The sequence below is a fragment of the Uloborus diversus genome, chromosome 7, assembly GCF_026930045.1.
Source record: "Uloborus diversus isolate 005 chromosome 7, Udiv.v.3.1, whole genome shotgun sequence".
NCBI lineage: Eukaryota > Metazoa > Arthropoda > Arachnida > Araneae > Uloboridae > Uloborus > Uloborus diversus.
The window spans coordinates 95,860,486-96,004,664 of NC_072737.1; the positions used below are offsets into that span (position 1 = coordinate 95,860,486).

At 32.7% G+C, this 144,179-nt stretch overlaps 1 protein-coding gene across 1 annotated transcript; it reads right to left on the minus strand.

The window, feature by feature from the left end:
• Positions 1-45,454: 45,454 nt before the first annotated feature.
• LOC129226805 (glycine receptor subunit alpha-2-like) lies at positions 45,455-108,177 on the minus strand. Its single transcript, XM_054861433.1, has 8 exons — positions 108,124-108,177; positions 99,731-99,810; positions 87,590-87,657; positions 79,301-79,527; positions 69,993-70,075; positions 66,933-67,067; positions 50,920-51,356; positions 45,455-45,637 (listed from the first exon to the last, which is right to left on the minus strand). Exons 1-8 carry the CDS (start codon positions 108,129-108,131, stop codon positions 45,455-45,457), a joined length of 1,221 nt encoding a protein of 406 aa, XP_054717408.1. The 5' UTR covers positions 108,132-108,177.
• Positions 108,178-144,179: the final 36,002 nt, after the last annotated feature.

The window sequence follows — 144,179 nt, forward strand, 5'->3', positions numbered from 1 at the left end:
AAGAGGTCAAGGGTGAGGGTCAGAAAATCGTCCTGCAGGGGACTGTTTTGCTTTACTGGGGCGCGTTCTAAAATGTAAGAAAAGCTCCTCGTAAGGCGCAATTATACAGGTTATTAGGTATTCTGTTAAACGATTACACAGTCGAATATTGTTAAAACGTATTCAAAGGGACATTCAAAGTAAATTTGTCCCAACAATAGCTCGTTTTATCTGAAAAATAATAGTTTGAGTGTGTTAAGTGATTTTCAACAGAAGGACTGTGCCCGCAAATGTAGTTCGCTTTAGCAGTAGTTCATTATAATCGTGTTCGAATTACCGAGGTTCAACTGTACTAATGTTTAGGGATCTTAGCCTGAGAAATGAAAATATTTTTAACTGCGAAAGCTCACCCGAGATACTTTTAAGTTGTTAATTAGAGTGTGCCAAGGTAAAAAAAATAGGATTTATCTGAATTTTCATTAAAAATGAGTCAATAAACAAATCAATCAAATATTTTGTTTTTAATCAATAATAAGAAGATGAATAGAATATTAATCAAGTAAATTCACCAGAAAATTATCACAAAATACCCAAAAATAAGCTCATAATTTCAAAAACTCAGCAAAGCCGCCATCTTGGATTGATGACGTCATACAAGCCGTCTGACAAGAATTCAAGCAAAACACCCGGTGAGGCATAGTTATATAGACCATAAGGAATATATTAAAATTGGTCTCACAATTTCCTCACGAAATTTCCCACGGAATGTAATATACTACTAACACTCAAAAAACCGCTTTTTTTCATTTAAGTAGAGCAAAAAAAAAAGCTCAAATTCCCCGTAGTGTGCAAAAAGTAGCGTTTGACAAAGATAAAAAAAATCTCGCTGTTTTTATTGAATTAATGCGCACAACTATGAAATGTAACGTAATATAGATACAGCGAAAGGTCCAGCTTGGGGGGGGGATGGAAAAAGAAATAAATGCAATCCCTAAATAAAACAAAAAAAAAAGGAAAGAAAAAAAGCAAGCGCTGCCGAAAAAACACGTGGTTATCACGTCAGAAAATGAAGTAAGCTATATAGTAAAAAAAAAAAAGATTAACATTGCTTGCGATTAAGATTCCATCGTAAATATCGAATCGAAACCCAAGTAGTGACGTCACAGACATAAAAGATTGAAGAACGCTTTTTTCGACTGATGCGTGAAAGGACATGATGTGTTCAGCATTAAAAATATTGTTAAAAAAAACTATTGCGTATTTTTAAGAACTTTTTTCTTTTGAAGAGGACGAAATGGTTTTACTATTACCAACTTAAATTTCAGAAAAGAGGCTTTGATACTTCTCGCAGGATGATATTAGAAAAAAAATAAAACCCAAGAAAACATGCAAATTCAAGGTTTTTTCAAAAATTCATAAAAAATACAAAAATTGCTCTATCTTCAAAATTTTTTGTTCATCATAGTTAAAATTAAATTTTCGACACTATAGTAGCAAAAATATTTGTCTGGCGCGATTGGTTCAGGGTCTGTGAGGTCAAAAGTACTAAAAAGTGCTAAAAATCACATAAAACATTAAATAACTTTTTTTCTAATTAAAATATCAAAAATCGGAGCCCGAGGTGCACAACTTTCAGCAAAAACTACACCTGTATACCAAATTTTATCTTTCTAGGCCTTACCGTTTTCCCGGGATGCGCGCCACACACACACAAACATCTTATTTTATTATATGTATAGATTTGTTATTCCATTGACAATCTGTTTCAGCAAAAGGATGTTAATTTCATTACTGCCTGAATTAGTAACACAAATTAGCGATTACTAGACAAAATATTCCCACGCTCTTGATGGCTAGAATTTCTTCACTAACTTAAGGATAGGTTATGAACTTGGCGTTAGGTTTCAGGCAAAAATGAAATGACGAATCCTGTGTCAGTTTGGCGATATAGGAGAGATTTTGCGAGATTGCCATAGAAAAAAGTTTTATTATTGGCATTTGTATGATAAATATCTGTTACGTATGTTTCTGCATTGGGTGGTAACAAACGAGAGTTGTAACTAGTTAAATGATGTTTCTTACTCTCAGCTTTAAGGTGTTATTAGACTGTGCTTTGTTCTTTTCACAGCCGTTCCGTATATTTTTAGTACCATTTTAACTCTCAGACGCCGACAAAATAATCACCTTTCTTTACATTTGAAGGGCTACGGGGAAGAACGATCAAAGTTCATTTTTCTAAAAAACTCTGGTTAACCTATGGGAATACGTAGATTATTACAGACAGTATTTAAGAGAAATATTATTCAGGCAAGAATCATCTTAGTGAGTGAGTTTTAACAGGGAAGAATGAGGCTAACTTGGAAATGATTCGAGATTTCAAGCTCACAAACGTAATGAGGAAAATTTGAGCATGGTGTACTATGATCATTCTTCCCCGTGGCCCTTCATTTGAAAGTTCCATAATCCATGTTTACCGTAGTTTTATAAGTTTTAGGAAAGTTAGGAAAGTATCAAAAGTTGTGCAATTAAAAAGAAGGATCTGGTGAATGAAGTAGGGCTTGGGTCTTGGTGAACCAACTTTTGACCATAGTTGACCATGGTAAATTTGTATTTTCTTTAAATAAAGTCAGTTTCTGTAAACGAACTAAGTGTGTTGAGGGTTAAAAAACTTTAACCACTTTACCTCATATCTGTTAATAAGCTTATGTAAAAAAGAAAATGTCATAATACTATTTAAATTATGTTTTTCTTTCTAAACTTCAATATAGTGTGTTCATTATTAATGTAATGTATAATAACAACAAACATATGCATTTTTAAAAAAAATCTTTTATTTATTATCCATCTAAGTAAAAAACCCTGGATTTTTTGAATTTTATAGTTTTTCCCCACCAGCCCCAGTTGCAAGTTCTTTTTCTTTACTGTTTTTAACTTTCTAGCGAGCGCGGCTTCTTTATCAACAAGAAAGATCTTATGTATTTCCTAAGAGCTCTTGGATTATGATATGAGGCATTTGTTTTAATGTTTAGTTAAGTACTAGAAAAAAGCAGTGTTTCCGAGAAATAGTAACGGCAGTCCAGGTACGTTCTTGTTACATTCGATTTCTATGTTGTTAAATCAAGTTTTTACTACAGTTCGTTTTAACATATTTCTAGGGGCTGTTCCTAAAACAAAATTTAACCCTGAAAACATAAAATAAATAGAAAATATGATCCAAAAAATAAATAAATATATATATAAACTTCTGTTCGTATCCCTCAGATACAAACAGCAGACGTACAGACTGCTACTGACACTAAAAGAAATCCAATAATGACTAAAAGCACGTAGAGAAAAGAGGGAAGAATAGTTCAATTGAGATGTGCGTCATGCTATCTGGCATAAATCTATAAAACGAAATAACCTATTAGTGAATATTTCAAATGCTTATGCCCGTTGGAGTTTTATTACTATTAAGAAGGTCCCAATTATTCTTTGTGGCAATACTTGTGTAAATATCATTTACACAACTGCTCAATAATAAAGAAAAGTATTTACAAAAGCACTTAATAAGAAGTAACTAGTTTAATTAATGCTTTGAAATCATTTGTGGTAACAAAATGGTTTTTAAAACATAAAACAAATTAAAAATAAGTTACATTTATGAAAGGTTTCAGTTTATGATTTTCAAAAATGTATTAATTTCCGCAATACTCTTTTTTTTTTTTTGAAGTGAAGTTGTAATAAGTAATGACAAATGTTGTTTATGTGCGATAAAAAAATAAATTAAAAAAAAATGAAATTAATCTGAAATTCCGGGTTAATATGGAACCTTTGATCGTTAAGCAGTGTAATACAATACATACTTAACATGTTAAACACCGCGCCTAATTTATAATTCCTAGTCAGGTCACGATCGCAGTGTGAAGGTGTTAAAGGACAACCTATTTTCTAATTTAAACAAAAATCTGTATAATCTATTTAGGTTTTTGGCAAGTATTATTTAAGTCCATTAATAGTTAGATTATAAACCACTACCAATTTAGTTTTTTTATTTGATGCGGAATTTTATGCATCTCTGTCACCAATGAAACCCGAGCTTTGAACGAGGAGTTCATTGTCAGTTAGCGATGAACTGATACGACCTTAACGCAGCGACATAATAGTGGGACCTTTACGTGGTGCGGCCTGGGTAATGCTAAATCTCAAAAGGAAGAGGGGGGTATCGGACTAGATCTTATATCTAAATCCACGGCGTTTAGAGTCGTTACTGGTCATCAACTGTTCCTACAATGATCGTAGGGCTAGGGGCACAACGCATCACCCGTTATTATAGACGGAGTTAGATGGAACTCAAGTCGTTAGTAGCCGCGATTGACGCATTGTAAACAACCTGAACGGAAAGCTCATTATCAATCAGTGACTGTTATGGTACTTAACGTGTCAATTGTTTTTCTTTTCCTGGGTTATGCATTAAATCCAAACTGTAGTGATTGATTCCTTAGCTGTGTTTAATGAATATGATACTGAACATCAAAATTCTGAAAGACGCGTTAAAAGATTTCATTTATTATTATTATTTTTTAATTAATTCATTAATTGTTTTATGAATGCCCTCTCTCATGCTATTTGTTATAAAACCATTTCGCCTGATTAAGTTATAATCTTATCAATTCGCGACGGTTAAATAACTGTTCATAGAAATTGAATAATAATACAACGTGCAATAGTTTCTTGAATTTCTTTCTTACATATTATGTGTATGAAGAAGAAGAAAGATGAAAGCTTGAACTTTTATTTCCAAGAAATAATGAAAACCAGCATGAATGTGGAACTCCTTTTATGAAACCTCACTCTCCAATTTTAAATAAATGAAACCGACTGCAGAAGTTCAAAAACTAATATTAAAAATTACAAATTAAGCTCGCAGTCAAACATTATAAGCGTCAAAATTAATTAACTCTCGAATGAATTCCATTAAATTTCTAAATAAGAATTCTGAAAGTTTTCCGTCTGCTAGAAAAGGATAATTAAAATTGGTTTTCATTTATTTGAATCGGGATAAGAAAGCGCTTTTTGAATGCATACAAGATGCCAAAGTTCAGCCTCCCGAATAGCTTTGTGTTATTCGATTTCTTTCTGATTTCTGAAAGAATACTTCAAAAGGAAAAACGACTTGTCGAAAAGTTCTTAGCAATTTAAACGGTTTTAATTTGCCATCAGAAATTCAATTAGTTGATTATTTAATCGAAACATGTACTATGATTAGATATAAATAAAATAACTTTGTGCTACAAAGTGATCAGAAGAATAGCTACGTTGAAAGCACACATTTCCAAAAAGTTTATTTACTTGTTTTGAAGTTTCAAGGCATTTAGTGCTGCAATTCGGCGACCGCCATTTTTCCCTAAGTATTTTATTTATTACTAGCCGCCTTCGGCGACCAGCTGGTCTGCCCTTCTACGCCAGGGTGGCCGCCTTCGGCGGCAGCTTAGACAATTTAGCGACGGTATTGAGCGATGTTTTTCTCTATAGAGTGTAACGGATCCGGTGCGACTTCCACTTTCTTAAAATGAAGACACAGTTCTTGATAAAAACACAGGAGCTTTATTTACACTATGTACAGGAGAAATCGTTAACAACTGCTAAATTATTCATCAGCAATTAAGCAATTATCACACAACACCGTAAACTCAACGTTTACACACGTATTTACTTCCAAATACGAAAACAACACAGCGAAATGCCTCGCAATAAACACAGCTAATACACTCTCAGAACAAATTCTCAATCGAAACAGAACTCTTTATCCAGCGTAACGGTTTATATACACACCGAAAGAAATCTCTCAAATATTTTAAACCTTTCTGGAAAATAGTAGACCGTTATCAAATTTTATCAATGAACAAAAAAGAAATAGGGGGGTCGTATACTTTAGCCATATGTTAAGGGGTTGTACATTCATTACGGGAAACTATTTACAGGTTACGTTACTACAATAATTACTATTTACAGGATTTGTAACATTGCCCCCTTCTTAAGGACTGCACGTCCCGGGCAGTACAATCCCCAGAAAGGGTGCCAAACTTCTATCACAAGTTTACAAATATACACATTAATTAATAACTAACAGATACAGAAAACACAATAATAACAAGAAATATTACTAAACATTATAAGCAAAAATTATCTACAACTTTTATGTTATCAACCATGGTCGTTTACGTAATACTCATGAACTATGGCCATAGTATGGGGCTAACCGATCATAATGTACAACCCTAGGTTTTGCATTAGGTGATTTTTGGATCCTCATTACGACGTCATTCAGTCGGTTAAGGACTTTGTAGGGTCCATCCCAATGCGACTGCAATTTGGGTGACAGACCTTTCCGTGGATGGGATTCCATAACCAAACCTTGTCGCCTTCGTTGAATTCATGTCCAGTAGACCTTGTGTCGTATCGGGTCTTCATCTTCTCTGCCGCGATGTTGATTCGCTCTCGTGCGAAGTTATGAACGTCTTCCAACCGGGCCTGGAGATCCTGGATGTACTCCTCAGGCGATGCAGGCGCATCCGGAGGACGACCGAAGACGAGATCATAAGGTAGCCGAAGCTCTTGTCCGAAGAGCATCTGAGATGGGGCATATCCGGTAGTCTCGTGGACGGCATTGCGGTAGGCCAGCAGGAACAAAGGTAGCTTCTTGTCCCAATCCTGTTGATTTCTGGAGACCATAAGTGAGAGATTATTCAGGATTGTGCGGTTAAATCTCTCCACCATGCCGTCCGATTGTGGGTGTAGTGGTGTTGTCCTAGTTTTCTCAATTCCGAGAATTTGACATAGGCCCTTAAACACAGCAGAGATGAAATTCCTCCCTTGATCGGAATGAATCTGCAAAGGTGTTCCGTATCTCGAGATCCAATGTTGGACTAGAGTCTCTGCTACGGTGATAGCCTCTTGATCTGGAATGGGATATGCTTCCGGCCATTTGGTGAAGCAGTCGATGGAAACAAGAATATATTTGTTCCCATCAGCAGTTCTTGGTAGAGGACACAAGATGTCGATCCCAATTCGTTCGAAAGGAGCTCCAACGTTGTACAGATGTAGCTTCCCTCTGCTTCTCTTCTTCGGTCCTTTACGAGCAGCACAGGCGTCACAAGAATGGCACCACTTCTCCACGTCATCCTTCGCCTTGCTCCAGAAGAAGCGCTCCCGAACTTTATTGAGGGTTTTCAAGATACCAAAATGTCCTCCAGTCGCACTACTATGTATTTCTTTCAGAACATCTGAAATCCTTGATCGGGGAAGTAGTAACTGCCACCTAGATGTTTTGCCGTCATCAGATTCCCATTTTCGGTACAGTACGCAGTTCCGTAAATGGAGTGAGTTCCATAAAGCCCAGTATCCTTTTGTTGCAGGACTGAAGATGGAAACGTCCTGCCAGCTAGGGCGTCGACTGTCACATTCCATGAACTCCAAAATTGGTTTTATGTCGGGGTCTTCAAGTTGATCTTTTCGAACTTGGTCATCACTCCATGGATCAGGTTCTGATGATGTTGGAGTCACTGTCACCTGATAGGCGGTAGGGCTAGTCGTTCCATACTGTTTCTCGATTTGGGAACAATAGTGGCAGTTCTCAGGACAGGGTCTCCTTGATAAAGCGTCAGCATTACCGTGAGATAACCCTTTTCGGTGTTTGATCTCCATGTCATATTCCTGGAGTCGCTGTATCCACCTGGCTATCTGGCCTTCCGGATTTTTGAAGTTCAAAAGCCATGTTAACGAGGCATGATCTGTCCGAAGCAGAAACTTTCGGCCGTAGAGGTAATGATGGAAGTGTTCTACAGCTTTCACTATGGCCAGTAACTCCTTTCTGTTGACGCAGTAATTTCGCTCCGACTTTGATAAGCATTTGCTCCAGTAAGCGATGACATGTTTATTGCCGTCAATTTCTTGGGATAAAACAGCTCCAATGCCCTCGTTGCTCGCATCTGTGTCCAGGATGAAGGATTTTTCTGGCTGAGGATAGGCGTTGATGTTAAAGCTTCCTTCAGACGTAGAAATGCATCTTCGCATTCTTTGGACCAATCAAATTTTTGCTTGCTCTCCGTCAGCTTATGCAAAGGTCGTGCAATGTTGGAAAAACCCTTCACAAACTTCCTGTAGTACGTGCAGAGCCCCAGGAAACTTCGCAGCTGATGGATGTTTTCGGGATGACTCCAACTCTTGACCGCAGATACCTTCTCTGGATCGGTTTGTACACCCTCAGAAGAGATGATGTGACCAAGGTAGTTCACTTCCTTGGTCACATGGCGGAGCAAATTACATTTGGACGGGCTTAACTTCAGATTGGCTTCCTTAAGCTTTTGCAGCACCTTCCTAAGATTTGCCAGATGTTCTTCGAAACTGCGTCCCACGATGATGATATCGTCTAAGTAGACCAGACAGGATTCGTAAGAGAGTCCTCTTAACACTGTCTCCATAAGACGCTCGAACGTAGCTGGTGCATTGCAGAGGCCGAAGGGCATCACTTTAAACTGCCATAAGCCTTGTCCAGTTGTAAACGCTGTCTTCTCTCGGTCCTCAGGGTGTATCTCAACCTGCCAGTAGCCGCTTTTCAAGTCCAGTGTCGAAAACCACTTGTGTCTGGAAAGAGTGTCCAAGGTGTCGTCTATCCGTGGAAGAGGGTAACTGTCTTTCTTGGTGATTTCATTCAGCCGTCGGTAATCGACACAAAATCTGGTGGAGCCATCTTTCTTTCGGACTAAGACGATGGGAGAAGCCCAAGGACTCTATAACGGTTTGATTACATCATTCTCCTTCATCTCTTTCAGGAGGGTCTCAACTTCTTCCTTCTTGGCGAATGGTAGTCGTCTTGGATGCTGTTTAATAGGGGGTGTTCTCCAGTGTAAATCCTATGCTGCGTTAAATTCGTACGGCCAACATCCTCCGATGCTGATGAAAACAGATGCTTGAAGTCATCCACCAATTGTTCCGCAGCAGTTCTTTGATCTTTCGATAATGGCGCACTCCCAACTAACTTCGATGTCAAGGACTCAGAAGACACAGTCTCGGCGGAATTAATTCTTCTAATGATGCTGTTTACTGGAATACAGGGTGCTAACACTTCACCTTTCCGGACATTCCTTGGCCTTTCACTCACGTTGGCGATTCTCACAGGGATTACATCCTTAGAAAGGTCCACAAGCGTAGATGCTACCAGCACTCCTTTTAGGTTATTGCTTAGGTTAGGGTATTCAATGAGTCCAAATCGAAAACTATTGCCTTCTTCAATGGAGCCAGGTATTAATGATTCTGACCTTGAGGGAATCGATAAATCTGTTTGGGCTATTATTTGATGAGCGGATTTTACATCATTTTCAGCGTTGAAGATAGCTATGTCTTCTCTCATCGAGTGCAGCTCATTAGTCTTGAAGTCGAGGTTGAAGTCATACTTCTTTAAAAAGTCCAATCCGAGAATGAAGGGGTCTGTGATAGCAGCAACGAATGCCGTATGATGGTAAGTGGCATTTCCAAACACAATTTCTAAGTTCACTTTACCTTCAATCTCGATCTTGTCACCTGTCACAGTTTGGAAGGTAACGCAGGGCGGCGTCCATAGAATGTTGAGTCCAAATTGACGAGCCACATCTGTTCTAATGATTGTAACATTGGCTCCAGTGTCAATAATCAGTTCGCAGGGAAACCCGTTTACATATGCGTAAACAAACAGTCCACTACTGCCGCCACTCGTCGATGAAATATATAAAACTTTAAGATGGGGCTCATTCCAATTTGGCGACCTCCGCCCCGCGAGATTGCCATGGCTTAGTTTTCCTGGACCTGAGAGGGAGAGGCGCTCTTCCCTCCGGTTTCTTGGCGGGCTTCACAGTTTCTTCGCAAGTGACCCTCGCCGCCACATTTCCAGCACTTAAGTGGTTGTCGATTTTGGTCCTTGAGAGCCGAAATCCTTTTGAGGGTTCCTGCAATTTCTTTTATTTGCTTTTCCAGTTCAGCAAAGCTTGACGAGACCGGATCAGGCTCATCAGTTTTCATGCCACGGGTTGAATGGCGATCCTTGCGGGTTGCTTGCTGGGCGGCCTCCAACTTCATCGCATACACAACAGCAGAATTCAGGTCTTTGACATCCGCCATCCGTAGAGCTTTCTGGATTTCCGGATCTCGAACCCCGTCGATGTAATAGTTGAGTGCCAGGTTGTCTCGAACATCCGCAGGACAGTCGCAAAAAGGAAGATGAGACAGTCTCTCGACGTCCGCCGCTAACTCTTGCAGGTTTTCCCCGGTTTTCTGGAAACGGGACTTCAACTGGAGTCGGCTGAAATCTTTCTGGCACTTCTCACCGAAGCGAAGCTCCAACGTAGATGTGAGGGCGGCGAAATCCAGGCGCTGGCTGTCCGGAAGGGTCTGAAGAATGTCCGCTGCGTCACCTCTCAGGGATGCTGCAAGATGGCAGGCCTTGGTAGCAGAGTCCCATCCGTTCGCTTCCGCCACTATCATGAACTGAGTTTTGTAAACCTGCCACGAAGTTTTCCCATCAAATGTGGCAAGTTTAATGGACGGTCGAGCAACCGATGTGGGGGCGCCAAACTGTACAGAGCTGCTTTCCGCGATCGCCAATCTCCTTTCCATGTTTTTAATTTTCTCATCCACATGATTTTCAACTGTTGCGATACGGTTTTCTACTGTTTCAAATTTTTCATCAAAAGCATCAACTCGATGCTCCATCTCATTAAATTTATTTTCCATCACAGTCTTTACCGAAGTAAGGTCGTTTTTAATTTCTTCTTGGTTAGAAGCTAAATCATTTTTCAGTATGATCAGTTGTAAATCACTTTTCAATTGTTCTTGATTAGCAGCAATGTTATTTTTAAATTGCTCTTGATTTGCAGTAAAACTTGCAGTCAAATCACTTTTTAATTCTTCTTGATTAGCTGCCATACTTTCAGCCAAGTCACTTTTCGCAGCATTAATTGCTTCCAGAAGTTGTTTTAATTGGTCATCCATTGCGCGAGTAATCACCATAAAAACAAAGTCTATAAATTCAAACAGTCTTTATGAAAAAATGTCCAAAGTCACACTTACTCCAAGAAAGTCCAGAAGAAGCCCCACGTTGGGCGCCAATTGTAACGGATCCGGCGCGACTTCCACTTTCTTGAAATGAAGACACAGTTCTTGATAAAAACACAGGAGCTTTATTTGCACTATGTACAGGAGAAATCGTTAACAACTGCTAAATTATTCATCCACAATTATCACACAACACCGTAAACTCAACGTTTACACACGTATTTACTTCCAAATACGAAAACAACACAGCGAAATGCCTCGCAATAAACAGAGCTAATGCACTCTCAGAACAAATTCTCAATCGAAACTGAACTCTTTATCCAGCGTAACGGTTTATATACACACCGAAAGAAATCTCTCAAATATTTTAAACGCTTCTGGAAAATAGTAGACCGTTATCAAATTTTATCAATGAACAAAAAAGAAATAGGGGTCGTATACTTTAGCCATATGTTAAGGGGTTGTATATTCATTATGGGAAACTATTTACAGGTTACGTTACTACAATAATTACTATTTACAGGATTTGTAACATTATCAATATTATCATCTGCCTTTTTAGGACAATGTTGCCGCCTTTGGCGGCTGCTTAAATAAGTTTCGTGGCGGTATCAATCAATCTATATCGATATCATTATTAATTTAAATGAAATATTTTCTAGATCTATCTCCAGTTCCGTCGTTTGGAATATTTATAAAGGAGGGGGAGAGGAGACACAAACGGCTTGCTCTTCATGCAAATTTTGTCGAAAAGTAACAAAAAACACTTCTACTTTTACTTGAAAGCATTGTTTTTTCAAAGTCATGGTGTGTGGGGGGGGGGGCACTGACACCCCGTTGAAGTTCCTTAAAAGACGGGCATGTCTCTTTCTTGCTGTTCATCTACTATATCAACCTCTGCATTTGTCTATATATCTATCTATCTATACGATCTATGCGTATCTACCTCTGACAGTAATTAACAATCTTTTTTTATTTATATACAAGCCGCCGCCTACGGCGGCCGTTTTTGGCTTACTTGTCATTCACCATATTACGCCAAGAAGTCGTTAAATAACAAAAATCTCGTCCATTTTTATGTGAAAGCATTATGTTTTCAAATCATTGCGGCACCCCCCCCCCAACCCCCGTTGTTGTTCCTTAAATAACGGGTCTGTCTATCTCTCACTGTACATCGACCTGTAGATTTATCTTTCTCTAGATCCATGTAAATTTACCTCTGATATTAATTAACAATCTTTTTTTCAAAGGAAAAAAATATTAATTCGAAAAAAAAAAACGTTTTTTGTACGCTCAATGTATATCTATCTACCTATTCGACCTATCTCTAAATTTTCTCATCTATCTCTATTTATTTTGATCTAACATCCAATCTTATTACTTTCTTCTATATCTAATATATAGAAGAAAGTATTGGATTCGTGCAAATTTTCGAATTTCGAATTTTGACGGATTCGAACGTTTTGAGGTGTGCTGAGTCCATTTCGACCATTTTTGGAAAATGTCTGTCTGTCTGTGTGTGTGTGTGTGTGTATGTATGTGTGTGTGTGTGTATGTATGTGTGTCACGTCTGTGTGTGACCAGTCTTTTGTGGCCGCTCTACAACAAAAACTACCGCATGAAATCGAACGAAATTTAGTACACATATGTGCCCCTATGTGAACTTGTGCCCATTAGTTTTTGGCGCGAATTCCTCCAAGGGGGTGGAGCAATGGGACGTTTTTCGAGTTACGCGTGCTTGCTATTCCTCAGGAAGTAACTGGCGGAATCAAACAAAATTTGGTCCATATGTTGGTATTAACAGGAACAGGTGCTGATTCAATTTTGGTGTCAATAACTCAAACGGGGGTTGAGCTATAGAACGTTTTTTGTCGTCAATTGTGACTGCTGTATCTCAAGAAATAATGAACGGAATGAAAGAAAAATTTATCGGCAAGTAGCCCTTAGTGGGTATAAGAACTGATTTTATTTTTGTGTCAACAGCTAAAAGGGGGGGTAGCGCAATCACCCGTTCTTTTTTTCCATTTTGAGTGCCCTATCTCAAGAAGTAATGCTACGTTCTGGTTGAAATTTGGAATATATGTGAATCCATATGTAAACAGGCTTTGGTTCTATTTTGACGCCGATCGCTCCAAGAGGTGTTGATTTTTTTTTTTTTTTTTTTTTTTTTTGCGAATAAAAATATTTTTATTAATGAAACAATAAGAAAGATAAATCGTAATAGATTGTCGTCTGCGTATTTCTCGTGAATTTAATTGTATGGAAATGATAGGAAATATTATCTCAATGATTTAAAATTTTTAACTGTTGCCATCTTATGTTTGTTAACAAATAAAATATTTGTAATTCATTCAAGCAAGGTTTTTAAAATAACTTTCAATTTTCGCTCTTTGCTTTGCTTTTGCAATAATTCAGACATTGGGATAGTCGTCAAGTTTTTGCATGTGTCATTTTGTTTTTGCTGGGAATATTGCTTCCTCGTCAAGCATGGGGAGGGATCAGAAAAAAAAAAAAAAAAAAGAAAAATATAGAAGAAAGTTTCGTGATGGCCACAACATACTAGTTCCCTAACAAAAAGAAAATCATGCAAAAAAAGCGTGCTTACTTATTTATTAAAATAGCACAAAAAATTGGTGTCTCTGTGGTACCCGGAGTTTGCCAAAGTATAAAAATCATTGTTTTTATTGAAATTCAAAAAAAAAAAAAAAGTGACTGGGACCAAAACGATCCGATGGTGGTCCGTCTGATTAACCGAAATCGAATGTTTAGCAAAACATCCGGGGGGGGGGGGGGGAAGAAACAAATAAAATACCTGGAAAGAAAAAAAAGAGCGAATGAATCCTTCGAAAGGAAGAAAGAACTAGTATGTTGTGGCCATTACGAAACTTTCTTCTAAATTTTTCTTTTTTTTTTCTGATCCCTCCCCATGCTTGACGAGGAAGCAATATTCCCAACAAAAACGAAATTACACATGCAGAAACTTGACCACCATCCCAATGTCTGAATTATTGCAAAAGCAAAGCAAAGAGCGAAAATTGAAAGTTATTTTAAAAACCTTGCTTTAATTAATTACAAATATTTTATTTGTTAACAAACATAAGATGGCAACAGTTAAAAATTTTAAATCATTGAGATAATATTTCCGATCAGGGGTGCATTGTAGACTTACCTCCACGTGGTGCACCCTGGGCAACGGTTTAACCGGCAGAATGGTCTACAACTTTGGCAGGCACTCTATGCGATATCCATATGGTCGACGAAGACGCGGCGGAGTAAGGCTAAATGTGTTACAGTGGAATGCGGGTGGCATGTCTCAGTCGAAAAGAAGTGAATTATTAACGAATTTGAATACTCATGATATTGATGTCTTTATCATAAATGAAGCAAACCTTACTATGGAGAAATTGAAATACTATGTTTTCCCTGGATACACTATGTATTTATTGCCAAAATTTCGCCAGATTGCTAGTGGAATACTTGTGGGTGTGAAAGGTATTCTAACATCTGAGTTCAAAATAGTAAAAGAAATGGGAACAACTAATGACAAAAGTGAAATAATAGGTCTAGAAGTATGGAAGATGGACTTTCTTTTTAGGATTTTTGGTTGTTACAACCCTCCCAATAATAAACCAGATTTTACAACATTACATATTTCGGAAGGGACTATTTTCCTTGGCGATTTTAATGCACACTCGAGTTTATGGGGATATAAGGATGTAAATACAGCGGGTACAGAAGTTGAAGACCTTTTGAATACAAGCGTATTGGAACTTATTTTTAAAGCTGACGACCCACACACATTTTTGCACTATAACGGCACTGGAACATCACCAGATCTCCTGATGGTCTCTGCAGATCTCGCCCAAGAAACTACAAGAAAAGTCATTGATGACCCTGGTTCAGGACATAGAATGGTTGTGGCAAACATCGATATAGCTAAGTTTAACCAAACACCTCCAAAGGATGTATCCAAGATGTCTTGGAATTTCAAGAAGGCTAAATGGAGGGAATTTAAAGAATCTTTAGAAGAATCGCTGAAGATGGAGAATTTTGACTTTTCAAACAGCATTGACAAAACTTGTCATACAATTAATAAGGTTATTATTGCGTGCGCTAAAGAGTGGATACCAAGAGGTAGAGTTAAATGTTATAGAAGCTTTTGGAATGAAAATCTCGAGCAGGAAAGACAGCTGAGAAACAGCCTTAGAAAAGAAGCTGAGATAACTGGTAGTCCTGTAGCTGTCAGAGCATGGAGGAAACAAGCAGCAATTTTGAAGAGAGCTATTATTAACGCTAAGCGTGAAACCTTCACTAAGTTTATTAGTGAAATTAATTACCAATCGGACAGCCTTAAAACTTATAAATTTCTTGCGAATATACAAGGTAAAAAATCATCTCCACGTAGGACTTTTTTACAGGTCAATAACAGAACTTTGCGTTCTGATAAAGATATAGCAAATGCATTTGTACAGTTTTTGGCACAAAATCAAAAGAAGAGTCCTTTTGCAAGAAGAAATTCGAAGGTCCTGAAGAGAGAAATTAAGGCAAGATCAAAATTTCAACCCCAGTTAGGTTTTTCCACAGATATCTTCGTGAATCCATTCTCCATGTCTGAACTACGTCTTTCGATTGCCTCTTTGAAGGACAAAAAGTCACCTGGTGAAGATGGAATACATCCAGAATTTTTAAGGCACCTTGGCCCTAACGCATTGCAGACAATTTTAAAAATATTTAATGAATCTTGGAGAACAGGTATAGTACCTTCACAATGGAGAAAAGCATTGATTATTCCAATTTTAAAAAAGGACAAGGATCCAAATGATTTGAAAAACTACCGCCCGATTTCCCTCACTAGTGTACTCGGTAAGACGATGGAGAGAATGGTTTTTAATAGACTTAATTGGTACCTTGAAAGTAAGGGATTACTTGCTGATGAACAAGCAGGTTTTAGAGTACATAGATCTACAAACCAGCAGGTGGCTCTATTGAGTCAAGATGTAAAAGATGCTCTAGATCGAAGCAACTATTTAACTGCAGTTTTTGTCGATTTTAGATCTGCATATGATTTGGTTTGGAAGGAAAAACTATTTCTTAAGTTAAAAAATTTGAACGTCCATTCGAATATGTTTAATTGGTTATTCACCTTTATCAACCAACGTTTGTGTAGGGTAAGATGTGGAACTGACTTTTCAAAATACAAATTACTTCATACTGGATTGCCCCAGGGAGCAATTTTGAGTTGTATTTTGTTCAACATCTACATCAATGATTTGATCCAGTCGATTAAATCTATTCCAGGTATTAAATGCCTTCTTTTTGCTGACGATTTGGTCATATGGACTGAAACTAAAAAACGCAATGGAGTCAAGAACATTGAGGAGACACTTAACAGAGCTATGGGGGCATTGTCCAGTTGGTGTGATAATAATAACATGTTTTTAAATGCTTCAAAGTCAGCTGTTCAGACGTTTTCGCTTGCACATAAGAAAATAAAACCTGAAATAAAATTTAAACAGGATATTCTATCCCATACTGATGAATATAATTATTTGGGAGTAACTTTTGACAGCAAGCTTAATTGGAAATCCCACGTTGAGAAGACTGTTGAAAAGGTATGCAGACGTTTAAACGTATTGAAACGCTTAGCGGGCTGCAAATGGGGCTGTAGTCGTAATACGCTTGAAATTACCTATAGGACGTTTGTTCTCCCATTAATGAGCTATTGCTGTGAGGTACTGAGCACTGCATCAAAACATGTCCTGAACAGAGTTGAAACTATACATAACCAAGCACTCCGCCTAATAACAGGAGCCGTGAAATCAACACCACTGGATGCATTGTTTTTATTTACTAATTTCAGATCAATAAAATCATACATAGAGGAGAAAACTCTACTTTTATTTGAAAAAATGCAAAGAATACCATTTAGAAACGAATGGAAACCGGAGTTGCACCCGAGATCTCTCAAAACGCAAAAGGGGTTTGTGCAGTTTGCGCTTGATACAAAACGAACGTATGACATCAATTCTAACCTGCAGTCGCTCCCTTTACCAACAAACCCATGCGAATACGAACCAGTGAATTATGATTTAAATTTGATACAGCCTGTTTTAAAGAGTGAGACTGACCAAGTAGTTCTTAGGGCCATTGCTCTGGAGACGATTTACACTAAATACCCCGAAAGTGAATGGATACATATATATACCGATGGGTCAAGAGTAGCAGACCATATAAATGCAGGTGCAGGCGTCTACAGTGAGCACTTTTCTTTTTCTATTCCTGTTGGTAAATATGCCTCTGCATTCGATGGAGAGGTAAAAGCTATACACCTGGCTCTAGATCAGCTGAAATACCGTGATTTTAAACTTAAGGGATGCGTTGTCCTATCGGATTCTCAAGCGGCTATTGAGGCGATAGCATCGATAAAGAGCAGCAAATCGCAGGAAATTTCTGAATGTCGCAGTTTCATTAACGATCTGGTGCAGCAGAAGATAAAAGTGGTGTTGCAGTGGATCCCTGCACACTGTGGGATTAGAGGAAATGAGCTTGCTGATGCTCTGGCCAAGAGGGGGTCTGCTATTATTCAACTACCAAATGAGCCAGTCTCATTCAATGCAATAAAGTTATATATAAGGAAAAAATCAAGAGTTTTTTTTTGGCAAGACCTAAAAGGTAGAAGCAACCACAAAGTTTGGTTTACAAACCGTGATTTTGTCCCTTCAGCACCAAGAGCAGAGTCAGTGGCTTTGTTTCGACTTTTAACTGGCCATGACTGTTTACCAAAACATCTTTACCGCTTAAGGATTGTGAAGAGTCCCAACTGTCCCCTTTGCAATTCAAACGAAGAAATGGACATTCGTCACCTGCACACTTGCACCCAGCTTTCCAGACGTAGCCTGTGTGACCGTTATTGGGAAGCAAGAGAGCGTATCGGCAGCTAAATATTTCACCCTATTGTTTCTGTATTTTTCTTTGTTCTGTGTATTGTGTTTGTTTCTGCTATTTTGTTCTTTGTAACCTTTTCTTGCTGCCAGCCATTGGAAATAAAAAAAAAAAAAAATATTTCCGATCATTTCCATACAATTAAAATCACGAGAAATACGCAGACGACAATCTATTACGATTTATCTTTCTTATTGTTGCATTAATAAAACTATTTTTATTCGCTAAAAAATAATGACAATAAAAATAAATCAGCACCTCTTGGCGCGATTGGCGCCAAAATATAACCAAAGCCTGTTTACATATGGATTCACATATATTCCAAATTTCAACCAGAACGTAGTATTACTTCTTGAGATAGGGGACTCACAATGGAAAAAAAGAACGGGCGTTCGCGTTACCCCCTTTTTAGCTGTTGACACCAAAACAAAATCAGCTCTTATACCAAGTAAGGGCTACTTGCCGATAAATTTTTCTTTCATTCCGTTCATTATTTTTTGAGATACAGCAGTCACAATTGACGACAAAAAACGTTCTATAGCTCAACCCCCGTTTGAGTTATTGACACCAAAATTGAATCGGCACCTGTTCCTGTTAATGGCAACATATGGACCAAATTTTGTTTGATTCCGCCAGTTACTTCCTGAGGAATAGCAATCACGCGTAACTCAAAAAACGTCCCATTGCTCAACCCCTCTTGGAGGAATTCGCGCCAAAAACCAATGGGCACAAGTTCACATAGGGGCACATATGTGTACCAAGTTTCGTTCGATTTCATGCGGTAGTTTTTGCTGTAGAGCGGCCACAAAAAACTGGTCACACACAGACGTGACACACATACACACACATACACACACACACATACACACAGACAGACATTTTCCAAAAATAGTCGAAATGGACTCAGCACACCTCAAAACGTTCGAATCCGTCAAAATTCGAAATTCGAAAATTTGCACGAATCCAATACTTTCTTCTATACATTGATATAGAAGAAAGTAAAAAAGCAAGGTACGTACTTCAGTTAGATCACGTGGGTGCGTTACGTCATATTCGAAGCGGTCAGCGGATCTTCGGTGAAGCGATAGCTCATATCTTCGTTCTGCCTTTAAAAAATTGTAAAAAAAAACTTTTGAATATTTTTGAAAACTTTTTTTTTCTGTAGAGGACGAAATGTTCTGGCTACTACATAGTAAAATTGTAGAAAAGAGATCATTATATTTTTCACGGGATGCGTTTAGAAAAAAAATTAAACCCAGAAAAAAATGCAAAATAAAGGTTTTTTCAAAAATTTATAAAAAAAATACAAAAATTGCTCTATCTTCAAAATTTTTTTGTTCATCATATTGAAAATTAAATTTCCGACACTATAGTACCAAAAATATTTTTCTGGCGCGATTGGTTCGGGGTCTGTGAGGTTAAAAGTACTAAAAAGTGCTAAAAATCACATAAAACATTAAATAACTTTTTTTCTAATTAAAATATCAAAACTCGAAGCCCGAGGTGCACACCTTCAGCAAAAACTACACCTGTATACCAAATTTCATCTTTCTAGGCCTTACCGTTTTCCCGGGATGCGCGTCACACACACACACACACACAAACATCTTATTTTATTATATGTATAGAAGACAGATTGTAAAAACAAATCAAATTTAATTTCAATTGGGTTTAAAGCACTGTTATTTAAATAAACGTCTTTTTTTACAGTTGGCATATACAATTTACACCAACCTTTTGGACCTAGCAAAAAACCTTCAACTATTATATCTACTATTAATCTAAGATCTCACTAGGCTTGACCTACCCTCAACGAGTTTCCAAAAATTGGTACCATAAATGAAAAATAATATTGTAAATAAAACGAGAAAGTAAAAAATTTTACCTCTTTCACGTGAACTAATCAGGTTTGCCAGGGGTTGAAATGTGCCTAAAAATAAGTAATTTACCCTCATCAAGTTTCCGAAAATCGTTATCATAAATGAAGAGCAACAGATGGAAATAAAACATTTAAGTAAGGCAAAGGTAATGCCTACCTTTTTCGGGTCCCTAATTTGGGTTGTCAGGGTTTAAAAGCTGCCCAAAGCGGACGATAATTTGCCCATAATGGAGTTTCAGGAAATTGAAGAGTAAAAGCTGTAAATAAAACGTTAAAGTAAGGTTGCCTACCATTTTCCCATCCCTAATCAGGGTTGCAAGAGGCTAAAAAAGTCCAAAAATGTGTAACTTATCCTCACTCAGTTTCCAAAAATTGTTATCATAACTAAAGAGTAAAAGAGTTAGAAACGAAACGCTTAAGTAAGGATGCCTACCTATTGCGTTTGAATAATCAGGGTTGCTAGAAGTAAAAAGGTGCCGAAAAATGAGTAATATGACCTCATCGATCTTCCACATAAGTTGTATAAAAAATGTAATTAAAAACCGACGGTATAGCGTAGGCCCAGCAAAAGTGGTCCAATCAAATGGATGTCGTAGTTTAAAAAATTTAAACTTCTGTGAATAATTGAAACAGGGGTAAAGATTCTATATCAAAACTCTCCATAAATAGCTTACACAATCACTTCATTGTACAACAAAGATTTACGGGTAGTAAAATGTTACTCAACATTCAAGAAATATTTTTTTTTTGCTCTGTCCACATCAACAAAAAATTCAAAATGATCCTATTCATTGGTCAATTGACTTCATTATCATTGCTGTTTATGAAACCACAGTTCTTATTGGTTCTGCCATGGGACACATTTATTTTACCTCAACTTCAGTTCGCATTGCTTTAAACGTCTTTTTCTCCTAATAGCACAATTACCTGAGTTATCCAAAAAATAAAGGCTATTTTTTTTCATTTTTCGGCAAAACTTTTCATTTTTTAAACGCTATCTAGCTGCTACTCAATAAAATTTTAGATCTTCAGCCACGAAAAAAAGGTAGCGCAATTGGCTACTTTTCATACAATATTGCGAAGCACTATTGTAAAGAAATGTACCTCTTTATAAAAGCTGTAAAGCAAACCAAGGTGTGATAGGGAAAATATATTTTTTTCTTCCTTTTGGGTAAATTGTTTTTATAAAATGCAAACGAACTTTTCATAGCAACGTTGACCTAATAGAAATACATTCGAGATGTCCAGACAACTTTGTATTGAAAACAGTAAATTATTTCGGGACCGAATAAAACCTTCGAAATAAAGGATAGTTCGAGTTATAAGGCTTCGAGTTATCGAGAGTCAACTGTTTATATAGTCTGTACTGACTTTCCTTTTGCGAGACCAATTTGTTTATATCCTATTTACACCGAAGGCTCCAAAACGCCGACAAAAGGTTTCCCTTAAGAACCGAACCCTTCTGATGGTAAAGGGACGGAATGGTAGAGGTTGCGGAACGATTCTCAACAGAGAGTTACGATACAATGTGCGAACAATTCCGTGAATTTGAATACCTTGTGTGAATATAATTATAGGTTCCGTTTATTACTTACAAAGTATAACAAACACCACTGGAGACACAACGTACTGTTCATATTTAAATGATTCAGTGTGGGAGCAGGTGGCGTTGGTTTGGGCCGAATAAATAAAGACCTAGAACTATTTATTATTGATTAAACAGTAGCAGATAACGTAGCTTGATTTGAAATTCATTGTTTCAAAAAGATTGAAAATTCAACAGCTTGCAATTTAAATTCATATCGCATTTCAATGTCGATATATATTTATGACTGGATATTAATGTGGTTCAAGAACAATGAACAATAAACCTATCCATAAGTTATTATGTGGTGTATTAGGTATTTTACTCTGATAATTAGAGATACTATAACCAATTGATCCCCGATTTGGTTCTAAATACGTACTGATTGCTTTTCTTCTCTTCGTTAAATTAGATATAAGACTAAAAAATATTTGAATGTCAAAACTCGTGATGAAAACTCTCTATTCGTCTGGAAATGAGAAATGAAAAGACGAAAACTGAACAAGACAAAGGAGGAGTTAACTAATCGGTTAAAGATAGAAGTTCAAGAGATTTATGTTCAACAGTTTAGCTCATTTGTAAAACGACCTAATTTCTGAAGATATAATGATCGCTTTTTCATCAACCAGTGACCTAAGAATGTCATGCTTTTGAGCTATTTTGATGTAAAATTAACTGGCCATTGAACTAGTGCTATTGTTGCGATTCAGTGTTTTTAATATTTCACCCACAAACTTTATTTAACTTTTTTTTTTTCATTTTTATTCTTAATATTTAGGTCACAGCTTGCTGTTAACATCTTTTAGTGTCATTAAATGTTGAAAACACTAATATATAATTAGCCATTGGCTAAATTAACTGACGATCAATTTTTAAGTTTGTTTAACATCGAGATCGACTTGAGGGGAGAAGGGGAACAATATCTCTTTGCTCTGCCACTGAAAAATGTCGTTTTAAACATTTTTTCCTACTTCAAAAGTCTGTAAAACCAAGATCTTTCTTAGAAGTCAGTATAACTTTTGTCGGCATTTTTCAAGAACAAAAGGCCTAGAGAATTGTTTTCTTAAATATTAAAACTGGCCCCTCTAGTGTACTGACACTTTGGGCTTTTCCCCTATTTACTGAACAATCGTTCGAATCAGTTCTTCGATTTAAATTAGAACTTTTGTCTGGAAATTATAATACATCGAGTAAGAAAATTCTCGAAGCATTTCCTTTTCCAGTGCCGCAGGGCATCAATTATTCCCTCATATCCCTAAAGATTCATTCAGCGGGGACCGAGAGAAACACCAAACTCATATCTTCCTCACATTTATCTCTCAGATAGATGAAACGCTATTGTCATCGATATGAAACTCTTTCGCTGTCCGAGATATATTAATCGTGGAGACAAAGAATGAAAATGTGCGAGGTACTAAATATGAAGAGGGTATGAATCTCTATGAGTGTTCGCATTGTGTTTCTGTAAAAATCTACTTTTAGATTTTACAACCAGAACGAATGCAAAATTCGTCACTTCCAGAGTCAGAAAGAAATCACTTCCAGTTTCGCACAAGTTGAACTAAAAAAATTTAAAAAAAAGTTCAGAATAATCGCGTTTTTCCGGACTAACTGGGATCAAATGCAATTCGGATAAGCCAAGTAGTACTGGTAATAAGCAATGCAAATCCTTAACCCAAGCGAGATCGTGCCCCTATCAGTGACAAAAGAGATCGTTAGGGGTGACTGAGTTCCCTAATCAGTTTTATCTAAAATTGTCCATAAATCATCATTTCCTATCATTTCATTATATGCAAGTTTACGTTTGCACGCTAGTATTTACAGCGCAAAGCAATATAAATGCAAAAAGAGAGCTAGGGAGTACGCAAAACTACGCTGCTCAGAATGAAATTACGAAGCAGTAACAGTCGCGTGGGGAGAGTAAGTTGCTCCATTAACAAGTGAATTCCAAGAAATGATTGCTTCAAGCGCAGAACGAAAAGAAAAGTAAAAATAACACTTCACCTACCATGGGGACTGTTAGATAGGAGGATACTGAAAGGGTGATTAACAACAGGTAAATATTTACCCTGCAACATGTGTTTGGATAAGAATGGTGTGACTGTGTGCCTCGCGCAATCTCTATCGAGTTAAATAAGATTTATCGATCATTGCGAAAAGAAAAAAAAAAGTTACAAAATTTGGTAGAATTGTTTACAAAACATTGAAAAACATAAAAGTAGAAAAGCAAAGTAGTGGAAGAAAAAACTTAATTTGTATGCTTTCTTTAAAGAGTTATCGTTATATTTAGGGAATTTCCATAGACTGTCATTCTTTTTTTCACCATTTTCGCCCCGTCCTCCTTCCCCGTGTTGTCACGAAGTGTCACACTTCACTTTAGCACCCCTCCCTTATCACATGTCATGCTAGTGTTTCATAAACAAGTCCCTATAAAAAATTTGCTTCGTCACACTTGTTTCCCCCTCCCTTATCCTTGTCAAAAACTGGCACAATTTCACTAACCCCTTCTCCCTTTCAAAGCGTGGCATCATTTATGGACCTTGTTGAGATTTCTTTAAACAACCGAACATGCTCTTCCTATTCGGTTTACTTCCTTTAGTAAAATCTACATAAATAAAACAAAGAATATATATATGTATGTATATGTGTATGTTTCCTATGCAAATCCACAATTTAAGTTGGATCTGAACTAAATTTGGCAGGGAGGCTCTTGGACACATGAGAAGGATCGTAGGTGTGGGAGGGGGAGGGGTTCGAACGCCAAAAAAGAATCAAACCGTTCGAATAATTATTTTAGGGCGGATTTATCTAGGGCGGAAAGATCTATTTAATGCCCGAAAATGGCATTAAATAGATCTTTCTACCCGAAATAGTTATCCGATCTGTTCAAACTTAGCGCCATTCAAAAAACCGCGAAAAATACTCTTGAAATCGATTTACTTCCTTCGAATTAAAAAAAAAAAAAAAACAAGGCTGTAAAATTACCGGGGAAAATTTAAAAGCATTTTTAAGCCTAATGGAACATTATTTCATGTCAGAAAATTATTGTTTGCGCGATCTCATTTTAAATTAGCTTGAAAACAATTCAGAACGTTGCGATTTTTTTCATCGACTGTGACTTAATAAAATTTTGTTTTTGTTTTAAAGTTCAAAATAAAACCCCTTTTGATTATTATTTCGCGATTTATCTTTTTTCTTTTGTACTGCCAGCAGAAGATAATCAGGAAGGTTGCGTTTAATGTATTCGGGAACTTTTGATTTGCCGTTTTCTTTCATTAAGAATGATTACTTTGATGGGAAATAGTACAGTATTTTATTTTCTCTAATTGAAGCCTGATTGTTTAACATGCGTCACCAGACATAACTTTTATTTTTGAGATAGACCGTGCAAAGCCGGACAACGCATATTTGAATGAAAAAGATTTACATTGAAAAAGGAGTTATTTATTCTTTCCAAGCACTTGTTTGCATTTTGTCAAAAAATATTATGAATTCGAATACTTAACCTTTAAAGCTGAGAAATAGCTATTAGTCCTACTGATGTTAAGTGAACAAATCCTATAACTCTAAGCCCAATCACGTTATATATCCCTCTCAAGCATCTGATCGTTTTTAAGAGTAACGCAGATACGGATAATATATTTTTTTAATTGCTTCACCTGCCACATGTGGTAAACAAGATTACTTCTTTTTAAGTTGCGGGCGGGGGATGGGAGCCCCATTTTTTTTTCTCATCATAAATCTTGGAAATATCCCTCACACTTTTTATTTGACTGTATAATAAATATGAACCACCATGAATTGTTTTTTCAAAGTCCGTAGTACATCACACTCAAAATATGCTAAGACTAGAATTTAATGAGAGAAGTTATTCCAAATTTTTCGGTCGTAACTAATTTGTAGGAAAGGAATAAAAAGTAATTGCAAATAACTATGTTTAACTTAACGTGGGTCGAGTACCCAAGTTTGCAGATACTTTATTTAAAATTTAATTCTTGTTTACAGCTTATGTCTTCTGCCCTTTCTACCGTAACTCCAATTTGTTGCAAAAATTAGGAAGCGAAATCCAGAGTTATGTTTTAAATACGAACTTTTTGACGCGTATGAATTTTAATCAGTCTTCTGTAGCAACGGAGGAAATTTTTGAGAGCACTTCTCTCATTTGCACTTCATAAGTAGATTTAAAACTACAATTTTTGTTTATTTTCGTGCGAGCGTGTTTTTACGGTAGTTTTGAGATTATGCATGGTTTATGTACTGATACCTGTTTTTGACATTTATGTTTAACTTTTATGCATCTATTTGAACTATGAATATAACCAAGTTTTATGAGTTTAGATCATTTCTAGATTTTACTTCCCTATGCGTAATTTAAAGAAATATCGCTAATTTTGTAGTTATTTGAATGGAAATTTCTAACACTTTGATGCTCAAAACCGTTATTTGTAAATGGAATAAAACATAATTTTCGATTTATGTAGCACTATATATCTCTAGTAATAGTTATACAAAGTTGATTCAATTTGGAAAATAGTGTAAGCTTGCTACTTTACTAAACAATTCAGACACATTTAACCCATCAAATTAGATAAATCTTCTGAATGAAAATCAGTTTTTACAAAACTTGATATGCATGGTAATAAAGTTATCATTTATTAGACTCACAAAAAAAAAGTCTATACTGTACCGCAATGTTTGTGATCTTTAAAACAGACTAAGGGAATGATTTTCTCATGAATAACTTTTGGGACGTTTGTCCAAAAACAGATAATAACATCTTTGGGAATTTTTTCCCTTACACTGTCAAAAATGGTTGCTCAGGTTCCACAGGACATACTTTTCGTACCCGAAGACACAATATTCGAGATAGCCCGTGCAAACGCTGTGCAAGGTGCTAAGAGGTTTGACCCATAGGGAGACTTTACCCATGGAGATTTTTTCCATGAAAATGTTATATTAGGGAAACTTTTAGTCATATTATTGGTTGACCAGTCATACAACAGTATTTTGTAAGGACAAGCCATTTCAGAATTATCAGTGGTTTTTTTAAAAAGTCGGTGTTAAATGATACTGTACCTTTTATTTTGAGGATTTTCGAGTTTTTTAGATTTTAACCTGCAGTTTTGAGAGAAATGAATTTTAAAAGCATGCATGTTTTACTTTTCTTGATGCATTTTAATATGCAGTAATCTTAATATATAAAAATCAATGTCCTGAGATAACATATATACATATATATATACATATATATATATATCAACGCACAGCCGAAACCGCTGAAGCTTCAGACTTGAAATTTGGCAGACATGTCCGCATGATTACGAAAGTAACCACTAAGAAAGGATTTTTCGAAATCTCAATTAGTTCGGGAGAAATTAATTAAAACCCGTTAATATCTGCGAAATTAAAACCTGTCATTGAAATTCAAATCCCTTATTTTCGAAGGCTTTCCTCCATTCAAATCATTATTCAGTACTTCATCTCAACTTTTGGTCGTAGCGAACTATAAATTTGATATTGTTTTTGTTTCTCCCGTGATTCTTCGAGGCTTTTCTCAAGTCAAGTCATAATGTTTCTGTCTTTTGCTTTCGTTTTTTCAAAACTAGAAACAAAGTTTTTAAGAACATCATCACAGGCGGACTATCCTTTTGAATTTAGAAGAGTGCAGTTTCCTGTTAAAGTTTGCTTTGCAATAACCATTAATAAGTCACAAGGACAGACATTAAAAGTAGCAGGGATCGATTTAAGAGAAGACTTTTTTTCACACGGCCAATGTTATGTAGCTTGCTCCAAAGTCAGTTCATCAAGCAGCTTAATAATTTTAGCACCAGAAAAAAAACTAAAAATGTTGTATACAAAGAAGTTCTTGCTTAAACATAGGTATAACAATAAAATGTGGATGGCCTGTGTTTGCAAAGATAATCAATACTTTAAAAGGATCGTTAGTAACAGTTAAAGATCGGTTAAGGACAAGGGCATATATATAAGGAGTCCAGGGGCCCCGGGATCCTCCCCAAATTAGAAAAAGTTATAGGTAATAAGTAATTATTATAGGGGATTTTCGAAACTAGGTGCACCAAGCACTGTTAACCCCTTCTAATTCCATTACCCGAGCAATGCCGGGTACGGGAATGCTAGTTTTATATAATTTTAATCTAAGTTGTTAAAAATTTAAGGTAAACAAAAGCAAGCTACTAGGTAGCTTTGACTCGAGCTAACTAGGGAGACTTGACCCAAAGACTGATGTTTTTGTTTAGTTTAATGTATTTTCAATTAGTTTTTATTTTTTAATAGATAAAATGCTGTGAATATAAAGGTCTGATTTATTTTATTTATTGAATAACTAAAATATATAATATTTTGGTCTAACAAAGTTGGTTTTATTTGACAAACAACTAAAATATAACAATCTTTGAGCTCAATGATTTATTACTTTATAAAATAACTAAAATATTTTATATAGTTTTGTTCTGATGTAATAAAGTTTTGAATTCGACTTCTGCTTTCCTGCTGATATGGAGTATGATTAATGTATATATATAAATCTTCGGTGCGGACGTTTGTCACCATAAGGCTTTTAAACGGCTGGACCGATTTTGATCAAATTTTGTGTGTATAATTAAGTAGTGGCAAGCATGGTTTCGAAGCGCGATGGATCGAATCGGGAACGTTTCTGTTAAGGAATTAATTAATTTAAACATTGGATGGCGATATCTTCCAAATGATTAATATTTATTTTAATCTATTATTGAGCGAGAACTGAAATAAATATTTAACCCGTTGCTAAAGGACAATGAGAAAGCCAGCTCTGCTTTTTGTAATGAAATTAACTACAGTGATATGTCAATTGAGAATAGACAATACGTAGAGAGAGAGAGAGAGAGAAGCCTTTATTTCTGGAAAGCAACGATTTTACGTCTCGAGATATATTTTAAAGTAAAGTAAAGTACTGGTAAAGTTCACGCAAAACGTGTGTTCTGTCGTCGTAGTTGAACCATGTGACCAGATCGGTGCTTTAGGTTTTCCTAACCAAATGATCAGAAAGTACCGTCCCCATAGCCAAACTGATTAGTTTGATAATCCTTAAAGGAAAAGATGATGGAATTTAAAGATGAAACAAATTTTATTTTCGTCCACATAAATTACAACAGAGTAGTTCGGTACACAAGAGATCAGTGCAGTGGAAGATCTTTATATTTGGTAGAAAGAACAAATTAGGCAATGTTTGAAGATTTAAAAGTTTTCGTTCAAAAGATCGGACCGCTAATCGGTTGGAGTTAGCTGCGCTAACTGATCCGCTGGATTAGAGTAACGTGGTGGCTCGGCGACTTTGGCTTTAAACAATAGTGTAGCGTGATCATTTGTTTACATTTTAAAGCTACTGTTAATGTAATTTATAGTATTTTTTTGTTTTTTTGGCGAAATATTTCGAAATGCAAAGAATTGTTTTTTGTTTTTAAAGAGTGTTTCGTCAGTTTGATTGAAGAATATGTTTATTTTACATCGGGGGAGGGGGTGGCTGATTTTCGCTTATTCAGAGAACTGTTTTTACCTTTATTATTTTTTTTTAACGATATCCTTTCGATTATTTTATTCTTTTCCATATGGGGATGTTGCAGCGAGATTTTGTTTGTTCTAGATGGGTAGTTAGTTTTTTACACTTATCCTTTGAGTATGGCTGAAGGAACAAACCATCAAGTACGGAAGAAAAAATAGTTATAAAAACAACTGCCCAGTGGTCATTACATAAATCAAATTGTAATAAATATACGCTTTCTGACACCAAGCAGCTTAAATATTTTCTTTTTACTTATTTTTTTCAACAAAACGGTTCAAACCCTTGATAGTTTATTGAAGTTTTTTAACTTTTCAATTTACAAAGTTTGAACAGAACAACGTCTGTTGCGCCTTCTAGTATATATATATATATATATATATATATATATATATATATATATATATATATATATATATATATATATATATATATATATATATATATATATATATATATATATATAAACACTTCAAATAAAGAGTGAACACTTTGAACATTCACTTCAATTATGATTAATTTAAACAAAAAACACTATCAAACCTGTGTTTTTGATTTCAATATCTTTCAGTCTTCTTTAATTCATGAGGGAGGTCATGCCTCCCTAAGCGTTATGTCAAGTCTCCCAGGGACACTTGACCTATATGCAGACTTTAGGAATATATTTTTTTGTTCCTTTTCTACTTAGAATAATGCCACTATTTTTAGCCATAGTTATGTGTAAAATAGCAAAGTAAATATATTTATATTTTTTATTTCGTTCTAACTATTCTACAAAAATAAATAAATAAATAAAAGAAAAATAAAACAAAAACAAAAATTGGGTCAAGACTACCTAGTTTCCCCTATTAACTGACCATTCAAAAAATATGGCATTTCCTATGTTCTTACCAAAAGTCCACTATAAAAATTATATCTTTACACATAAATGGCTACTTCTGTATGTAAATATGTCCGGGGTAAGCTTGAACTGGTCCGATTTTAACCATTTTTTTACCATAGATAGCAACATTATCATGAAGCAACATAAGCTATAATTTGTTCTTAAAAAACGTAGTTAAAAATAGTTATGATAGAAAACAGTAAATTTCATTTTTAAAACAAATACATTTCCCCATTAAATAATTAAATATAAAACCCATTGTTACAGAAATTCGTTGCTTTACAACAGCAATATTAATAGTAATCATAATGGAAATTTTGAATGGAGTTTTCTCTGGAGCAAACATGAAACTTATTGCGATCTTAGGAATTGTATCCTTATCTTTATACATAAATATCAACTTCTGTATGTATGTACGTCCAGGGTAATCTTCAAAACTACTGGACCAATTTTAACCATTTTTTCATCATATATAGCTACATTATCAGGGAGCAACATAGGCTATAATTTATTCCTAAAAAACTTAGTTTAAAAATGTCATGATGGAAAACAGTAAATGTCATGTAATTTCCCCTTTAGATGAATAAATATAAAACCCATTGTTACAGAAATTCGTTGCCTTACAACAGCAATATTAATAGTAATCATAATGAAAATTTTGAATCAAGGCATCTCTGGAGCAAACATGAAACTTATTGCTCTGTTAGGTTTTTTATCCTCGTCTATACCAGTAATCGATACCGGATCTAAGTAAAAGTACAATTGATTTTGTCAATAGTTAGAAAATATCAAGTGTTAGCATAATTTTATGGTCAGTAAAAATGACGAAAATTAGTAACAAGGTAGCTTTACAAAGTAGGGAGGGGGAGCATTATCCTAGGTGTCCCAAAACGATGACCACAAATTTGATAGCATTTTAAATAGCAGAAAGAACCCACAATAATTGATATTTCCCGAAATTTCTAAAGCAAGTATAGTGGGATTACGTGCGGTTACATTTTTTTAACCGTTTGTATTTCAAAAGCCGTATAGAAAAAGTTTTAGACTATGTTCAAAAAAAAAAAAAAGAAAGAAAATGGAAAAAAAAAAAAGATATTAACTGATAAATCTTTTTAAACAAGTGAAATTTCATATTTTCGAAATTTTTCAATTTTTTATATGCCTAAATGTCGTGTTTTTGTTTCTAACTGAATGCTGTTTCGTTCCTTATACTTACTGCAATTTTACTTTTATGGGAAAGGAAGAAGTTCGATTTTGAATCACATCAAATGGGGTGTTTTGAGTTCTTTCAGGTAATACAAAAAAAAAAAAAAAAAAAACGAATGAAATTAGCGATCGTTTCTCAGAATCATTACTGACCCAGGCAACGCCGGGTATTTTTGCAAGTTAACATAATTTTCAGAATGCTACGATCTACTTGTTTCAAAAAAATATTCCATGGTGTCATGAACTTTCACCAACCTTTTTTTTTTCCTACTTGAAGTTTTTATAAACCTTTCTCTTTCTTAGTCTACCTTTAATTAGTACAGTGGCCGCCGCGTATATGAATCACGATTGTTCCAAACAATTTTGATTCCCAAAAGCGACTGATTCAATAAAGCGGCTAATTCAACAAAGCTGGTTTTTTTTGACAATTTGATTCATTAAAGTGGTTAATTCAATTAACCACTGATTCAATCAACCGGCGTCCACTGTGCACCCTCAATATATGTTTAAGTAGTTTTCCCAAGCAATCGAAAACATGTGCCAAAACCGTCAATGCATCAATTTTTCTTTCCAAATTATAAAATTTTCAACGAACTAAATGCAAATTTTAGATCTTCCCGATGATGAGGTACATTTAATTTTGACGCGCTTGTCTGTTTTTCACGTCCGATAAAAACACTCACTTAGTATTATGTCAAGACATCACGAAATCTTTCTTTTATATTATGATTACATCATTACCCCCTGAACAAGCAAAATCACCATTACAATGATTAGTATTCAAACACAATTCGTGGTCCTCAATCACGTATCATAGCTGATTATTTTAGCTAATGAGGATTCCTTGTGGAAGTGGATATTCAGAAAGATACGAGTCCACGTAATTAGCTAACTCAAACTTCTCATTGTCCAAATAAATTCTAAGTTGCTGTAGGGGAGACTGTTTACGGCCGCCTACGATTCGCTTAAATTTATTGCAAACTCGATGAGTTGCTTGCGGCTGTTTCAAGTACTGATAGACTGCACTGTTTGAGGAGACTGGGATAAACTTTCTTGATTGTAATTCTGTCAAAAACTTTCCAAAATGAATTTTGCTTAATGACGCTCGTTTAGCATGGTTTCGCATGCCCCATTAAATTTGATGCCCTTGGGGAAGTACTTGATTTAAATAAATACTAATTCCAATATGTAAGTGTCGTTTTAAAACTCTCACATGATGGAACATAAAAGTGAGAACTTTTGAAATGAGGAATACATTTTTTACAGACTTTGATTGACAGGCAGTCCTTGACATAGACAAGACTGCCGTCATTCAATATGAACTATAGTTCTTTTTTTTTAAGCAAACGGTTAATTACTTTAAGCATAATGGTTTGATGAAACAAAATAAATGTATTTGCTTCATTACTTATAGATTTACATCATATATTGTTTAACTGATTTGAGCAAATATTACTCAATTGCTTATTACATTTTATTAGCTATATTTCTCCCTATTTTAGTCAGTCTTTAAGATCTTTTTTCTGCTTCGGTAGTATAAATTCTAAACTTAGCATCAACACAGTTTTAACTAATTGAATTTCATACTAATTTGTTAGTAGCATTATAAATATGATGTCCATCGGGTGTTAGTGTTTAGTATGGTCGCAGAAAAAAATTTTCCAGCCACTATCAGACGTATCCAAGTTCCCTAATATATATATATATATATATATATATATATATATATATATATATATATATATATATATATATATTATAAACTGTTCTTTGCTATATTTTTATTACTTAAGACAATGATTTTGCCCAATTTTAAACATTTGTAACGACACTATAGAGATCTTAATTTTTTCACTTTCAAAATTAAAACGCATTTTTACCTTCTAATGTTTTATTGTTCTTATTTATTAAAGTATTACGTACTAAGTTTTTATTTTTTCTATTTGTTTCTTTATTTATTCATTTAATTATTTATTCCTTGAAGCAGAGTGCACATTTACTGGTTCTAGGAAAAATATCTGTTAGAAACTAAGCACAAATAAATTTCTGCAATCAGTTCCTAGAAGTTCTTTCTCCTGAAAAATGCATATTATTTTGCTTATTTGCTTTTATAGTTTGTCTTGTCTCTTTAAAATTATAATGGTACTAGTTTCCCTAAAAAATCATTCATAGTAAATCATCTAAAGTTAAATAGTTTTAAGACACTTACCGCAGACATTTTAAGAATCTTACATCTTTTTCTATGATTTTTTCCCACCAATAGTAGCATATAAATTAGTACTGTCAAAATTTCAAGATTACCTCCTGTTTGTAAGGAGTTTTTGTGTATTTATTTTTTCTTGCAGTTTTTTCTTATCAAATTGACATACCTGAATTAAATACTTAATTGAATTAAAAAATTGTACAGGCTACAACCTGAGTGTTTATGTATTATTTACAGCCTTTTTTAGCAGTATTTTATTAAACTTTTTCTACGTAACTCGTTATCGGTGGTTCGGCAACGAAAGTTCGAAGCACTACGCAAATACTAGTATTTTCGGTAAAGCAGATAAAAATGAAGATATAAAACTTTCGGTTTGCTGCATGGCAAGTCTTAGATACCTATTTGTATTTCATTGACAAAGACAAGAAAATCTAAAGTCAAATTTATATAATATAAAGAATTTATTTCATATATATTTATATGTACATATACAGTCATTTAATAACTGAAAATGCAGTTCAAACAATTTATATATCATTGGTAAAAAGTGAAATTTAAACACTTCACAGCATCAATTTGATGGAAATATTTTTCTAAATTTGGGTTTTCAAAGACTAAACTGCTAAATATGTTTCATGCTTATGTAGTTGGTTAAACAGTGAGAAAAAATTGTTGAAGTTTATCTTAGTTAATTTTTATTGTGTTATTTTTTTCTTTCTTAGCAATGTACTGTCCCAATTTATTTTTTGAAAAGCAATTTAAGGGATAAAACGTTAACCAATAATACTTAGAATCCGAAGATTATGAAATCTGATAATTGAACATTTCCTCCGAAAGGTCTCAAAAATCTTACTACCAATCGGCACGAACTTGAGGGTCACAGATCCGGACGAAATTCTTGATTTTGGTTAATTCTCACTAGATATGAACCCAGGTAAAGCGGTTTGACTACATAGGCCCTAGTTCGGCTGCAGTGCTGGTCCAAAGTTATTATTTGAGTCCAGAAAAACAGTGTTTTTTTTCCCTTTGAAATTTAACTTTTTTTACCCTTTTCTTGTATTTGCATTGCAGTATGATCCAATTAAAGGCATTCACAACAGAGAATCCCCCCCTCTTTTGTACTGACAAGAGACGCCGAATGTCTTGCATGAGTACATATTGTCCCAAAGTTCCAAATTCAAATGAAAACGCCATTGCAGTTCTCTGGAACCCTGCGAATCAGTGTGGTTCAGAAGGCAAAAACTTGCGAGTAACGAAACTGGATGAATTTCTGGATTTAATTGGTTAATTCGTACTAGATATGAGGCTAGGTAAAATAATTTGAGTGCATAGGCTTTAGTTCGGCACCAAGGGGGGTCTAAATTTGCTTGTTTGGCTCCGGAGCTGCAATAGCGTTTTCTTTGCGATTTGAAACTTTCGCACAATATTTGTTCTCCTAACATCTGTCATGTCTCTTGTTAGCACAACATAGGGGCATTGAAATTTGTTCGATACGGTGAATGCATTTAGTTGAGCAATACTGCAATGCAATATCAAGAAAATAGTGAAAAAAGGTTTATTTCAAAGGAAAACCATTGCTTTTCTGGAGCTAAACTAGAAACTTTGGACCCTCATTACGACTGAACTAGGGCCTATGCAGTCAAATCGCTTTACCCGGGATCATATCTAGTGGGAATTAACCTAAATCAAGAATTTCGTCCAGATCCGTGACCCTCAAGTTCGTGCCGTTTGGTAGTTAGTTTTGTCTTGGGGACATTAATGCCCACCGCTCTCCCCCTTCCCTTCAGTCCCTTTAAACAGTCAAATACAATTTGAAATACTTTAAAATAGGTGCCCAGATATTGTGCAAAGCGTTCACAATACTCTTGACTTTTTGTATTGCAGTCATACCTTTAAAAGTATTAAGTAGGAAACTGCTAGGTACATTGTAAAAATGCGTGCAATTTTTGAATATAATGCTACGTTATATTTATATTTTAACCAATGAAAAACACCATTCAGCAAACGTAGTTGCATATAATAAGCTTTTACTGAAGGTTCTTCTTGTTTTTAAGCACAATTAAGATAATTCGGAAAGAAAATGCTTGGTTTTGAAACAACATATCAGACATTTTGAAACTTGAATACATCATGAAATTGCAAGTTTAACGATATAGGGTTAAGAGGGATTAGCATAAAATGAGAAACACAAATTTTGCTTATGATATAAATATTTAATGTCATGCATGGTGCTCAATAATACCATTTATTTGTAAAAATTATAAAAAATTTCTTTGCGCAGACTGCTTCTGCATTTCAGTTAAATTTTCATCATCAGCGAACAGTGCTGAAGAAAATACCTGAACAATGGGCCATGGAGTTTTGGTATCTATTTTATTCCATCATATGTGTCTGGGGGAGAGGGGGGTCAGCATTACTCGAGTAGAGTTTAATCATTCACCTATCGAATTTATTTTAAATGTTCCCTTTGAAGAATAGACACACCTTATTTGATACATGTCTCTTTCATGTTATGTTAAGAAAAAATAAATATATAAAATGCTTCAAAATTTTATGCAGTTGAAGTTTTACTCTAAAACATAAGTAACTACTGAGTGAATATTGTTTACGAAACAATGTTCTCTGTATTGTTTCTTGTGAATTAGTTCAACGCAGCAGTTTAATATTTTGGTTTCCACGCATTAGCAGCTAAATGTAACGCCTCTTGGAATTTTTTTTTTTTCTGAAATCACCGGGAAATACTTTTCTTTGAATTCCTTTTCATATTTTCTTTCGTGGGAATGTTTCTTTGTGTAATAATTGAATACGAAAATTATTACCACTTCATATAACTTATATTTTATGAATATGAAGTAATTTGACAAAATTATGTTTTTCCTTCCTATATAATAATTAATTTGCGCATTTTGTTAAAAAAATATGCAACAAAATAGGTAGTAAAATATAATTAACGTTATATTGAACAAATTGCCGAGTACTGTAGACACGTGTTTCCGGAATACAAGAAACAAATTTTTCAATGCAAAATACGTGAACTTATGGATAAAAAGACATCTAACAAAAGCGGACGTCTTTTTATCCACAAGCTTACTTTCTTTTCACTGAAAAAAGGGTTTCTTGTAACCCCGAAACGTCTGTCTGCAGTACTCTGCAGTTTATGCAATTTAGCGTTGCTGTTTTTTTTTTTTTAACTTTTCAGGCAGAAAGGTATTGATTCAACTTCAAAATGGTAGTGTTTAATAAAACTAATACTAGAAACTATTCACTAACCAACACGAGTCGAATTCCTTTATCTTGTTCTCAGAAATAAGAAGAACGAACGTTACAAAATCTAATGTTCAGAAGTTACACATTAATAAACACTTTTAAAAACTTTTGTTTTGATACCTTCATACTACAGTTAAATATGATTCCCTTTCCTCACAATAATATTTTCTCATTTTTAAGTCTAATTCCTAAAAGAAATCAAAATGTTAGTGTTTTTGTTAGAAAACAGGACTTGTAAGGACTATTTTTCTTTTATTCAGGCTATATCTGTCTTTTATCACGATTGCATGTTATTTTTCACAGCGCTTCGTCCCAGAAACCCATTGAGCAACTTCATTCATAACAGTCAATAACAAACATCGTTCCATAAATAGCTTTCATGTCAACAAGATAGTAACAGTACTTATACAATACATGACTTTAAATATATCTCTTTTACAACAACAATAACATTTTTCATACAATAGATAACGCATATAGACATGTTGTTTGAAGGATAAAAATGTTCACTCGATTCAGGATATATATATATATAATCTTAAACGGAGCTCAGCAATACATATACATTCAACAGCAATCCTTTTCAATAAATAAATGAACAATAGAGCAGCTGTACCTGGTCCACAGCCTACGCATATATTCCTTCTATTACTCAAAATGTTTTTTCATAAATGCAACATTCAAGTTTCAAGTTTTTATTATTTTGTTTAAATGTAAGCTTCTTCTAATATCTTAATGGGCTCTTTCTGACGAATCTAGTAGAAACCTATGCCTCAAAAATCTGGAGTTACAATGTGGTGTCACATGGTAGAATGGATGAAAATCCATGGGAATTGCATTAGGTCTTCAAAATAGCGAGGAGTCAATACGCAATCTAATTAGAACCAATATCGCTATAGCGTTATATAACGCTTCGCTACATTTTTTATGTATTTGAAATCGCAAGTAATGGCCGGTGCAGTCTCGTGTTTTTGCCGTCGTTTTGAGCAATAGAAAAGTACTAATACTTTCTCATACATTCAAATGCCGATGTCATACGATGCAAATGAAGATATCAATTAAATTCCAATACTGTTCTTGATACGAAGACTGATTATCGAAATGTATCCTCATAATAACTGCCGTTGCTATTTTTAAGTACGGGGACGCGTGATGTTGGTATTTCAGTTAATAAGTTCGGTTCTCACTTCTTTTTGCAACAACTTTCGTGTAATATTTCAGGCAAAGTTTCAAATTTATGTATTATTGCAACCAATTCGGCACATTTTGTTGGTATAGCAAATATAATGTTTGACTGTAGCTAAACAAGTAAACAAAATTGAGCAGAAATATTGTTACGAAGTAATGTTTTTAAAATGTCAAACGGAAAAGCGCCAATGAAACTAAATTGCTCAAAATGAGAACTGATGAGTTACTTTTTTGCCTGGTGGTTGCGATAAAATGGAATGCTCTTCTCTCGCCTTCTAAAGTGAAATGCGTAGTTTACATTAACCCGAAACTATATTAGAGCGAAACTAACCAAGAAAAATATTTTTTTTTTACATTTCAAATAGCTAGATACGAAAACGTACGCCAACATAATGCACAATGTTCAAGACTTGAAAATATATATATATATATATATATATATATATATATATATATATATATATATATATATATATATATATACATAGATATAGATACATATATATTAGGGTGGTCCTTATTTATATGGGAAAAAATGGGAAAATAATTTTTAGGAATTCAACAAGTGACGCCCCCTAGTTTTTGTGACACTACAATAAAAAGTAACGTGTGCAAAATTTGAACTTGATCGGTCAATAATAACACGTGCCCCAATGCCGTTGAACTTTAAAACTTTTGATAATTTTCCCATAAATCTTCGAGTTTTTATTTCAGACCCAGTACAACGTTTCTCCTAGGTTTGCAAAATACTTTTACAGTGAGGTAGCACTAAAATTAATCTTTTTAATTTCTTTGTATCATCTAAAGATTTTACATTGAAAAAAAATGAAATAGTTCTTTAGAAACTTTACTTTAATCGAACGCTTTTCTCAATGTATCTCAATCGTGTGCATTTTTTCCCCGATTGTCTTGGACGGTCTGTAAAATACTAAATTGCTTTTGTAACTCATATTTGGTAAATTGATTGTGAAATTCTTTGATTAATATTGTGCTCCTCTTTCAGTTGTATCATTCACAATGTTCACTATTTTAACAATCTCTCTTCCCTTTAAATCTTCCTTCATTTTGCCGGGAATCAGGATCAAATAGAAAAAAATCTTTTAGTATTTGTAACTTGTCAAACAGTTTTATTGACTCGTAATTGATACTATACAGAAAAATATCTTTACTAAGAAAGTATTCCAAATCATCTACTGTTATCTGAAATTTGTTAAACAGTCATCAGACACGACTTCCTTATCAAAAGCATTTTTTGGCCTAGACTTTTCCTATGTTCAAAGTTAATTCCTTCATCCAATACGGACAAAGCTACTAGTTTATCCCCTAAATACCATACGTGATTTATGAATTTTCCAATCACTGCTTCTGCTGCATGTTTGTCGTCATTTTGTACGCTGCTAGTTTTTCAGACATATTATTTAAAGGAGCCTCGATTGGGTTGCTGCGAAAAACCATATCTTCATACAGCATTTAATTATAAAACAGCTTTGTAACAAAAACAGCATTTAAAAGCTTTCTTTTCATGTAAGGTCAATTTAAATTGTTTCCTAAATGTAAAAATTTTCAAACAAAAATTGCTTTTTGAAACCCATATGGCTCAGGGATAAGCTCCAGTTTGCCGAAAACATATCCCTGTACGATCAAATTCACCAGGAAATATTATTACAAGTTATGAGAATTCTCTGTAATCTTCCTCAATTCCACTTTTTAGGAACAATAATGTGTCATCAACTTCGTCTTTTAGAATTTAAGTGGTATGTGTACTTGATGGAAATGCTATAAGTTCTGAATGATGGAGATCTTTCCACAAAATTGTGAAGCGCTTAAATAATTGAATATCTGATCTAGAACTAAGAAAGGCAAGAACTGTTCAAGAAGAGGACACACTTCTGCAGTACGATTTCAGGCGCATGATGACGGCAATCCAAATGTAATGTATCACTGTTCAGTTTTTGCTCTAAAAAATTGCATGCACAATTTTTACGGCCGGTATTGCAATTCATTGTATCAAACACTACAGCTAGAACAGTGAACAATAAAGATCTATCATCTAAGATATCATACACAACTGAAGAAATAATCTAAGGAATTCCGAGTAACTGTTTAATGTTAGGACCTGAAGCTATCACGGCAATCCTGTCGGCGTTCTTTTTCCAGTTACATCTGGATGTAGCTTTGTATCCCAGTGAATAACTACAAAATCTAAATTTAAATTCATGAAATTTAATTTTACCTCTCGAAGTTTTTTTTTTTTTTTTGCTCTCTTAAGGAATGTATGATTGATCACGAGGTCATTTGGATTTAAATTTACTGCATCTACATAGGCTGTAATTAAATGAACAACATCTTTATCCCTAATATGGCATTTGTATAACAGTGATGAAAGGCGAGCAGACATCAATAGTTGTCAAGCTTTTTTGCATTGTGGTAAACCAGCTGTAGAAAACAAAAATTCAACTGGTTAGGATAGATACCTTTTTTCGGTCTCTAAATCTTGTGAATCGCAAGAATTTGATGATGATAAAGGACTATGTACTGAAATCGAAGAAAATTAATTTAAAGTATAGATTTTTACATTGTTCCGATCAGGATATTTTTTTTATTTATATTTTAGCTATGGAAAATACAGTATATTTTTATGTTAGGAGTAATAGAGGATTTTTCGAAATTTATATTTTAAAAACTGAAAATTGCATAAGCATTAGGTATGTTGATAACTAAAGAACAGCGAATTAAAATATAATTGCAATTACTTATATTTATAGCATTGAAACCTTCCGATTCTATTTGCCACACCTATTACATACACAGGGAATTTTGTAAATCAACACCCCCAAAGCCTGAAGGAGGCAATTTGTTGTTGTCAAAGATCATTCATTAATGGCATAGGCCATTCATTATTGGCCTTTAGAATCCCTTGTGTCCATCTTAGTGTAAAGAAATGTTCCCCTGACGCTTGGTTTGAAACGAGCGTAGAATAGCGGTAACTTTGACACAAGGCCATTGGTGTACATGTACCTCTGCAACATGTAAAATTTTACAGAATGAATGTGAGAGAATGGTTGATCTGGAAGTAGCAACATCTATTGAAGATCAAAATTACTTTAAAGATGAAAGGTAAGAATATTTTTACATAAAAGTGAGAAAATCCGCTATTTTTCTCCGAAACTCAAAAAAGAGGGCCGTTGGGGCACGTGTTAATACTTATGGATTGACTTAAAATTTTGCAAGGATCATTTATTTGTATAATGGAACAAATTGAGGGGGTGTCGCGTAAAATATCTGCAATTTCAAAAATAAGGACCACCCTAATATATATATATATATATATATATATATATATATATATATATATTAATCTGACCTTTTGACCTTTTATTTTACAGTAATGAACTTCATTACAACAAATTAGTATCCTTTAACTTCAGTTCGCTTACATCTTTATTAATATCATTAAAAATCACAAATAAAAAAAATTGCTGAAAGAATGAGAGGATGTTTTGAGTTGTGCGTGGGTAATTATCTATTAAAGAGCGTTGCACGCACAGACTGCCATCTCCCAATTTCACCCTCCAAACTACTTTCGTCACCAGCTTCACGTGTCTATATTCACAGCATGCTTGTGGATGGGGAATTACAGCAAGATAGTTGTTGAATAAATCTCTGTTGTGATGAGAGTCTACCCTTGCTTTGACTAAAGCACATTCAAAAATAAAGCAGTATGCCCATTTACATAGTATTAAAGTGCCCAAGTTTTGAGGGACCCTTTAATATCCGTTTTATCTACTAGAGTCTGATCTAGATCTGGCTTTTATCACCTGTACCAGGTTCAGTCCGCGTTATGTTGCCGATAATACGTCGCAACAGCTAGGAGAACGATCTCCGGTTGAGCCTTATATCTATAGCGAAAAGGGGTCACGCGGTCGACGATATCTTTGTACTTTGAGGGGGGGGGGGTGGCTCAATTCAAACTCAATTCACTTGATCACTGTTCATGGTATTATAGTGAATAAGTTTCAAAGAAAAAAAAATTGAATAGCAGCTTGCCAGAAATATTGTTAATGTGTTGTATTACTGCTTATTATTGTAAAATAAAAGGTTGTGAGGGGCATCGAAATATGTTTCGTATATCTTAAAATTTTTACACCATATTCTTGCTCATCGAGTGGCTCATTTAGACATACCTATTAAAAAATCCAAAAGAAAAGGAGTAGATTTTTTGCTCTTCTGTATTCGAGACACCAGACACATACTATAAAAATAAAACCTTCTAACTTGAATGCATATCATATTATTTACACTATAAACACAACTCTTTTTATTATCACCTTTGCGTCCTACTATCTAAAGAAAACAATATTTAAGCGTAATTTATAATAAGTACAGGTATTTTACAACGCGGTTATCTACAAGTAGCTAATGAATATTTATGCTGTTCATTCTCCAACTGCAAATGAATAAAAATCATTACTTTTTGAGCACCTCAAAGTCAACCATGCCTGGAACACCAAAGCATCTTTTTAGGTTTTCTGTATGAGTTTTCCTTTCGCAAACTTGTTGTTTCCTCAGAACAAACTCAATATGTCAGGTTCGGTTATTAAACAAATACAGAAGAAAATAAACTTCTCGAAAATAAATATTACTAATGCTAGATAGCATTTTCACTGGTAGTCGATTGGTTATAGTTTCATTTTTTCAAGAAAGTATTGTAGCGCATGCTTGGAATTTTATTTAAGATTAAAAGATTTTTTTAAGTACAACGAGAATAAGAATTTCGGCTATCCATTGTAAAAATCCCTGCTGTTTAAACAATATAACAAAATACAAATATTTTAAACAACCAAATGAATCTCATTAACATATATTATTGAATTTCGAGAATATTGAATTGTTTTCGAGAAAGATGGAATACAATGATATCTGATTATTATCCGACAAGGAATGGTGCTTCTAGAAGCTTCAGAAATATTTTTACATTAATATATAACCACTACTCTACATAGATTGCTTAGTATTTTCTGGATAATTCAATGGTGTTCCATTTTTTTACTTGAAAAACTGTACTGCACCATCGAATCACTCCATGGTAATTTAATTTTGAAGTTTATAACTAAAAAAGATGTGAAAATATAATCACATAGTTCAAGTGATCACTAGTTCAAGTGTTTTATATCGAGAATGAACAAAATATTTCAAAAATAGTCTTAGGTTTGAATTGACTATGCTCTACTATGAAAGGTTTTCAGAACGCACGATCTATTTTCTTAAATATTTTAAAATCTGCTTCTAGAGAAAATCGTTTTAAAAAGAATAGAAAAGGGGTGAACTATGTACATGGATCTTCGAGAAAATTAACATTTCACAGTACCACAAGATATCATGAATAAATATTTAAATCCTAGGGATGTATATTCATTTTAATGTGCGTCAACTGATAAATAGACTTAATTTATTTAAAGTCATAGCAATAGTTGCATCTTCAAAAAACACATCTTTAAAAATAATATGTTTTAAACATTCCGCTGATCTAAAACTGTTTCAATTGAACAAAAACACCCAAGTGAGGATATTTTTAAGTATCGACTCAGCAATATAACTTTGAAAATGGAAACTTGGAGTTGTTTAAAAGAAAGTATTTTAATAGATTTTGCTCGTATTTTTAGCAGCCAATTTAGCAATAATACAGATCCACGTTTCGACAATTTGTAAATTTGGAATTTCATGACATATAGAACATTCTGTAAAAGTTTATTCCGACATCGTAATAATGACAGTTCCATTAAACTAGATTTTTTTCCATTAGAAAACCAACGCAAAACTTAATCAAAACCACATTAAATCGAACTATTTTGCAAGAACTTGGTTTGCTGAACTTCTTTCCAGCTAATAAAACGCAGACAAAAGAAATAATGACAAAATTTTGATTGTTCAGCAGCTCTCGATTTAGGTATCGTTTGAACTTTACTTCCGACCGTTTGAAACATTCATTTTCATAACTTTAGCTTTGTCTAAAAGACATGTGTTTTCAACTATTTTTTGACTTTTCGAAACAAAAACTTTCCTTACAGATTTATAAATAGACATCCCTTAAATATTATATATAGCAGCAGTTACAAAAATTCCTTTTCCGTGGTGTGATTCCATTTTTTTCCAAGTAGGCACCTTTGGAAGAAATCATTGGTGGTCAATGTGCAAATAAATGTTTTTGAAGTAAAGACGAACCACACCCATTGTGAAATTTCTTCCATTGAAATACATGAACACTCAGGTGTTTTTTGTTATGGAGCTCTAATCGTTGTTTTGGCATCTGTGGCTATCGAGTAGCTTTCCACAAAAAGCTGAGTAAATGCAACAACTTCTCGTTTATTTAAGGCAAAATAGCATGTTTCCTGTTGTTGCTAAACCCAGTAAACATGTGGATGGGAAAATATCAATATGGAGCAGTTTTTAGCTATGCCCTACCAAAACATTTAGAAATTCTAGCCGAAAAACCGAAAAAATTCTAAAGAGAACAAATATTTCAGTACATTCATTTGAAAACATCGCAAAATTAAAATTAAAAAAAAATGAATGCATCTTTTAAGGGGAACAACTACCTGCGTTAAAAGTTTTAATATCAAAAAAGAGGAAATATTTTAGTTAATGCTGTTTTTAAATTACTCAGGTAAACACACCAATGGTGGTCACTGCTTCATGTGGCTTCAGTAGTGGCCACTTCAAGGTTAACGTTTGAAAAAATAGGATTCCAGGTTTCCCAATGGATGTAGTCGTGCAACGTGCAGGAGATGTTACCTCCTGCACGTTTGATGAACTTTTGAAACCATTTGGAAGACCTAGAATCCTATTTTTTTAATTGAGGTGGGCACTACTGAAGCAATGGCCACTACTGGTGCGTTTGCCTTACTGATTTTTTTCTTTTTAATTTCATGCGTACTTTTTAGTACTAAAATGTTGTATTTAGAATATGAAATTGTTTGCTGTTAGCGTTTTTTGGATAATTACATGTAGTTTTATCTGCAGTAAAATATAAATCCTACTTTAAGAAGGCATGGAATTGGGAAAAAAGTATTAGTTACTACTTTTGATAGTAAGATACGAATTCTACTTTACTTATTATTAATATTAAATGCAATCACAAGCACAAGTTGCATCATTTAAAACGTTTCCATATAGTTTCTCAATCAGTAACAATCCTCTTCAAAGCTGTTTTATTTCGACAGTTCTCAAAATTTAAAAGATTGCTTAACAAATAAAATGTATAGCTGACTCTTAAAGAAAAGTTTAAATTGGAAACGCAGGTTGCAATTTGGATATAACATTGAGCAGCATATTATTTTAAGCAAATAATTTTCACCAGCTAGTTAATAAGAACATTTTGGATTATAATGTAATGAATTCATGGAAAATCTGTGAAAAGCACATGAGCATGATAGCACCATTGCAAATGCAAAAATAGCTTTAGTCAGAAAGTGTTTGCATCTTTTTTTTTTCCATGAAAAAATTATGCTGTCCATAAGACGCTATTTTTACATTTCTAATTTCCATACTCATTACAGTTAAATAAATTTTTAATCTTACTTAACTAAAATAAAGAGAGAAATTGTTGCATTTTTGCCTTAAACAATAATTCTCCAGTGTATCTTGAGTTAAAGGCATCGAAATTCAGAACAATGTGAAAGTTTTCTATCATTCATGTTGGGCTAGAGGTCGCCGAAATCTAAATAGACCGACCAGTAAGCAGTGTTCAATATCACGAAAGACAAAGGGAAAATCACCCTGGAAATCTTGTCTACTAGTATGGCCCTGTGGCGATGTCTGTTGTGGCGATAACTGGATGACACATTTTTTGGTTTCGTGCCATTCGGAACAGGTGGTGATCCCTCCTGCAAAACACAAATTTAAAAAAATGTATCATTTTTTACCAAAATATTTTAATTTTTTTTGTGATCACTTCACGCGCGTTTAACATATGTCTCCAAAAATGAAACCAAATTAGTTTAAAATATTCATCTATGTTGTTGTGCGATCTAGTTAGTTGGAATAAAAATTAACATATTGTTTAACTCTGCAAAACATTTTCTAGTTAAATTGTGGCAGTGAGAAGCAACGAAACGTAAATGCAAAATTTAAAATTTGGTGATAACCAAATCGAGCTGTTGGTGACCGTCTCCTCTGTCTGGGGGCAAGTGATAGTACTAGTAGCCCTGGTAGTTGCTGTTATACACAGTAGCATAACTTGGGGTTGGCAGCAGTGACTCTCGCCAGGGGCGCAGCAGACAAGGGGAGGGGGGGGAATTTCAGCTAATTAAAAAAAATAAAAGGTTTTTTTTTCTTTTTTCTTTCTTTCTTTTTTTTTTTTTTTTTTTTTTTGATCATATAATTGAAAAATGCTTTAAAAAAATGAAAAAAAAAAAAAAAAAAAACTTGCAAGAAAAAGAGCTAGAGACACATAACATCTACTGAGAAGGAACATTGGGCATCATTGAAAACGATTCTAAAAAAGAAAATAAGAGAAAAAAAACTCAATGCTGCCTCCTCTTTATTAAATCTGTTACATTTTTTTTTAATTTTAGGGGGGGGGGGTCCTAATGACCTCCGGTGACTTCCCATGTTGGCGACCCTGGGGAGGGGGCGCAGTTTCTTTATTTTTCCAAGAGCGCTAGACCCCATAGTTACGCTACTGGTTATACAGCATGATTTAGAAAAACTTTTCAATGGAAGTTTACGTCGGACCTTATATTTAAACTCGATTAACTCAAAACGCATCCCTTTTCTTCTCAATGCTTCAATTATTCTTCTGTGGTACCTCAAAGCATAAATTTAAATATAATGTATTTAAGACAGTGGAAAGCAAACACATATACGCATGCTTTTAAGATTCTGAAAACAAAATATAGAAACTTGAACCGTCAGAATGCTTTCACTGAAAACGTCTTCTAAATCACGCTCTACAGCAGCAAAGCTGTTATTTTCATCTTTTATCCCAAAGATGGTTAGAATTTTACTTACCATCTATGTTAGCTATCTCAAATTTTTAATTTTGCAGCCATTAAATGAAAATTATTCTTTGCATGAACAATTGAACATTGAGATGTCTTTTCTCGAATAATAGAATATCTAAATAAAAATATATCATGTTAAATTCAAAAACTTTGTTTTGAATTTCAGTTCTTTTGACAAAACAGGGTATTTGAAAAATGTAAATCACTTTTTAATATCCGAAATGGGTATAAAAAGTGAGTGCAACAACGTTTTACATTAAGTGAAATCATGCCTATACCATGTGATCATTCTTTAGTCAAATGATCTATAGTAGACTGAGAAAGAATTCTACTGTGATAAATTTTAAAAAAAAGAAAAAATTTATTTTGAGAAAACAGTATTCTTCTAATATGGTTTGAATTTTTTGGAAAACATGCTACCATATTTTCGTTATCTGTAAAATATGAAAATCAGTCTTTAAATTTCTGAAACTTTATCGAAGTTGATGTCAAACTTTCTTTGAAACACATGAACTGTCAGAGCAACGTATTTAAACTGCCATCTAAAGGCATCCTGTAAAAGGGCTGAAGTTGAGGAAAAATATATTTTGGGAAACTCCTCTCTTATTACAGAAACGAATTTTTAGGCCAAAAATATGAGTTTGGATTATTAAGCAATCTAAGAAAAACAGTTATAACATAAAAATGGATTGAAAACAATTTACGCTCAATTTGCATCATTTTTGAAGTTACAAAAAAAAAAAAAAGCTTTGGGAAAGGCAGTCCTCTTTCCATTTTCTCACCTACATCACTGTATAAAAACAAGAGATTTACTTAGTAGTATTTTTAATTCTTAGAAAAAGTCTTTTTTACACTTTTAAATACATATTTCCTAAGCTGTTAATTAAATTAAAAGCTTGTAAGTAACTGATTAATCTCAAAACTGAAACGAGTATCGAATCAATAAAAAAGTAATCAGTCAATTAGTGCCAGAAACCTCAGATTTCACGAAAACCTAATAGATTTTGGGTTACATAAAACAAGTTTATGTAAGAGTAATGCTATAAGTGTGTTGATGTACTATAAATGTAATAAGGAAAGTACTATTTGAGTAAAGAGGGAATACATAAATGATTTAAACATTACATTGTTTTACAGAGAAATAAAAACAACTATTACCGAATGGGTGAGATTTTTTTGCCTTTGAATAAACTGCCAATTTAAAGTAAACCTAGTGTAAAATATAAAAACAATGGCTTTCATGACCGAAGTCAGTAATATAAATGGTTTTCAGATCTGTAGGTCGTGGTTTATTCTGGAAGAGACGCGGTATTTAAACTCAAAAAATAGTAGTATTAAAGTTTACAGTATTTTTAAATTATGATTTTTTTCTATAAAAGATATATTCATTTAATTCTATAAAATGTTTACCGACTGAAATCAAACACCTTTTTTAAGTTTTCAATTTATTTTTCAAAATAACATACTTCATACGTTTTAATTATGTTTAAAAAATGATATTTTATTTCGGATCTGTTATTTCTGGTGGAAATGCATTTTATGGTGCTTTCTTTTTTAATTCTATTCAATTACTATTGTAAATCACACATAAAAAATATTTTTTAATATCCCTTCTCAGTTACCTAATAGTATTTTAGGTGGTCGATATAAATTAACAATAATAATACGACAGCAAAAAATGCTACAAAAAAAAAAATAAATACCGTAACAAACACGACAAAGAAAGATTGAAGTCCAAGTTATCACGACAATAAAGTAAAACTGTAAAAATGAATTCCATTCAGCCGTTTTAAACTTTGTAGAAGTTTCAAACAAACCTCACTTAATGCAGAAAAAACTAAAGTTTTGAAACACAAACAAATAACATACAATTTTTCAATATTTATTTAATCATTGCATCCTCATATTTGCAATTATGTGAGCAAAAAGAGCTTAAAGCTGGAATAAAAAAGAATTTTTGCAGAACACGTTTCGAGTTGCACACTTTCATAACGTGCTAATAACGCATAACTCACACTCAAACGTGCTTTTACATTCATACAAGGCAGCCGAAGGATTTCCTTTGGGTCGGCTGTACACATTAATTAATATTGCCATCAATGTAGTTTTGCCTATTTTCTCTTATTTCTAATGCATAATGTGTAAAAAAAAATGTTGGATCGAAATTATAAGGACACAAGAAAAATAAATGTAAATCATGAAATCTTGACTGCAATTGGCTTGAACATTACGCAATTTTTATGTCAAGAAACTAATGTCAAATGAAACGTTTTTAATTAATTTCATTTTAAGAATCTGAGAATTTTGTACTCAAAGAATTTGTAACAGTTTGAATTTAGACAGCGAAGTCATATGGACAAAATTATAACGAAAATTATATTTTTGGGCACGAAAAAGCTTTTTTTTTTTTTGCTCACGGCACTACGCAACGATATAAATGAGTAGTAAGCTATTGAGGATTTCGCATTATACTTTTGTTGTCGTAGAGCTAGGTATTAAACTTACACAGTTTGGGCAAGAGGAACTGGTTGCTTTTAAAATGCAACTAAGCCTTACTAAATAGCAAATTGAAACAAACCTGAATAGATAGAAATTGGTCATTTAGTTTTCAACAGAATCCCTGCAAATATGAATGACAAAGACGTACAGGTTGAAAGGGATATAATATTATAAATAACGAGCTTTCTCCAAAAACTATCGGCGAAATGAAGACGAGAGCTCAAATTACGATAGAAAAAAGTTATCTTCTTAAAACTAATGCCACGACCACCTCTTGCGTAATTTTATAAAAGACTGAGGATGCATTGCACCGAAGGGGGGGGGGGTGCATTACAATGGGTAAAAAGTGAGAGAATGGAATCTTTTCCTATAAGAAAAAGCGTAGATGGTTGCATATACTTGATTGTTTTTGCTATTTTTGGTACTTAGCATGGGAAAAATTTTTACGTAATATATTTGAGGTTGGCTCATTAATGGTCTGGTGAGGTTTCGCTATGGGTGCAAAGTACTCGAATTGCTTTTGTGCAGTGCAAAATAACTTTTCGGAGTTATGTTGATGTACTGGGGGATAATCTTTTACCAGAAGCATCGACTATTTTAAGCGGAGACAATTTGCTCTAGCAGAAAATGCGTAATTACATGTTTTTCTTCAAAATCATGACTAGTGCTAAGTTCGTGAAATTACTTAACTAGCCGTCGGAAAGGTATGGTCTAATTTTAATTAAATCTTTGTGAGGCCTTCTGGCACATGAAGTATGCAACAAAAAAGCAAGGGTAAAAATTTCCAAGGACGTTTTTTCATGACGTCGAGTCTCGTAAAAGTGATTCAAAGGAAGTGCGTAATTATTAGTTATTAGGGTGGTTCAGGGCAAAATAATCTTTGTCTTTGTAATTTGTCCAGTTGTTACAGTGACATTTTTTGCATTAATTAAGGCAAAACATTAATGTTTTGTTTTCTCAATGAATAACATTCCACAATGATTCCTAGTTTAAAAAAAAAAAAACATTTTTGTCATACATTTCATTAAAATTCGCCGGAAATTTTTTCTATGCAATTTTCTGCTTTCCTTTTAATTCTGACGACCTCTGTACTTTTGTTTGTTACGACCGTTGATTTTTTTTTTTACTCCATATATACATGGTTGATATAAATTTGTAATGAAAACTATGCATTTTCAATTTTCAAATCGGTGTCATTTTCCTGTGGCACTGGTGCCCTACATTTTTTACTGTCTGGCCGCATCCTATACTAAAATAACTATCGCGGGTCGTAACGCGTATAAAATTTAAATATATTGCACAATGGGAAAACATCTAAAAAGAAAGAAATTTAAAAGCCAAGAACTCTGGTGTTTTCATACTACATACTCATTTTCTCGATGCGATGTTTCAAACTTTTTTTCCAAAAATAACTGACTATTTGACGACCAATTTGCACGGATCATTTGTAATACCGAATCCAGACGATCGAGTGTTTTGAAAGGCAAAAAATATATTTTTAGTTTAGTAACGTTAAACATATCCACGGGTCAAAAGGAATAAACTTCGCAGGCCATATATGGTCCAAGAGCTGTAGGATGCGCACCATTGTCCTATGGCATTCAATATTAAAACGTTAGTTCGAAGTAAGGAAACATTTTCGAATTCGTATCTAAGAACAGTACCTGTGCTTTTGGTACCACAACAACATTTCTAATGTTCTTAGTTACTGTACAATGCTGCTGTTGTGGCGAAGGATTGGGCCGGCCGTCATCATCCATTCCGTAATAGTCGTCTGGCGCTCCCTCTCCCAGCAAGATGTTGACGAGGGCGTACTCCATGAGTGATGCAAAGACAAAAACTGTGCACGAAGACATGAAGATATCGATGGCCTTAATATAAGAGACAGGAGGCAAGGACTTTTGAGATTGGGCGTGCTGGGTCGACAAAGTGAGCAGAGATGTGACACAGAGGGTGACCCTGGCGGGAACGGCTTCTGGCTTGATCCAGAATGAGATCCAGGACATGATGACGATCAGGCAGGTGGGGATGTAGGTGTGGAACATGTAGTACCCTAGACGCCGCTTCAAAGTGAACAGCACCTCGATGCATGTAAAATTTCCTGAGAGTAATAAAAATATGTAAGCCTTCGAGAATCGCATCGAAAGCATACGGATCATTTTCTCCAGACAGTCAAGTTCTTATAATTGCATCAAAAAAATTAAGAATTAGTTAGCGTAATAATGAAACTGCGACTAGAATCTTACCACTTGTGTAGAACTTTACCCAGTACAAGTATTTCATGAGACAGTGCTATCAGTAGAACAGCTTAGGATATTTGTTGTTAACACAAATAACAATTATTGTGCATTATAGTTCATTGAAAAAATACAGATTTCAATAAACTGCTTTTTATTTTTGAAGAAAAACAGATAACATTTAGTTTTATTTTCCTAAACCATAAAATTAATTTAGTGATTCTCACAATCGTAAGATATACTACCCCATGAGTTAATCATTGATTAGTTACCTTGTCAAAGAATTTCATTTTATCCGCCTTTTACGAAAAGATGAACAGTAAAGTATATATCGGAGTTTCTAAGTTGATACTTGATAAGAATTTGATTGATATCCTGGCCGTGTTAAATTACTTAATTACTCATTGAGCCTTTATGAAAGAAATATTTTTTTTTCTATCTAAAGTTTTCTAGCTTACTTTCATTGATATAAAATCTGAATAAAGACGTGAAAAGACGTGAAAGAACGTGCACTTGTCACAGAAATATTTAAAAAAAAAAGAGGAACGGCATAAAACAGATAAAAAAAAAACTAAATTGCAATTGGAAAAAAAAATAGATTACTGAGATGGGGAAATGTAAGACATCAGTCTGTCTGTGGCAATTAGTGGTAGATGACTGTTTAACCACTCACGTCGTGGTCTTTACTGCTGATATTATGCCATCATTAATCCAGATTAATCCTCTTTGTATGGGTAGTCATTCAGTTTAATTTTAAACCAACTGGTTTAAAACTGCAGCAAATAATGTTTTTTTTTTTTTTTTTGAAACTAGAAGGCTTAATACTGCGCTCTACAGTACAACGTAATACAATGAATTTTAGAAATCTTGTAATGTTTTGAAGCAAAAATGAAATTTTTATCTATATAGAAAATGCAGTTTTCTTTCTCGAAGTTACCCTTTTATTCAAATATTTTATTCTCTTTCAAACCACACGTTTCGAAGGTATTCCACTCGGCAAAACGACCATCAAGTAGGTAAATAATTATTTTTAAATAATATCAAAGCTATTTTTTTCTAATGTGAAGAACAATGTGAACTTTGAGAGATATCATTGAGTTTCGAACTAACAGACGAAATGAAATTACTGAGATATAAACGAGACTGTTAAAAATAAAGAAATTGAATATGAAAAGGATCCTGAATGACCTTACTTACAATGACAGACTGAAAAAACAAGGCAAACATATATTTTCTTGAATGTATTTTTTAAAACATCGCGATATCATAATTATGTCTTCTATCACAGTCGTTTAGATCAACAGCCCTCTCTTATCCTACGTAATAATGTTACAGAATAATGTCTCAATGTAACCTAATAGCAGTTATATATCATTCACACTTGACTTCATCATCAACGACAGATCGTTGAAAATGATGAGTGGTCGTAATGTTTTGACTTCAACGTATTACTATTAGAAGAATTTTTGTTTTTTAATCTATTTTTCCAGTAAAGATCACAGAATGAAGTTAATGCATCTTAAAAATATCGCTTAAACAAGAAAAAATCAAAAATAAATTCAATATTCAATAAATATTGAAAATTTTAAAATTGGAAAGTGGTGCATTGAGATGCGGAAAATGTGTATGTATGTCTGCCCCCCCCCCCCTATAACTTTTGAGTGAATAGTGCGATTCGAATCGAAAGATCTCGGCAAATACATCTCATTCCCATATTTCACTTTTGGATTTCAATATTTTTTCGTTAAATTTTGAACAGTTCAAAAACACTTAACATTCGCACCTACGACGAAATTTAAAGCAAGCAAAATCCCGAACACAGGAGCGAATTTGCTTTAAACAAACTTTGTTGGGAAAAGCTCTTGATAAAGAACATGTACAGAAAATATTTTTTTGATTTTAACGATTTTCCTTTCAATTTTAAACATTTCAAACCCCTTGAAATTAGCGCCTAGTGGAAAGTTAAAAGTCAAAATAGATCCCAAACTTAAATGTGGATTTGCGTCAAACAAATTTTTTTTTTTTTTTGAAATAGCTTTTGATGACTAACTCCCGATTCCGACTCCTAAAATGTTAGGACCGTTGACTCTGACTCCTGTATCGCAAAATTATTCGGACTCCGAATCTTACCTCTCAGTTTCGGCAAACATTTGAATACGTAGGAAAAATCACAGACTCCGAATCTTGGGATTTTAAGTACGCTGACTCCGACTCCTTCATCCCAATAAAACTTCGACGCCGCAAACGTTGGCAGAGTTACGAAGCTTTGGAGGAAAATGACTGACTCCCAGTCTTTTGAATTTAATACCTTCGATTCTGCCCCGGCCTCTTTCACTCCAAAATCAGATCGACTCCGATTCTGTAGCTCTGGTTTTTAATGTCAAATAATTACTGTTGGCAAGATTTGTTTTTATTCTCCCTCCAGAAATTTATGTATTCCATTTTTGGCAGCGGCTAATGAAGCAAAATTCTGAGTCATTTATGTTTTAACAAATATATATATATATATATATATATATATATATATATATTCAATGATAAACATTATTTACGTTTACATTTTATTGTTATTCATTTTTTATTTTTTTATTTATTTTATTTATTTATTTATTTTTTGCAGCGGGGGGAAAACAAACTATCCTTTATACACACATACACACACACACACACACACACACACTTATTCTTAAGTTAATTAAAATTTACAAATGATTCTATGTTACGGATATTGATGGTTATCAATAATATCGCCGTAGAAAGGAGGCGTATACAGGTCACACTTTTCAATGTAAATGTCAAATTCTAACAAATCAAGTTAAAATTGATAAGCAGCGTTTCGTTCCATACTCACCATCACCACTGCTTTTAAAAACGCATGAGTCTCGCTCATATAAATATCGAGTTTTGCAGTTCCATGAGATCCATTAAATACTTCGTCAAATGAACGTTAACAAAGGTCATTATTAGGTCACATTTGAGGTACGAGATATGGACAAACTCGACGAAATAAAACGATGAGCAATGAGTGGATATATAAGCAGCAACGACGCTATCTGGTATAACTTAGTTTCTCCGTATACGAAAGAGACCCTTCTGTACAGCATCTTGCAGTACAACCACCAAATCGACCCTGATTTTTTTTTTTTTACATTGTCAAAAATCTAATGTGTATGGCCCGATTCACAGAAATAAAGTTATTTACCATTGTTCTACGCTATTTTACATGCACTGTAAAAAATCCAAAATGTCACTGATTATTTCCGTCGAACATGTTGGGATTTCACAGGTCATCAACAATTTTATTTGGAAATCAAGTATCTGCTTCAAAAAGTTTCTTGGATTGCTACAAACGTCATGAATGCAGACTTCTCACTGTTGCGAAAAATATTTTTTATTCCCAGTTTAAAGATTAACTGAGCGTATTCATTAAGTGCATCGGCTTCTGTTCGATTACGTTCAGTCAACATTGACTAAGACCTCAATGAGAGTGAATGAGCCTTTTGATTCCGTAACGTTGCAGGAATCGTAGGCGAGTTTGACTTATGGTACTTGCTTGCGAATCTGTTATCTTTCGCCATGCGTGCAGCATTATTGTTGGAGCTTTCTTGGAAAAATAAAGAGGTGTCAAGCTTAGTATTCAACTTGCCTAAGTATTTTCTAAAGGTCCAGCGACACGACTGGCTTTTAGCCAGGGGGATTATTGAATTCTTTAAAAAGATTCCAGGATGAATTCAGGAAGGTTAATGAATTTTAGTGATGAACTGACTTTACTACCGTCGTCGTGGTCCGTCTAGACTGACGTAACTCCCAATGGGAGGAAGTGAGTCACTGGATCCCGTGACTTTCCAAGAGTAACATGCAATTAGAATTCTTTGTGCGTGCTTGAAAGTCTTTCTTAGCAGTGGCTATCGTTGCGATAATACTTTTGGTACTTTCTTGGTGAATCAAAAAATGTGCCAAGCTATTATTTTTAATCTTACTCCGGTTCTCTCTTAAGGTTTCAGAGAAATGACTGTCTGGAATCGGAGAGGTCTCAGAATGCTTCAGAAAGACTTCAGGACAATTTTAGGAAGGTTTCTAACTTTTAGTGGGATACGTTCCTATTTTTGCAAGATATATTACTGGCAGAAATTAATCGTATTCGCAGCTCATTTTTTTTAAAACGTTTATTAATTCTTTTTACAGTGCTGAATAAAATAAAAAAAATCATTAAAGTCACGCAAACAAAGAACACAACATTAATCAATCTCGAGCATAATTAAAAATTTAAGCCAAGTCATAGGAACCAAAACTCCATCCAAAACAAAACTGACTACAAAAAAAAAAGTTAATGAGGTTTTTGCATTTGTTTTCGTTAAACATTCCCGAACAGACGGATATATTTGCGAACCGTTAATTGTCGAGTGTTTAATACATATCACGATGCAGTTCGCGAATTGTAATTATTGGTAGCGCACAATCATTGGGAGTTGCATTTTATAATGCAGGTTTTGCCTAACGAGAAACAGTATTCGTCAATTGTTTAAGATACCTTTGACGACATAATATCCAACACACTCATTATTTCTGTGGGGAAACTATATAAATTTTATGCTTGAAGATGTAGTCCATAGAGTTAATTAAACACACCGACATCCAAATCTAGATTTTACACCAAAGATGTATAATGAAGCTTTAGTGTTGATTGAAGTGTGTGTGTAGTGTTTATTCATTATGGTGTAATATCGCCTAATGGATTGGTCATCGACTTAGTTAACACTGATTTACAACGAAAAAAAACAGTGCAATGACGCTGTCTTAGCTACAATGATTGTAAATAATGAGCCATTACTGAGAGCTGAAAAAAAAAATCAAAATCAGATTGTGCAGACCGTTGACGCTGAACAAGACTATACAGTTGTAGATGAAAACAAAGCCGTAAACATTCCAACTGAATTTCTAAATTTCCTAGATGTACCAGGAATGCCACAATACGATTTCCGGTTGCAAATTGGTTCACCAATTATTAATCTTCACAGTTTAAACCCACCTAGATTGTGCAACGGTACACGTTTCTTTCAAAATTTCAACAATTTTGACGGAAAGGTTCAAAGGAGAAATTTTTGTGTTGCCATGTAATCCATTATTAGCGTCATAATTTTCAAACATTTGGAAGGCTTCAATTTCCGATTTGTTTAGCCATAAATTGATCTCAAGAATAAACAATGTCTACTTTCGGTTTGGACTTGAAACATACATGTTTCTCTCATGGGCAACTATCTATCGCCTACTCACGAGTGGGAAAGTTATCATACTTATTCGGTTAGCAAAAGACAGGTTAAGTAAGAATATTGTGCACAACTTAGTGAGTAGATAATTTTCAGTTTTCAAATAATCGAAACAATAGATCTAAGTCAATGTTAACTACCTCATTTCTAAAATTTAATTTTTATATGTTTCTAATTTAGTTAATGTATTTTGTAAAAAAGTTATTGATTAGAAACTACAGAGAAATCTGAGATGAATAAAATGTAGTGTACATTTTAAAAGCGTATGTTAGTTTTTGCTTAACTTATACGTTCCGATATTTTACAACCAGTTTCGATATTTACTATCACTTTCAAGTATTTTTGCTTTTATTTTTGATTGAAGTCATACTTGCAAAATTTACTAAGCGTAGGTATAGTGCTTTTACCATTGAAAATTTAGTTAGTACTTACTAAAATCAATAAGTACTTAATTCAGCCTAAGACTCCCATTATCAATCTCATATGTTTTAAAATTGGCTATACTATTTCTGTACCACAGAGCCAGAAGGACATTAGTCACATTATGATAATTTTACAGAAAAGAGGGAAAACTTTTTTCTGGCTCCTGCAAAGGATGGGACAAGCGCTCTTTTAACCCTGATGAAAAATTAAAAATATTTAAAGAAATACGTTCACATGGCTCGATGCGGAATAGGCTACTACATACAATGCACTAATTAACAGAAAATCGCAATTTTTGGACTTACGTCACTTTGGCTCTGAGGTACAGATTTTAAGCGTTACTAAAAATATTAATTAGATTCTATCAAAATATTGAGCAAAAGAATATTTTAATCCAACTACTTCGCCACACCAAGGCGTGGCTGGGTCAGCTAGTATATATATACGGTATAATGTATTTATTTTAATGGTATTGTATTTTTGTTTCTTTTTTCCTCTCTTTCTGCTTTGTTTAAAAAGTTTTACTACTATATTTGTTAATTTTCTTTTCTCTTCTTTTTTTCTTTCTTTTTTTTTTTTTTTTTTTTGTATCTGTTTCTATAGATGAACGAGGCATATTTTGTTTCTAGAAATCAGTTAAAATGTTTAAAAGGTATGTTTGACATAATTTGCTGTCTGAACTAGTTCACAGAACACTGATGAGGTACTACAAAGTCAATATTTGTATACGAGAAAGTAGGCTCGTTTAGTTTTGGACGGAACTCCTTGTTATTATTGGATTTAATTTGTGTTTTTAGTGATACGCACATGTAGAGGAAGTAATTTGAAGCATATGTCCGTATGATTTTAGAGTTCCGAGGTGATATTGTTCTCAATAATTAAATAGTTTAGTTGAAACGGGAACACAAAGCTGTAATGAAATTGATTCTTCAAACAAAACTAAATAAGGTCGTTGATTTAATATTTCTTAAAACGGGGAACCCCTTCAAACAAGAGCGCAAAGGTTTTAGGAAAAATTTCTTCAAAAATGCTTAATTACTAAAACTGATTCGCTTACGTAACACATCAAGGTTAAAATGCGAAACATTTTATTGAGTATTTAAAACCAAAATCAATCACCCTTTCTTAAATTAATGTCAAAACAAATAAAATAAAGAAACTCTTATTTATCCTAAACGTAGTCATATTTTATTCCTTATTTGATTATTATTAATGAGAAGACAAAAATAAATGCTTGCTTGATTGTGACAAATATTTTATCTTTACCTTTTATTTGAAACTCCACTGTGAGAAAAAAAAAAGTGTTTGATTTGTATTTCTTAGAAGTGAGCTGGTGTTTTTTTCATAAATATAAATATATATCCTACTTCTTATTTAAAATGAGGTTATAAATTGAAATAATTATGTTCGGTAGCGCCTAAAGCAAAGAAGAGTTTTATAAATACGAAAGCTCCAAATGTTACAATAAACACAACTACATGATTGCATGTAAAAATAAATTACTAACAGCAGTAGTTTGTACCCAAAAAAAATTTTTTTTAAGAAACAGCTTTGTATATTGATTGATTTGATGAAACTTAGCTTAAAATACAATTTTTCAAAACTTAACTCTGAAAATTCTTCGTTTTATGAAAATGCACAAAAATTTTTAATTTATTTATTTTATTTTTTATTTTTTTGTTGAAACAAACCGCATTGTCTTTCTAAAAATGAAAATTTACTTTGCAAAAATTCCACTACACATGTATTGATCAGAGTACTTGTCAGTAAAATATTTCTTTTGTTGAAGTGAAATTTTCCATATGGCAGCAACTTCGATATTTTCGATGTGCATTTGGGGAGAGAAATTTTTCAGAGCAACAAAGTTTATAAAAGCTCTTCCTGTCAAAAGGAATTCTCCAGAATTCTTTCGGGTAATGCGTTTCGTTAGTAACTTTCTTTCTTTGCTCGGAAAATGGAATTGAAAAGTTACTTCTTGAAGTAAAATTTGCATTGATGGGGCCTTTAATTTACTTTAGGTTCTGACGAAAATTGAGTTACCTTCATCAAAGAATATTCTAGTAAGGTATAATGTAAGTACATCAATCAATTTTAGACAATAGTTTTGACACGTTTAGTGTAGAAGCTCCTTGCTGTTAAATGAAATAGCATGATTTTTTTTCTTTCAAATCCTCTTTCATTCAATTTCAAGTTTACTTCAATTTAATTTTTTTTTAGGACATAGTGCTCGATGAGTAACTCGAAATTTTCCGCCGAATGAAGAGATATTAGGGCATATTTAAGCAACTTTTTAAAGCCGTATTTCTATGTGTTTTTCGCAAAAAATAAATTAATATCTTTATACATGTTTATCTGACTCTAATTTTAAATCTATTCATTCCTGATTTTGGTGAGCTTTAAGTGTAAACTCGCCAAGTTAAGTGTTGTTTTACAGGATAAAGAACGCGATAAATTCAAATTCTGCAGCGAATTAGTTTTAGAATACTACTTCAAACAAAAGTGACTAAATGTTGTAAATTTTGTTCTTGGTATTCCATATCAATTCAGGATAGGAGGTTACTTTCCTCGTTTAGGAAACTTTTGAGTTTAAACAGGTATGTTTTTGGTTCAACCAAAAATGTTTCTGACCCGATACATTTTACCGAAAATGGAAACCCATGCGGCATTTCTCACTTGAGATTTTCTTTGATGACTGCTTTATCTCCGGAACGGTGCGAAATATTTTGTAGCAGTTTTGTTATTTGGTATACATTATTTTTATTTTTATTTTTTTTATTTTTAAGAATGCTTGCATCATTTGAAAATATATTTTTATTATTCATTTTCTACAAAAAAAAAAAAGATTTTTTGAAAAAAAAGATTTTGAATTTATTTTTGCATTTATTTCTTAAACGACAATTTCAAAAACGTTGACTTAGTTGCTATTGATCAGTAAGTACCAATGAGTACTCCCGAAAAAGTAAAGCTTTCGCTTTTAAACTTCCGAGTTTACAGGGATTTGAAAGAATATGGTTTTTTTTGTGAACTGTATGTTCAAATATTGATTTTTTTTTAGCAGCAAGTGACCAAAGGGTAGGTTTAAATAGTTTAAATTGCCAAAATGTCATTTTAAGTTGCCACTTAATATAGCATTTTAGTTTTTGTGAAAACAAAAAGAAATTATGCTAAATGAATCTTTTGGCATTACTCTTAGAGGTGGCGCGCGGAGAAAGATCTTGGCCCGCAAATCTGCGTTCTTGTTTCTATAAAAAATAAAATTTCTTTGATAAAGCGACAACAGGAAAGGTAAATACGGCTATGTGAATAAATATTTGTCTGCTGGCCTTTGCCTACTAAATAAAATTTCAAATCTTCAAGTACATATTTACATACACAGTTCTTGAAAAAAAGATTCACATGCATCTATAAAACCTGTTAAACCGAAAAGTGGAAGCTCTCCTTGTTATAGAATGTAGTATCCAGTAATACTTATCAACAGTAAAATATTTTTTTTATTGCGTTTTTGAAAAAAAAAGAAGCATGAAAACTATTTTTCCCAAAACAATGTAGCAAGGAAACATATTGTCAAACAGTGCATTATAATCTTTAAGATAAAATTAATATTTTTATTTAAACAAATAAATATCGGACGCCTATTCGGAAATTAAGCAGTTTGGACAATTTGTTAAAAATTGCAATTGAGAAATGACGCCCAGGCTGCCATCTTTGGCGGTTTTGGGTAAGGGATTTTTTTTTTCGGGAAAAAAACGTATCAGTACATTTTTAATATATTTCAGATAGGTTAAATTAAAAAACTTTCAAGACTATGAAGATAAGATTATTTTTTCCTGTTTGCCTGAATTGACATGAATTATGCCACGTGACGTAAAAATGAAAAATGTGTGAAAAAATATTTTTTTCAAGCTGCAATATATTTGAAACTTATCGTACCTTATATTGTATGCATTTTATAATTTTTTTAGCATAACGTTAATATATATATATATATATATATATATATATATATATATATATATATATATATATATATATATATATATATATATATATATAACTATATGTGTGTGTGTGTGTGTGATGTTAGGTATTTTTTTCTGAAATGGTTACATTATTTTCCAGCATATGATTTTTAGGATACTAGGACTTACTTCATTTTCATTTAACGAGCTTATTTTATATCATTAGTCAATTTATGCAAGGACAAGGTATTTCCTAAATTTAGAAAGCGTGACATCACAAAAACGTGAGCAAAAATATTTCTTAAATCTACAATGAAGTCTTAAAATAAGAAAAATCGACCAACATTTTGATTTTTCCAATTTTTTTAAAATTAATCTTTGGAATGTGGGTTAGTCATAGCAAAAAAAAAAAAAGAAATGCGGTCTATTTTTACAGAAGTTATAAGTTGTTCTGTCAGTGTGATAGTATACATTTTTTGAACGAATGTTTCATTTAAATGCAAATACCTCATTATAGAAAAGTTTCATTTTATGTGTATCTTTGAAATGCTTCCTGCAAATCAGGATTTGTTTAATTACTTTGATTATTTTTAGACTGATATTGAGATACAAATTTTAAAAAATTATTGAGCAAATTTTCAATACCATCGATTCTTTTTTTTTTAAATCAGACTTACATCCGAATTTTATCGACTTTTTTCAGAAAAATTCGAAATTTTAACAAAGACTTAGTTTTTTATGTTTTTTGAACAAAATATTCTGATTATTGAAATTTTGCTCCCCAAGTTTTCTTTAAATATGTAATATGCACCAAGAAAAACAGAAAATCAAGTAAAAAAAAAAATTGGTGCTCCTGGAGTGCTTCTTCTCGTTCAAATATTTGCGATTAAAAAATACAATACCCTCTGAGTCATTCCATTTCAAATCAGGCAGGCAAGTATGAAAAGTGTCATATGACCATCACCGATTTTTTTGAAAAAAATACAGTAGTTACAACTAAGGTACATATGAACTATCCCAAAAGGATTTTGCAAGAAAAAAATTTTTTCTTCAGTTACAGCCTATTAAAATTCTGCACAAAATCCGCCATTTTGGAAAAAATCGGCAAAACACTCCATTTGAAATGGACACTATTTCAAAAGTATTTAACCTATTCGAATAATTCTTTTTTCTAAAAATAAATAAGGACCCATATATCCTCTAGACATCGTTTTTGAAAGTTAAGTTAGGTTTTTTGATAAAGAAAAAAATTCATTTTTGCCGCCAATAAACTGCATTTTTACCAATTTTATGATTTTTTTTCTCCATGAAAAAAAAGTTTTTTTTTACTAAACGGAGATGGCAGTCTAAAGCCCTTATATGATAGTTTCATAACATATTTTATTAGAATCCTTGAGTGCATACAGCCTCGTAAATAAAATTTGAAATTTTGAAAATTTTCAAAAATTAGCGATTTTTGAAGTGAGATTACTCAAAAAACCCATTTTTTAAAAATCTAAAAATTGGCTCATTTGTACCCCATATAATGCTTAACTAGTGGATAGACACCGCATCCGGTATTTTTTCCCATAAAATGTTTTATGATTTTTTGAAAGTGACCTTATCGCCCATGGCATGCATGTAAAATAAAAATGTCTAATAATTTCAGTCACTGAAAATCTGTTTATATTAATGCCTAATAGCTACAAAAACGGTGCAGTTTATCAGGAACAGCTAAAATCTTACTGACTTTTAGTAATATATCAGTAACAAACTGCTTTTGATGATCCAGTCAATTCGTCTTTTTGTAAGACTCTGTGTGTAGTTTATAGGTAGAAGAGCCTTTGGTGATTATATTAATGACTTGCTATGATAATGATGTACTTTATCAGTAACAGTTAAAATCTTTCCTTTTTTTAAAATAAATATTAGTTTATTTCGTCTCCAAAGCTATGCATTCACCGTTACTTTCATATGTAGCAACAAACCATATTTCTTCTCTTTCAATAGTCATTCTCTTCAACTCAATTACACGACAGGGGAAATCATCAAAGGGAAGAACAATACAATGCATTTAAAACGATTAATTTTAATTTCGTGCTTTGGTTGTCATTGGCGAATGTTGTCACATAATTTTTGGATCCTACCTCGTATGATTACTTTTATACGTAAGAATATTTATACTAAATTCAAACCGTAAATCTCACTTGTAGTTAAGAATTTAAAAAGCCCACCTGTTTTATGAGAGAAGTAATCAATTGAACATGGTTGTAAGTTGAGGTAACCAAACAGATCTCACTAAAGGTGACTAATATAGCCAGGGATCCAATTTATAACAAAAGAAGTGCAGGATCCCTATAGTCTTCAGAAATTGTTTTAATGCTTAAGTGGCCTGAATTCGATCAAAAATACAAAAATTCAAGTAAAACAAATAAGGAAGTATGGGAGCTCAGCTCCCATAACAATTAGGCGCTGATCAACAGAAAAATATATTAACGAAATACAAAAAGGCGAATTGACTGGGTCATCAGATATTTTGAAAAAAAACTGCTGGGTTTTATTCAGAATGGCATAGGAATGATGTGAAAAAAAATTGGACTTCATATTCGAATTTAGTTTTGCGTTATTTTGGTTTTACTACAAAATTTCAAGGTGTACGAACGCTTTTGGGAGCCACTGAATTAGTCATTAATATAATCACCAAAGGCTCTTCTATCTAAATTCTACACACAGAGTCTTACAAAAAGACGAATTGACTGGGTCATCAAAAGCGGGTTGATATTGCTATATTATTAGAAGTCAGTAAAATTTTATTTGTTGCTGATAAAGTGCACCATCATTGTAGCTATTAGGCATTAATCCAATAATATGATCAGATTTTCAGTGACTGAAATTATTAGAAATTTTTATTTTACATGCATGCCATGGGCGATAAGGTCACTTTCAAAAAATCATAAAACATTTTATGGGAAAAAATACCGGATGCAGTGTCTATCCACTTGTTAAGCATTATATGGGGTTCAAATGAGCCAATTTTTAGATTTTTAAAAAATGGGTTTTTTGAGTAAAACCACTTCAAAAATCGTTAATTTTTGAAAATTTTCAAAATTTCAAATTTTATTTCCGAGGCTGTATGCATCCAAGGATTCTAATAAAATATATTATGAAACTATCATATAAGGGCTTTAGACTGCCATCTCCGTTTAGTAAAAAAAAACTTTTTTTTCATGGAGAAAAAAAATCATGAAATCGGTAAAAATGCAGTTTTTTCGCGGCAAAAATGAATTTTTTTCTTTATCAAAATATCTAACTAAACTTTCAAAAATGATGTCTAGAGGATATATGGGTCCTTATTTGTTTTTAGAAAAAAGAATTATTCGAATAGCTTAAATCGAGAAAAGTCAGTAAATTTTTTTTTTACTTTTTTTTTAAATTTTTTTTACAACTTTTGAAATAGTGTCCATTTCAAATGGAGTGTTTTGCCGGTTTTTTCCAAAATGGCGGATTTTGTGCAGAATTTTAATAGGCTGTAACTGAAGAAACATTTTTTTTCTTGCAAAATCCTTTTGGGATTTTTCATATGTCCCTTAGTTGTAATTACTGTAATTTTTTCAAAAAAATCGGTGATGGTCATGTGACAGACCCTGCCTGATCTGAAATGGAATGGCTCCTCTGTATTTTTAAACTATTGAAATTTTTCAGCAAAACTTTCCACATTACTTCCCTTTATAAAGGTCTATAGCTCATAAATATTTTAGAACTATATCTTTAAAATGAAAAAAAAAAAGATTTTCATACTCCATTGTAGCCTTAAAAAATAGCATACGGTCAAATAATGTAAGAATATATGTATTTTTGTGCAACTATTAAAATTCATTGCAGTTTTTTAAACTTTTGAAACGTTTTTTAAAAATTAGTGCCTTAATGAAATTATTCAACTTTTTCTATTGCAAAGAATTTTAAGCATTTATTAAGTTCAATACTACGTATGTGGCTAGAAAATTCTGTTCCAAAAAGAAAACTAGAAAGAAGTCATGCCGGCTGTCAAGTTGACATGCAATTGTAGTTTGCATTTAATGGTTTGAAGGAAATAGAAAATACATATTGGTCAAAAGCAGAACATATTTTAAAACACACGCAGATCTGCAGCTTCGTTTGTATTTTTTTGCAGTCAAATTGCTACGCGTTTTGATTTTAAAAGAACATTCAATTTCAAAGCATGACTAAGTTTAATTAATCGTTTCTGTAGCTTAATACATTTATTTTTAATAGCACTCAGTAAAATTAATTTTGGAAATAAAAATTAATGGATCTATGCAGAAATATGAAAATTTATCGTTCTTTTGGAGCGAAATGGTTCATCATTTCGATTACCTATACAAAATCGTTGAGCTTGAAATGGAGCTTTTGCTCTGACACTCCACGATTTTTTTTTTTTTTCGTAATTTGAGTCACTGAAGCAAAGGGAGGGAATGAGATGGGTTTAATAAAACAAATGATGCAAGCCATTAACTTTTTAGAATTGCTATTAAGAAAGCGAACCTTATTAATTTAAATAACTAATAGTTCTCGTTTTTGATTTTATTGCAGTAACATTTTATATATATATATATATATATATATATATATATATATATATATATATATATATATATATATATATATACAGTGACTGATTACACAAATGGCATCCAACAGTAAAATCCAACAGATTTGTTTAATTGTGCTCTTGTAATTTTTCGTGCTATTTACTTTGAAGTGTGCGTAGTTTACGCACCGAAATTAATTAAAAAGTCTGTTTAGTCTTAGATGAGTTTCTTCTGTTTTAACTACTGTCAAATATTCCCAGAATTAAACTAGTCTATTAATTTTCAAGTATTTTCATTTCTGTACCTCAGAACTATTCCTAGCTTAAGTCTAAAAATTACGATTTTCTGTTTTTTGTGCTTTATATGTAGAATCTTATTTCACATCGAGCACGTTGTAATTGTTTACCAGTGTTAAAAGAGCGCAAGCCCCATCTTTTGCATGCACCATGTAAAGGTTTTCCCTCTGTCTTGTAAAGTAGCGATTATGTGACTTACGACGTTATTCTAGCTACTTTTTTTTTCTTTTAATTTCAAATCGATACTACTCTAAATTTTAAGATTGAATTTGATTAGAAATATAATAGAACTCGAATACTTTTGCGTCATAAATAGGAATCAGAAAATCATGCAAATCAGTTATTAACTTTCTTTTTCCAAGCCTTATTAGAAATTCGTATGTGCACGCATGATTGCAATCATCAAAATATATCGTCGCCTCAGATTAAGAGTAGGATATCTTAGTGTTATTCCTCGGATTAGTGTCGCTCTGAGGGGACGATGTTTGGGAAGTTTTTCAATTCAAAATTTTAATGACATGATTTTTATGTAACGATCATTCGGTATTTTTTTAATAGAACGGAACTAATTTCGCTGACGAATCGGCAATACATGGTTAGTTTTATAACGCTGTTTACCTCTTTTTACGAATAAAACACACGCTCATCCTGTCCGTATTTTGTGCATTATCCAAAAAAAAATTTACCAGCAAAAAATAAATTTGAATTCTGCATGTGTTCCTAAAATAAGCTACGCGGCATTAATATTAAACTATATTATCAGGCGTATGATGGATGTATTCAGAATGTAAACCCTGAACAGTTTATCCATCGGTTTAGAACACAAACGCATACGAAGAACTGATTTCAAAGGAAAATAAAAGCAAAGATTATAATAATAATTTTCAAAGATCCAATTTGAGCTCTTATTATAAAGACTTCTCTTACCGGTGGAATAGACTTTGGTACAATCTCCAAGCCTCGATTCTACCAGATTGTGCTGAGGGAGCTCTATGGCATCATCTACAACTAATGGCACTTCGTCTTCCCAATCGAATACCAAATCGTCTGTAGTATACGACACTGAAATCAAACATATTCTTTATTAAATATACTATGTTGCTAATGAAAGCAATAGGTATTATTTATTTATTTTTTTTAATTTTATTTTTGCGGAAAAATGAGCAAATATAAAATGAATATTTAACATTCAACAAATCACTACCCCACATAAAACTAAGGAATGTTTAAAAAATAAGAATTTCAGTACTTACTCGGTACATTTTTAATCTCAATCTAAATAATCGTTCGAATATTCTTTTAATCACTCGATCTAGTTGTAAAGTTAAAATACAAAACCATGCTTCATTTAAAATAGAGAGTATATACGCTTTTTTAAAAATATGATTCTATAAATGGTACAATATTAAAATAAAAAGAGATGCAAATAAAGCAAGCTGCTTTAAAAAGGTAATAAAGTAATTTAAATATCGAATTAAAAAAATAACAATATTGTTCAATTATGTACGCAATGTATTTCTTAAATAGTATGGTTACTTAGTTTATATGAATAGATAAAAATAGTTTAGTCATTCAGTTAAAGCAAAAAGATTTTCGTTAATATATTTTTTCTTACATATCGATAATAATGTACCGTTTCCAAACATCACTAATGATCTTCAAATTGAATGCAGTTCTGACAAGTTAAATTTTTCGTAACCGACGATTGCAGCTATTTTCTGAAAATATTTTTTTTTTTGTTTTACTTTCATAGTAAATATAAACTAAAAAATACGAAAAATATATAATTAAACTTTTTTTCGTAATTCCGTTTTTTTATTTCGAAATTGTAGGATCTACAGTTTATTGCTCCAGGTTCGAAAAATATATAATTTTGACTTATTCCTTTTCACTTTGTGCTAAAATAAAAAAAGAACGCTAACAAATCGTTATATTTTATAAAACGTCTAATACTGCCGTACAAAATAAGAGATAATGATAAAAAATGATTATACTAAAGAAAAAAACTTCTGACGTAGAAAAAAATAAAGTAGATAAAAAAGAATTACTTTATTTACATACATTTGATATGAGATAAATGTTTGATGTAATTTAAGTCAAAAGTTCGATATAGTTTAAATAATTATTCTCATTCATCAGTTCAACCGTATTTAAGGACATTACATAAATGAGGCGACAATGTGCTTACCGTAAGTTAATCACCACATCAAGGAATGTATCATGCAACTCACTATCTACCAACCACAAAGCGAGTATAATAACACCAAGCCACTATTGATTAAAATCAATAAACACTCTTGATTGCTCAATAAACGTGTTTCATATAAAATCCTTACATATATAATTGCCAAATATCAAATAACCCGCGAATTTCAACACTGAAACTCTCGCTATGGCATGATTCGCAACTCCAGAGCTCGAATACGCTACCTTGCGGTGATTTGCAAAACTGCCGAAAAAACTAAAACATTGCGTTCCACGTGTTCATTTCGGACCAAACAAACAGTTTGTTATGTGTATTTTTTTATTTGCGTAATTCATCGTTTGGAATCGTCATTCGCAACAGCGTAACATACAAAATATCTGATATAAACTGTGAGTACACATTTTATTTATCTTGTTCTGAGTGAATTTGAATAAATATCAGTTTTTCAATTCGTTGAAAAATGCGGACTTAACAACATTGACTGGTACTAAGGCCATGCTGAAAAATTACTGCTTTTCCTTAACCTAATTCCACATAAATGATTTAAATAACCTTGTTACTATAGCATCCAACTGAAATGGACAGTATGCAAAAACATTTTCTTGAAAATATTTATCGCAGAACAGATTGAAAAATCTAGAAAGAACGTTAAGAATTTGAACAATAAAAAATAAAAGCTTGGAATTTTTATCGCTAAAATATCGCGCCAACTTTATTTTATTGCTCTGCAAAACCTGTCATTATCGGTGGAAGAGTTTCGCCAAAAATCTGTTTATAGGGTTATGGTTTTAGTATTGTGAAAGAATAATGAATCTTGGCAAGATTTCTCATATCAGTTAAATCATTTCCATGACGAATGAATTAAATGCACGAAGATTTCTTTTGATATCCAATCGTGTAGTCATAGAAATAAATTATCTAGTGTTAAATGTTACTCTTGACAATCTGTCACGTATGTGCACTATGTGACAAAAATGTCAACAAATGCCGGAAATATCACGAAACTGGACATAATATGTACTAATGTATAGAAAAAACAGTACAAAATGAAACTGCTGTTCGAAACGAACCAAAAACTTATGAATACCGAATTCAACATAGTGAAAATGGCTGCTTCGGAACAACTCACTGTGTGTTCTGCATAAATTTTCTACTTTCGTAATACTTTTTGATTCCTAATCTCTTTCTACATGGTTCAGAATAGCCAAAAGACTTTAAAAAATCTTTTCAAATGAATAAAGAACAAAAATTTCTGTCATTTCCTAAGTTTAGAAGCAATTTATACGTAACGGCGTGCGTTTGTTTTAGTTTTTTCATCCGCCATTAGACATTGACTGCAGCGTCCCCTATAGTTTGTTGGAGTTGCGAATAGTTTGATAATATGTTTTGGTAATGTTTATTAGGCAGGGAAAGCCTTTGTTGTGACAAGTAACTTAACTCTTCCGGTAACTTAACTCGTTTGCTGGTAAGACTGTGTCATTTCAGGGGAATGAAGAAACGAAAAAATGGTCAACAATGAACGCTATCTACTGGAGTTTTGGGTTAATCCACTGGAGTTAAGGTTGAAATTTCAACTATCAAAATATCACCAAACATGCAATTGTTTCGTTCAAATGTAGAGGAGTAGAAACAATTTTCACCCGTCATATTTTCTAGTCTTTAAATAAAAGCACAAACTACCAAAACATGAGTATCTGTTACTTAAGCAAAAAAAAAAAAAAAAAAAAAGCGAGCAATTTAAGTTCGCTTTTAAATTGAAAATATCTGAAGTGGTTCCTTACAACTTTCGATCTTTAAGGTACACGTCTGGCTGTCATGTGGATAAGCTTCAAATTTCATGGCACAAGAAAGGAGCAGCGTCAATCTGCAGAAACATAAATAAATAAATAAAATAAAAACTCATTAAAGGAGTCTAATGAACAATTTAAAAGAAAGTAACCCGACACATTTTAAAAAAATTTTATAATATTTTTTGAGCACAGACATATTACTTTTTTTAGAAAACTTTGAATCACAATTTTTGAAAGTTTTCAGAACACTGTGGCGAACACTTTCCGTATCCTTTAATTAATTCAACACTTTTTTAAACACTTTTAGAACGCATATCATAACGTTTTTTGTTCACTGACATATGCTCCATTTTTTTAGGACACTTTGTAGTTGACATGTCGTAACAAAGTTTTTAGTCCAAGAGACCATGAGTACCAGACCTACGTCATAGAAAAAAGGACCAAAGTTTGTCTGCGTAAGGGCAGCACAACAGGTAAGGAAGGTTCGCTATGATTTAAGCTGAGTCGCTTTGGCAGGTTACGGGTAGCAAAGGTGAGTAAAATTGCTACAAAAGCTAAACATCATACATTCATTCCATGTCGCGTGATCTAGTGATTTCATCCAACCATCTCCGAATTAGAGGACGTTCTATGGAAGTGGAGACATGCCTTTGAAGCAAACCTACGCAAATTTTCACTTTCTGAGACAAATATCATGAGGGTCTAGGATACCTCAAAAAGAAAAAAAAAGCGGGGTCTAAAATGGCCTCCAATGGGGTAACTGTGCTAAACATGACAATTCATTTCACACAGCTGATCCACCATTTTTGAACCCTTTTTTTATCGATCCTAGATCCTCAAGATTTGGGTCTTGGAATCTGAAAATTTACATAGATGAGTTTCAAAGGCATCTACAAAATTTCTTTCAAATCGGAGATGGTCGGGTGGAGAGACGACGCAGCCACTTGACATGGAATAACTGGAGTTTTTGATGACACTTTTGCTACCTGTGTCCTGCCAAAGCTAACGCGACTCAGCTTAAATAATAGCGAACCTTTCTGACCTACTGCAATGTGCTTACGCAGAAAAATTTAGGGTTTTTATGCTATGACGTAGGTCTGGCGCTCACAGGCTCTATGAGCACATTTGCGGATAACTCATCTTTTTTCAAAACCGTTTATTTTTCAACAGTTTTTGATGTTTTCGTCTCAGTACAGGTGTCACACGGATAATCACTCAAATTCAAACAGCAATAAATACAATTTTTTAAAAACTTTTTCAACAAGAAACTGAAACTTTAACCAAACTGGGGGAGGGGTACATGACACTACTTCTTTTCCTAACTATTCTAAATCTTAATGCCACTGTACCTTTTTACGATAAGTATTTGAATATTGAACTAAGTACGAAAAATGCTTCCTCTTGGGACTAGTTCCCCTCCCATTGTTTGCTACAAAAGCTATGAGTTCACAAATGTGTTTAGGTGTGTTTGCAATCGGTTCTCAAATGTGATCCAATCGGTTCTCAAATGCTCCTACACTATATGCTGTGTTTAAAAGTTTATATTCAACAAATATTCGGAAAAAAATTTTGTTAATACACTTTCCTTTTTTTTGGAATTAATGGAACATAATTCGGAACACATTTCAATACAATTTCCTAAAAAGAACATTCGAAACTTATTGCAGTACGCATAAGTTTTTAAGCGTCTTCTTATTGTGAGTTGGGAATGTGCTGTAACGAACAAGAAGAATTGCATGCGTTCTAGTTAATCGTTATGGAGGGATTTCGTAAATATGAAAGCATTCCTCAGCCTGACAGTTAATGATGTCGGAACTTATGAAGAAGAAATCTTTATATCATCATACACATTAAAGAAAGTGTTTAAATGGTTAAATTAATAGTTAAAATGGTTAAAATAATTACACATTTTAGTAATTAATCGCTATTTTGAATTTTTGAAATGCATGAACTTGAGAATGTTATTGCTGCATACACGATGACCATTGTCATCGTTTTAACCTTTGCAAACTCAAACTTTCTTCGGTGATTGCTTGAAGACAATAGATCTTAAACCTAGATAAAATACTAAGTTCTTAACTGAAAAAAAAATACCTAAACTATTTTTAGAACTGCTATTAGGTCAGTAATACGTTCTATGATAATCTTTTTCTAGATCGTCATCCTGATATTTAAAGGGGGACAACGGTTAACGGCTGATATTATTATGCTGGGGGGTTTTGAGTCGAAATCTAGGAATGAAAACTTTGAAATTGCATGTTTTCTTTTTCTTTTTTGAAAGTACAGACATGAATAATTATTCCTCCTAGTATACAAAAACGCTGTACAGTTCTTTTGAAATTAATCCTTCTTTCTGTTTGTAAATTTTTACTCTTCATCACCTAAACAAAAGAGTTTAAAATGCATTCAGAACTTTTTTAATCCATTTTATTTATGGTAATGACTGTATCACTGCTACATCACATGAACAGTTATCTTTTATTTAATGAGCCACAGATCATCTTGCACTTATGCGATAAGATCCTTCCTCTTCGAGACAACTTTATTAACTTTCATTTAAAAAGATTGATTTTTCCCTTTATTAAAATTGAGTATCCATAGTAATTACTTTATCACTCACGTATCAGTAATGAAACTAATTTAATCATTGCAAGCACAAAAGATTTTATTTTTACTAATTGAGCTATAAAATATGTTCCAAGTAGTTAGAGGAACTGCAGTTCATACCATAATAAAAAAAATTTTCATTGCAAATTAACCAGTTATGAAGTTGTTTTCGATAATTACATGATGAATAATTTTTGTTAGTCATTTTATTTTTTGGCAAGCTTCCATACGCATGAAAAAAATGTTTAAAGTACTTCATTACCTAAGCTAAAAAGATAAAAGTTATGCTAAATAGCTTCATAAAAAAAAACAATTAGTTCTTGCCAAAGAAAATACTAAACGTTAAATTTCTTAATATTTACTGTGTTTTAAGTAGTTCTGAAAACGATATTAAATGTTATTTAAAATAAATGCAGAACAAAGGTAATGAAGTTTGCAATAAAATGTTTTAATTGAAAAAAAGCTTTCAATAAATACATTTTTTAAAGTCATGTTTGAATTGAAAAATAAGATTTGAAATTAGAATTAAAAAAAAATTATACTACGCTGAGATTACAAATGTTGAATTTTACTAATTTTACTATTATTAAACGATCTGATGTGTGCAATCACATGACTTCCTTTTACACCAATTTAATGTTATTTCCCCATTATTGGCAATTTTATTGTGCTTCAATAGTTAACTCTCTAAATATCACCTACAGTGGCTAAATTAAAACCAGACTTTTTAAAAAATCGCCAAATTTGTCGCTTGATCGACAAAGCTTGGCGATCAAAAGACTGGCAATATATCGTCAAGTGTCCGCCAAATTATTACACCACTTGAGTTTGAATCGAAATTAACAATGATTTCCCCCCAAAAAGGTGCAAAAGACTCCTCTAGAAACACCCGAATGCTAGCAAAAGGGGAGGGGCACAACCAGACCCCACTAGGAGTCTACGTACCAAATTTCAGCTTTCTGGACTTACCTTTCTTGAGTTATGCGACATACATACGTACATACAGATATCACGACAAAACTCGTTGTAATTAACTCGGGAATCGTCAAAATGGATATTTTTGGCGTTTATACGTTCTTAGGTATGTATGCACGTGTGGTCCGGTCGAAAAAAAAAAAAAAAACCTCAGCATTCATTCGGGGATGAGCAAAATGGAAATTAAGGTCGATTTTTGAGTGAAATTGTTTTCGCGAATACAATACTTCCTTTTTTGTAAAAGAAAGTAAAAATATTTGAATAATCAAAAATGCAACACAGACAGATTAGTTTATTAATAATTCTACTATATATTTAAAATTTTAATTTTTTTCTATGATTTGATCTGGAAAGTAAACAGGACATGCAGACTTCCACTGAATGGTCAACGCACATTTTCAATTCTCTGGAAGATAATTTATTTATCGTGCATTGTGTTTAATTCATGCCGCTTTATCCTAAAACATAACATTTGAAAAAACCGGATTGAATGAAAAAGGAAACGCTTAGCTACAATTATCATACTATTTAGTATTACTGTAGTTGTAACAGAGACTAGTTCTGAAATTGCGATGATAAAAACAACTGTACTTAAGTTGAGAGTGTTTCCGCATGTTTCCCACTAACTAACTTTAACACATCCTTTTTTTGAAAATGTTTGGTCTCCCAAGTGGCTTTAATAATAATTCAAACAACAAAGTTATCTTTACTTTAAACTATTGCCTCAACGTGATCCCAGAACAAACCAATATTCATGCTTCAATTTACAGTTCTCAGATTTGTATTCAACGAAAGTCAATATGTAGAACAATTGTTGTGGACTGCGACGAATTTCACCGAGAATTTTTACGATAAATAGCAAAACACTGGTTTAAAAGTCTCGAGAAAAATTTTCCGGAGAAGATAATACCTAGTTCTTATTCTTGAGATTGTTCCGAATACGATGAAACTGATTACCTAATACCGTGAAAGAATATTTGTTCGTCTCATAAGAGGAAATCACGTGGTATTCCGATTCTAGATGTTTACACAAGTAAAGTTTTACTCCAAATCTATTCTACAACTGCTGCAAAGAAACCATTGTTTGAATTTGCCTTAAAAGCCATCTGTAACTACCTTCCACACTATGCCGTAAAAATTCTCTAGAGTATAAATACTGAAAGTGTGCTTTCAACTTTTGAAGAAAAATAGTTTGCATTTTCTTTGTTTATATTCTTGTTCGTTTTTAACTTTTAAAAGGCATTTCAGTGTTTGAAAACTAAGAATGCTGTTTTTATGATTGATGCGAAAAGAAAAAAGAGAAGAAACACAAGGTCCATAGTTCAATTTGATAAAAAAGTAAAAGTTAAATTTCATTAAATACTGTAAGACTCAATGACAATATTTAAATAGTTTTTAAAAGTATTTTTAAAAATGTTTTTTAAGTAGGCATTTTTTTAAGCAAGAAGTAATTACCAGTAACTATGCAAAAAATGATATTTCTGGTAGCTTCTGAAGCAGAAAATATTCTTCATATGCGTGCGCAGAGCATTGGAATTGGCGAGGCCACTATATTGAGCTTTAAAGCTTTTCTAATTTTACAGTAGAAGATGTTAGGAACTCTCTCTATTATTCAAGTTTCATTTTCAAAAATAAATAACACGTGTAAAAATGAATCTTGAAACAGTTGTGTTATGAAATTAAAAATGTAAAACACAAGTGGAAAAGTTACGAGCAAAGAAGCAGCGTCACTTTTGTACACATATACAACCCTTCCTTTCTCTCAAAAGGAAACGACCATAGAAAGAAAATAAAAATGTTGTACCTCTGTTGTAAACGTACTTTAACAAGCGAAATATTATGGCACCTATCCAGTTACTTTATATTGAACAATCACGATTGCTAATTGTTTTCATTTGACCGTCCTTGATGTTTGGTTTCTTTTTCAATCCCCACCATCCTCTGCAGGCGCGGCTCAACACGGTCCTGAGCATGTCCTACACATGTCCTACACACACGCAAGCTCATACACACACACCTTTTACACACATACACTACGCACACGCCAACGTGCAGGTCTACGCACACACACACAAGCCTACATATACACAACTATACACACGTAACCGCCTAAGAGGAGGGGCAGGCTGAAAGGAACAGAAGCTGATTTTAGAAACAAGTGAGTAGGGTAGTAAACAAAGAGTAGGGTCCTGACGCAACTAGAAATTTCGAAAAACATAATTTGAATTCAAAATTTCATCATTCAAATTAATTTTCATTTTATTTATTTATTTTTTTTAAACTTTTTGTTTCATTAGCTCGTTCTTTCTTTTCCGATTTACTTTTAAGGTAAGCGAACACCCTAATTTTTGAAAAAAAAAATAGATTTTGAGGCTTTGAGAAATTTAGAGAGCCCCAGTGTTCTTCTTTCTAAATCCACTTTTTTTTTTTTAAATCAATGAATAATAAAGAAAACTAGAAGAAATTTACTAAACTCAAATGCACTGCTTATAACTGGAATAGTCTTTTTCCTTCCTGATTTTCTTACAACGACGTATTCAAAGTTATTATTTACGCTAACAGCTCCAGCGAAAAAAGTATTAACTCTAAAGATTTGAAACTTAGCAAATATGGTAATTGAACATATTACTGTGAAGTAAACCTAGACAATTTAATGTGAATGCATTATCTGGTTTTGAAATAATGATCAATTTAACTTAGGGGGCAAAAAGCATGTTTTTCGGGAGATTTTTTCAAACATTTACTCATAAAAACTGCTTTTAGTTAATTAGTTCCAAATTGGAAAGTCATATCACTCTCTGGTATCTAACGAAGGGATTGACACAAAAAGTTTTGAAAATTGTGAATGCACTAAAAGTGTTAAGGCAATGGTAGTTTTTTGCAAAAAATATAGCTTTTTTTATTAAAAAGAAACTTATAGAATTTTTTTTCAATGAATAAGTTGTCAAAAATGTTTTATTTATCTCACACTAACTGCATTGCCCGGATTCGCACTGTCTATCTCGGAAATAAAAGTTGTGTCAAGTGACATAAGCTCAACAATCGGGCTTCAATTAGAGAAAAAAAATAACTGTAAAATTTCCCGTCCAAATTATCATTCTTAAAGAAAGAAAACGGCAAATCAAAAATTCCCGAATAACTTAAACGCAACCCTCTATAAATACAACTAAAATCCTTAAAAAAAATCGTCAAATATTAATCAAAAGGGAAAATGTTTTACCTAAAAACAAAAACAAAATTTTATTTAGTCACAGCCGAGTAAAAAAAAAGTAGCATCCTTCTGAACGCTAAATTAAAATGAGATCATGCAAACAATAGTTTTCCAATATGAAAATAGAGTTCCATTGGGCTTAAAAGTGCTTTTTAATTTTTTCTCGGTGGTTTTACAGCCCCCCCCCCCTTTTTTTTGAAATTCGAAGGAAGTGAATGAACTCTATGGGTATTTTTCGCGGGCTTTTGGATGGCGTTAAAATCAAACTGATCGGATACCGCAAAACGGTACGACTTTGTGCCAAGGGAGCAACAATGGGCCACTGTTGCTATGGCGATGATTTTCCTCTCTAGTGGCCTCTTTTTCGAACTTACGAGCTCCAAAACAAATCATCAGGTGGTGTAACCATTTAGATAGCTAACGACTTTTTATCAGAGATTGCCATGTTTTTGTATAATTTAGATAACTTAGTCGTTCTTAGTACGTGATTCGACTCACTCGTGGAAGAGCCAAAAGTCTCCTTTGGGCAGACCCCTTACACTGTTTTCCAAGATCTGGTTAGTTCGGATTTGCTTTACTAATTTGTCAGTTATGAATTAAGCCGCTTGCTGACTTAAAATGTTTTATAGTGTTACAAATTCTGTAAATAATTATTTTTATGATTAACTTGTTGTAATCTGGCTAAATTTGGAGTTTATTCCATTATCTTTCATGTAAAATTGTCTTATTGACGTAACCTGTAAATAGTTTCATTTAATGAATATACAAACCCCTTACATTCAAATAGAGTATATGGTCCCTCCATTTCTGAAGGATAAGATTTGTGAATGGAATAAAAAGAAAATATGAGAAATTTGTAGAACATTGTTAGATGTTCCAGATATTTCTTTGCTCGGTATAAAACGCTGGGCGTCTTGTGAATGGAGGAGAGTCAGTTAGTTAGCTTTCTATTTGTGGAGTCTCGTTTTCAGCGTTCCGCTGAAAGTGTGTATTAGCCTTTGCGCTGTGATTTTGCGTATTTTGATGTAAATACGTGTGTGACCGTTGAGTTTACGGTGTTAATTGATATTTGCAATTGCTATGGTTAATTTAGCAGTTGCAAACGATTTTTCTTGTACATAGTCGTAAATAATTCTCCTGTGTTTTCTCAAGAACTATGTCGTCATTTGAAGAAAGTTTGGAATTGCACCGAAATCGTAACAATAGTTCTTACAAGCTCTCAACATTTATCGAAAATGGGAATGTTGGGGTACAACAATGGGCCACCTATTTTCACGGTTTTTAGAGGCTTGGAGCTTCATTTTATTCTGTGTAGGGATGCTTTCGTCATATTTTGTGTTATTTACTGCAAATAATGGCAAGAAAAGACAAGAGAAAGCTTAAGAGTCGTCCAATTGCCAGTAGTCCTAGGAGTTTTTGAGGAAGGTGCTGACTAAAATCCGGACCAAATACAAACTGAGAATTTTTAAAAATTATTTATTTTGATGAGATTTGGAATAAGGGTATTTCGCATTTCAGTTTTTTTTTTTTTTTTTTTTTTTTTTTTAATCTTGTTAAAAAAAAAAATTCAGACCTAAGTATAGGTACCTAGCCTTTAGTTGGTGAGATTTCTCTAGTTCTTAAATGTTTCTATGTCAAAACCTAGGAAGATAATAAAGAACGTTATCTACGTTCAGTATGCTGAACTTCTCGAGACACTCGAGACGGCAAATGATGATTAAGTTTTAAAAATTGAAAAAAAAAGGTAAATGATGCACTAAAAAAATTCTTTATACAGTTTTAAGCATAGGACAACGTGTAGGCTCAGACAATAATAGGCCAGATCAAGATTTCAATTTGCTTTTTAGGTTAAAATGAGGTGGCCCATAGTTTTACCCAGGTGGGGTACAACTATGGACCCATGGGGGAAAAACATTCCCTTTCCTCTTCTTTCCAACATAGATTTTTTTTTTTTCACATTTTATTCGAAAGACGAGATGCATAGCTAACATTGCTAAAGTCCTTAAATTTCTAAACCAAAGATGTACATGGCATTTTCATTGAAAAACATCGAAAAGTGGCCCATAGTTGGATCATTTTACGGTAATTATTTCGGGTAGAAAGAGCCATTTAATGCAATTTTCGGACACTAAAATTAGAACTCGAGCGGTTCGGTTTTTCTTTGGCGTTCGGAAACCCCTCTACCTTCCTTCTCGGGTGCCCAAATACCTCCCGGCCAAATTTGGTCGAGATTCGACATAAACTGGATTTGTATAGGGAGCATACACGCATATATATAAATTTAGATTCAATAATCGTATAAAGTTTTAGAAAGGTGCATTGAATATTGATGGAAAAGAATGAGGGTGTTCGCCTACTTAACTAGACTCTCAAGAACAGGTTTTTGCCAATCTGTATGTTGCACATGACGTTTAATGGACATTTATTTTGGGGGGAGAGGTCAGTTCAACAAAGCAAAAATGTACATTGCAACCTTTAACAGTTTATCACCGAAAAAAATACCTACTTGACCATATAAAGAATTGTTTTGTCGCTATACAACCATATATAATGGTTTGGAATGGTCATTTCCTGGAAGGTGACCCTCTTGGCGTTCCTGAAAAAGGAGTCAGGCCTCCACATCCTTTTGAGCCAATTGACAGGTAGCAGACGATATTTCATAGTCATGTTCTCCGGCAGTCTAAGTCGGTGGTCCTTCCAGCTTTGGGACATGAAAATATCTGCCACATACGTCTATACCAAGAAGAAAAAGAGGATGTTAATTAACTGAACGGAGTAAATACTTATGTGTGTTCTTTTATAGAAGAGGTTTGATCATTTCCTTGAATTGAATTCTAAATTTCAACAACCTATTGTAACATCTAAACATAGACACAGCAGTATTCTGCAACGTTAATGAACATACTTGAAAGTTGTAGAATAGCTACTTTTGGTGCAAACTGTTTGCGGTTTTCAACTGCAACAAATTGTAAAAAGCTGGGTTTGTAAGTAAGACAAATAAAATACACATGATAATTAAAGAAGTTGAACAAAAAATTGCCCATTTTGGTGTTATTTCTTCTTTAATCCTTAAGTTGAAGTTATGTTACAGATTTATTTCTTTTAATATGAATTAAACTCACAAAATAAATCTGGTTTTAACTTATTAATTTTAAAAAATTACGCCTCTGATAGTTTTTAAATTTTTTAGTAGCTTTCTAAAAGCTCAGTAAGACATTGCTTGTGGATTATGACTATCTGGCTGCTTCGTCCTTTCATGTGCCTATGTCTACACATGTTGCAACGCACACAAATACGCTGATTTTAACTTCTGAAAATGAAGACATTAATCACAAAAAGCCTACCCGAAAATAAATCAGGACAAAATCTGTTGCTAAACAAAATCTTGTCAAAACTGAAAGAAGTATTTTTTATATCGATTTGCGTTTTCCAAAAGCCTAGTTTTACTTTTAAAGTACAATATATTCTTGTTATACCAGTAAAATTTTGAAACTTTCCATGTCATAAACTTTTAGAGCTACTTGAACAAACACAGTACTCAAAGTCTAAATATAGCTAGCTAGAATGCCAAGAGCAGCAAAATTATAAGCTAGTATAAGAGTACATTTGTTATTCCAGTTATTCATAGAAAAAATAAATTAAAATTCTGAATTAAAAAAAAAAAGTCAATATTCATCTCAAACTGAATAAATTATTTTTCTTGTCAAATTTGAAAATATGACACATTTTTAAAGTTATGTATTTGCAGAGCATCTGAGCTAGCAATGAGCGAAACGGATCTCCCGTCAAACAATAAATAAATTTAAGCTTCATTGATGCTATTCTTCAGTAAACCTTATGCACCAAAAAAAAAAAAAAAAATAACGGAAAACAATATTTTTTCCAAAAAAATACCTTGTTGTAAAGTTTGATTATTTGTATGCATGATTTAAATCTATGAATACTTCAACAGAGAACATTGTCTTTGGGACGATCCAAACCTTTTCCTTTCAATTTGCAAAATATTTTCCAACATGAATTCCAACAAAGAGCAAAAACATCGATTTTCCCTTCATGAAGATCTGAACACTTACACAAAGATTTCAGAGTTTGATATCGGATTTTTCAACTCATTTTTCATTTCAAGCCCCATTAGAGAACTAATACCTAAAACATACGATTCTAACACATGTCTTTGCTGAGAAATTCATTACATTGTGCAGTTTAGAGAATATCAATAATTTAAGATTAATAGCAGGAGCGTTATAGCGTGCACGTTGACAAAGATCAATGATTTGCTATTCAAGTCCAAAACCATTAAACAGTGATTTCTCTTTTCAATGGAGGATATAAAACGAGTTGTCCCAAATGGTTTTTCATAGGTTGAGTTCATTAATTTAGAAAGATATGGAGTTTCTTTGACGTTCAAATTGAAAAAGAAAAAAAAAAACATTTGGCAGTGATTATATGCATTAACATACTTCGGTAAAGATAAACAGAAATGGCAGAAGTTCTTAGGAATTGAGCGAATTTTGTAAACTCTAATGAAGAGTTTATCGTTTTCTTCTACGCTTATTTATAAGATTATTTCTTTGAAACCCATTTATGAAGTCTATTTTTCTTCTTATTGAGCAATGAGGCTATATTCTTTAAAATGCATACTAAAAAGATCAGTTAGAAAACCGAGATATATATATATATATATATATATATATATATAAATGAATGTTTGTCTGTATGTCATCCATGAACTCAAAAACTACCCGGCAGATTTGGCTGAAACTTTCACCGTTTGTTATTTTTGGTACTGGGAATGTTTATAGACCAGTTCGAAAAAATTCCGACCGATAGTTCCTTTTTCATTCCAAATTAAGTCACAATGCATTGGATAAATACGAATAAAATTATCGGTTGCAGAAATTAATTCGCGTGAAAGATCTCATTGATAAGAAGATAGCTGTTGCCATTTTTCTTGAGTTTGAACAAATAAATTCTTTCTTTATTGTTTTATGGCTTTTTATGCAACGGGGGGATTTAAAACTTTTTCTATTTAATATTTTTAGCGATTGATTGATCTTGCAAACTGCGTGAGTACAAAATTTGAGTATAGTCACGGCTTCACTTGATACCTGGACCGATTATTATGAAAATTACTATATATATGTATTTTTCCACGGAGAAGGTGCATAATATGCTCATTGAAGCCACTCACCACCATGTGGCACTGCAGAGTATCAACTTCTGCCCCGTTCAACCGATTGTCTGAAAATCAGTATAATGATGTATTTTTTTTGTTGGCGTAGCAACGCGCGTCGGGTACAGATAGCATATATATATATATTATTTATTTTTTTTTCCGAAGTCTCAAATACTGATTAATTTTTTTTTAAAAGGAAGGTGCTCAAGATAAGCCAACATTTGATTAATCGTAAAATTAAAATCAGCCTGGAGAAGTGCTTAAAATTAAGATGTTAATCCAAGTACACACAATATGTGGATTACTATGTCCCAGAAAAAGTGGTACAAAGCTTCATTAGCTGAAGTTAAAATGCAGTTTCAAATTTTATGTTTTTTCTCCCTCAACTTAGAAATAACCTGCATAACTTGTGAAGAAAATAACACGCTGGTTCTCAATGAAGTGGGTATCTACAAGTATACAGATCTCAGTTTAACTAGTAACACTGTTATAGGGGTTGACATCATTTAAGCATACGACTGCTTGTTATAGAGTACGTGTTGTCTATACTGTGTAAGTTGATTTGCAAATTTAAAAACTAACTCATACTTAGAGAATATTATTTTCTCTTTGCTAGAGTAACTTTAAAAAATTGAATCCCATCTTTGGCTTTGTGGTCTATTTTTTGCCTAATCAAAGTTTATACCTTAAAATGTAATCACAAAAATATATATATACCATATCAATCATCTTATGTGCACGGTTCTAGACATTTTATATGAATTTGTTTATCATGCTGCATCAATCTTGAAGCAGCTCAGTAAGAGAAATCTACAGTATTTTAATCTAGCAGTTTCATTTTTTTTCTGCATGCCAAAGTTATAATACATACAAGTGCTTTGCTTTTAGCAGCCGGAAGAGACAGTCAAAATAGCATTTCACGGTAAAACAGAGTATTTAAGATGACTGAACAATAAATATGGTAGCTATAGGTGCTTTCATTTATGCCCACAGACATGACCCTACACTCCGGATACAGGCATTCATTTTGAAAGAATCATACCATTCAAGTTTATTTTTATTAATTAATTTTTTTTTGTTTTCAGTCTAGTGTTCTCTAATATTTCTAACCGAAAACTTTATTTGTTTCAATTATATAATGTTTTTTTTATATTTAATAATAAGCCCTGAAAATTTGGAAAACGGTGAGGTGTAACAGTTCACAGACGGGATTAATCATCATTTGGGACTAATTTTTAGTAATAAATTTATTATTTTTCACTCAACTAATAATGGATAAATTAACTAATAATATAGTAGAACATGTAATCTATTCAAGTCAGTAAAAAAATACCACCGATGATTAAAGCATATGATAATACAAGCAATTTTTAAAAATTGATACTGATTTTGTAATATTTTGCTACAACTCTAAAATTATTTTGGTTATTAATTTTATTTTGTAATTAATTGTTTTGTTATTTCTCCCCTTTTATTAAGTATTAAAACCAATTCGCATTATTTTTAGAATAGACACAAATTCTATAGTCATAGATACAAATTCATCATCTTTCAGCGAATGACCCATGCATCCATTCTCTATCTTTTGAAGTACTTTATGTCATAGTTTTTCCCTCGTTCCTCAAGAAGAAACTTAGTGAATTGGAAAGTGAAAAAAAAGTCCCCATTAACAAATTTATCCAACATATTCATTACTTTGTTTTGAAACACTTAGCGACATAAACTGCATTTACACAAATAACATTTCCACTTCGTCATACTTCGTAATTCCCAGCAGAAAAACGGTAGTTTAATGCTTCTTCTTTTACAACCTAACACAATGGTGGATATCATTTTTACACCTCAGGTTTTATTTTTCTGTTTATCCCATATCCTGGTTCAAGAAACTCCCCCTGAGAATTTTCTTCCAGGCTTGATGGTTATAAATGCGAGTTTCTTCAATATCCGGAGTAGGAAGCACCAAGGGAGTAAAAGCAAAACCTATCCGTTAATTGAATTGCGTTTCGCCCCCCACCCCCTCACACGAAGAAACACTTCGGACTGGTGTTGTTACAAGTAATGCAGTTATGTTGTTTGGGGTTGTAATTATAACAGATTGAGGTTTCAGAACGCCTCTTTTTTAGTTGTTCTTACACTTGATGTCTTTTTAGTACAAAAGTAATTTGCGCAAAACATGTGTTGTTTACCTTGCGGACATATAATGTTATTATTTAATTTTAGATAACTATACTGACGCGTAGTGAAAGATAACTGAAATTGTTGCTGTAAACTGTTTTCTGTACATTTTTGAGCAAAAACAAAAGTGTTTTTTTTTTGCAAACTTTTTCCCATTCAGTCAAAAATCACCCGTAAATTTTTCCTTTTCGGAATGATCGTCTAGGATTGCTTGTTTTGAATACCCATGTATTTTCTTTTATTTTAGAGTTTTCCAAATTTTTACATTGAACAAAAGTTGATCTTACCTCCCCTTATTTAAAACTTAAAACTTACACGTACATACCAAAAAGTATAAATAACAATTAATAAAATTTGGGACATACACTTTAAAATGTTCCTATAATCCTAAAAAGTAAAATTTATTTCCCTTGTGTTTTTCCAACTTTCCCGCAAATGTACACGAGGGTAGTTAGAAAAGAATCCGACTAAATTTGCTTTCGTAAAAACCGGATGGATATGAACAGTGAGCGCTTGCATGAGCTGACCTTGATTCTATATGCGCACATCGGTGGACACAAGGGGAGGGTTATAGGGGGTCATGACCCCCCCACAAACCGTCGACAATAGTATGTGTCCTTATCGTGCCCAAACACAGTATGAATAAAATTCAAACGATTTCAGCTGTCTTTTTAATTCATTAATTACTTTTGAAAGTAAATTTTTGAAATATCTTCTTTCATTGCTTATGAAACTAAGTTACAACGTTTGTGCCTACTAAGGAGCCGTTGAGAAGAGATAAAATGGAGGGAGTGAAGATTTTCTTACGTGAGTCAAAAACCCCAAGTCACGTGATAGATTTTAAAGCAAAGCATTGGAAGAAATCAGGTTTCTTTTGCTAGATTCACGGAAAGCGTGTCAACAATTCGTTGTTGTTGAATCACATGACTTGGAGTCATAGTCTGAGCATTTGCTAAGCCAATAATAGGACTTGCTTCCTCCATTTCTATTCCTGCTCTAAGCTAGAAGCCCTATTCCTGACCGGTTCCATGCTTTTTATTGGTATCCAAGCATTTTAAGAAATTGTTCGTGCCCAAAAAAGAAGATTCGTTTTAGGGAGGAGGAGGAGGAAATTCTTTAGCATGACTCCCCTAAAATGGCAGTCAGTATCTGCCACTGTATGCGCATACGTGAATTAGTTGCTGCAGAACAGTTTGTTCGAGTGTGTAGGATTCTCGTCGGATTTTTTCAGACCTGGGAACGACTGGAGCACCACTACTGCATCAGGTATTGCCAGAAACTGGGTGACAGCTATTTAAAACCATTTGGAAGATGCAGTTTTCTCAGACGATTTTCAGAGACGCACTTGATTTCAGCGTTTTTTGCGAACCACGGGACTCCAATGATTAAATAGGCTTCTTTTTCGTTTTATATAGTCCTTTGAGACTCTGGATGTTCCTCAATTTCAAGAGGCTTTAGATCGGACCGGTACGATATTTTTGTCAAGAAAAGAAATTATGATTAAGGCGGTACAGCCAAGCTTATAACTCCATTTTGACACAAGACTTTTTGGCGTTCGAAAAATGGCTGCATTAGTGAGAAAGGTGAGAAATCCTCCCCCTTTCCCCCCCAAAAAATAAATAAATAAATAAAATTCTTTGACGGTAAGTAGGTATAACACTCCCCAGGTTTACCACTTTTTTCTTCATCAGCCAAAGGCCGAACACTTTTCAAACAGCCCTGGTATATAAACATTTATCTTGTCGGATGTCTTTTCATCCATAAGATCGTTACTATTGGCATTGATAAAGACGTTCCTTATAACGCCGAAACACGTGTCTGCAGTAATCTGCAATTTGTGCTTTTTGACGTTGTTATTTCTTACTTTACTTATGTTAGCATTTTATTTCATTGTTGCCTCCGTTGCATAAAAGAAAGGAGTTTGAAAAATTGAAAGATAAAAAATATATTTTAACGGTCTCGCATGGAAGTGGTATTCTCATTTATAACGCATTTCAACTGTAATATTGTTACGTAACACGTAAAGTTTACTAAAATTAATCTTGCGTCTAAAAACTCTATTTGAACGGTATGATGTCTGAAAACTTAAAGGATTTCGATTTTTTTAAGTAAGTACTTTTTAATTCATTTTTTAAAGTGGTTTATCTAAACATTCTACTTAAATTTATATTTTAAAAAAGAAAAGTCAAAAAAAATTGTTAAATTTAGCAATTTGCAGTTCAGCAAAAACAAATTTGCTTACATTCATTGGAAAAGAATATTTCCTACCTTTCGAAATGTTTCTATAAACTATTTTCTTAACAATACCTGATTAATAAAATACAAAAATACTGTTGTTACTTTAAGAAAGTTATTGGACGAATGATGCTTGAAAGAATTTGTATTACTGCTTAATAATTAGACGCGTATCTTTTGGGGAAGATACCAGTTTAATTAAATGCATAAAGTTTGTTGTTATTGCTGGGAGAGGGTAGTAGTTTTGGGATTAGAAGGGTATGTATTACTGCGTAGTAGTTAAACATGTTTTATTTATTTCTTGTTTATAGCTAACATACCTACAAACACTTTAAGATTAAAATTAGAAAACGCATTAAGTACCAAAAAATCTTTTTTCGTCAAAATGAAGTAAATGTGAAGCGTTTCACTGTGGTAAACGATTTATGTGTCTATCCCCCTAAATGTAGTTAAAATAAGGTTGTTGGGGACCACCAGTGGAGCAAGGTTAAAGCCCGTGTGGTAGAGAGAGCAGTATGTACCATTGAAGATTTTTGAAGGTTACTGATTTTAGTTGGTCCAACGCAAAAATATGGAAAACGCAGTAAGTGCCACATCCACATAGAATCTTATTTTTGATGCCCTGTAAAAAAATTTATTTGGCACTTACTACGTTTTCCATTTTTAGTATTCACTTATTTTGATCCCCCCCCCCTTTTTTTTTTTTTTGGAAGGCATCTAATTTTTCAATGCGCGCATTTAATTTCGTCTTCTTTTTTCATTTTTATCAATCTCCACAGCAAAAGAAAGTGCTTTTGGTACTGTTTTCAGCAAAGCGTTGAAAATCTAAAAAAAAACGGAATTTCATCACCTTCGTCACCACTGATGCTTCTTTTGTCTACTGCATTTGCCGACCACAGATATTTTGTTTCTGATCAAGATTGCACACCTTTTGAATAATTATTTGACTATGAAATCAAAATACTCTTCTTAAAGCCTTAAAATGTTTTGAACATTTGTCGGTTTCAGTTTCAATCACTGAAATTTCTTCAAATTTATAAAACTGTTTTTATCTCTTGTAAAGAGTAAGCTGTTAAACTGCAATAAAAAAATCAAAATGAAAATTGCTTTTTAACTACCTTTACAAACAATGTTATCAGCGTGTGATATTTAGGTTCAATAGTAAACATCAATAGAAATTATATTAACAAAAATCAAACTGAGAATTACCATAGAGCCTTCATCTATGGTGTCTATGCTGAGGACTGTTATGTGGAACCTAACGACTGTTGCTTCGCCTGAAAAGAAATATGTATGTAGAGAGTCAGAGCGCTTATATATCATATAAAAATATAAGCAAAGGTATTTTGTGTATACAACAATAAGTATAGCTACTTAGCAAAACGCCTTTAAAATACCCACATATCTTTCTTTTAATCACTTTTAAAACATTTCTTTATCAATTTTCATTTCTTCCAATTCCGAGTTTTAAGTCGCAATATTTCGTTGTAATGCTCCATCTGCTTTCAATCACTTACATTCCATCACTAAAGCAATGATGTTAAAAAAAATTTAAAAAAAAAATTATTTTAATGAAATGGTATATTAATCTTGGTTTTAACTTCGAAGTGATCTTAGAGAACTTTCTCGCAGATAGAAAGAAAACGAAGAAAAATATAAATAAATAAATAAAATAAATAAATAAATATATGTATATATAAAATAAAATATAACTAAGAAATTATCACATTTATGCGACTCAAATATGAAATACATGAATAACCTTCTAGGGTAATATTCTTTTCAAATGAAAATCTGTGTCATAGCATAAATGTTTTCTAAATATAGGATTCCTTAAGTGGAAATACACTTTTAAACCAAGGTATTTACTTTTAACAGAATAGCATTTTTGTATGACTACAAATGTTAGAGTTCCACTAGTTTTACACAAAATTAGATAATTGCGAAAAATAAGTTTGAAATGGCTATAACACAAAGACGTTTAAAATAATTTATGAGTTTTTAAACATTGTTGTTTGAAATGATTTATTTTTCTCTTACTTGTGTAACAAAAATATCTTTTTCAAGAAATAACTTTTAAACTTCTCTATGGTAGTTTTTCTATGCTCTCAAAGCTGGTTCAAGATAAAATAAAATAAAAGGAAAAGGCAATAACGCTTTTTATAAGCTAAATATTCCATCGCTTTAGGGAGTATTTGTTCACATTAGTTAGGCAAAAAAATTATCTACTTCCTTTTTATTTCTCCTTTCGAGAAAGTTGCTTCTAGCGCATAAACGCAATTTTATGTATTTTTTTTTTTTTACATAAATAGCTTTAAAAACCGTAATGTTGAAACCTTTGCTCTTTCTCGTTTTAAATTTAGTATAAGTTAAAAAGCTCTTTTACGCTAAAAACTTTTACTTGACGAGAAAAAAAAGCATAGTTGTTGAGGCATAATTGATTTATTATTGTTGGTTAGAAACTTGCTTTTGTTTTTTAAAAAAAGATGTATTTATGCAGAAACAAAATGCATAAAGCATTTTTTTACGTGCCGATCAAATTTTTTACAAAATTTAAAGGAGAAAACATTCCTCCAGAGGAAACTCTTTTATGTGGTTTCAAAGTGTAACTAAAAACAAAGAAATTTCTTTCCGGAAAGTAATTAAATTTCTAATTCTCTAGAAAACTGACACATTTTTAACTTTATTCAAAAGATTGAAATTTTTGCTTTAATAGATTTTTTTTAGAAAAAATAATCAAAGATTCACATACAAAACCTCAAACAAGAAAAAGTAGTGACGACACTGGCAGTGATACATCATAAAGTACAAAAGAAGTGATCACAGCACTGAAGATATTGCAAAACTTGGGGTAATGTGGAGCAAAGTGAAATGGCGAAATATTTACTCTGTTCTTAGCGCCACCTATCTGGTAAACTATGCAGTGGCACATGTAGTCTATTTCAGTCAGGAAAAGAATACCGGCAAAGACATATGGTAATACAGACAATTTTCAGAAATTGATACTCGTATTTTAACGTTTTGCTGTAGGCAGGGTTCGAAAATATCATGATATTTTTTGAAAATATCGAAAATATCCGATATTTTTATTTATCCTATATTTTCAATTAGCACAAATTAAAGTCTTCACAAAAGTAAATGCGTCATCAAATCACTCTTTATTTTCTTATATTATTATTACAATATGTAGAATTTAAATTAAGTTTTCTTTTTATTATTTATATTTAATATTTCATTCTACATTTTTATCAATTTTAATGGAGTTAACTTAGCATTAGCTGTTTTACTCATTTTTCTTCTGTTAGTTACTTTTACAGTTATATGATTCAGAAATAAAAAATATGCATTAGTTGATGCACAGTCATAAGATATTTTCTTTTTTTTTCCAACGGCACTCTTAATATGAATTAAATTGTTATATTTTCAATAATATTATGAATATAAAATTAAAAAGGAATATTACATTATTGTTGTTATATTAATAATGTACTAATACATCATTAAAATATAGTACATAACCTTTTGGTTATTTTTAATAATAAATGATCAATATTACTATGACAATATAATTTTTACATTAAAAATACCGTAGTGGAAAAAATAAGTATCGAAAACATCAAAATGTCATGATATTTTCAAAATAAATATCGGATATATATCGTGATAAATATCATGATATATATCGGCAGGTCAAAAATTATTTTTGATTTTCTAAAATGAAAAAAACCTTGTTATTAAGATTTTAAACATTAGTTGAGACCTAATATTTGGTTCAGTGTTTGCTTAGTTAATAGGTATCAAGCTTACTTGTATTTTAAATATTACATACAATTAGTCATGCATGCGAGGCAAAGTGAAATAGGTTATTCAGTTTCCTCATTTAATTATTTACTTTATCATTTACGTATTCATTCATTAATTTATTCATTTACAAAAAAATATGCATTAGTTGGTGCACAGTCATAAGATATTTTCTTTTTTTTCCAACGGCACTTTTAATATGAATTAAATTGTTATATTTTCAATAATATTATGAATATAAAATAAAAAGGAATATTACATTATTGTTGTTATATTAATAATGTACTAATACATCATTAAAATATAGTACATAACCTTTTGGTTATTTTTAATAATAAATGATCAATATTACTATGACAATATAATTTTTACATTAAAAATACCGTAGTGGAAAAAATAAGTATCGAAAACATCAAAATGTCATGATATTTTCAAAATAAATATCGGATATATATCGTGATAAATATCATGATATATATCGACTGATATATATCGGCAGGTCAAAAATTATTTTTGATTTTCTAAAATGAAAAAAACCTTGTTATTAAGATTTTAAACATTAGTTGAGACCTAATATTTGGTTCAGTGTTTGCTTAGTTAATAGGTATCAAGCTTACTTGTATTTTAAATATTACATACAATTAGTCATGCATGCGAGGCAAAGTGAAATAGGTTATTCAGTTTCCTCATTTAATTATTTACTTTATCATTTACGTATTCATTCATTAATTTATTCATTGACAAAAAAATATGCATTAGTTGGTGCACAGTCATAAGATATTTTCTTTTTTTTTTCCAACGGCACTTTTAATATGAATTAAATTGTTATATTTTTAATAATATTATGAATATAAAATAAAAAAGGAATATTACATTATTGTTGTTATATTAATAATGTACTAATACATCTTTAAAATATAGTACATAAACTTTTGGTTATTTTTTTAATAAATGATCAATATTGCTATGACAATATAATTTTTACATTAAAAATACCGTAGTGGAAAAAATAAGTATCGAAAACATCAAAATGTCATGATATTTTTAAAATAAATATCAGATATATATCGTGATAGATATCATGATATATATCGACTGATATATATCGGCAGGTCAAAAATTATTTTGATTTTCCAAAATGAAAAAAACCTTGTTATTAAGATTTTAAACATTAATTGAGACCTAATATTCGGTTCAGTGTTTGCTTAGTATCAAGCTTACTTGTATTTTAAATATTACATACAATTAGTCATACATGCGAGGCAAAGTGAAATAGGTTATTCAGTTTCTTTATTTAATTATTTACTTTATCATTTACGTATTCATTCATTAATTTATTCATTTACATTCCTTCATTTAGTAATCCACTTATTTATTCATTCATCCACCTTTTTTGTTTTTCAATCTCTCTTTTACACACTTATTTTTTTTTCGTGTATCAATTTATTTATTCCTTTAATTATTAGTTTATTGTTTCATTATATTTTCATTTATTCAATCAACATTGATATTTGATTGATAAAAAATTATTTGATAAAAAATATTGTACATATTTGAAAAAAAAAATATTATAAAAATATAATTTGTTTTTTCCCTTTGCCTCGTAAAGAAAAAAAAGTAAAACTTCTCCATTTTTTTGAGTAATCACGATTGGTTATTGTTCTCACTTGACTGTTTTTGCCGTTCCTATGATATTATTTTTTCTTCAGCACCCTCCGCAGCATCACCGTCGACCGGCTCCTCACGATGCTGCACCTCTAGCGAAAACCGTCTCCAGGTTTCGTCAATATCCTACACTTACACGCACACATACACGCACCTACACACATATACATATATAGACCTACACACACATACATACACGTACACACACATACATACATCTACACATATATACACTCCTGCCTGCACACAGGCACAAACACATATGTCTACACACATACACATACCCCCTACACATACCCTCTACACACAAACACACACGCCTACATATACACACACACTCGTGATTGCGAAAAACATAATTTGAATTCAAGATGTGAAAATTCAAATTATTTTTTTAACGCATTTCTAATTTGTACATTTTGAAGAAGTTCAGTCATCGTAACTATTTCACTTTGCCCCACACTCTCTACTTAAGAATGTAGTACTAGAAATCGCGATACTAAGTTATTTGAGACAAAAAGGTATCTTATGCAGCGTTTATGGTTCGATTGGCATGAGTCCCTTTAAATTTCCAGCGCAGTAGAGCAATTCGGAAACGATATTTATGACAAAATTTTACTAATATCACGCATCGTATAATTTTCTTTTGGGGTTTGTTAGAATGTTTAATGAATCAGAATTGTTGTTTTCTAACGTTTTCCTGTTGATCTCACTTTGTTTATTATTTTTTTTAATTAAACCATTGAAAACAGATTGTCAAATTGATGCAGTAAAATATATAATTGTGTTAAGGAACCAATCGCAGCAATTATCTATATTAGGGTGCATCATCCGCCCCATCAATTTTTTTTTCGTTTACAAATGCTTTGTCCCTAAGCTACTTTTGTTCTACATACAAAATTAATAATTTGTGTGAAATTTTTCCCACTTTGAACAATATCTATGTGTGCCACCTGACAATTGAAAGTTATGAAAACTCAGAAAAATAACACATTAAGCAATTTTTTGCATTTATTTAATTGTTGATAAATATTATTTGATTTATTGAAGCCAATTTATTGTATATTTCATAATATTACATTGAATTCTGAATCTAACTTCAAAATTAAAAATAAAAACCAGGAATCAATGCCAACAAAATCAGACAGTGTTGGTGAAAAATGAATTTCTGTTGGAAACTGGTTTTCCAAATCCCATACCAAATCTGTGTTTTGTATTAGAAAGGATAGCTGGTCTAATGGCTAATATACTTTCAGCAAGAGCACGTCGGTCTGCTTCAGGCACTTTATCATTCCATAGTGCAAGAGGTACAATTTATTCTGTCAGGTGATTTTTAAAAGCATTAATTGCACTTTCAGAAATTTCTGAATTAATAATACTATATTTTATAAGTAAATGAAAGAATTGCGAGTCATTCCACGGTGCATCGAAGACAAAAGTGCACATCATCCACCATGAACTATATACCAAAGTGACAAAATTAACAAAATTTCTAAATTTTAAAACTTGTTGATGCGTAGCTATTGTTCCAGTTGGTAGTTCTTGGATTTGGTGTTGAAATAAGCAAATTTTGATTGAATAAATTAATTTTGCCATCTGCTTTATATAAAGCTGCTGGACATTTAAAGTCTGCTGCCGTTATCTCATTTGGATCGTTTACTGAGAATAAAAAGCAAAGTTGAACAAATTCTAAGTAGTCACCTCTGCAAAACACAACATTTGATTTAGCTAATTTGATAACATTGTTTTTGCACTCGTCAATTCTTGCGGACTCACTGAATGAACTGTCATCAAATTTGGATAAATTTATAGGTATAGCAGCGTCACTCTCTTCCACAAACTGCAGTAATGTATAATGTTTGCGAAATCTTTTAAACAAATATGTCTGGTGACTTCGATGCTTCAATTTTTAAATCGTCAAACACATGTGACAATATAATTTCTCCAATGTGGTGACGGCTAGCTGACCACAGGAGAGCTTTACCCAAACGCTGTTGAATAACTACACATGCTGCAATTATATGTCCTGTATTAGAAGCAGTTGTGACAAACGACATATTAACTATTGAGTCAGAACAGTTCCATGAATTTAGCAAATTAGTTGTTAAATTAGCAATGAAAACTCCGTTTTTTTTTTGTCTGTTCCTATTGGATATACTGGTACACCAAGAAGATTAACTTCATATGAATTACCCACTATAACTGCAAGCCTTTCTTCTGCAATATTTTGATTTGTTAAAGTTGGTAAGAGTTAAGAATCCCAGTGCAAAGTTGCAAAATCAAAACCATTCCATTGCTCCTTACAAGCTTTGACTATGTCTTTGACACTTGATTGTCTTGCTCTGTCTGTTGTTGCATATGATGCTGAAATTTTGGATGATTCACCACCAGCTTCTGCTATTAAAATTTTAGTGTATGAAACTTGCTGTGCTGGTGTCATTTTAAACGTGTTGCTAATGATATAACATCAGGTCGTTTTATAGTATCATGCGGAATAAAAGCATATGAACCAGTTCGTGTTGTACGATGATGATTTCTGGTATTATGAGCATTATAAATCTGTCTCATCACTTGTATCACTATTTTCATCTCTTTCAATTTCATCAATAATAGCTGAATTAAAACTTGTATTGAAGTTCCTTGTTTCCTTGGCTATTTTTTCACAAAATGCTGCTTTTGATATTTCACGCATTTCCTGACACTTAAGGTTTTGGTGTAATATTTTATCGAGTGAGCCAAAGGTTGTTAGATGATCACTTTTCATAGATTGAAGAAAAGCTAAATCTTCTGGATTTTTTATAAGGTATTCTACATTTTTAGGCCATAATGAAAATGTTTTAGCTAATTCTTCTTCCATTTTCTTTACTTTATTAATGGAATTTGCTGTATTTCTTCTTTGAAGAGGAATTGCTGTGTTATTTTCATGAAGTTTTAGTATTTTCTCACAGGATTTACGTTTAGTAGTCATTGGAATGTTTGCTTTTGCATAGAAATCAGATATTTTTGACAAGACAAGTTTTGAAGACTCCCATTTGGTAAGATTCTGATCGGCACCTTTCTCAGATACATCAAGCAGCGAAGCACTTGCAAGCTAGTGGGTAAACGTGAGCCCTTAAATTCCGAGTCCTCTTGAGTTGTTCCAAGTCCAAATACAATTGAAGATTGTCTGGTTCTGACTTTTACCTTTTGTACAGATGAACAAAGCTTTGTTTGGGGAGAAAATGTCACTGATTCAACAACAGCTGATTTACTCATGTTTATTGAAAGATTTCAAAATATGTTACTTTCAAAAATTCATGGATCTTATGAATTAAAACAGAATAGATCAACTTATTTAAGTGGTTTACAACACATATGCATAGAATAACAAGAAGAAAACGTAAAGAACTAGCATTAGCAGTTGTATGATAGAAGAAAATGGTAGAAAGTTAAAAACAAATAGTGAACCTAAACTTACAGTTACAAAAGATGTTATAGAAAGTTACTGAAAAAATGGTAACAGTTGAGAAGTTAACACAAGTACAATGTAAATTAAGTAATTTAAAAATGATTTCCCATTATTACACTTTGAGTCACTTTCGATGTTATAATTGTTCATTTACCTTAAAAAAGAAACTTTTTGCTTGAGGTGGGATACCTAAATCAATTTTGATTTTCATAAAAATTCACATTAATACTATGTAGTGGTATGAGAACATTTTTAAATTAGGGACAAAACAATTTGAGACTAGTTGGGCAAATGATGCACCCTAATCTATATGCACAAATGTAAGTTGTCCCTAAACTAACACTGATTGAAAACAATTGTAAGTAAAAATCCCCTTCAAGGCAAATGAAAAAAAAAGTTTTGCACCCACAACAGAGGCGCAGCTTAGGGACGTGAGTTGAAGTAAAGATCTTCTTAGTTCTCTTGATTTGTTGTCAAATTGCAAATGCTATTATGGTAATGTATGTTTATGAAATGTCTAGTACCCCCCCCCCCCCTCCACGAGAAGAAAATTTTAAGTTTTTCAGATCCATCGTTTAGTGCTTCGTTAAGTCGTTTTGCTCATTAACCATAATTTTAAAAAAAGAAAAAACAAAGTTACAACTTTTGCTAAAAGCATCTAAAAGCAGCGTTGGGTCAAACTAGCTACGCATTTGCGGTCAAAAAATGTTCCGACGAATCTCAAAATTACGTTTCGCAATTTTCGACACCAGTGGCACAATATCAGTCCTGCATATCCTCAAAGCTAAAATTTTATATTAAAAAAAACCTTATGTTTAATCAATGGATGCTCCAAGAAAATATATATGCATTTTAAAACACTTGTTTTTTAAGAAAAGTAGGGTAATGTGAGGTAAAGTGAAATAGTTAAGATGCCTAATTTTTTTCAAAAGAAAAACCAATTGCAAGTTTTTTTTTTTTTTTGAAAATTACAGTACATAAAGAAAAAACATTGTATTTTACAATAAAACTTGCATTGAAACATCATTTTTTATTTTTGGCCGTAAAATTGTGCCTTCAAAAATAAAGAAAAAAAATTTCAGTTTTTTTTTTGGGGGGGGGGGGGCAAAGTGAAAAAGGAATTTTACAATCTAATATTTTTTTTCGATTGTGAAAAATGTTTTTGAACAAATTAATGCAAAAAAAAGGATAATTGAATAAATGCGAAGGTAATAAAGCAAACTAATAAATAAATAAGTTAATTAAGTAAAACACGCGGAAAAATAAATGAGTAAATAAAATTGTGAATGAATAATAAAATAAGTGAATGAATTAATTAATAAGTGAACTATTAAGTAAAGGAATAGTGAATAAATTAGCAGATAAATGAATACGCAAGTGATTTAGTAAATGATTGAAAGAATAAACGAAATGAACTTTTTCACTTTGCTCCATCCAATTTGCACAGCATGGACTTGACTAATTGTGAAAAATATTAAAAATACAAATAAGCTAAATATTAGAAAGTCGCAATTAACGTTTAAAGTGTTATCAAAAATAACTTTATCATTTGGTAATATCAAAACAAGTTTTGACTTACAACGAAATATTACAATTTGAGTATTTATTTTTGAAAATTGCTTGCATTTTCATATGCTTTGATATTCAGAGGTAATTTTTTTTCTTGACTGGAATGTTCTACGTATGTTACTACATAGTTAAAATATTACTAGGCAAATGGTGCTAAAAGCGGAGTAAATATTTCCCCATCAAACTTTGCCCCACATTACTCTACCTATTTAAATTTAAAACACAAGACTAACATCAGAGTAGTAAGCATTCAAAACGTATTATACAATTATATTGATATGCATGAAGATCCCTCGGAGTGGTACCCTCGTACAGCGTAACTTGTTTGAAAAATAAAACAAAAATGAAGGTGTCAGTTTGTTTCACATGTAATAAACTTTAGACAAATTCAAAGTATGCGTCATTTATTTGCTCCTACGGTAAAATAAAACCTTCCTAGCAGCATTCCAATAGTTACACAAAGTTTTGCCACTAACTTTCAAAGCACTGTAGTAGTAATTAATAACACCACATTATTTTATTGAATCAGATTGCTCCAACGAAGTAATTAATCGCTACCAAGGGAATGAATTTACATTGAACGAATATTTATAACACGGCACGGTCCCACCGAAGCAGAAATCAGCATTATTTACCGTCGACAAGGGAATCCACTGAAGCTGCAAAAGAATTGATAAATAACTCCAGGGCTTAACTTCAATCGGAACGATAAATACTACTGCATTTAGTTCGGGTTTTGTATTTAACGTTGGCAGTATTCGAGAAGCAATATTGATAATAAATGTTGGAGTTCTGAAGCTAAGAGTGTTCGCTCTGTACCAAAACAATGAATTTTCCATTAGCTTTAGTGGAACGTATCAGAGCATCGGACCGATTAATGGCTGATGCATCGGGGGGATTTGTGTGGGATCAGCTTCATGAATAGCTCTGTGATGGCCTATTTAGAAGAATGTTTATGTCAGCAAAGATCAGCCAGTGTTTCGATTGCAATGATTTGATGTAATTTTGGTGGTTCTTTAATATGATTTAGCACTTAAATTTCACTTTTCCCTGATTTGATTAGGTAAATATTATCGTATATATCCGCTGATTACAGTTGAATTTGCCTTGTGGTTATTAGGAATTGTGAAACAAAGATCATTAGTTCTTGATACGCTTTTCGGGTAATCAAAAATAAGATGTGAGGAAATAGTTATGGGATGACTTATGGGGATATTAATAGGGGGACCTTTTTTTCATTTTAACCTGTCTTTATTAGCTCGTTAACAACCCTAGTTAATTCTGTATCTAATTTTCAACAAAACAATGTTCCGTTTTTAATGTATTGCATAAAATGCACTTAACAAATCTAACACGAAAGTTTTTTTTTAAAGTTTTTAAAAGATTTAGTTTTAACAAAATTCCTCCTTAATTCCTCCAATGCCAAAAAATTACAAATGTCAATAAAGTGTATACGACTACACAAAAAAAAAACTGAACCGCTTAAATAAGTATGGCAGTTACACTTCCAGGTTATTGCAAGAAGTACATGAATTTTACTTATGAAACAGGACTGTCCAAAATATTGCTCACTGGTAAACAATAAAATAATATCAGACACCATTTATGTATTTTAATGTCATTTTTCGTTCACGAAATCCTTAAGAAGTTGAATTCTCAAAAGTCGGTTTGGTTTCTCTATGTCATGCAATTGATGTATTGTTATGGATATTGTTTATACACTTTATTGATTTAAACAGCTAATCGGTTCAAAAGTCGACAACATTTTACAAACAAAATAAACAGCAACCTTAAACGTGATATAGATTTTTATTTGAATTTTACGTAAAAGACATCTGGTATGAAATGGACAAATTAATCACAACAGTCTTAATATTAGATACGGTGCTCTAATGTTTTAAATAATTCAAATGCAGTCATTAAAAAAGGAAGAACGTAAAACAGGATATACTTTTTGAAAAATCGTGCCGCTCAATGGCGCTTCATGTTTTTTCACTGAAAAAGAGACAATTTGCTATTTCTGTAAACCATTTTGCTTTATAACATTCAAAAGTGAAAACTATTGTAAGAAAAAAGTGAAGATCATTTTGCTTATAACATATAAAAGTGAAAACTATTTACCTTATAAAAAACAAATGTTTTGTTTTATAGCGACCTATGGTATTTGTATCTGTATGAACACTAATCAGAGTTTAGGCTATTGATTCAATAAACATTACTATTTTACTAAGTAGTAAAAAGTAACTACCTTGAAAAATAATTAAGTTCCATACGTTCTCAAAGCATCCTGCACTTAAAAAGTGAAAGTAAAAAAAAATATTTTTATACAGTTGGCTCTCTATTTAACGACGTTTAAAGGACCAGAAAAATCGCCCTTAAGTAGAATGCGTCCAAAAATAGAATGCTTCGAAAACTACGGTGAAGCATCCGGGACTGTGAAAGGTCGTCTTTGAATAGAGAAAGTCGTTAAATAGAGCGTAGTTAAACAGAGAGCCAACTGTATATACAATATATATATATATATATATATATATATATATACACTTATAATGTTTTTGTAGCATATACAGTCGAGCTTGTTTATTGAACGAATAATCGGTTAAATGAAAATCCTGCTTATGTTATAAATTTTTAAAGTACATAACATTTGAAATTTCTCATTTTGATCCTGAGTAATGGAATATCTCGCTCTTTAGAAAAATGTGCTTTGGCAAATTGGCAATTCCACAAGGCGGGCTCGACTGAATATCAAACGAAAGTGTAAGACAAAAAAATTCATCGAACGATAACTGCAAAATGTATTCTTAATATAACTTCGAGATAACTTTAGTGAACTAAATTAATAAGCAATAGTTGTAACGTCTTACCATTTCCTCTAGGAGGCTGTAAGTTATCATACTCTTTTGGATTTACAGGCAAAATACTGTTGAAATCTAAGCTCTGAGACCTGAAACAAGAGAAAGGAAAATCTTTATTTTCTTAACCATATGTGCATCAGTGTTTCATTAATAACAAAGTACAAGAAAATCATGTTTTTCAGTGTTTTAGTTAAAATTAATATTCGTTACAGGCGACTAATATAATTTTTTTGGTTAACCCCTTCAGTCAGAATTTTGAAATACTTGACCAAAAATGCTAAATTTTGATACACAGTGTACTATGGTAAAAGATATCTTGTAGACAAAATTTCAGGAGAAAAATTGAAAGAGTTACGGCACGTCCAATACTCCGGACTTGTTTTATATGAAATATTAATTTCAAAAATATGAGCTGATGTGTATATCATATGACATCCTTTTACATCAATTTAATGTTGTTTCCCCATTATTGGCAATTTTAATGTGATTCAATAGTTAACTCTCTAAATATCACCAACAGTGGCCAAATTGAAACTAAATTTAAAAAAAAGAAAATAAATAAATAAAACCAGACTTTTTAAAAAAATCGCCAAACTTGTCGCCAAATTGGTCTTTTGATCGACAAAACTTGGTGACCAAAATATTGGCGATATATATCGTCTAGTGTCCGCCAAATTATAACACGACTTGAGAAATTAACAATGATTTCCCCCCGTAAAGGTGCAAAAGACCCCTTTAGAGGCATCGAATGCAACCAAAAGGAGAGGTGCACAGCTAGACCCCACTAAGAGTCTACGTACCAAATTTCAACATTCTAGGATATACCGTTCTTGAGTTATGCGACATACATGCGCACATCTGCACATATGCACATACATACGTACATACGGACGTAACGAGAAAACTCGCTGTAATTAATTAGGGGAATGTCAAAATGGATATTTTTGGGATCTTTACATTCTTAGGCACTTATTCACGTGTGGTCGGTTGAAAAAAAACTCAACATTCATTCAGGGGTGAGCAAAATGGAAATTAAGGCCGATTTTTGAGAGAATTTTTTTTCGCGAATACAATACTTGCTTTTTTGTAAAAGGAAGTAAGAACGAAAAAATACTATTATTAAAAAATGTTATTTTACAATTCTTCTTGGGATGCCCTAAAGTTACCACCGAAATGTAAGGATAACTTTAACCAGGTTGGAAATTTATTTTAGATTAATTTCATAATTATTAATTCCTAACTTGGAACAATTATAGAATATTCTTAGAATGTTATTTCTACGGTATTGTACCAACAAATACAAAAAAAAAAAAAAAAAACAACTCAATAAATCATGAGAATGGTTGTTTAAAGAAACGAAGTTTTGTCTCAAAATTACTCGAAAAAGCTAATTTAACTAAAACTGTACTTTTACACAAATATTACAAAAGACACTCTGACATTCATGCAATAAGTCTTGAGAGTTGCTCTTTTTTGGTGAAAAGAAATCAGAAAGTCAGTTTTATGTCTTAAAAATGTGTGTTTAACAAGTTATTTAGTATTTCTCTATTTGCTAAGATAATTAGGTTTCAAATTATATACTGCTCATTATTCTGACTAACCCTATATTGAATTTGATTGAACGAAAGATGTATGAAACAATCTTATAAGTACTAATATGTATTCAACAAATTTTCTGTAATCGAAATCTTATTGAAAATAATAATTATGCCAAAAGAACTACCCTAATTATTGAATGCAAGTTAGAAAAGAAGAATATTCAACAAACGAATGTAGCATTAACATATTCTACTACAGGGTTGGAAAAATTCGAACAATGTACTGACAGAAATCTACCCTAATTGATCTAATGAGACTGGGAAAATCAGTAAAATTACTATCGGACCGATACAAATCAGCTGAATTAATTATGGTATTAGTCAAAAACTGAAGAAATATATGAGGGATTAAATATGTAAAATAAAAAGAAAAAACTTTAAGGATTACAGTCGTGTATGTGAAATAAGTGTACTAAAACAAAGTAATAGGATGTAATTGATTTTGATAACTCAGCGTATTATATAGGAGAAAAAACATAAGCAAATAATATTAAGAAGAAAAGACTTGGGCAAACAAACCAATGGATATTACACGGATTAAATCAAACAAAAAAAAATAATGGAAACCTTGTTGTTTTATCAAGTGATGTATTTAAGAAAATTAGTAATTACATTATATTGTCATACTAATAAAAGTTATTAATTTTGGGAAATGCTGCATTTATAAAAGGTGAATTTTTTATACATATGATAATTTTAGGAGAATCACGTGTATTGCTACTTTATGCAGTTTTGTCAAATTGATTCCTTTAATAACTAATTTTTTTTTCTAAATATAAAACTCTTTTTTTTAATCCCTTATTTCCCAAAAATAACGATTTATAAAAGGAGGAAAATAGTGTTCTGATTTAATTATGCCGCCAGCTGATTTCATTGTATTTCAATAAATATTATAATTAAGATGCATCTTTTTTAATTTTCTCGTTTAAGCTACGAACATAATTTCCCGGATAGCTCAATGGTTAGCACGCTCCACCCGCGTCGAAGTGCACCGGGGTTCGCTGCCTTGGTTAGTTAGCGCTAAAAACGCAGATAACTCCCGCCGTATTTAAGTTACAGTATTGAAAAAAATTGCCTGGAACGTGGAAAATTCTACATTAATGTCTTCAAGTATTTATTTTTTACCTCTTCAATCGGCAATAATAGGCAATTTACGCGAAATTTGAGCTTAAAAAATTACTTACAAAAAAACTAATTCGAAGTTAAAAAAACAAAACCCCAGATGCAAACCACCGGAACTGGAAGTAATTTTGTACAACATGTCAAGGCTGTAGGTGCTATGGGGTCTATTGGACGCAAACCCGCCACAGACTTCTATTCAAAATTTTCTTTGGCCCCCCTACCTTTTTTTTAATAGAAAGAGATAAAACTTTTTTTTTAAATCACTTTTTTATCCAGAAATTAAGTTTTAAATAAGGTGGAAAATAGTGTTCTGATTTAATTATGCCACCAGTTGATTTTATTGTATTTAAACAAATATTTTAATTAAGAATGATTCTTCTTTTATTTTTTCGTTTAAGCTTCGAACGAAGGAAGAGCTCCGAACGAAGGATAGGTCAGTGGTTAGCTCGATCCACTTGCGATTAGGTCGACTGGGGTTTGAAGTCATGGTCCGCCAAAGTTCTTAGTTTTTTTCTTTTTTCTAAATATAAAACTTTTTTTTAAATCCTTATTCCCCAAAAATAACGATTTATATCAGAAGTAAAACAGTGTTCTGATCTAATCAGGCTGCCAGCTGATTTTATTGTATTTAAATAAATATTATAATGAAGATGCATCTTTCTTTTATTTTTTCGTTTAGACTTCGAACAAATGAGTCTGGATAGCCCAATAATTAGCACGCTTGAATTGCGACCAAGTGGATCGGGGTTCGATGTCCTTGTCCGCTGAAGGTCGTCTCAGTATTTTTTGTTTCTAAATAGAAAATTCTTTTTTTAATCCCTTATTTCCTAAAAATATCGTTTTATATAAGAAGGAAAACAGGGTTCTGATTTTATTACGCCGCCAGCTGATTGTTTTTGTATTTAAATAAATATTATAATGAAGATGCATTTTTTTATTTTTTTTCGTTTAGGCTTCTAATGAAGGAGCCCGGATAGCTGAGTGGTTAGTGCAATCGACTCGCGTCCGAATGGACCGAGTTTCGATACCCTGGTCCGCAGAAGTCTGCCGCAATAATTTTTTTTCAAAACATAAAACTTTTTTTTTAAATCCTTTCTTTACCAAAAATAACGATTTATATAAGACAAAAACAGTTTTCTGATTTTATTAGACCGCCAGCTGATTTTTTTGTATTTAAATAAATATTATAATTAAGATGAATTTTTCCTTTTCTTTCGTTTAAACTCCGAACGCTGGAGCTCAGCGGTTTGCGCTTTTGGCTCGCGACCATTGTGGACCAGGGTTCGATGCCCTGGTCCGCTGAAACCCATATCAGTATTTATTTTCTAAATATAAAATTAATTTTTCTTTTAAAAAATCCCTTTTTTCCCAAAAATAACGATTTATATATGGAGGAAAACAGTGTTCTTATTTAAGTGTGCCGCCAGCTGATTTTATTGCATTTTAATATTTAGATAAATGTTATAATTAAGATGCATTTTTCTTTTATTTTTTCGTTTAAGCATAAACGGGTCTGATAACTTAGTTCAAATGTGTAAACAAATTATGGAAAATGCTGAACATTCACTTTATTGGTAATGCAATCAGTAAATTTGATTACACATAATACATAATAGTTTGTAAAACTATTATGTATTTATACATTTAAATATATATATATATATATATATATATATATATATATATATATATATATATATATATATATATATATATATATATTGATTGATTGAAATTATGTTAACTTTTTAAAAACCTTAATTTTTTGAGATATTCTGTTTCGCCATTGAGATTAGGATATCGTATTTGGTTGGAGAAAGTTAGTATGCTCAAAAATGTCGAACTTTAAGTAATCGATTTTGTAAAAAATAAATAATGTTTTTTGATTATAACAAAACAAAGCATAGAATTTCAGTCCATTGTAAATAGAGTTGAAAAAAATCCAACTTAAAGAATGCAGTTATGATAATGAAAATAACTACACCAATTTAAAAGAATTTAAATAGCTAGTTTATGAATAAAAATTTCTGGCGTTGGTTGTCGACGTGGAAGACGATCGACGTGTGTCGGTGGTGGGGTTTTATCTATGGACCTTTGTCATGCAAATCCAGTGCTTTAACCACTGAGCTACTGTCTGACCACGGATTGTATGGAAAGACAAACTTCCGTTTTACAGCCGGAAATGGACAAATCTATCATTTTTTAGCGATGCCAGTTTTTGCAGAAGCAGAGTCACATTCAAATGACCGGAGTACCGGCATCAAATATTTTTACTTCCCCCCTCCCCATTTAGATAGATTCGTCTTATCTGGACGTTTGAAAATTCCATACAATCCGTAGTTGGACAGTAAAAGGTCTTTAAGGCTGGGGGAAGGGGATTGAGTTGCGCGGTGTTTAACGTAAGCCACATTTTTATGCGTTTGGGTATTCTTCCATGAGATAGTTATGTCCTGCATAAAAATTTCTTAAATGAAATTGTGCTTGTTGTGTAAATAGAAACAGCTGTTTTTTGCAATTTTTTTAATACTGGACTTTTTTTTGAAGCTTTAGTTCATACGCAATTACCTTTCATAGATATTTTGTTGCACACAAATTTCAACATTACTTTGGTAAGTGTGAAATCATTTTTTTTACAGGTAAAAAAATAATAAAACCAAATAAATAATAACATCATGTGATTAAACATGTGTTTCTCTTCGAAGAAAGAGCAATAGTTCAACCGGAAAAGATATTCTATGGAATATTTCTTCGCAGTTTATCTCAAAAAGAAAGTCTTAGTGCATTTTCAAGTGAAGAATTTATTGCATTATGGAAATAGAAAAGATTAATGGGTTTGCATACATCAGACAGTCTTAAATCATGTAGGTGATTTCTCTCTTGCACGCAAAATAACCATTCTCAGATGACAGCCAAGAACTATTCAAATACTTCAGAACTTTAAGTACGTTTTTCTCCAAATCATCTTTTATGAATAACAGGAACAATCATCATTTGTATACAGACTCAAACTTCCCATTTATTATTTTATAAAGTATAGCGAAGTATTATGTGCTGTCAGTTCAATGCATCGTAAGGCGTTTAAAGTAAATGCATACACAAATAATAGCAATAATAGTAATAATAATAAACGGCATTTTGTTGGAGTCCTAAGACCATCAAGTATGAAAAATGATTCTAAAACTTAAAACTTTTACTTCTATGAACCCATATTGAAAAATGCACTAAAAATGTGCACTTATAGAATTACTAAACAGTTTTGGGAAATTAAACTTCATTAATCGTTGGCACTTAAAAACGCTGTTTTCTTTACAGTGGTTTATCTTCTTAACTGCAGTTGAGTCATAAAATAAAGACTACTTCAAAACATTTCCGTTAGTTTCTGTTATCGAATTATAAAAATGTTCTTTTTTTTAATAAACTTTTCTTGAGTAATAGTAGAAAATATTTCCTTCCTAATAATCTTAGTGCTTTGTTATACGTTAAAATATATATGTCTCTTGAATGTGAATTTTTTATTGGATACATTCAAAACAGATATTGAATCTAACGTTATGGTTCTCAAAGAATTTCAAACAAGTTAAAAAAATTATACCGCTCGAGTGTTTTTTTTTTTTTTTTTTTTTGTCCTTTTTCTTTCTTTCTTTTTTTTTTTTTTTTGAACAATGGTGACCTTTAATATAAAACTTTCAGTAATCGACACAACGCTAGTAGTTGACCCTTAAAAAGAAAGAAATACAATAACAAAAGAACACAAGCGCTAAAAGAGCAAAATTTGTGTCTGAGTTGAGTAACTCTTCTGAATGATAATGAGAAATATCGCATCGTTAAGTATATTTCCAACGTCATCGTGACCATCTGATCACAACACTGCGTCTTTTCCAATATTTTGGTGGGTAAGATCAAAATTTACTTACTTGAAAATCGCCCATCAACATATGACGGGAGAAATTCGCACCTATAATTGAACGAAGCAATTGCCTGTGTGGTAATATTTTGATAGTTGAAATTTTACCCCTAACTACAACGGATTAACCTTAAACTATAGGAGACAGCGTTCATTGTTGACCACTTTTTCGTTTCTTCATTCCCCTGAAATGCCAGTAATACAGTTAAGTTACCGGATCCAGTTCATCCTTGTCACAATAAAGCCTTTCCCTGCATGTCAAACATTACTGAAACATATTGTCAAATTATCATGCCGTGGTGCGAGTTTCATTGTTGATGACGTCAGTTACTGAATCGTTAGCTATTATATATATAAGGATGTGTCTTGCTAAGAGTAAGCTGAAAGGTAAACGTTGCAACACTGTAAGAAAAAGAAATGTGTAACCTTACTCCTTGGTAGCAGCATTCTGTACTTTGTGTAAGTTAACTGATAAAACTGGTGTAACGTATGAGCATTACATCTGTTTTATCAGTTAAGTTACTCCATTGCTACAGAGGCAGCTAAGCTGAAACCGCTTTTACGGATGTAAGGACACATTTGTTTTTACAATGAATTACTATTTCAAAATTTTGCATTTTTTGGAAAATTTTATATATATATATATATATATATATATATATATATATATAAAATTTTCAGTATAAGTACCATCTGCTTTTAGTTTTATCTTCGCAATTATTTAAAAGTACGCATTATTTTTTTTTTCTTCTTTTGAAATTTACCTCACGTGTTCTTACATATTTATCTACTATTGATGGGAAGTAAATAAAATGCAGCACCTTAGTATTGTTCTACAAGTAAGAACCAACGCTTTTGTATTAAAATCATCCAATTACTACTTGTTAAGGTTTCAGGGAATGAAAAATTATTATTTCATCTGTTTTTTTATGCTACGTCTTTTATTTTATTTTAACTAAAATATTATATTTTGAACTAATTAAGATTACGGTAAAGTGGCAAGTCATAACATATTCTAAAAGTTAAAATGGAACGCCTATTGATATTTAAACAAAAAAGTAAACACAAACGAAATCCACAGAGAAAATTGATGAATCTTAGACATATATTCTCACGTTGCGTGAAGAAACTTGAACAAAAGAAATAAAAACGAAAGCTTTGTGCTCTACAAGATACAGAAAGAAAAACAACGTTATAATTTCTACTTTTGAACCAGATCACAAATGTGCTTCAAGGTTTCATGGAACACCGTTTACAGTACACAAAAAATGGTTTTTGTGGTAATAAATACACTAAAAAAAGATGGCTTTACATGCAATGTCGCATGACTCTACACCCAAATGCTAACACTATTCCACATTGAATCTCCGACCATGGTCCCACTCAATTCTTACAGGTCGTGGCAATCGCTGAAATCCACGACAAAAAAGAGGGCACTACAAGGCATCCCTGTTTCCATTACTTTGCCTTTGGTTGGTGGAGGCAGAAGCTCCCTGTGCGGCGCCTCTTGCGTTCAAAATGGGCGACATCCAAACAAAAATAAACAAACTTTGAAACATTGACATTGATTGGTGGATGCATGAGCTGCAGTGATACGTTAGCATTTATTGGTTGATGCATGAACTGCAACGGTTTAACACAGAAAAGTTCAAAATTGTCAAGGCCTGTAAGCGTAACGAAAATTCAGTGGGGCCATGCTCCAACAGACGTGTCTGCAATCTGTTTCAAAATTTGAGAAAATTTTACGTTGTATCTATGAACAGGAACAGTGGACTTACCACACCATTTTCAAGACGGCAATGATCTGGAGAATCAAGGATAAGGCAGAACCCACCGACCAATGATGCATTTCTCTAGTGCTCATTAGCAATCTTCACCTGCTGGAACCTATAAGAAGTTCAAAAAATACATTGAATCTCAAATGAACATTCTTTCGTATTAGGACCATTCCACGTAAGAGCAAAAATTGTGTCGAGCTCGTGGCAGCTCTAAAGTTATTTGCCAATGAAATTACGCACATGTAAGTTTGTATGCAAAATAATCTAGTGTATAACATTTCTTAAAAATAGGTTTTAAAATAAAATATAGAGCTGAATTGTCCGGATCTAAATGTCTGATTTTATGTGGAATGGCCTATTGTTTGAGGCTTTTCGAAACTAACGCAAAAAATAATAATTAGAGAATCAGAGTACACCCAAACCAGTTTTATGCGGTCTTTTTTATGCGTTATTTTTTTTTTTTTTTTTTTTTTTTTTTTTTTTTTTTTTTGCGGTACATTTAAAAGTTCAATAAAATGGGGATTCAATTGACGAAATTATTTTTAAAGCGAGGTAGTATTTTCAAGTGACGACATGGGCACCTCGAAGGGAAGTAACTGTGACCTCCCAAAAAATACCCTATTTGGGTATTTTTATCTATTCAGGAAATTTTGTCCAACTACTCGGCAAAAATTATCATCACTAGGTTTTTTCATTTCGTTTACACATTATTTTGTTAGTTTTTCGGTTATTTTCTATGTGAGAATTTTTTTTTAATGCGGTCCCTATCCACCGCATAAAAAATTTCTCTGAACTGTGTTGCGAAATTTTTTTTTTTAAAGCTATTCGTGAAGCTTCGAACATTTTTTTTTTTTTTTTTTTGTGCGATTTTTTAATGCGGTCCCTATCCACCGCATAAAAACATATTTGGGTGTATATGTTGCGAAAATTCGAAGCAATACCTTCTTGTATGTTTCAGGTAAATGCTACAAGAACAGCAAAAAGAGGATTTTTTCATCATCAATAAATCACACAACTAATGCACTCACAACTAGAGTTATAAATTTTTAATCTTTAGCCGCAAATAATTTGTAAATCTTTGGGAAAGTAAGAAACATTTAGTCGAATTGTTTAATGCAACAAGTGTTGGCCATGTCAACCATTATCTTAAAGATAATTTATTGCCCAAAAAAAGGTTATCAATACAAATACAAAATGTTACACTAATGTTTGGAAATAAAAAAATTAATTTGAAACCAAGAGGTGACAATCAGAGACTCCAATTCAATATGAATAAAGATATTTTGTGTAACACTTCCCAGAGATATAATGAGGATTTACGGCGCTAATGGTATAAAATAACACGCTGTTTATAAAAATATTGATAGAAATATTATTTTGAAAATGCTCCATAAAACTTATAATTACTACTTGCAACAACCTATAACTGATATCTCTTATCAACTTTTTCCATACGAAGTTTTAAAAATATTTGAATTACCTTGTTATAGATGCTTAAACATAAATCCATCATTATTGTCTCAAATAAAAGCAATACTGTGACCACTGTTACTTAAACTATTTTTTTTAAAAATATATAATCCCACTTCGCTTTTAAAATTCATTAAAAAAAAGAAAGAAAGGCTTTAACGTTTTTCGAAAAATTTAATAGAAAGTTCAATATTATGCTGAGTTATTTACATATTATTAGTTTGTCTAGTTACAAGAATATGTAAATATTTGTTAAGCATACCTTCATAAATATTTATGGTTTTTTTATTTACATTTTTATGCTAGAAACAAAGCGAAAATGAATTCCTGAGCCTTGAAATTAGTGATGTTCCGGATATCCGTATCTGTATCCGCGGATATCCGAGGGAAAATAAAGATCGGTATCCGTTATTTTTTTGACGGATCTTAAACGGATCATTTCTATTCTAAATTTTTTTAAATATTTGAATAAAAGACTCTTAAATTCCGTTTAAATTAAGTTTTTTTCCCCATTTAAATTATAAGGTATCATTAGAAAGGTTATCATTTCATTAAGGTATCATTTCAGAAGCCAATCTGTACCCCTACCCCCCCCCCGTGTTGTAAAAAAGAAGGGGAAATAAGTTTTAAAAGTGTTTATCAGTGTGTCCTTTTGTGGCATCGTCGCTCCTAAACAGATGAACTGGTTTTGATAGTTCATTTTTCGTTCAAAAGGTGACTTGAACGAAAGTGTTATTTGCTTGGCCTCGTTTTTGTAGAACTTTAATTACCGGAGATATTAATTAAAAACCGATTTAACGTTTTTCACAATTATGGTAGTAAAAATTTACCCGTAAGTTAAAAATGTTGGCCCTAATTGGAAGAACGAAGTTTTCTGCGTTTGATATTTATTTGAAACATCCACCTTATATACAGTAGGAGCTATAATCTTGTTAAGTAAATTTTAAATGCAATTTTAAGCCTTTATACGAGTGATTGGTAGCGATTTTATAGTCAGAAGATAAGGAGAAAAAGCTCAATGATTTAAAATTTTTACCTGCTGTCAGTTCATATTTGTTAACAAATGTGTGTTCTGACCCGCGAAATTCATCTTAATATGAGGTCTGCTCTCTGGGACATGTTTTCTTTTTTTGATTTTTAATTTAATATTGGTTTTTGTTATATTGATTTGGGGTTTTTGTTATTCTTCATTTTTATTTTTCTCGGCAGCCTTAAAAAAAAGTGAGGCTAAATTCTCTATTTACTGTTTGTAAAGGCGTTCCCGGCTCTGTATTTCGTCGGTCAGAGAAGTTCAGTGGAATGGGTCAGCGCTGTATTTATGCTGAAATAAAATGAGAAAAATTATTTCTAGCCTGTTCAGTAGCTGCTTTACACTCTTGCTCCTGTATCCTACATCTACCGAGTAAGCTAGAAATAATTTTTCACATTCCATCTAAGCACTTACGCAGCGCTGACCCATTCCTTCCAACTCTCCCTCAATTTTAACGGAGATTTCTTTAAAGAATAAATCATAGTTTTGATTATATTTTTGCCGCAGTTGAAATTTTTTGAAGACTCTGCCATTATTCTGACGGGAATACCTTCCGTAACAAATTTTACACTTGGATAATTAAATTGGGCAAAAAAAAGAGATCCGTATCCGTATTCGCGGATCTTGAAACTAATGATCCGTACCCGTATCCGCGGATCTACTTTTTTAACGATCCGCACATCACTACTTGAAATCAAGTGTCACTCTTCTGTAAACTTTTACAGTTTTAGAGAATGATTCCACTGTTATTCACACATCTAATATTTTACATCTGATACTTCAACTACGTACTAATTAAAATATGTGAATAGATATTTTTTGTTTTTAGATGTCAAATTACCCATGAAATATTATATGAAAACATAGGTAAACATAAAAATAGTTACTGTTCGCCTCTGAGACGCTGAGCTTTACCCTTGAGCAAGTCTATTTCTTTCAAGGCAGAGCTGTCAGTAATCAGAGGAATTGTTTGGCGCAAAGTTGGGCTACCATTGCAACCCTTTTATTGGCGAGAAAATCCTGTACCACTTGTTACTTCTTACTTGAATAGTAATATTGTTTGCCAAATGGACAATAACACTGCCAACTAAATCCGCAAGTTCTTAGCCGATTTTCCTTGCCCCTATTTCAACTAATGGAATCGCTTAATCGGTCGGGCAGCTGAGCTAAACTTGCCAGAGGTAGACAGTACGTATTACATGAAGAAATATACGCGTTATTTCTTGGAAGTGTAAGGCAGGTAAAGATTTTAAATATATTTGATAATTTAAAGTCCTAATTTACCAAAGATAGTTTGATTAACTTGAAATATCTTAAAACTAGAAGATTTTCTTTTAGTTGATCGTTCAATGTCAAGCATAATACTCAATTTTCGTCAGCTCACCAAGTACTTTCAGTATTGCAATATTTTTATTTAGTATCCTTCTACGGACTAAATGTTTTAAAATGTATTTTTAATTCTCAAAAAATATATAAAAAAACATATACAACAAAATTCTGAATAAATCATCTTAGTGTATTTACAAACTATTTTCTTTTAACTTTTTCGGTATCCTTTTTAAAGACATTTCTCGCATTTTTTCAAAACTGCTATCTATAAACTGTCTTTAAGTATCTTTCAACCAATTAATGAAAATAATCTAAATACACAAAAAAAAAAAAACTTTCTACGATAGTTCAGAGAAAATTAACCCTTGATTTTGAAAAGCAATTTCAAATCAAAAAAAAAAAAAAAAAAAAACTTCATAAAATTAAAGAAAAAAAATATATGGAAAATCATGAAAACCAATTTTTGAAAACAGTAATGAAAAATACCGTTCCAACATCACCATATATAATCCACTTCTGCATAATAACGTATTAAAACTTGAAAGCCTTTAGCAAGACTATTAGCACTCAGGTCCCACAACAATAGAATGAAATGAATTTATTGAATCAGGAAGAAAGTATCAAGGGAAAATTAGCTTCCAATCTTAATTTAAATGACTGCAAAAGAGTTTAAATTTTTTTATTAGAATTAAGCGAGTGAATTTAAACTTTGATAAAATGCACTAAACCTTTTAATGCAAATAGGAGTTTCTGCTTAAATTATTTTCAATTAATGTGTCATTTTTATTCAAATGGATTTGTTACAAAATGAGGCTCGAGGGAAATTTGCCATCAATAACATTTCTAAAATTTACCATCATAATAACATTAATATGTGGTTTAATGAAAAGTCATTTCAATAATTTTGTTTACCCAATATTTATATGAAAAGCTCTTGATTTTTGAAAGTTCAATTACAACAGATTTCTCTCTAAAACGGTAATTTAAAAAATATTTGAAACATGCCATATTTTGTGCTTATTAAACTTAAAATAGACAAAATGCTTTACGGAGAATAAGATAGCAATTATTTCTCGCTGAGCTTGGTAAATTCTATTTAATCACGCGATTAGTTATTCGCGTGATTAAATAAATTATTATGCTTGGATGTTATTTATTATGTTCGGAAAACGTACATGTATGTACATAAATTATTTCTTGAGCTTAGTTTCCGTGAAAGAGGAAAAAAAATAAATAAATAAAAATGAAATAAAATAAACAATGAAAGATTGATTTTAAGTAAAAATGTAGATTAAAATAATAAAAAGCAAACGAACAATTTACATAAGTGACTTTACATTAATGATATCAAGCTTTGAAACGGATGGGGGGGGGGGGGGGTTATGAAATTGGGATAACTTTTGGCAGGAGGAGAGGAAGTAGGTGTGCCTTTTTATGAGAATTTGTTAATGAAAAATCGTGTGACGTGTGACAAAAAGAAGGAATGGGGAAGTGAAGGGTAAAAAAGATTGGAGATGGTCAAAAATGGCGAAAAAAAATAGAACACCATTTTTGGACGGTCAGTAACTACCCAGTAGTAAAAGTTAATAAATTTAAAAATAAGTTTACAAGAGAGTGGTTTCTAAACTTTTTATTCCTGTGATCCCTTTTTCGGCACAGAAATGCGCCCCCGCCACCCCCCTGTAACTTTTATCAATAATCTAAATTTATAATTTTTTTCTTGATGCTACAATACAGTCAAGTTCCGAGGGATGCGTTCCAAGACCCTTCGCGTAACTCGAAATGTTGCGTTGTGGAACAATGCATGTTTAGGATTTTTTTTATAACCAAACCCACATTTATTTCAGACATCTGTAAACACCCCTCAAATTCTTTGAAACCATTTCTTTAAATTAAAAAAAACAGCATCTTTTACAAACAGTCGACTCGTTTCTGTATTTTATAAAAAAGCGTTATTATTTAACATAAAATACTGTAATGGAGCACAAAATCAATGATTAATAGGGAAGAGAAACATAAAATAAAGCAGTATGGTAGTTACATTATGTGCACTACAGCATTATTATAGCACTGAGCAGTAGATATAGTAATATATTAATAATTTTAAAAATGTAGAAGATTTCTGCAGCGCGATCCGAATGTTATAAATCGTGTGACAGCTCATGCACAGCAGGCAACTCGTCAGAAGAAGAAAGAGTAATGAGTTCATCTTCGAACTTTTTAGGATCATCCCGGGTTTTTTTCGGTGGATCTGTCATCTTTATCAAAAAGAATGTTATCTTGAGGGGTGGTTGCTTTAGTTTTTTCTTCTGCAAGGCAGGTAAATTGTTGTAAGGAGACATTGCTGACTTAGGGAGATTAGCGAAGGCATCATATTCTGATCATGCGTCTCCGACAGCTTTAACATTTCTCTTCTGTAAATGCTCATTTTGTTAAGGACTTCAAAATTCAGGGCAGACAGTTCTTTTCATGGTCTTTATCTTCGTCTTATTCCTCATTTGCAGATTTAACAAATTCTGCAAGGTCAGTATTTGACGAGGCTTGCCATGGCAGTCGATGAGCTCGTTGATATCATCTTTCGTCATATCGGAGAATCCTTCTCCACCCAGGTGCTTCGCCAACTCTACTGCCTTTTGAACTGCTTCATATGGTAAATATCTTCGGGAGCAAAGCCTCGACAGTCATGCACGACATCTGGCCAAAGTTTCTTCCAACTTGCATTCAATGTCTGTGTTTTCATGGCTTTTAGTGATGTGCTTGTGTAGTGCAGTGCAGAGGCAATTGTGTACTGCTTCCAGTACTCTTTCAGGTTGAAGTTGTCCACACTCTCCATTGCCTGCACAAGGTTTTGGAGACACTCCCTTGTGTAAATGGCTTTAAATGCTTTAATAACGCCCTGATCCTTAGGTTGGATTAATGACATCGTGATCGGTGGCAAAAAACGCACTTCAAAACCTTCCTTAAAGAAGGTTTGTTGCTTCTTGCATGCCCTACAGCATCGTTCATTATCAGGAGGACCTTGGAAGGCAGTCCCTTATCCTTCAGATAATCTTTAACCTGAAGAATGAACGATTCGACAAATCATCCGTTGGGAGGGGTTTTGTAATCCAAGCCTTTGGGTGGTGCATCCAATGAACTGACAAGGTGGTTTTGTTTTTGTTTTTCAACGCCCTTGGATTTTTTGACTTATAAATAAAAGAAGGCTTCAACAAAAAGCCAGCAGCATTGTTAACCATTGTTAGCCATAACCAAAGTTACTCTTTATTTACTTTAACCCCCTTGCCCCCTGGCCAGTCCCAGAATTACATGTTAAATGGACGAGATATCTCGTCAAGAACTGCAAGGTGAACCCAGAGGTCTTTCCTTCATCTTTAAATAAATACGTACGAAATGGCATTCACTTCCAGAACAACCCTGTCTCGTCCATATTAAAGACATGCCAGGATGATAACATCTTTCCATAATAATCTCAGGAAACACATTTTTTACATAATCTTCTATTGCAGCAAGATCAGCTAAAGCGTTTTCACCATTAAGGATCACACTTTTCGAATAGCTTCTCTTAGGAAATCCATTAAGCCAACCAGCACTAGCATTAAATGTCTGAACACCCAAAGGTTCTGCCTGAGGGGCATTGATATTTTTTCCTTCTTCGGCTGGAACAGTGGTAGATTCACCTGCAATTTCTATATACAGTAGCTTTGCTTTTTCTTTTATAATGTTTCCATCCGTGGGAACACCCCTCTTTCTGGCCTTATTAAACCATAATGCAAGAGCAGCATCCGTTTTCATGATGTTTGCATCTTGCTTAGACACTAGTACTCCGCTAACTTCAGTATTAAAACTTAATTCATAACTTTTACGGATTTCCTTTTCTTGATTTTTAATTGCGCGAATTGAAGATCAACTCATACGTTATTATCGTGCTACCTTCGACGCATTTTTTAAGGGTCCAAGCATGTCCAGAATTTTGACCTTGCCTTTAATGGTAAAAAAATTTATCTTTTTCTTCCCGTCTTCGGAAATTTTAGATGAAAGAAAATGTGTGGGTGCCATTCTCTTTTATCAACGTTTAAATGTAGAATGGAAAAAACTGAAGAAAAATACGGAGTGATTATTTGTATTCTGCAAAGCAAAGCGATGTTTCTTAGACTAGTACAGTGTGTGAACTTCCTGTTTCAGTGATGCTAAAGGGATGAAAGTCAGTTCACAAAACCAATATTTAGTGTCAACGAAGCCCATATTAACGCTCCGCAATTCGTTCCCAAAAATATTTGTGCTACAGCCAAGGAATTTGCGTCAGTCAAAACAAAAAATTATTTCTCAGGACATCGCGTTGTAGCCATTTCGCGTAACTCGAATCGCGTTGTAGCGCGGTTCCACTGTAATGGTTACAGATTGGGAAGTTCAATAACATTTTTTAGCATAATTTAATTTTTTTGTACCTTAACAAATTTACTTATTGTTGTATTATAATTTGGGTTGATAGTTCTACTACTTTTAACAAACTCTACACAATACCACATTGGTCAATTACAAAAATAATATTTTAATGCGATGGGCGATTGACTTTTCTTTGAGTATCATTTTCTCAAATTGTGGGGATAACTGAAAAGATATTTCTGTTCTAAGTCCATGCTCTTAAACCCAAATACTGTATGGAGGAAGTTTTGCTAATTTTTATTTTCCGACACGAATTTGATATTTTTTTCTGTGTGTCCCTGTTCCAATAATTTTATGCCTCCATGGGGAAGCACGCCCCCCCCCCCACATTGAAAATCATTATAGTTTTAAAATTACAAAAATTGTGTCGGTAGATATGTCCTGTAGGGAATAATTAAATTGGATCAAACTATTTCTTGGTAAAAAAAAAAAATCTTGGTCAAGAAATCTCTTCCCGATGTTTTATTATTATTATTAATTTTTTTTTTTTGGCATGAAAAAACTTTTATTCAATTCTGAATAAATTAAGAAACAACTGAAGATTCACTTGCACGAGGGAATTTATTCCTTAAGCAAACTTCAGTTAACCAAGTGAAATTGCTTCGGACAAACTTGGGGGTAAATAACTCGGCGTACAATTTAAGATTTGATCATGATGGTATTTTTCGACCAATTAATGATGTTTTACTGGCTGAAGAACAGCAGCACGCACAGTGATACAGTACATCCGAAAATGTAAACGGGATAGAGCAGTATCTCTCAAGTTGTAACCCCCCTCCCTCTTGCGGAATTTTTTAATAGGTTTCCTTATAGGTGAAAAATATAATGCTAAGCAAACCATTATATTACTGACAAAAAATTAAAAAGTATATGTTCTGATATTTCAAAATTTAAAACGTATGTCAACGCTGAATATAATTACGAAAACGAAGAAGTTGTTGAGCGAAGCTATTTTTATCTAAATAATTACTTTATGAATACAAATCCATGTTGCATGTGTACCTTATTGTTATTGTTTACTGTAAAATATCTTATATAAAAATATTTTTATTTTTACGACTAAAATATCGGTGCTTTTGTAGTAAGTTACCGCCCTAAAACCAGGGCTAAGGCAGAAATACTTAAAATACACCGCCAGCTCAGTTATTCCATCCGAGGACTGCAGTTTCGTGCTTTTTAGCACTCATCAGCCCGGAATAGGAATCACATGAGCTAGAGGTGAAAAATCTCTTAAGGGAGCCAAGAGAGCCAAACAAACTGGTAGCTAATGCAGAATTAGCAAACCAGATGAGCGACCGCAACAATGGTGTGGTTCAACTCAAAGATTGATGGAAAAGCTAAGGTATTTTGTAGTAAGTTACCACCCTAAAGCCAGGGCTAAGGCAGAAATACTTAAAATACACCGCCAGCTCAGTTATTCCATCCGAGAACAGCAGTTTCGTGCTTTTTAGCACTCATCAGCCCGGTATGAACCGCACCATTGGTTTGCTAATTCTGCATTAGCTACCAGTTTGTTTGGCTCTCTTGGCTCCCTTAAGAGATTTTTCACCTCCAGCTCATGTGATTCCTATTCCGGGCTGATGAGTGCTAAAAAGCACGAAACTGCAGTCCTCGGATTGAATAACTGAGCTGGCGGTGTATTTTAAGTATCGGTGCTTTGTTTATAGAATTCAACCTGTTATTCACCTGGAAGTAGAAAAGTTGAGCAAAAGTAAGCAAACCATTGAAAAAACACACACACAGAATATTATTATTGTAAAATGAAAAACATTTGTAATTAGTAAGGTTTTAAGCATGGATATATATTCAGTTATTACACTACAGAATTGAGTAAAAAATATTGAACTAAAACATCATTTTAGATGTATAATTAAAAACGGTGTAAATGTATGATTTAGAATAAAAAGCAAATTTAAAACCTTTAAGGGCACTTTTTAGTGAAGGTTGATGCTTAGCTTTATTATCAAAACATTGGAAATGTTTTCTTTAATAAATAGGGAGAGAAGGAGTTACAATGAAAATAATGATTGAATTTTGAATTGCGAGAACTAAAAGTTTGAAAACCACAAGTGTAGACAAATATCTCATAAACGGTGGATTGAAGATGGATCAAGCTAATATAGACTTCACCCGGGTTGTGAGGATGAAAGTCATGAAATGGTTTATTTGTAGCATCCGTTTCTTGTACTATAAACAATTTCCAACACCCTTCTCCTCTCTACACGCACACACATACATCCGCTCTTGTGAATAGTTCCACCACTACTACCTGATGCAACTGTGGATGACAGTGAAAACAACTTAACATAGAATGTCAAAAACTGAAGTAGAAAGTAGCTACCAATACAATGAGATGACAATCAAAATATCCGACGTACTTAAACATCATTTTGGGATCCTATATCTATAATTAACAATGAAAAGAAAACTGCCCAACCAAAAACAATATGCAGATTACTTAAATATGCCTCATACAGGATGTATAGGAAAGGACTTCCTGATTTCAAAGTTAAATATCTCGAAAACAAAGGCCGATGTTGGAATAAAACGAGCTGATGTGTGCATCACATGACTTCCTTTTACACCAATTTAATGTTATTTCCCCATTATTGCAATTTTAATGTGATTAAATAGTTTACTCTCTAAATATCAGCACCAGTGGCCATTTTGAAACTAGATTTAAAAAAAAAAATCGCCAAATTTGTTGCTAACTTGGCGAAAAAACTTGGCGACAAAAAGACTGGTGATATATCGCCAAGTGTCCGCCAAATTATAACACCACTTGAGTATCAAAATTAACAATGATTTCCCCCCATAAAGGAGCAAAAGACCCCTTTAGAAACACCCGGATGCAACCAAAAGGGGAGGTACACAACTAGATCCCACTAAGAGTCTACGTACCAAATTTCAACTTTCTAGGACAAACCGTTCTTAAGTTATGCGACATACATATGCACATACTTACATACGCACATATACTTACGTTCATACAGACGTCACGAGAAAACTCGATGTAATTAACCCGGGAAGCGTCAAAATGTATATCCCGGGCGCCTATAAGTTCTTAGGTATACATGCATGTGTGGTCGGGTTGAAAAAAAAATCTCAAAATTCATTCAGGGGTGCGTAAAATGGAAATTAAGGTTGATTTTTGAGTGGAATTTTTTTTGCGAGTACAACACCTCCTTTTTGGAAAAGGAAGAATAAACGGTATGTATATTGTGAAACCCATAAAAAAAATGTGCTTATACTTGGAAATTAGTAACAAAATTGCCAACAGGGGGCACTGCACGCTGTTATTGCAATAGAAATCCCCATAAATAGTGCTCCGAAGGAGTTAGCCTCTTCAGCAGTAGTTTTACGGTTTTACCTCTTATAGGTACTGACATTTACGCTAGAAATTATCGTTCAACACCGTCGCAGCACTATTTACGGGGACTTTCGTAACTAATATTTTTTGTTACTAACTTCCAAGTTTCTATACATAATTTTTAAGGGTTTCACAATAAACATACCGTTTATTTTATTCCAATATCTGCCTTTGTTTTTGAGATATTTAGATTTGAAATAAGGGAGTTCTTTCCTGGACACCCTGTATAATCTTTCACTTTTGTCATAAGTTTTAAATCAAACACAGTTAACGATAGTTCCATTTGTTGATTTTAAATGACTATAAGCTCAATGTAGAGTATTAATATAAATAAATGTCGTAAAATATTAATTTATTTGAATTTAAACAACATCACGATTTTATTTATGACGCACGACGTAGTGAGCCTTACTGCTTAATAATTCACATAAGTAAATTTCTCCTTAAGTTATCTTCTTAAATAAGTATAGGGAAGAATGTATTTTCAAATTAAACCTTTAAAATTCTAAACTAAGCGATTGCGTGTTAAGCTTGCGTGTATGCATAGAAATACTATACATGTTTCCGCCAAAATGCGTTTTAAACCATTACATTTTACTGTCAGATCATTTTATTAATATCGGACAATTTCGTGCTATTTAATAAATTCATTTAAAAGGGATGCAGCATTTTACGGAATTTTGATAACACGCAGTCTTAAATCATAACTTTATTACCTGAACGTTATTTTTTTCTATAAAGTGCATTTTAAGATTAAAGATGATTTCTCGGCGAAAGTATTCACTTCAGTTGAATTATTATTATTCGAAATATCTTCTCCACTTCATATTTCAATATAACAACTTGATTTGCTTAATTAAATATTATGATGATTAAATTTGTAAGTATACGAAATAGTTGCAACTGAGACTAATTTGGTTTTTCTAAGATACACTGAAGCAGAAAATCTTGAAAATTTTCCAGTGGAGTTACTTCCTTCAGTCAAAAGTACTACTTTTAGTCACTGAAATTGATAGATTAAGAAAGAAAAAAAAAGAAAGATACAGGAGCCAGAATTCAACAGATATTTTTATTTATTTATTTATTTTTTAATGTCCGATTTTGGAAATAAGGCATGGTCTTTATGACGTCCCTATCGATGTACTTTGGCACACTACTCCATTGCCAGGCTAAATGTGTGCGCTTTGCTGCCAACCGCGTTGTCAGGTTATGATAATTTGCGCTGTAAGTTAATGGCATCAGTGAATGGCATTTCATCACTAGTGATATCATGTGCAGAAGCGTAAAAATGAAAATGAATCTCAATATTCGCACCGATTAAAATGCTCTTTCAAAATAAATTAATAATCATAATAACTTTTAAAATTTCGGAAACAACGCCATTAGTGACAGTACCAGTCCTACCTTTTTAAGAAACTAATAAGGAAACCATTGCATGCACATTTAGGTAAGTTTATGACATTGTTAAGGGTCATTTCACGGAAAACGGTCATTTTGTCCTGCACTTGACGCCTCATATTTTTTTTATTAAAAATAACACTTTAAAATATTAATGAACATTTTTTTTCTGCTTAACAAACTACAAACTATTGTGTGATTTCTTAAGCAAAAAATTTCGCCATTATCCTTTAAAATTATTAATTTTTAATGAAATAAATAAACCGTCACGTGCAAGACAAAAAGTTGAAATTTTCGTGGAATGACCCTTTAATGTATTTTATTAAATTAAGAAATTTTCATTTTTTAAAGATAGTTTTAAAGTAGAGAGAAAGAAAATGCTTGTTCCATAGCAGTTCCATAGTGTTAACATTTATGTTGAGTAGTATGAGCTTATAAAAAAATGTGTAAAAGCTTATAGCTACACGGTGAAGCTAAAAAAAAATCAAAATGCTTCTGACACTGTTTTTGCCGATTTTTATGTAAAGGGACTCCTGAATGTAAACACAACCGCCGTTTTCCCCCATTAAAAACCTGTTTTTTTTTGTTTTTTTTGGAAATACTACCTCCATTTTTATTTTTAAGTTTTGACCGTTTCAAAGCCATTGTTATTATTTGGAGGGGAAGAGAGTATTGTATTAACCATTAAAAAACATTCTTCTGAGGGTCTATAAAAACGAAACGTTAAAAAAAAGAGCATTTGTAGCAAAAGCTGAGATATTTATGATGGATTTTCAATGAAATATTTAAAACTCAGATTTTGCTGTATTATTGAAACTTAATTAAAATAAAAGTATCCGTATTTCAATGCGCTTAACTTTTATACTTCAGAACTGAAGTATAAAAGTTGATGAGCAAGACTGATGTCATTGCTTTGATCCAATTTGTTCACAAAATGCAGACTAATATGATATTCTAAAAACAGAATGCTTAAAAGATATTAGTAAAATCATATTAGTTTTGTTACTAGTATCATATTAATTTTACTTAGTTTTAACTTGAAAAATGTCTTTCAATTTATTTGAAAAACGATAGCCAGAAGTTTTTCTAAAAGCAATTATATCAAACTCTTAAAGAATGTCCCATCAAGACTCGGTATAGCACTAGGTCAGCACTGCTAGGTTCTTCTCTTTCAGTACATAAATATCCCCCAAGACCTTGTATGCAAATCAAACATGTAATCAACAAGCAAAATGTAAAACTTGAGTACTGACGTCACGACAGAAATATCGTGAAGCAAATACAGTCTGAGTAAAAACTTGAAGGCCAGTGATTTTTTTTTTTTTTTTAGAAATTGGAAAAGTCTTAAACTGAGGATCAAAACATAATTTGAGTGATAATTATTAACCTTAAGTACAAGTAAAAAAAGACAAAACAATGATTTGAATTATTTTATTAACAGAAAATATTACAGATCAATATTTGAGCCTGAGTAAAATCTTTAAGGTCAACATAGAAAAAAGCACAGGACGAAAAGAAATACAAAGATTTAGAATCTTGTGAAGGAGTCATTTCTTCGAATTACTTCAAATATTCTTGTTTGCATAGATGAAAATAGTTTTTGAAAAAGTTCGGGATCTAGATCTTGTACCATTCATCTTCGATAGTAGATTTCAGCTCTATTGGTGAAGTAAAATGTCTCCCATTTTCATAAACTCTTCTTGCTAAGTCGCCCCATAAGTTCTCGATTGTGTTGAGATCTGGAGAGTTAGCTGGATATTTTAAAGTTTCAACATTGTTGACTTTTTACCAATTTTTTGAACCGTTACTCGAATGGATAGAAACATTGTCTTGCTGATATTTCCAATTTTCACCAGCACTAAGTTCAGCATTTGGTAAAAGATGACTTTCGAGGACATTTTGATATGTTTGTGAATTCATTTTTCTCGAAACAAACGCAATTGAGCCCATACCATTGTACGAAAAGCACCCCCAAGTCATGACAGAGCCTTCACCCAATAGACGCTTGGAGAATATTTCTTTTTCTTTTCATAAATCATGCCAATAGTACTTTCATCCGTCTAGTCCATCCAAGTTCCACTGCTTTTCATCAGAAAAAAATTATTTGTATCCATTGGTTATCCCTGGTCATGACTCTTGGTTGAAGTTCAAGCGCTCTATTTTGTGCCTATTCAGTAACTGAGACTTAGCCAATTTTGCTAAGTAAATAAAACTTTCACACCTTCTAATTAAATTGTCTATCGTTTCTTGACAAACATTTAAGCCTGTGGCCTGAATACGTTTCCTGGTTAAGTACTTTCCAGTTGATGTAAGTTTCCAAACTCTTCTTTCATCACGCAAGGACAAAACTCTAGGTCTTCTCCCGGTGTTTTTTTTTTTACTATAATTGTCTTTCAATCTTAATAAATTATTGACCACAGTCTTTGATCTTCCTATTTTTTTCGCATTATTACAGCTACTCATCCCCGTTGAAGTAAAAGCTTCAATCTGCCCTCTTTCACGATCAAATAACTTCTTACCTTTCGACATTTTTACAAAGAACACCAAAACTTCGAAGAAATTAATGAAAAAACTACAAGTTGAAGGGTTTCCCCAATCTCATTAACTGCTGTGATATTTATTCCAGTATATATACATTTAGTAGTTAAGAAAGACTGGTCTCCTTAAAATTATTACTCAGGCTGAAATACTAACTTTGAATATACTACTAATTTTCTGGTAATTGCATTAAAAACTTAACTGTTGCGTTATTTCTTACAAATGAACATCAATAATTAATAATTCAATAATATTAAAATACCTTTTATTTGATTTTCCCGTTTTCTCAAAGTTTTTTTACTGGCCTTAAAGTTTTTACTCAAGCTGTGTGTATAAAGAAAGTTCACTGGATTTTTGGAGATCAGGAAATAATTTTTGTACAATTTATTAGTCAGCCGGCACTCACACGATTTTTTCTTTCTATTTTAGGATAGTTTTTAAGTACTTTATTACACTTGATGGATAACCGAAACTTTAAAGGTTATTGTTAGCCAAGTTGGCAAATTAACTCCAACACTGAACATAAGCTAGCAAAGAATGGTGGAAAATTCACAATCCAAATAAACTATAAGAGAAGCTGCAGTCTCCAGCCAATGGCTGATGAAAGAGGTAAAGCAAAGACCCACCCACTTGCATTCGTTTAGTCAAACATCTGCTTTGTCCGCGCCAACTATGCTTTACGTATTTGGCCAAATTTTAAAATTACAGTAAGGTGGTGTAAGCAAGCTAAGCAGCCATTATTATAAAAACATTTTTTAAAGTATTTTTTCAATTTCTATAAGAGGCCTAAAGTAATGGATGCGATTTTATTAACTCAAAAATAGTCGCCAAAACTGATGGCACATTTATCCAATTGCAACACTAGGTGGTCAATGCCATCTTTAAAGAAGCTAGTAGGTTGCTATCGGATCCAGGACTGAACTCAGTCACAGAGTTCGTCGTCCATTATGATATCCGCGATATCCGGTGTATCGTCTGCGAATAGCTTGTTTTAGAGGTCCAAACACAGTGAAAGGTCTGCACGGTGAAAGGGTTCACGGTGGATGTTCTAGCTCCAGCGTTTCCAATCGAGACTACTGCAATATTGTCTTCACTGCATGGGCCGTATGTGTACGCCTTTGGACAGCATGCCTGGCCGTTTCCATTTAATGGCTCGTCTAAGGCTCTGTAAAGTGGCTTGATAACGCTGGGCATTGATGGTGGTTCCCCGTTTCAACTCGACAAACAGTGGGTCCCTCTCCCCCGGAGTGGGCCCTTGTGGTCAATAAAGGACCTGTATTGTAGTGGACGATAACTTGTGTGACCACCTCTTCTTCGTTAAGCCACACTGTCACTGTGCAAAATGAAACGTTGCGCATGCGTCAGTCTCTCTACCAATATATATCATCGTCTAACGTCTAATGTGAAGTTAGACGCACTGACCTGGTTTCATTTGAATGAACCTTATACTATTAGCTGAGTCTCCGTATGTATTATATATTTTGTTCAAATCTTGCAGCTTAATTTTCACCCAATTCTTGGGATCGGATTCTTTTGAAATTTGGAATGCGGATGAACCACATGAAAATGCAGTACTCTATTGCCAAATTAATTAATAAATTATTAATTATTAAATTATTTTAATTTCTTGCGAAATTTTGTATACATCCTTTAATATGAGGACAAAAAAAAGCTTGCAAAAAAAAAAGGAATGAAATATCAATAGAAATTTCTGATTTTTTTGCATCAGATAAAATTCCATATTCCAAGATAGTTAGAATGTGAATGATAACTGTTTTTAGCTAATTTCATAATAAAAAAATTAAGTCTTTAGTTGGAAATTCATTGTAGATCACGATCATTGGTTAACCGATGCGATGCTTTTATTAAAAATGTGTATAAAAGCTTTCAGGTTAGCCTTAACTCGAACTTTTAGAGATAATAAATTCAGAATATAAAAATGGTTTTTCCACACGGGGAGGAGAGGGCAAACTTGACTTAATAGGCATTGAATTATTTATGTTATAAACTTATATTATTTGATTACCGTAAGTTTGTTTTCTTTTGACTTTATAATAGTTGTGAATGCATTTAAACCACCTAACAGCGATCGTTTCCTACGAAACCTTTGATCGCTGTAACCGAACTCTAGACTTTAAGACGTTTCCTTAAGTATGCATTTGAAAGCTCTTTCAAAAGACTACCAAGTAAAATAACCATTTAATTTCTTTCTTTCGATTCAGTATTTTTTGTCCGTTTAGAATGTCTGAACTCTTCCGGGATTTCCTCATTTTTACATAAAGAAAACGGTGTTTCTTCAAGAGAAAGTAATGTCACTCCAAATGTCGTTTTCAGAAAGAAAGCCATCTTGCAACTTGTGAAAGTTAAGCTCCCCGAAATCCACTGGGTATTTTCACATTTCAAACAAACTGGTTTACAACTTCTTCTGTGCTCGCTTTCTGATTCTTTTCCTCCGGAGTCTGTCACTTGGCTCGGAAAAGAAATTGTCGTGCTATATTCATTGGGAATAGGGAGTTTATGTTTTAAAATGTGGTAAAGTCAGATAAGAAACATATTTACTTGAAAAGAGGTTTCTAAAAAACTGTTTTTGTCTTTCAAATCGTCATGCATTGACTAGGGTGAATTAGTAAGACATTGATTAAATTGTTTTCATTAAAAATATTCGTAATATTTACAAAAGGGTGGCTATTAGTGAAGCAATACAAGCTATTATTTCAAACTTAAAGTTCGTTTTATCATGCAGGAAATTTGTTGAGTTTTAGCTTAGCAATATAAAAAACTCCCTTTTTTTATTACTATATACATTTGTTACTATTTAATTTTACTCATAGAAAACACTTGTAATTTAAAAATTGTTTTTTGATTGTTTCTTTTTTTTCGTTAGAAAAATTATTTTTTTTTTCTCAAAGCTGGACGCTAAAAACAAGTTCTATTTCAACTTTACCAATGACATAATCAAAGAATAATTCTGCACGAAAACGTTTATTCAAAATATGTTAATTTTTACCATCTCTTTTTAAGGGGTCTAAGGACCTTTAACTTTCAAAATTTTCGACTTTCTGGGAAAAAAAATATATGTTATGCAAAACTTAATTCTGAATAATTTGATACCTTATTTATTACTATACGCCGAAAACTTTAAGTTATAATGAGTGAACTTTCCCCATAGAGATTTATGTTAACAGCAGCTGTTTAAGTCTCTTTTTCTTCGGTGCCGGTTTCTTGTTTTGCGTGCGTGATATCTCAGAAAGTTTCTTTTATATTTCCGTAAAACTTTTTATGCATGTTTGCCTGGTTTCTTTTTATGATCTGAAACTGAATTTTAATTAAAAAGGAAAATTAATATTTAAAAAAAAATATTTTTGTCCAAAATTTTGAATATTTTTTATATTAACTTATAAAACTTCAGAAAAATAAATAAATAATTAACAATAATATTAAATTTAGATTCAGATCGTAAAAATAAACCAGACAAACATGCATTCAAAGTTTTAAGGAAATATATTAGAAACTTTCTGAGATATACCATGCAAGCAAACGAAAAATCGGCGAAACCGGCACCTGAGAAAAAGAGGCTTTACACAACTACAGTTAACATAAATCTCTACGGCGAAAGGTTACGCATTTTTACGATAACTTGAAAAGTTTTTTGCGTATGGTAATGAATAAGAAATTAAATTGTTCAGAATTAAGTTATGCATAACATATATTTTTTCCAGAAAGTCGAAACTTTTGAAGGTTAAAGGTCCTTAGACTCCTTAAAAAATTAAGGTTTTTTTCAGTCAAAATTAGTTTACACCTTTTTTTTAATTTTTTTTTCCAACTGATGTTAAAACATATACATATTTCATGTAGCTTGAAAATCTTATTTCTTTGCTATAGTCACTGATCTGTCTGAGTCCTTGTGTTTGTGACAATAGTACATATATTTGCCACAAACCACCATAGAGCCAAGCTCTGAAAACCTTAATTTTTTTCTCAGATTTTTCAAAACTTTTGTTTTCAATTTTTCAGATTTTAGTCTGACATTCCTTTAATCAACTTTTTCTTTCACTTATCATCGATTGCGAACAATGCAAGTTGATTACACCTACAAATTATCAATTATTTAGAAATTTTTCTGCCACAAGGGTACAGAAGCACATATCGTCTCGAAACTTTTGCTAGCTACTGTAGATTTTTGTACATATATAGACAAATATTTCAAGAAGTACATCCGTAGAAAAATACAGAAATGCTACCAAGAAAAAAATTCTTTAGTAAATCACTGGGAAAAAAATAAGTTTCTTAAATTGAAAAAAAAAAAACCATTTCACTTCGATTTATCAGTAAAAATCGATTATTAAACATGGTAATGAGATACTTTTCGTAGGACTTTTTCTCAAAAAAAAAAAAAACTACTTTCTCCAAACCTCTTCTTTTTTTTTATCTCGATGAAGGTTAACATCACATACAGTCGCTTTTTTAAAATCATGTAAATATGACATTCAATGCGTAAGAAAAAGGAAGATAAATAGCAAACGTTATTTCGATACTGAAGCAATGTGCACAGACAAAACATTTAAACATTAATGTATCGAAATATTGCAAAAAGATAGTAAAACATTATTTTACGTTCCTCTTTAGATTTTACTAAAACAAAGTAAAATAATTCATAACGTTCTCTGCAATTGAATACAAAAGGAAGATTTCAAAAATAATCGCATTAATTTTGCATAATACTTTGCTCAGCATTATTTCAAGCTTCTAAGGTAATAAGAAGTAATGTTTAAGTTGAGTTACAGCTTTTTTGCTCTTAGAAGTAAAAATAAGAAGTTTCCTAAACAGAAGAAGAAAATGCATATTTTTCATAATTGTGCGACGAGGAATTTCAACTTTTGAAGAAAAAGAGTAGCAATAAATTTTCTTCCGTCTCTTTCCTTTTTTTTTTAATTCTGTAATAAGGAACCCCTTAGTGAAAAAACTTTTTAGTTTAAGAAGTTTAGCAAATTAGTATGGTTAGAAATCTAGTGCTCGTTATATATATATATATATATATATATATATATATATATATATATATATATATATATATATATATATATTTCAGTGACTCATATATAGTACATTATAATATACTTTAATGTGTTTATAAAAAAAAATAGGAAACAGTTAAAATGACAAAAAGCATACTGCAGAAGTTTTTTTTTTTTTTTGGGGGGGGGGCATTATTATTACAAATATTAAATTGTGTTATAGGAAGATTAAATATTCTTACTGGGATTAAAGGGTTGTAATAATCACATTCATAAGAAGCACGTAAATTAATATTGGCATGCAAAAATGAAAAATTTCTTGAAACATAAATAAGTTATTAAATGTTTTATTAAAAAAGGAAACCCATTCTCTTTATTACATGTTAGTTCTTTCTTTCAGAATCGGGATAGCTTTTAAAAATATCTTTAGATTGTACGAGTCTCTCCAAATGATTTGCTTATTTTTTAACAAAGGATTTAATTTCAGTTCTGTCTTTCTTTAAAAGTTCTTCGAGTTCAACAAGTCAAGTAAAATCTGGAAAATGAAGTTCGGTCTAAACAAGCATCATTCAATTGACCTTGTTTGAAAGAAACTAACTTAAAATTGAATTTATTCTTAACTCTTTAAAGAAACTAAAGTTGTTAATTGAATGTTACTTTCTTCTTTCAGCGATTTATGTTAAGTTTTCGTTTAACTCTTACACTGGAGATACTTTTTTTCATGATTACAGATGTTTGCACAAAAGAAAATATTGCTATTTTATTCAACAGGCAATTTCATTAAATTGCAGTTAAAGCAAAAGCTTTTGAAGTGAATATGAGTTTGTATGGTTACAGTTTTAGTAATTTAAAATACACCTTCTTAAATGAAAGAAAATATAAATACGGAATGAAATAAAGAAAACTTGATGGCCTTTGACAAAAACACTTACAACTTGTATCAGTTATTTCTCCAACAACAAGTTTTGTAGTTTAACTTCATAGCTAAACTCAATGCACTATAAACATGCATGACACTTGGAGTTCGACAAAAATGGATCTACTTGATTATAGGCAAATATTTTTTTATCAACTTACAGTTTCTGAAGGAAATAAACCCATTCCTTTTATGTAGCTCTTATACTGCTACTCAGAGAGGGCAGAGACGAAAGGGGAATCCATATATGAAAGTCTCGTGACAGTCACATAAGTGTTTTCAACGCGTTACAAACACGAAACGAATGTTAGTCTACGGCGATGCCACAAACTGGTAGTGCAGTGACGTTTCATATTAGCACAAAGTGATCGACCACAAATTAATTGTTCCACCGACGGATGTCACAGTGAGGCCATATGAAACATGTCATTAATGCTTCACAACGTGGCTCCTATAAGATGTCACGGATCTGTCACCTTATGGCTGTGGCTATAGTGACTCGCGGGGACGTCATTCTTGCTTTGCTATGCAGTTATTTTTTACGGTAAACTTCTCTACATACGATTTTGAAGCTTAATAATTTAATTAGAAAAAATTGCAACTACAAAGAATTTAAACAAAAAAATTACTTGATTTTTTTTTACATTAAAAGTATTGCATGTGTCTATATATATATATATATATATATTTTTATTAGAAGCAGAGAAAAAGCTTGTACCATTAGTTTGATCAGGATCATTAGACGTTTGATTTATGAAGCCGGGATAGTCACCGTTAGGTTTTATAGCAGCAGTAAGCACCTGGCGGACCACGGTCCAGCCAGTCCGGGTCCCCATGTCCGGAAGGCGGAAGTTAAAAAGCTGAACCACCGAAAATGCTTTGAAATCATCAATTATTTTATAATATTTTTATGTTGCCAGCAATATCTTTAAGCCAGTTTTATAACTTTTTAAAGTATTTTAGAATATTGCACGATTGATTTACGTGTTTAATGGTTAAGATATAATACGAAGGAGGGTCTTTTCTTGACCTCGATGGCAAATTTTCAAATGTACCCAGGTTCCAATTGTAATTACTTTTCGATCCCTGTTCTGTAGGCTCTATTTGAACCATCAAAATACAATACAAAATACAAAAAAAAAAAAAAAACATAAATTGTCAAGTTTTATTTGTATTTCTCCAAACATTAAATTTTATCACTTTGAGCGTCAATAGTATCGCTCCATGTCCAAGTTAATGTGCTAGGGATATAAAAAGACAAATGAAGGGGTATTTTATAACAGACTCGTGGCTAAAAACATTTCTTAAAACAATAAGTTAAGTAACTTTTTAATATAAAATACTTGCGCACAGTTTAAATTAAAATGACAAATGCGACCACTCTTCAGAAAAGTTAAAGATGCCTCTATCATATTCCAACTAGGCAAAATAACTTCATCGGTGTGATAATTTCAATATTTTTCTAGACTCTGGGTTGAATTATGAAATTTGATTACCACACGGTCATTAAACATTATACGTTTAAAATATTTCAAAACACAAAAGTATTATTAAAATCACATCAACTCATTTTCCAATAAAATTGTTATTAAAGAAGACTAGCAGTTTTGTTGTTATTTCGCTCTTAACAACGTCAGAGATATCCTTATATCGATTCATTACATTTCCATCGGAATCCGTTTAATTGCAGAGAACAAAATTGAAAACCCGAAAACAAAGAGCAATTAACCAAGATAAAGATCCATCTTTGGGTGACAGCTTTAGCGTCCATAATCGTGTTGCCAGTGAAATAAGATTTTTTTCGCAAACTAGATGTCGATTTCGGAGCATTTAATTGCATAATTAAATAACAGACTGGTATTTACAGAAACAAATAATTGCCATATCAATACCGTCAGGCAGATTCTCGTATAAGTACACACCCTGGAGTAAACGCATTTATCAGCTTTGAAATGGATTTTAAGCATTCATTTAAAGACTTACAAGCAATTGGAAAAGATTATAATACGATTATATGCGGGGTTTATGCGTGCTTGGAGGACTTTTCAATTTTGAGCAATTCAACAGAATTAAAAATGAGTGAAATAATTTTAAAATTATTTCACTCATTAGACTAAAATATTTTTGTATAATATCGCTCTTTAACGGTAGACTTACTTCACCTAATGCGTTTTAATGACACTACAAATACATTTACAAATTAAAATTGTCACGATGTCGTATTTTTTAATGTGAAAATCGACACAATGTAAATACCATTTGAAATCGAATTCAATGAAATGAATTTTTTTACGTTGGATAAACTAATAGTATAAAACGTGCAATGTGTAAAAACAAATCAAGTTGTTGACAGTTTTTAATACTTGTAAAGTGAAAAAAAAGAAGCCTAGACGTATACATATACATTCTTTGGTATGATGTTTAGTACGAAGGAAAATATTAGCTGTTCTAAAATGGATTACATTTTATTGAAACCTATCTAAAAGAGAATAAATATTTAATTACCTATTTAAAAAACACATTCCAGAGAAGCAAAAAAAAAAAAAAAAAAAAGGTTGTGTGTTCCTTCACTTTTTTTCAGCAAACTGATTTTTTTTTTAGTTTAATTTTATTTCTTTAAATGTATTTATCTACTTTTAGTTAAAATGTTAACAGTGTGTCTAGTATAAACAGCTTAATGTTTTTATCATCTAAGCATTACTCATGAAGTATTGCAACTATGAAAGTTCTGAGTAGTTTTCAAAGCATATTTATGTACAATCAATAATTCAGGACGTAATACGACATTTTTTCTCTCTTTAATTTTCATCGTATCTCTCGCTTTCGACTGTTTTTTTTTTTTTAAATTTAATAAACTAAGAGCTTAAAGAATAAATAAAGCTAATAACACCAGTCTAAAAAAAAGAACTTTTTTTGTTACATGGAGAAAAATACCTGATCTTAGTGTAAAATGATGCCTTGAATTCAAATATGCAAACAGTTTTTCTCCATCACCCACAGATTTTTTGTATCACTAGACTGAAATTTGAAAGAAATGCGCATGTTTATATGCATGACTAATACTAAAATGATAATCAAAAACTTAGCTATTGTTCATTTCTTTCTGTGTTTCGCATCAGTAACATCCATATTAAGTGTCCAGCAATTATGAACAGGAATGTATTCACTTCGACAATGGGGGGTCATTCAAGGATACGTTTATTTAGCTTTACACTAATTAAATACATAGAAATTCTGGTTTTAAGTATTCAAATTCAGCACCAGTGCTAAAAAGTCTCTGCCAAGTTTTTAAATGCCTAATTTAATGTAAAAAAGCTTGTAGAATAACAGGTCCAGTCTTTTTTTTTTTCGTTTTCTTGCCTTTGCTTTTTCATTTGCAGAGGAGATAACATCATTGTGTTAAAACCAAGCAGATCATAAAATTTATTTAATTCAATTTTTGGCCAGAAATATTTGCCTCATGATATGTATTGTACAAAAATTACAAAAACGCCTTACAAATCTCCATATGTTTTCTTCATTTTGACTGAATAATGCTAGTGATACCGAAGGCAACGTGTTTCAAGCATGCAATAGTATAGCTTTTAAACTTGTTTCGAAAGAGTTAATGCCAAGTCTAATCTGTTTATTACTACTACAATATTATTACAGTATACTAATGCATTTTTCTTAGAGTAAAAATCTATAAGTTCTTTATGTTTGCATTCAATTGTAAAAACAAAACAAATGATTCAATTCAGGTAGCCTATATCACGAAAAAGGGTGCCCTTAACACTGACCACCATGTTACCACTGCAATACTAGCAAACCTAACTATCTATCTCCACATTTCTAGTCTGTATGAAAAGATTTTAATTGTTAATTATAAGTTTTTATTATTATGTAATATAAGAAAACACGGAAAAAAAAACCACTTAAAACCTATGATCACACAAAAACTGTCGGTGATGAAAAATTCTGATTGGATATTAGGGTGGAACGAAAAAAAAAGTTTTTGATTTTCAATTTGCCGTAGTGCTGAAAAGTTGCCTTTTTATGCAAACAAGATGTAAAAAAAATATGAAAAATATTGAAGCACGTCTTGAGGTGCCGCAAAGAGCATAAAGTTTTGCAAAATTGTAATTTTTGCTACATTTTAAATTTAAAAAAAAAAATTCAAATTTATCATTATGCTTTAAATGCTGTCGAAAGCAATTTTTATGCTCAACAGGGCACATAATAGCTTTTTTTTTTTGTTGTTGTTCGGATTATGTCTTGATGTGCCGCAAGAGCAAAGTAAGTTTCGCAAAAACGCACTTTTTGCCGAATGCACTGGCATCTGAGAGCTTGAGTCATTGCAGCAGCGGATGTTTAATGGGGCGGGGCTGGTCAGCAGTGATTTGTGTGAGTGGGGTCAAGCTCAGATCAGGTGTCAATTTCTTTGTCGAGTTGAGTTAGTGACTAGTGAGTTGCGTAAAATTTCGTTAGTTGGTAAAATACTTCATTGTTGTGATTTGCAATGGCTCAGTCTAAACAAGTGCAGACGAGACAAATGTCAGAATGTCCTATTTTTGGAATATTTAGCGATTTCAATGAAGTTTTACTACCTACTTACGAAGATGTAATGAAATGCTACTGTTTTATTACACACGGCCTAAAAAGTGCGGCGGGAAAAGATCTTTCTGTAAGTGAAATATGTATGACTTTTTAGTTTCCAGAATAGATTACATTTGGTCAAGAGCTTCTTTGAGACAACAGGAATTGAAGCCTAATGGATTCTTAGATGGTAAAACAAAAGAATCAAACGAATTTAAGGACAAACTAAGTCAACAGCTGCAAACCTGTTCTAAACTTCCTGTGGTTACTTCCTTATCCATTGAAAATAACCTTCTTTTTGAGAACATACAAGACATAAGTACCGATCACAAATATGTATTGGATATGTGTTTCACTATATCAAGTGGGACTTGCTCACTAGATTTATCTTCAAGGAACCTGGGAAAACTTCCCCACTCCAGATGATTTACATTTGCAAACCGTATATTTCGATTATACGTGGCAACTAAAAATCCTACTTAAAATCTCAAGACTCTGACTCAGTACAATGTTAAAGTGTAGTAAAGTATAGTTTCCTTTATATAGGCGTGGCATTTCGCTAAAATTGTTTAAAACAAATAAAAATACTGAACTATATTAATAGTAATCATTATTCATTCATACATTTTCAAGAAAGGATCCATTTCTTGTACGGATCAAGTGGGCAATGCGTATGCTCCTGTGTGGTTTAACATCTAGTTAAAACCTTCTCGTACTTACGGTTCTAAATATTTTTTTGAACGTATCTTACATTCACGATATCTCTCTCATGATTTTAAGAACATTATAGACCATGTTACATAAAGAAATGGGTATTTTGATGCAACAGAAAATCTCCATTTGGCTATGTTATGCAAAGAGCGTAGAAATGTAAGAGAATTTGGATTACGACGTGTGTTGAATGCAAGAACACAAAGTAGAGGCGGGGTTAAGACGTTTAAAGTTCAACAAATAATTTTTGCTGCCAAAGATTACATCGATTTGATCTCATGGGGTGAAAATGAAATAACCGAACCCCCCTTGGTAAAACATTTGTCTTGTGAAACTTGTAACCCGTAAGCAGCTCTTAAGAAGTATGGTTCAGTCGCAGGAGATGAAAAATTGACTCAAGAGTTATTTGGAAGAAAGAGTTATTTGGTACAGAAAAAAAAAAACTTGAATGTGTCAAAGTAGACACAAACATCATACAGCTGTAACCATTTATTTACAATCATTAAGAATACTTAGAATGGTAAAAATGGAATTGTTAATGTCTTTTATAGTATACTAGTGATACCCGCATGGCTTTGCCTGTTGTAGAAAAATCAAAAGGTCATTTGGTTTGCTTGTATATTTACAAATAATGTAAGATGAATTTCTCGCCAATTGGCTTGTCCATGGTACGGTCCCACGTTATAACAACTTGGTAATTTACTCGCCCATCTTATAATTTTGCTCGGGTATATGTGATTAAAATTGGAATAGAAAAAGAACAAAATCGAATTTTCGAAAAATCACTTCTAGGTGCACACCCCCATGCTACAAACTAACTTTGTGCCAAATTTCATGAAAATCGGCCAAACGGTCTAGGCGCTATGCGCGTCACAGAGATCCAGACAGAGATCTAGATCTCCAGACAGACTTTCAGCTTTTTTATTAGTAAAGATTGATTTTTTTAAAACTGTAATTTTTAATTAGTATTTTTTCCTAATGTAATGCTTAAAAATGTATTCACTGCTATATTTTGTGCCATTATATACAGTAGAAAAGCATAAAAAGGAATTTCATTGCTAAATGGAAATTTCGGTAATTATCAAACTTTAAGCTCGTTGCGGCACCTAAAGATGTTGTAGTAAAGCAATGAAATTTCTTCTGCTTCTTTTTAAACTTAAATGACAACTTTTCCCCCCTACGGCAAACCAAAAAAATTAAAAAAAAATTTAAGGTCATTTTCGTTCAACCCTATTGGATATTAAGACTCAGCGTCAAAAATTGCTCTAGAAACATTATGAATGTATCATGTAACAAAATCTTTATTTACCAGTGTAATAGTATTTTTATAATTTTATTTTCAGTACTTTTGCACATTGACGGTTTGCATATAGTGCAAATACTTTTGCATATAATCGGTTGCATTACACTGTATTTCGTAAATTATTTCATATGTATCTTTTCATCTTTGAAAACGACCTTTCCTTAAATAAAAAGAAAAAAGAAAAAAGAAAATTAATTTGAATTCTGTAATTTTAAATTCAAATTATGCTTTTCGCAATCACGAACTGCGACAGGACTCTACTCATTGGAGTTATTGTTTCAAGAAACAGCTCCTGCCCCCCCCCCCAAGCCTGCCCCTCCTCTTGGGCCGTTATGTGTATATAGTTGTGTGAGTGTGTGAGCGTGAGTGTGTGTAGGACATGGACGCCTCCGACCAGGAGAGCGGATAGCCCTGGACCGGAGGAGCCGCGCCTGCAGAGGACGGTGGGCGGTGGTGCTGCTGGTCCAAGCTGAAAAAGGAACCAGACGCCAAAGACGGTCAAGTGAGAACAATAAGCAATCGTGATTGCTCAAAAAAAAAAAAAAAAAATTGAATTCTGAAATTTTGAATTTGAATTATGTTTTACGCAATCACGAACTGAGACAGGACCCTACTCATCGGAGTTATTGTTTCTAGAAACGGCTCCTGTCCTCCCCAAGCCTGTCTCTCCTCCTGGGCGGTTGTGTGTGCATAGTTGTGTGTGTAAGTGTGTAGGCTTGTGTGTGTGTGTAGACCTGTGTGTATGTACGTAGACGAGTGTGAGTGTATGTGTGTATGAGTGTGAGCGTGCGTGTGTATAGGACATGGACGCCTCCGACCAGGAGAAGCGAATAGCTCATGACCGGAGCAGCCGCGCCGCCTGCAGAGGACGGTGGGCGGTGGTGCTGCAGAGGTTTCTGGTACAAGCTGAAAAAGGCACGGACATCAAAAATGGTCAAATGAGAACAATAAGCAATCGTGATTGCTCAAAAAAACAGAAAATGTGCGACGAAAAAAAATTTGTTGTTTCGAAAGAAAAAATAATAATTCGTGTTAGGAGTCATTTCATAAATACATTTGCCTTCTAAAAGAAACATTCATCTCTAATAAAATTGTATTGAATCAAATACAATCAGTTGTGTCTACCAATAGCGTAGTCAGAAATTTCTTTTACCCCTTCCAGAAGGAAATCCCTCGCTTGATATTATTGTGTATAGAATTAAATTAAGTTAAAAAATAGAGTTGAACGAATCATTAAGAATGGAAATAAGAAAAACAATTTAGTACTCAACCCGCAGTTAAAAAAAAAGTGTCTACGTTGGAATTATAAAATATACGATTGAAGTTCAACAAAACTACGACCTACCGCTACAAATAACGTTAACTAGAATTAATTAAAAATTATGAAACAGTTTTTTCACAAAACTCAACTCAGCGTTTAGAGACAGTGATTATAATTTGACAACAGTAAGTAGTAAAAGAAGTTTTGTTCGAATGAAATTGTTTTAAATTTAACAGTATTAGAAAAATAATAACACAATTATAATAATAATAAAACTTTGAAAATAATAATTGCTTACATTTTCCAGGAAACTGAAGCAAGTTCATTCTTTCTTGCTTATTGTCCTTACAACTGTACTGAAAAGAAGAAAAACAAAAACAATTAGTTAATTTTGAAACTACGAATTATTTATTTTCATTATTTTTTAGATTTATGTATCGAAATAAGTGCAAAAATTTATTGACAGAAGCAGTTTCGTCAAATTCAAGCAAAACAACGTAGTAGCCCTTGATTGCGGTCGTTTCCGAAAATTTAGAAGTTTTTTTTTCTGAAAGAACATGCTTTAAAACATAATATTTGACCATTTTTTAAATAATTTGACGAAGTTTACTATTTAAAAAAAAATTTAAATCGGTGCGTAGCAACTGAAGTTTCTTTTTCACGCTTCTGCGCATGACATCACAAATAATGAGCTGCCATTCAGTGCTACCATTAACGCAGAGCGCAATACTTAATTCGCTTCTTTACTCATATGTAGTGGCACCACTATGGTTGATAGCAAGCATACATTCAGCGCGCCAGTAGAATAGCGCCAAAGTACGTCATTTGTAACGTCATAAATACCACGCCTGTTTAAAAACTGTACATTTAAAAAATATTAATAAAAAATAATTGTTGAGAAAATGATATAAGTATTTTCTGGGTCCATGTTATTTTATTCTACTTATTTAATTATTTATTTATTTTTAACAATCATGAACTGCTTATTGTTCTCATTTGACTGTTTTGAATTCCTATGATATTATTTTTCCCCTGCCTTCCAACCGGAGCCCCTCCCGATGCTGCTCCTCTAGCGAACACCGTCTCGAAGTTGCGTCCATATCCTACTCACGCGCGAACACACAGCGGCGGACTGGCTGGCTGACTTTGGCCCAGTCCGCAAAAGAATATTTTGGCCCATCTCTGTAAATTAAAAAAATAAATAAATAAAAACAAAACAGTGCCGGATCTCGATCCTTCCGAGTCGAGTAAAGACATTAAACAACCGCTAGTTCCCTTTTTCCTTTAAGTTTCTAAATCAAGTTTTTAAAGTTCTAAAAAAAGAAAATCGTTGATTCGAAATTGGTTAATCCGTATAGGCCTAAGGGAAAAGAATCGGGAGAAGGGTTTCTAGTTCCCTTCCAAGTGATATTTTCAAAGTTGATGTTAAAAAGCACAATTTTAACATTTTCGGTAACGTTAGAGGAGAGGGAAAAGATGAGGTTCAACCCACGATTTTGTTTTCTTACCTTTTTTTTTCAAAAGTTTTGAAGTCCATTTTAGTCCATTTTTGTTTACCATAGAACGTCGGGGCCTCTTCCCAGAAATTCTCCGAAATGGGAAGTTTTAGAAATGCAATTTTAGGCTACCCTTGGTAAAATTAACGGAACAAGGAAGCATGGGAAGCTCTCTACGAAAACGTTTCGGTTTTAAACTGTTAAAAAACGCAAAACTATCTTTGGTAACGTTTGAGAGAGTAGGAGGCTTAGTGATCTCATTTGGAAGCAGTAAAAAAAAAAAAAAACTCGACATAATTTTAAACTACATTTATTTACTCCAGGGAATCCGCCGACTCTCTCTCAGAATTTGGCGCCATTAACATTTTAAACACATTATCTTATAAGATTTGCAATTATTAAAAGGAAAGGCGTGGCTCCGAGCACTGCTTTCTGGAATCCGTTTCTCCTGGTCGGTGGCGTCCATGTCCTATACACACGCACGCTCTCTCTCTCTCACACACACACACACGCTCATACACACTAGCCTTTACACACATACACACACGCCTACGTGCATTACACACAGGTCTACGCACATACACAAACCTACACATGCACGCACGCGCACCTACACAGACACACACACACACACATTTATACACACGTAACCTCCCAGGAGGAGGTGCAGACTTGGGGGGACAGAAGCCGTTTCTAGAAACAATAGCCCCCAATGAGCAGGGTCCTGCCGCAACTCGTGATTGTAAGAAACATAATTTGAATTCAAAATTTAAGAATTCAAGTTATTTTTTCTTTCTTCTTTTCTTTCTTTCTTTCTTCTTTAATTATTTACAGTAAAACCCCTGTGATGCGGACACTAACGGGACATTTTTTTTGTCCACAACAGAGGGGTGTCCGCAGGACAGGGGTTTAATAATGTTATTTGCCTTGTAATCGGGGAATTAAAAATTGCCAGCGTGAGAGGGGTGTCCGTTAGGAGGGGTTTTACTGTATTTTTATTTCTTTTGTTTAATTATTTATTTTGTTATTTTTTCCATCTATCTGAAAGCAATTTATGTACTGCTTACATATAGCTTTTGTAGCTCAAGTAGACAACACCCAAGTTGCGACAAAACCTACATTTGATTAATTTCAGTATTTCTCAGCTACGACAGCTTCCTTCTAGGGTACCTAATTACATTTGTGTTCTTTGAAGTTATATTTTACTAAAGTAGCCAATCAAAGCTTTGTCTTATTTAAAAAAGAAGCTCAGCACTCTCTTTCATAAAACCATCTCAGAAAAAAGAAAAATTTACAGCATTAACTTATTTGAGGAGCATGATGGGTGATCATTTGAACTGAGTGATTCATCTATTTATCAATGTATGTGTCTTGAATTTTCATTGACCTCACGAAAAACGAGCAAAATGTCATAAAAAGGCCAGTCATAAACGCTCTGCCATAAAACATAGAATTTCATCTGGAGAATAAAAATATTTTCAACCTAAATCGTAATCAGAAAATATGCAGTTTTTAGCTGGAAAATACAGTTTTAAGAAATGAGGACAAAGTCTTAAAAACTAGTTTTTGTCTTCAATAACAGAATATGTCAGTAAATACAAAGTTACGCCTAATCCGTGATGACTACTTTGGAGAAAAGATAACTTGTATGTCGTCTAATTTCCCTGAGTTAATGTGACTTGTGTTCAGATCATACAATCTGACTTTACCCATGGCCTAGAGCATTCGGTACATTATGGCTTGGTGATAAAGTACTGGAATATCCTCCCTACTGTTCACGTATTAAAACGCCACAGATACCTCTATGCTTAAATGTTATGCATTATTCCAATGAAAAATTACCATTTACCAATATATTGTGCCTTGTAGAATTTGAAAGATTTTCAAAAAGTTACAAAATACCAGTTTAACTTTATGGGCATGATATTTCCAAAATGTTTATCACTGTACTAAAATTAAAATTTCTAGACGTATTTTGTACGAAACACTTAGTTTAGATCGTACATTTCAAGTAGGTACGATCCAAATTAAGTGTTTTGTCTTAAGTCGACTAAGTTAAACGACGAAGTCATTGCCGAACTAAGTCAAACGTAGACGTATTCGATGGTTGAAACGTCGAAGTAAAAAGCAAAACGAGAAAATTTGAATAAATATAATCTCCAGATCCTTTATTATTTTACTCCATTTCATTTTATTTATTCATTATATTAAATTTTCTCACAGTGCACAAAATGGAAAACACATCATTAAAATGATAATCAACACTCTTTTGTACTCAAATCATAAGTCATTGAATTAATTCATTCTAAAAGCATAAGTTTGCTTTATTTCGCAATTTCGCGATTGCTTGATGTACCCAACCCTCGCTCTTTGTATTACTATTATTCGAAACACGTTACTTTCAATGCCTGAAGTTACCATGCTTTGCCGCTAGGAGCAACATAAGAGGCCAAGTGACGCAGTGAGAAGCAAAAAGATGTAAGTGGACTTTTTGAAGTTTTAAGTAAAACTCGAGATAAAGTAAAAGTTCAGATCCTAGGTAGACTTTCATTGACTTTTTTTTCTTACTCTTGCTGTATAGCCAAGCACCCACCAAAGCTACTAGTAGTAATCTACGAGTTACTAGTAGCTACTCTCTTGCTCTGTAACAGAGCAGATATCCTCCTACCATTGGTACTAATTATTAAATCAGTCTAAATTTTTAATTTCGGCACTTACATCTCTTTGCTTATCACTACATCAAATGCATTCCAAGTTGGAAATTATGTTAAGAATGCGTGGGTGAAAGATATAAATCCTTATCCATTTTTTTACCAACTTCCAATCTTTCACCATGACGTTCCCAGATTGTCGTGATTTGCAGGTCATTATGAGACATTTTCACGCTTTTTTCTAATTATTTTAGAGTAGCTTGGGGGAACTATCGCCCTCCCTTTCACTGCTGTGGAAATACGATACAAACGAACTTCTTTACCTGATCTCTTTAAGAAAGACAAAGAAATAAAATTTTGATTATCTCTGATTTGATGTCAGTTTCGCGTGTAATTGTAGCGTCCTAACGCAATCTAGGTTTTAAATACGTATTTATTGTTTATTAAACTAAAAATTTCTAATTGCGTACTTATTTCTCTGCACGTATACAGTTTAAGAAAGTGAAGTGTTTTTTTTTTTTTTTTTGAGCAATCACGATTGCTTATTGCTTTCATTTGAATGTTTTTGACGCTCCTATGATTTTATTTTCCCACCAGCACCCTCTGCAGCACCGCCGTCGACCGGCCGGCTCACGATGCTGCTCCTCTAGCGAAAACAGTCTCCAGGTTGCGTCAATATCCTACACTTACACGCATACATACACGTACGCACACACACACATACACACTCATACATACGCCTACACACATACACAAACACATACACACACTCAAACACATACACACACACGCATACATATAGACACCTTCACATACACACACACACACTCACACCTACACATAACTACCCACACAATCATGCCTGCACACAGACACAAACACATATACCTACACACACATACACATTCTCCCCCCCACACACAAACACTCATACACACAACTACCCACACACTTATACCTGCACACAGACAAACACATGTCTACACACACATACACATACCCCCTACACATAAACACACATAGCCCCCCCACATACATAAACACACACGCCTACATACACACACACTCGTGATTGCGAAAAACATAATTTGAATTCAAAAGGTCAAAATTCAATTTTTTTAAACGTCTATTAAATTTTGTAGATCTTAATCTTCCAGAAAAGCACTACTTCTTATTATGAAATTTAGAAAATCCCCCGTCAAGGTATGACGGGTGAAATTTGCTTCTACATTTGAACGAAACCATTGCCTGTTTGGTGATATTTTGATAGTTGAAGTTTTAACCCTAACTCCAGTGGGTTAACCCTAAACTTCAGTAGATAGCGGTATTTGTTGAACACTTTTTCGTTTCTTCACTCTCCTAAAATGACAGTGTTCCCAGTGAAACAGTTAAGTTACCGAATTCAGTTCTGCCTTGCCAAAATAAAGCATTGCCAAAAAAAATTATCAAATTATCATGCCGTGGCGCGTGTTTCATTGTTGGTGACGTCAAGAATGTTACTCGATCAGTAAATTCTGCAATTATTTATATGAGGACTAAGTAGTCTGATACTAACCAAACAATAATTAAAAAACCAAGCTTTCATAATTTACCAAAAATTGTGTACGCATTTTTAAGGAAAATTATTTAATTAAGGAAAAACTCAAACTTTCCACTTAATGATTCCATTTTAAACAATTTCACTATTATGAAATCTTTAAAAAAAAGTTTGAAAACAAGTGTCATCAACTATTTGCGGCTTGTTCTGAGTACTTCATTGCTCTTTTCAAATGGGTGCCCTTAATGAGGGTGTTTGAGGTTCTTAGTGAAGCAAAAGTTTTTCGGTACATTAGCTTCCTAAGTGTGCTGCTAAATACGGTCATAAAAAATGCTACTTTAGTTAGCGGAATTCTGATTCTTTTAAAAAGTATTTAAATTGAGTGATAAGAGCAAGATTGTTATATTTTCGTTTCACAAGCAATAAACCATTAGTTTTTACATTAGCATCTTCTTTTCAAATATAACTTGAAACTTAAACATGGATTATTTTTCGACACATTAAACTCAATTTTGCAGTAAAACTCGCTAAATGTGCTTCTGAAGGCTGAAAAGATATATTTTTTTAGCTTAGAAATTTAGTGGATAGAGCAAAGCATTGACATTATAGCAAACGTACTTTGGACAATGTATAACCATCAGCGTGTATTTCATGCATTTTATGCTTGAAAAATAATTGATATTACAATGTGTAAAAAAGAAAAAAATAATAACTTAATTGCAGATTTCTTGCGTGATTTAATAGAAAAGGATGTTCAAATAATGGATAATGGGGTTGTTTCCATCTGTCAAAAGTACTACTTTAAGTCACTAAAATTGATAGAATGAGCAAAAAAAAAAAAAAAAACTGGAGCGGGAAGAAATTTTCAATTTCAAAGCGTTTAATTTAAAATTATTTTTTTTTAATATCCGATTTTTCAAATAAGGACTGGTTTTTGTGACGGCACAAGTGATGAACTTTGGCGCGCTGAATGCTTACGCTTGCTGACTTAGCAAATTCAGTATCACGCTCCA

Bases quoted from the DNA above. Each gene is read 5' to 3' on its own strand.
- LOC129226805 (XM_054861433.1), bottom strand. The intron at 87,658-99,730 runs GTAAGACGTTAC...ATTTCTTTTCAG, and splicing joins ACAGCCTCCTAGAGGAAATG to GCGAAGCAACAGTCGTTAGG. The intron at 70,076-79,300 runs GTAGGTATTTTT...ATGTTTCTGCAG, and splicing joins ACAATTCTTTATATGGTCAA to ATTGACGCTGCTCCTTTCTT.